Genomic DNA, 142,644 nt, shown 5'->3' on the forward strand with positions numbered 1-142,644 from the left:
AGCAGATGCCTATGTCGTGACACCGCCTGGCATTGAAAGGGCTCTGGCATGAGAGGGCTGAGACAGGAGTGTGAGCCACAGGTTCAAACATAACCCTCTCCACATTCATGATCTGAGTCACAGGCATGCAACTGGTAAGAGCTCTGACACCTCCTTCCCCAGCACCGCCCAGCCCAGCCCTTGCCCCAGCCCCACCCTGAGAGAGCATCTCTAGCTCCTTGCCCTGAAGTGCCTCTGAGCTGGGCGTGGAACGGGGACAGAGATAAGCCTGAGCTGAGGGCTCCCCTGGTGGCGCAGTGGTTGAGAATCTGCCTGCCAATGCAGGGGACATGGCTTCGAGCCCTGGTCTGGGAAGATCCCACATGCCGCAGAGCAGCTGGGCCCGTGAGCCACAACTACTGAGCCTGCGCGTCTGGAGCCTGTGCTCCGCAACAAGAGAGGCCGCGATAGTGAGAGGTCCGCGCACCGCGATGAAGAGTGGCTCCCGCTCGCCGCAACTAGAGAAAGCCCTTGCACAGAAACGAAGACCCAACACAGCCATAAATAAATAAAATTAAAAAAAAAAAGACTGAGCTGAAAGTGGACATGATGACAGCATCCCAGAGAGTCACAGAAAAGCCGGGAGACACCAGGACAAAGGGACCACCTGGCTTAAGAGTGCGACCATGAGAGAGCGTCCTTCCATTCTCTGCCTCTGAGCATCAAACCGCCCACAGCCTGGGGCTCCCATAACCTATTTTGCTCCTCGTTCAGTGCCCGTGGCAGCCACATCCCCGCAGCAAGAAAGCTGGACTGCTCCTTAGAGAAGTAGAATAGATTTAATCTGTAACTCAGAAGTGTCTAGATTAGCAGCAGTTATGGACACCGAGAGCCTGGGAGGAAGCTGCCCCCTGAAGGCATCCCGAGGGGCAGAGATGCACCCTCAGTTCACAGAGGTGTCGGGTGGGATGTTAGCTTTGCGCTCAGCTTCAGTGCAGTACTTCTCAGGAAGGCCGGTGGCTCTGCAGGGGAAACACAGGTGTAAGGGGGAGTAAAGGGTGTAATGGGTAGGGATAGAGGAGGAGACCAAAGAGGAGGCAGCAGAAGCAGGCTCTGGGTGGCGTTTACAGAACCTAGGGACCTGTACCCCAACCCTGGTCCCCCAATCCATCCCCCAAACACATCCCTGTCGAGGTTCCAGCATCCTGCCGAGGAGTTCCCAGAGAGCCAGGAAGACCCCATCCCAGAACTTTCTCCAGGAGCCCCCTTCAGAGGGCAACAGCCCATGTGGGCCTGGAGTCAGGAGGGAGGCCCTCCCCGCACCCCTGTCACCATCCCTTCATTCCCCTGATCCCACACTTTCCAGCCCACCTCCCTGGGGAAGAGGAGAGGAGCTGGGCAGGAAGGGATTTGGGCACACCTCAGCTCCTCTATCTTTTTCTTCTTGATGTCTTCAATGCGCTCACGCCGCTTCCGGGTCTCCTCTTTGAGGCGCCGGCCCTCCTCGAAGGTGGCGATCCGGTCCTGCACCTGCTTCTGCTGGCTCTCCCGCACCTGGCGCCGGAGCTCATTGGCATACTGTAAGCGCCCCATGGCCTTTTTCTCCTCCTCCAGCTGCTCCTTCTCAATCTGCTCTCTCTGAGCCCTAGAGGAGGGACACGGTCGAATGGGCTGGGCTGAGCTGTCCCAGCCCAGGGAAGTCTCTGGGGGAGTTGCTGGGTAGCCTCCTCCAGTGGACACGCTGCAGAGACCAAGGCCCTCCACACTCAGGCCCTCCTCTTCTGTGGCTCCGAGATCAGCCCCAAAGGCTGATCCCAGCCAGGCCCGGGTTCATGGCATATGACTCGATGCCATGGGCATGTTTAGAAGGGCCCAGTGCTTGGGCCCAGAGCTAAGGCTCTGCTGTCACTGTTTTGAAATTCTTAATTGTTGAACAAAGGGCTCCACATTCTCGTTTTTCACTGAGCCCTGCAAATTTTGTAGCTGGCCCTACACCCAGGATGTCACCCACTGGAAGCTATTGTTCCTACTCTTCTCTCTTATAACAATGCCTAACTCCTCTCCAGCTTGTTCTGAGATAGCTTTCTTTCTCTCTCTCTCTTCCTTCCTTTCCACTAACAATAATAATGACATTAACAAAACAACAAAGAGGATGTTTAGGAAGTTCAAAGAAGTTGTAAAGTCTGCAATGCTGGCTCTTCTTAGTTGCTGGAAGAAGAAGGAACTTAGCCTGTTATCCCTGATTTCTCTTACTGCTCCAAGTCTCCAACTCTCAGGAGCCTCTGCTGCAAGAAAACTTCACGAACGCTGACATCAGAAGGAAAACGGCTAATGTAGACCAGATGTTCCAAGAAAAAAAACTCAAATGAAATGTATTCACATCTCAGAGGAAATACAGTCATAGGCCATCCTGAGCTAACTCCTTTTTTCTTTCTCAGTGTAATCAAAAACAAAAACTAAATGTAAAATCACCTTAGGCCAGGACCTCTCAGCTGGGGTCACTCATACCCCAACCAAAAGCACAACATCACAGACTCATTTCCTTCTAGCTATCTTCCAAGCTCCACCATGCATGGCATGTCCTCTCGGTGCTCAGCAACTCTTTTACACCATGTAGACACCTCTTAAAATTCTATACCTTCCAGGTTTATCAGAAGAAAACTGCTGACTTCCTTGCCCCTCTGTACTTATACACCAAATCCCCACTGCTCGGACACATCTGTGAAAGCAGAAAGATTCTCCTCCTTGCCTTGCCATTACTTTCCTATATAGAGAGCAGTTTTCTATTGTTTCACATTATGTGAAACAGGGTGGAAATGGGGAACCTGTATGTGTCAATAGAGAGCCCCTGGGGTGGCAGGCAATTGGAACTAAACAGGGAAGGGCCTGGTCATTTCACAGGGCTGGGGCACGGATCCTGGAGGCTGGCTGCATTACAATCATCTTGGGGCTTTCAAAACTACTGATGCCTGGGCCTCACCCCAGACCAGTTAAATAAGAATCTATGGAGTTGGCTCCTGGGCACCAGTACTCTTTGAAAGCTGCCAGGCATTTATAAGAACCATTGGGTAGGGAAGGTCAGCTATTTCTGCTTAGTCAACAGGCTGACAGTTAAAGGCATCCCTCTGTCCAGAAGCAGGAAGTCCATATATAGGCCATAGAGGAGGCCATGCTCTCGAAGTAGGAAAAGTTGGAATGCTGGCCATGGAAGAGACGCTCCTAGCACTTGGAGATGCACATCATGGTGGTCACATGGCCCTGGAGACCCTAGGTCCAGATGCTAACCTAGAAAAAGATGAAATTTAACTTAAAGCTAGGGAGGGCAACATCGTTCTCAATGGTGAAAAACTGAAAGCATTTCCTCTAAGATCAGAACAAGACAAGGATGTCCACTCTCACCACTATTATTCAACATAGTTTTGGAAGTCCTAGCCATGGCAATCAGAGAAGAAAAAGAAATAAAAGGAATTCAAATTGGAAAAGAAGAAGTAAAACTGTCACTGTTTGCAGATGACATGATACTATACATAGAGAATCCTAAAGATGCCACTAGAAAACTACTAGAGCTAATGAATGAATTTGGTAAAGTTGAAGGATACAAAATTAATGCACAGAAATCTCTTGCATTCCTATACACTAATGATGAAATATCTGAAAGAGAAATTAAGGAAATACTCCCATTTACTATTGCAACAAAAAGAATAAAATATCTAGGAATAAACCTACCTAAGGAGACAAAAGACCTGTATGCAGAAAACTATAAGACACTGATGAAAGAAATTAGAGATGATACAGACAGATGGAGAGATATACCATGTTCTTGGATTGGAAGAATCAATATTGTGAAAATGACTATACTACCCAAAGCAATCTACAGATTCAATGCAATCCCTATCAAATTACCAATGGCATTTTTTACAGAACTAGAACAAAAAATCTTAAAATTTGTATGGAGACACAAAAGACCCCGAATAGCAAAAGTGGTCTTGAGGGAAAAAAACAGAGCTGGAGGAATCAGACTCCCTGACTTCAGACTATACTACAAAGCTACAGTAATCAAGACAATATGGTACTGGCACAGAAACAGAAATATAGATCAATGGAACAGGATGGAAAGCCCATCCTGCGCACCTATGGTCAACTAATCTATGACAAAGGAGGCAAGGATATACAATGGAGAAAAGACAGTCTCTTCAATAATTGGTGCTGGGAAAACTGGACAGCTACATGGAAAAGAATGAAATTAGAACACTCCCTAACACCATACACAAAAATAAACTCAAAATGGATTAGAGACCTAAATGTAAGACTGGACACTATCAAACTCTTAGAGGAAAACATAGGAAGAACACTCTTTGACATAAATTGCAGCAAGATCTTTTTTGATCCACCTCCTAAAGTAATGGAAATAAAAACAAAAATAAACAAATGGGACCTAGTGAAACTTAAAAGTTTTTGTACAGCAAAGGAAACTACAAACAAGACGAAAAGATAACCCTCAGAATGGGAGAAAATATTTGCAAACAAATCAACGGACAAAGGATTAGTCTCCAAAATATATAAAGAGCTCATGCAGCTCAATATTAAAAAAAAAAAAACCCAATCCAAAAATGGGCAGACCTAAACAGACATTTCTCCAAAGAAGACATACAGATGGCCAAGAGGCACATGAAAAGCTGCTCAACATCACTAATTATTAGAGAAATGCAAATCAAAACTACAGTGAGGTATCACCTCACACCAGTTAGAATGGGCATCATCAGAAAATCTACAAACAATAAATGCTGGAGAGGATGTGGAGAAAAGGGAACCCTCTTGCACTGTTGGTGGGAATGTAAATTGATACAGCCACTATGGAGAACAGTATGAATGTTCCTTAAAAAACTAAGAATAGAATTACCATATGACCCAGCAATCCCACTACTGGGTATATACCCAGAGAAAACCATAATTCAAAAAGACACATGCACCCCAATGTTCATTGCAGCACTATTTACAATAGCCAGGACATGGAAGCAACCTAAATGCCCAGCAACAGATGAATGGATAATGAAGATGTGGTACATATATACAATGGAATATAACTCAGCCATGAAAAAGAACAAACTTGGGTCATTTGTAGAGACGTGGATAGATCTAGAGACTGTCATACAGAGTGAAGTAAGTCAGAAAGAGAAAAACAAATATTGTATATTAATGCATATATGTGGAACCTAGAAAAATGGTACAGATGAACTGATTTGCAGGGCAGAAATTGAGACACAGATGTAGAGAACAAACGTATGGACACCAAGGGGGGAAAGTGGCAGAGGGGAGGGGTGGTGGTGTGATGAATAGGGAGATTGGGATTGACATATATACACTAATATGTATAAAATGGATAACTAATAAGAACCTGCTGTATAAAAAAATAATTTAAATAAAATTCAAAAAAATAATGAAAGATGGGCTGCATCACTCAATCTCTACTTATCTGAGCAAAATTTCTGTAATTTTTGTAGCCCTCCACCCTAATTAAAATTTTGTTTGGTTTATTTCCTATTTTATTTTATTTTATTTTTTATTTTATTATTTTTTAATGGCTGCACTGAACAGCATGCATGATCTTAATTCCCCGACCAGGGATCAAAAATGGGCCTGGCAGTGAAAGTGCCGAGTCCTAACCACCGGACAGCCAGGGAATTCCCTGGTTTGTTCCCTTTAAAAAATTTTTTTGATGTTATAGAGTCTGGACCAGAGCAAGAAGAGAGTCTTTCCCAGTTAGGCCAGAACACTTAGAGCCAGTAGAACGTCCCAGGGGCCAGGTCTGGTGGTGGCAGATCTAACTGGTAGAAAGTAGAACTACTGAGACTGCTCACTGCTTTGGGGTAGGAGAAGGGAGACAGACAGTGAGAGGTGTGAACACTTAACTTCCACTTATGTGTTGGAATTATAACTGAGCCAACAGAGAGAACAAAAATAAAAGGATAAAGAGCTGACAAGGCCAGAAAGATGGAGAAATATAGGTGAAGTCCATCCAAATACGAGTCTCTAACATCCTTCTTAGATGAACGGGCAAGAATGGTGTTTTATTCATCTCTAATATCTCCCATAGCATCCAACACAGAGCCTTGACTTTACATGCTTAGTACATATTTGTCAAAAGACCTCCCTAAAAGCCCTGCTCTGATGACTCGCAACCCTGAGTGTGTGAGTTCTTCTCTCCCTCTCTCTTCAACCTCCCCTGCTGCAGTTTCAGCCCAAAGTTGTCGAGGGACATGGAGGTGGGGAGGGCAAAAGGGAACAGATTTATACCTTTACTTACACTTTTAATGCTCCTGGGGAAATAATCCCTATAATCCCCAATTCCTTAATCACTTCCAGGTGCTATTTTCCAATTCTTTAATAAAATTCTTGGCTCAAGTGTCTTTGAAATATTTCAATTATCCATCTACTTAGAATGACCCCACCAACCTGGCCAAGGTGGGTGCACATCTGTCCGTGGACATGCCAGAAATTGCCTCTCCGCCCAGTACGGACCATCCCTGCCACAGTACCAGGAAGGGAAGCTGAGGTTCCCAGCTCCACCTACCGAAGAATCCTCTCGAACTCATCCCGGTCCCGTTGCACTTGAACGGCCAGAGTGTGCTCCTTGAAAGCCACCTGTTCTAGCCGACTTTTCCGCAGTTTGGCCTCAGTTTCCATCTTCTTCTGTGCGTTTTCCTTTTCCTTTCTGCGCCACTCTCTGTCGGCAACCTCCTGGTTGCGTTTGGCCCGCAAGGCATCCTGGGAAAGGAGGTGGGGGGGAACCACTGAGGATGCAAAATAACTTCAGGTCCCTTTAGGAAGACACCTACTTCGGACTCTGCCTCAGCTTGCTTTGAGAAGCCCCCCGAATTTCTCTAGCAGCAGGGTTATGCTAGGAAAGAATAAAGGGAATCCTGTCATAGAACTTTCAGGTCAGAAGATACCTTGAGGGGTCATCTTGTCCTTCTCCCACCCCCAGCTCATCCCAGTTCTTTCCCTATACCTGAAACACCTCCCGGCTGTCCTGCGATTGCTTCTAATTTTAATAACTGCTAATGATGGAGATGGCACAGTTTCCTCTGGTGACACATTTCAATGGTTAGTTGAGGTTGAAAGTTTTTTATGTGGCAGCCAAAATCTTTCTCTTGGACCTTAAGCACGTAATACACTTCTCGATCCTTGCTGCCATGGGCTTGGAAGGAGGCCCATCCCTCTGTCCTCCAGCTACTGAAGTCGAGATAACTTGCATCCTCTCTTCTATACCCTCACCCTTGAGACCATTCTACAGGCTGTCAAAGGAATAGTTAAGGGGATGGGAGAGGCCGAGAGAGGCTGAGACTGAATAGGTACCTGCTCTGCCTGGTAATCTTGGGCCTTCTCTTGCATTGCCCTCAGGCGGGCGATCTCCTTCTCTTTCTCCCTCCGGATTCTCTCCTGCTCAGCCTCAAACTCTGCTTCTCGAGCCTGCCAGGAAGAAAAGGCCTCACAGAATGGCTCCCATTGCCCCAGCCTTGCAGAGAGAAACTGAGCCCCTTGTCTATTCAATATTCCCCCTACCCTTTCCTGACTCCTTTTAAGGTAGGGCAAAATGACTAGCAATGCATTGACATGAAACTAATCAGCATTTATAAGATGCTTCGTTGCTTACAAAATGCCTTCTCCTGTAATATCCCAGATGGTCCTCACAACATCTCATTAGATTGATATTATAAAGAAACTGATGTTCATAGAATTCAAGGGTCCTGTCCAAGATGGCACAGCTAGTAAACTACCAAATGGATTCAAATGCAGGTGAGCCCAGCCTTCATGCTCTGTCTGCTACTTCACAATTTCCAAGTTGCAAGGCTGCTGGGCCAAGTTTCTAGAAATAACAACTGTGGCTTCCTGCCTGTCTTGTAAAGTACAGGAGGTGGACGTTGTCTCATTAGTCCTTGGGCAAATGGCCAACCGTGCGATGTGCGGTCCCCCAGTGGTTAGCAGACACCTAAGGAATGAACTATCAAAATTAGCTCCCTTTGCCACTTCTCTGAAAGAGCAGACATATCCTTAAAAGCTTTCCATACACAGCTTCCCAACTACCATTCTTGGGTAGTCATAAGACTAATGGCTTAGGTTGGGTGGAAATGTGATCATCCCGCAAAGAACGTTCCTTAGCCTTGTTCCACCTTTCCAGATTTCTGTGCACCCAATGGGTTGCCAGCTTGTGAGCTGTGCACAGCTGGCTGTATGTCAAGCTGGTCTCTCTGCTCCACGTTGCCCTAGATGGCAGGGCAGGGAACTCTGGAGGCTTCCACCACCAATCTCTGCCTTTAGCTCTAAAGCGGCAGCCCCGGCTGTAAGAGCAGAGACCACTGTGAGGTCAGGGAAGGGCTTGTGATACACTTGGATACTTATGGTGGGCTGTGGGCATGCCCAAGTGCCCGATCCCTTTGCCAGTTTCCTGCCTCTCCCAGCTCCTCCTGCCAATGACATTTTCATGTATGAAGACAAGACATATTCCTCTCCTGCTCAGAAATCAATGGCAATTCCTCATCATTCCACACTTCCAGTTCTGCTCAAGGTCCAAGACATTCCCAACAACTGCTCTCAGCTCTCCATCATCTTGCTACCTCATTTCCCATCACAACCACCAGAGACTCTCTGCTGCAGCCAGTGAAACTGTTCACCAATTCCTACATGTGATTGGCTTATTATCACCACCTTCACTCATTCAGGGAAACAGTTGCTGAGTTCCATACGTTGTACATAGCATTACTCTAGGTACATTCAGCCTGTCTGATACTGAACACACACTGAAGCACTCAGGATCTTTTCAATCAGTCAATGACTAGGTTCACAAGGTTGTTGTAACGACTAGATAAGACAACACACAAAGCCCTTAGCACAGAGCCTGTGTACAGACTAAGTGCTTGATTAATGGTAGTTGTGTGATCGTTATTATGCTGGAACCCCCATGTTCCCAGTCTCACGTTCTCACTCTGTTGCCTGCATATCCCTGGCATCCAGTAAGGAAGCCAAAGCCAATAAATGAGCTTTGCTGAGCTTCATTTTCTATCGTTTGCATTTGGAGTATAGAGGTATATCAAATATGCCTTTTCCAATTGCACCCACACCCTCCACCTGCCCATAATTAAGAATCCCTACCATAGAGAAGTATGGTATCATCATGGAACCTCAAAGCTAGCAGGGAAGGCAGGACTCACACATGAGGAATTGAATAACTTTCCTGCCACCTCAAGTCTTTCCTTCTCTTCTTATAGAAATCCATGTTCACTCCATCTAAACCATGCCTAAAAGCTTTCTCTTGCCCTCCATTCCTCACAGACCCCAATCATGCCATTACTCATTCTTGCCCCAGAATGAGTCCGCACATTCATGAGCTGCATCTCCCTATAACTGTTCGAGGGTATTGCTCCCTGTTCCATGGTGCATTTGTTCTTATAAGTACTACAGGGGGTGGTGGTTGAAGGCTCTATTTTCTGAGCTTAGCATCCAGTATAGGATGGTTGCCCAATATAGGAATTTTCACAAGAAATTTATGGGGTAGCTGACTCATGATTGATTACTGAAGATATAATTATCCAGGTCATGAGGAATCCACGAAAACTTTACTTTCACCAATAGTTTTAATTTTCTTCCCTGCCTGCACCTGACCCTCACCCCAACTTCTAATCAAAGGTGTTAACAAGGACAATAACACCCTAATTGGGGTGTCCTTTCCAGGCTACTCTCTGGTAATGAACAAGGGGACTGGCCAAGTGGAAGAGAAAAAGAAGCCAGGCCCTTGAACTAAGGACATGAATTTTAGGATGATGACATAACTATCTTCTGTTGAGTGAGCTTAGTTCTCATGCCTGCATCTCCCTGAGACAGACACTGCATTCCTGCTCAGAAGTCCCAGGCATCAGTAAGCAGGTCCCTACCATCTTCTTCTTGGTAAATTCCATCACCATCTGGTCTGCCAGCTTCTCCTGAGCCAGCAGCTCTGCTTTCTGCCTCTGGTTTTCATCATTGATGCGTTTGATCTCAGCCTGCATCTTCAGCTTTTGCTGGTGTCTTCGTTCCAAGTCCTGCCACCGAAGGGAGAGAGTCTCAGAGTAGAAGGGGAAAGATCAAAAGATACTGGCCTATCAGGACAGAGAGACACAGATGGAGGCAGGGAGAGAAATGCACACTCTGAAGTCTAGCTCCAATTACTGCCCTTGATTAAAGCGGTTCTTTCAAGGGTCATCAATGACCTCTCCTAGCCAAATGGGCCTTTGCAGTCTTCATCCACCTTGACTTTGCGGCAGCCCCTGACACTGTTGATCTCTATGCACTCTCAGGAAGTGGAGGCTCTTAAAATTCTACTCAGTGTTTTCCCCATGTCAGGCAAAATCCTATCCTTTGTTCATTATGCTTTCCTCCTGCCTTCAATTTCCTTCCCCTATTCAAACCCAAACTTTTGGTCTCTGTTCAATAGTGATGATTAAAATAGATAAAATAGAGTATTGCACTAATTGAGTACTTTTTATTCATAAGACACTTTATATAACCTACGTCTAACACCGAAATGTGCCCCAAAAAACCCTGAAAGGTAGTCCTTGTTATCTTTCTTGTACAGGTGGAAAAACTGAGGCTCAGAGTTTAAGCGACTTGCCCAAGGGCCATACAGCTAATGAACTCCAGAGCCAGAATTTTGGAACCTGGTCTGTCTAAACTAAAGTTCCAGTCTTCTCTGGAGCTGTTACTTGATTGTCCCAAGTTTTAATTCTCTCTGCATTTCTGAATTCCCTTTGCACTTAAGATGTTACCACACCTCCTCGGACTTGATCATACGTTGCCGTGAGGATCCGTGAGGATCCCATTTGCTTCCAGCCAGAGGACAGGGACCATGTGTAACACTTCTTCTCTTTCCCAATACTGAGAGGGAAACAGCAAATACTCAATAATGAGGCAGGGAAGAGGGGGCCAAGGTGAGTGGCAAGTGAGAAAGAGAAAAAACCTCAGAGAGAAAAACAATGAGTGATGGACATCAGAGGCCCCATCACCCTGAGTGACAAGATCCCTTCTAAGGAATGAGCCTGAGCCTTTGAAAGCTCCCAGTGATCAGACCACTTCTGAGCACATCCTCAGGTCCCAATGTGGAGGGGCACTGGGACCTTGGGCAGTGGCCTCCCTACCGTCTCAAACTTGGAGTCCTTGCTTCAAACTCTCCTACCCATCAACTCACCCCACCTCCCACACTGCTCCCAGCTCCCTCCATTTCTTCAAAGACTAACCCCTACCTGGCCTCCCAGCTCCTCCTCAGCCCAGCTTCTGCCCTGACGCATCCCAGGCAACACTGCTGACCCTCCCCCAGCTTGGCTCACTGCCCAGTGCAGGGCTGTTTCCTCCAGGAAGCCTCCTGAACCAGACCAGCACAGTGCTGTGTGCCTCCCCCCAGGTCCACGTGGTGCCTGAGTCATGGCCGCCAGCATCCCCTCACTCTCCAAGCACCTGCCTCCTTGCTCACGCCACAGTTCCCCTCTTGACACTCCAACGCCCACACTCTTTTCTCCCCTTTCCCTTTCTTCCTTTCCTTCCTACCTTCTTCCCATCAGTTTTACGCATGCCATTGGTACCCCAGGCAGTATTTAATCCCACTGACCCTCAAAGCTAGAAAAGCTGCTGACTTCTGATCTATGACATACATATAATCATATATTTACTTACTTCTTTGCCTATTTATTTACTTTTTGGTTTGTTGTTTTTGTGGGTTCATTTCATTTCCAAGAAACCAAAGGACTTCCCCTGTTTCTCATCTTTGAAGCCATCGTAAAGCAACCCCAGATAAACTCCCTTCATTCTCTCCATCTTGCTAGCAAGGTGGGGAAAGCTGCCTTTGCATCACCCGGAGATGATGAAGTTCTAGGCTGGGGAGGCAGAGGTTTCTATCTCTGCCTAATGATACTTCCTGGAGACTTAGGGAGTGCCTAGGACAGGAAAAGGACAATGACGTAACACCAGAGTAATTGTGTTGACTCAGTGACACCTGGAACTTTCTCAATGAACCCACCAATGCCCATTCCCCACAATCAAGTTGGATTTTCCAGTCTCCTGCATATCTACCCCAGACCTGTCCTTCCTGGTCCTTTCCCTCTCTCTCCTGAGCCAGGAGCTTGGCCAGGTCTTGTCTGTCTTCATGGCCCTGTTGTTCCCCTTCTCAAGCAGTTCACAAGGCTGCCTGCCCCTCATCTTCCCTAACCATCTGGTGATCAGCCTCCCACCCCTCACACAGATCTTCATACTGCAAGTGCTCGAGAAGCCCTCATAATTATAAGGCCCCCCATGAGATCCTTCCGGGCCCCCTGTCGCTCCTCACCATCAAATTCACTGGGAGATGACAACTCAATCACCCCTAAACATGGGGAAGGAGGAGAACAATAAAAGAATATGTGTTCCACAAGTTAAATGGCACCATGAGGAAATAATCAGACAAATCAGAATGTGGGACATTCTTCAAGTCAAATGTCCTGGATGCTTCAAAATATCAGTGCTATAAAAATGAATGAATGAATGAATGAATGAATGAATGAGGGAACTCTTCTAGATCAAAATAGACTAAAAAGACTTAGTGAATGCCATGTATGAACCTTGATTGAATCCTGGTTTGGATGAAAGAAAATAACTGAAAATATATTTTTGTAACAACTGAGTAAATTTGAGCATAGAGTAAATATTAAACGATATTATAGAATCATTGGATTCTAATTTTGTTGATAATGGTATTGTTGACTTGTAAGCGACTGTCCTTCTTCAGAGATACAGGTTGAAGCATATAGCAGCAAAGTGTCAAGATGTTGGCAACTTACTTTCAAAGAGTTTAACAATATCAAAATATTTATATACATCTAAAAGAGACAAACAACTCGGGCAGATTAACAACCACTAAATCTAGGTGAAGCATTGATGGGGGTGGTACAGTTCTTTCAACTTGTCTGTGTGTATAAAATTTTTTAAAAGTAAAAGATTGAGGGGAAAAAAGAATAAATGCACCAAATGCTTGCCATGTACCTCACTGTGCCAGGGGCCTTTGTATATTGCAACAGATCAGGTAAGGCCAATAGAAGAAGATTTGTTTAAGTCTACCTGGTCTGAACAGGTGTGTCTTCATTTCTTTTGCAATGGCCATGCTTACTAATTTCATTTAGGCTAACAGGAAAAAAGGGTTTGGCTCCTCAACACAATTAATGACACTGGGAGGCAATGTACTTTGGATGAGGCAACAGCAGGGAGTCTGGAACTAAGACACTGCTACTCTTCACCTACAAAGTCTATAATATCCCTAGATAATTGAGGGAAGACAATAAAACACCCCTATGTTTATTTGTGCAAAGCATGTAGCCATATCTTTCCTTCACGTGTCCATTCACACAGATGTGTCAGTCCTGGACCCCAAGTCCCAGTAAGACAGGGACGGTATCCAAATCACTGCTCCTCCCCCAGCATGACTCCACAGCCCAACAAATGTTTCATCTGGCAATAAAAAGTTGATGGTGACGATGATGTGAAATGAGCATGTGCCTGACGGAACATCAGCCCACAAGCTCAAACCCCACAGTCCTGGAGGGCTTTTTCGCTGTTGCTGGTGGAGCTTGGCATTATGTGTGCGGCCCTGTTACCCTTAGATCCTCCTCCTGGAGCTGTTCCCTATACGCCAGCATCTGCTCCTTCTCCTGCTCCCGCTGTTCGGCAAGCAGCGATCGCTCCTCCTGGTTCTTTTCCATCTGTTCCACTATGTGCCGTCTTCCTCTGGGAAGAAACAGTGCCACGGTGTCTTAGAAACCAAGGGTCTGTGTCTCTCTGTTCTAACCTCCACCCAAATAACCCCCAAGATGGGAGGCATCGTAGGAACAGTGTGACAAGTGCCCCCTAAACATGGCTATGCTTCATGAACCCAGACCAAACTCCTTCCCCAGAGGGTCCTGGCAGGTTGGTCCTCTCCCTTCTGAACTCCTGGTTCTGGGGCTCACTCTTCTTTTTTTTTTTTTTTTTAAATTGGATGCGGTCCACTTTATTGATTTTTTTTCTTTCATAGATTGTACTTTTCTCTTGTTGCAGAGCATGGGCTCTAGGCACGAGGGCTTCAGTAGTTGTGGCTCGCGGGCTCAGTAGTTGTGGCTCACGGGCTCTAGAGCACAGGCTCAGTAGTTGTGGCACACAGGCTTAGTTGCTCCGCGGCATGTGGGATCTTCCCGGACCAGGGCTCGAACCCGCGTCCCCTGCATTGGCAAGCGGATTCTTAACCACTGCGCCACCAGGGAAGACCCTCACCCTTCTTGATATTCCCTCACTTCATTTGTTTGCCCAAGAGGCACCCACATCATAACACACCTTCTCCCTTTCAGTGTGTAAGAGCTTCTGAAATCCTACCACCTCCCAAGCCTTCCCAGAGTAATCAGAGGGAGTGACCTTCTCAAGCTGGCTTCACAGAGCTTCCCAGAGTTAAAAAGCCCATGACTTCTGTCTCTGGTGCATCTGCTATCACCCAATGTATCTCGTCTTCCCACTCCACCTCCCATGCCTAGTTTGCTAACTGTCCTTCTTATACCCAATCGTATATTTTAAGACCATCAGCTGCTGGTGGACAGGGCTGAGTCTGAGGAAGTCTCTCCACTCAGCAGTGCCCTGGCTCAACAATGGAAAGCAGAGAAACCAGATTCCACAATCAGTGTTGCCAGTGACTCCCTATGTGTTATTTGGATGTCAATAAATTTGGAAGCATCCAGATACCGTGATATATGAGTAAAGGCTGAGAGAGTGGGAGAAGACACAGATTAGGATAAGAATCTACGGGAAGGAATACGAGATTGGCATTCAGATAGAGCTCTTGAATGGCTTCATGACTCCAGATGAAATACACTAGAGCAATGAGTAAGAGTTATATGGAAGCAGGTTTAGACTCAATATAAGGATCAGGTCAAATCATTAGAGCTGCTGATAAGGCAGGGATTTTCCTTTCATTGGAACTGTTTATGCAAAAAATGAAGAGCCACTTGGCCATGAAATAAACTTTTATTGGGAGCCTGCTATAGTGGACCAGGTACCTACTAGAAGTACAAAGATGAATGGTACATGAGAACAGAATACAGATGGGGAGAAAGAACTGCCACTCAGTGTGGTGCAATGACTATTTTTTTTACAAGGACTATTTATAGAGGTAATTCTTGAATTATATGTTTGGCGTTCTAAATCCAGGATACTATAATTTACCTGCGTTGGGACTTGTCCTTTCCTGAAAAATGAAGGGGACTGAATTTATTCATTCTAACATATATTAAGCACCTACTACAGTCCAAGCACTCTGGTAGGCCCAGAAGCTACAGAAATGAATAAGACAGGGACCCTGTCCTCAGTGAGCATATAGCCTGGTGAGGGTCAGGGAGCCACAGTGAAAGGAGGGGTGTGCCAGAGTATAAACAGGGTGTGGCGGGACCCAGAGAAGGGAGCCCTAAAGCCTGCCAGGTGAAGTGAGGGAGGTTTCTCAGGGGAGGAGACAGCAAAGCTACATACTAAAGGAAGAGAGCACGTTTTTCGGGGGAAAAGGAAAGAGAAGGTTATTCAAAGGAGAGGGAACAACAAAAGTCATGAGCTTTTGTCAAGACCTGGCATGTTGGGGGAAATGAAGGAAAGCCTCATAGAATGGATGGCAGGAAAGGGTGCAAAATGAGGCTGAATTGGGGCCAGATTATGAAGCACCTGTTGTGATCTTGGAAATAAGCTTTAAGAAGTTCTGTGGTTCTCTGAATCACTCCATAAAGGTTTTGAGATAATAACAGAGGATGATAATGACCATTTCTCGCGTCTTCCCCCTTTGCAAGGCTATATGGACCTAAAGGCACATGGAAATGACTTAGAGAGGGAGGTGCCAAAGCCATCTCTTTACCGGATTCTCTCTTCCCGCCTCTTTCTGTGCAGCTCCTCCTGCCTCTGCACGGATTTCAGGCGCTCCACCTCCATCATCTGATCCAACCGCTTCTCCTCTGCATCCAGTTCTTTTTGGATCAGCTGCTTCTCCAGAATTTGGGCATCCCGGATGGCATGGCACTTAGCATTGAGGATGATCTGGGGAGTGGAAATGAAGTTGTGGTACTAGGCCTGGGAGTAAGGATGGGGTGGGGGGGGGGAAATGCATCACGGGGATGTGGAAGTTGGAGCGGGGAGAAATGGGAGTAGAATCCTATTGAGTGCGCTCACAAGCCCAGAAAAGCAATAGCGTCTTTCAGGGTATTGGATCTTAGTGTTTGGGGGGTCATGGATCACGCTTTGGGAATATGATGAAAGCTACGGGCTTTCTCCTCCATAAAATTCATTTGCATCTGTACACACAAAATTTCCATAAAACTTCAGAAGTTCATGGTCCCCCTTAGAGACCCATGAACCCCAAGTGAAGACCCCCTGTTCTACACTTCGGGGAAACAAACATTCTTGCAGAGGCCAAGCCACTAGATTTTTAAGCTAGAAGAGTCCAACATGACACATAAGGGAATGAAAAACCATGAGCCATCAATAAGAACTATGGAGTAAAAGCTTTGGAAAATAAAAGGAAGTAGAGAAGATTTACCTGAGAGACAGAAACTGTAGATGAAGGGGTTGGGGAGTCAGCATTTTTCATTTGGCCAGGAAGTGAACCACATGCAATTGAGTTACACAATAGAATTCCAAATGAGCCTCTGGTCTTTATGCTCTCAGCTAAGGGAAGCACTTTGAACACGACAAAAAGAACCCAATTGCCTGGGACCACCATACGTGGCCAGAATTGAACTAGCAGGACAAAGATACAAGTAACATCCTCACATGCCTTTATCAACCCACAGTTCGCAAAGCCTCTCCCATATATTAGCATATTTAATCCTGCCAATAATTCTGCTAAGTAGTTTCACCACCCTCATTTTACAAAGGAAGAAAGTGAGGCTCAGGGAGGGCAAGTGACTTGCTGAAGGTCACACAGCAGGCACGTGGGAAGTGCAGCTCTCCACCCCATTCCCCTGCCAAGGCCAGACCCTGACCTTTCACCCCTGCACCCTGTCTCCAGCTGGAGCCCATGCTGTCAGGTGTGTGAATAAGAGATAAGAGGAGGGAGGACTTCCTTGGCGGTCCAGTGGTTAAGACTCTGTGCTCCCACTGCAGGGGGCATGGATTCGATCCCTGGTCAGGGAACTAAGATCTCGCAAGCTGTGTGGCACGGCCAAAGGAAAAAAGAGAGAGAAAGAGAGATAAGAGGAGGGAGGGAGAATGGAGGGCTCACCTTTCTCATGTCCTTCAGCTCCTCCTCCTGCTCCATCCGCAGCTGGCTGGCTCTCTGAAGGAGGTCCTGGGCCTTCTCCTTGGCCACCTCCTCCAGATCGTTGAGCTTCTTGCTGTTCCTCCAAACCATTTCCTTCTGTTTCATGATCTTCTTGCGTGTGGTCACTGCATCCTATGGGAGCCACGTCGGGATTAGTGGGGGGGTTACTCCCTGTGTTCTGTGCCCTGGGCACTAGCCTGGCTGCCACGGTTGACCCCAGATGAGTTTCGCATCACCCCACCACACCACTGTCAGAGCCCAGGGGTTTCTCAGCCTGGCTTCTTCACCCTTCCCGCTGCCCTGCGGTTCCTCACACACACAATCTTAATGCTACAACATGTCCTCTTTAGCACGTTCACGCCCCATTTTAGGGTCCCCTAACTAGAGCTCCCAGTCTTGTGGGAAGCCAGCCTCTCCCCAGCCCTTCTCTACAACCCCCCTCTGCATAGATGGGGGACGGGGGTAGCTACCACAATGGCTTCCTTCTCCTTCTTGAAGGCCTGCTCCCTGGCCTTGAGTTCTTCTCTAGTCAGGACGTGGGATGCCCATTTGATCCGCTCAAACTCCTCAGGGCTCATGATAAGGGACTCCCTGGAGGGGTCCTTGGTGGGGATGCTGACACAAGGATTGAACCAAATTAGGGAGGGGAGGGGAGGGCAAGCTCTCAGCACCACACTGCAGGCTGCTCGGCTCTCCTCCCCGCCCCTCATCACTGCCCACCACCTGCAGGGACTCGGGCAAGGGCAGGAAAGACAGCCAACTGCGCAACGGGTCCACTGGGGAAAAGGGGTCCCAGGCAGGGGTGGAGTAGCGTCACGGGCTAAAAAAGGGACAGTTTAAGGACTTTTCCTAAAAGGTCCAGTTCATATGCTACGTTCCCTGCACCGCTGTGTATGACCCTCCCCCATGTATACATACATAGACCACCTCCTTCCCTCTGCTCTCCCTGCCAGTGTTGTGGGCAACTTCTGTTCCCCTTGCTGGATCACAAGCTCCTCCAGGATACAGACTCTGTCTTAACCCCACAGGCAACCCAGTGTCTGGCACAGTGCTGGGCACAGAGTGAGGATAAATAAAGCTATTGAATTGAACTTTTAAAATAGATGATTCCTGGGCTTCCCTGCTGGCGCAGTGGTTGAGAATCTGCCTGCCAATGCAGGGGACACGGGTTCGAGCCCTAGTCTGGGAAGATCCCACATGCCGCGGAGCAGCTAGGCCCGTGAGCCACAACTACTGAGCCTCCACGTCTGGAGCCTGTGCTCTGCAACGAGAGAGGCCGCCATAGTGAGAGGCCCGCGCACCGCGATGAAGAGTGACCCCCGCCTGCCACAACTAGAGAAAGCCCTCGCACAGAAACGAAGACCCAACACAGCCAAAAATAAAATAATTAATTAATTAATTAATTTTTTTTAAAAGAAATAGATGATTCCTCAAGGATGACATAAAAAGAGCAAGGGGATGCCAGACAAGGATGAAGCGGATGCCAGTGAGAAACAAAAACATCCCTGTGCATCCAGCCCAGAGAGAAGCTTTGAACCCTAAATATTAATTAAACTCTCTGATCAACAATAGTCAGAGACATGTCTATAGACCTTTCTAGCCGCCCAACACATTCAACAAACCAATAGATAATTATAATGATTACAAACAAATGACACACATTAAAGATGGAGCAGAGGCATTAAAGATGCCTCTGGGTGAGGCGATTTAACAGGTACGTGGCTAGGAGGCAGGAAGTTAAACTTCCTCCAATAAAACTGGTGCAGGGAAGGTGTCCAGGAGGTGGACGAATGAGGGAGTGGACTTGAGGCTTAGCCAAGATCTTGTGGTTCACTGGGTGGCGTGGCCCCAAACATCTGGGATCTGGAATAACAAAAAATGATCTAAATCTGAGACAGCATCTCACGCTACTCTCAGCAGCCCTGACAAGTCACCAGCAACTTCACCTCCAACGTGTTTTTTAGGACTGGACCAGTCCAAGAAGGAGACATTTCTTGGGCTCCAGGAGTATCTGCAGGGCTGCTACCACATCTGGCCATTTGATGCCCGAGCTGACCAGGAGTGCTCCTGGAGCTCTGTCCCAGCCATGCCTCCCCAGCTTGTGACACAGGCTGCATTTCCTGGGAATTCAAGTTTTTAGTGAGTGGAGCCAGAGTAGAAAGAACGGTTTGGAGAATGAAGCACTAGCACAAGAGCTAAACCACTGAGTGACAGTGTTGGCTCATTTCACACGGCTGAGCTGGGCCTAAACCCCACAGGAGAGGCCCAAGCAAGGGGACCGCTCCAGTCAGGAAGCCATGCTGAGCTAATCCCAAAAGAACCCAAGAGCCCTTGGCAATTTCCTCTTCTGGCCTCAGAGCCTGGGAAGAAGCCAAGGGGCCAATTAGGCATCTGGTCAGTTTCCCTTTGCTTCCTATTCTTGATGCAGCCAAAAGGAAGTGACTCATCTGGACATTTCCCTTTACCAGTGGGAAAGTGCACTAATGGGGGCTCAGAGAGGACCCCTAAGCACCTCCCCTCTACCAGCCCCATAGGACCCACGGCAGCCAGAAGAAAGGGAAGAGAAAGAGAATCAAGGACAATGGCAGTAATAGATACAAGGTGGGGAGAAACAAAAGAAACCAAAATGGAGAAAAAAGGAGAATCAAGAAACAAAAGGGGGGAATGAATAGGAAAGAGGTGGGGTCCGCAATGACAGAATGAGACCAGGTGGGTTTCCCCATCTCCCCGCAGAGGTCCTCAGCGGAAAGGCTCCGTGCGCTAGGTACTCACATGAGCTCCCGGACCATGTCCCGGGTGATGAGCTGGACGGTCTCTGGCTTGTGGTCCAAGCCCAGGGCAGTGAGAGTTTTCCGAATGGCATGTTTATCTCGGAGCAGCACGAGGGGGCTGTCGCTCTGGGTCAGAGGCTGTGGTGTCAGGAAGGACCGCTTAAAAGCTGGTCACCACACTTCCTGCTGGTCAGCCCTAACTTCAAGTGCAGCCTTCCCCTCTCCTGGGGCTTCTACCCCATCCAGCGGCAGGGGAGGCTGGCTGGGGCCCAGACTGCAGGACCACCAAGAGCAGCCAGGGCACTGAGAGAGAAGCAGGGTACTCTGCCCTTAACATGGCCAGATGTGCTCTGTAACAACCAACTCTTCTGAGAGCAAGGTTTCTTTATACCTTGTACAGATACTCCCAGAGCAATGGGGGCGCGGGGGGAGGGTTGCTAGCGTACGTCCATTCCTAACCTAAAACCATCAGGAATGAAAATTTGGGGTCTCTAGGTTCTCCTCCCTCCATGGTTTACGAAAGAAAAAATAATTAGCTCTCCTGACCACACTGTGGGTTTGAAGCATACAATTTGTTATGGACCCATCCAATCTATGAAATTTGTTATTTTTAATCCTTTCTAATGATTCATTTACTTTCATCCCCCAAAAAAGCCATATGGAGGAAGTTAGAAATAGCTAAATGGCCCTGGTGGAGACCTGCCCTTAAATCTAATGGGGTGAGGAAGTCAGTGAGTTAGAATTCAGCAAGGAGAATACAAATTAGATATATGAGGGTTTTTTTTAAAACGTTCTGACCATGAAGGAGTTACATAATAAGAAAATGAAATCACTTTTCAGGAAATTTTGAACACAGGAGAGAATTTCATTTGTCATGAACGCAGTATCTGTGGTCCTGAGTAGAGGCAGGGGCATGGCTTCGGTGGAGGTCCTTCCTGTCTGGAGAATCCCGCTTTGCACACCCGTCCCTGGAGTGCTGCTGCCACCTGGTGCCCATCTCTGCTTCCAAGTGGCACAACTCAGTCAGGTCACAGGCCACTTCTGCCCCCTACTGTCGGCTGGGAGACTTCCGGGACTCTCACCCAGCAAAAAGGCCAAAGAACAGGCCAGGAATAGGCATTACTTTGCCTGCACACTCTTGCAAGTCAGCAGGACTAAGTCTGGAGAACTCGGCCATTTCCAAATCTATCTTCACTTTAACTAGAAGACTCCCCATGGACTCAAAACAAATAAACGACACGTCTGTAAGTGAAATTGCATTGCTTTGATTCTTTCCCTTGTCAATAGGAAACTGTTGCAGAGTGGGCATCTTCTAAATGGATAAAGATACCCATCTGGAACACTCTGAAAAGTCCTTTTTTGTTCGCAATGAGGATAGTGAGGGGCAGGGGTAGACATCAACTCTCGTCTCCCCAGTCTGCCTGCAGCCAGAGCTATTCACACTAGTATTCACACCACCACTGATATCTTTCTTCTTTTTTGTTTTTCTCTGCTTCTTTTTCTTTTCTTTTTTTTCTTCCAGTTTTCTTGAGACATAGTTGACATACAGCACTGTATAAGTGTACAGCATAATGATTTGATTTACATCCATCATGAAGTGATAATCACAATAAGTTTAGGGAATACCCATCATCTCACACAGATGCAAAATTAAAGAAATAGAGAAAAACATTTTCCTTGTGCTGAGAACTCTTAGGATTTACTCTAACAACTTTCATAGATAACATACAGGCAGTGTCCCTTTCCTCTCTCAATCTCTCACCACCCTTCTCTCCATGTCTCATCCTCCTTCTCTCCTTGCCTCTCTTCCTTCTTACCGCCTGAACATCACGTGTACCAAGGTTACTCCAAGTTACACTCTGGTTCCCCTTCTCTAGTCGTCAGCCTCTTGGACGGGATGACATTTGCAAATAAACACCTGCCTGTTTCCCAAAGCAAAGTAACTGTTTTAGCTGAGCAACTGGGAAAGAAGGATGATTTTGTGCTTTTTCACTCTGATGCTATTCTCGGATGGAGGGGAATTATGTTGGTCTGTATCTGCAAGCTTGGGCCAGTGGCCCTCAAACATTTCCATCACGGGGCGCTCGCTGAACAAATAGCGAATATTGAGTGCTCTGCAGCTGAGACTCCCTTCAACGTTACAACAGATTTTTAAATGCTGTGAAGACGTAAGGATTTCATGGTGGAGGAAGCCAGGTGCCCTGTTTGCTTGGGCCCCACTAGGCGTCCGAGCTCGTGCACTCGAGCCTCAGAACCCCTCCCTGTCTTCAGTCTGAGAATCACCTGGGAGGGGGGTGGCCTGCCCAGACCTAGCATTGTCCTGAGCAACCCTAGTTTGGGTCACTGCCTCCAAGTGGCAGCTCCCTGGAGGGGCTGGGTGAGGGTTACCTTTATAGCTCCGAAGAGGCTCTCATCCACCTCGGAGTTCAGGGCTTTGGTCCGATAGCAAGGCCTGCTCCTTGACCTGTTGGAAGTGGTAGAGGAGGAGCTCAGGACACCGGCTGTGCTTAACGGCTGCAGGGAGAGGCAGAGAATTGCGGTCATCAGTACTGAGTGCCATCTGGACCCCGGGCAAGGTAGACACTTCGCCAGCCCGTGCTGGGGGGACGTTGGATGGGCACGTGGGAAAGCACCTGGGTAGGCCCTGAAACGTAGGGGACACCCCACAGGAGCAGGGGCTGGCACACCAGCTCAGTGAGGAGGAGGACTCCTGAGGGTCCCCGGCTAAAGAAGGCCAAGACACCGTGCGGCGGAGAAGGAAGGAGAAAGGACACAGGATGGCAGGAGGATGACCTCAGTGTCAGCTCGGTTCTAGTTTCCCACAAGCACAGTCTTGTGAGGCCACGTGGGCTTTCCTGCCCAGATAGGTAGTGTCCTCTTCACCTCCAACCTCCTCAGCCCGAGCGCCAAACCCCCTTCACAACTGACACTACTATTTGACCTCCTTCATGTCCCCACCATCTCACAAGTTTGTGCTGGGGACCTGAGGACACTCAGGATGGAAAAGCACTTCGCCCACTGCTGGCGGGTGGTTGGTGCCTGATACACTTCAGTGTATTAACAGCTGCCAGCTACAGTTAGGCAGACCGGTTCACAGCATACACCATGATGCTCTTTCACTCCCAGGACCCCTTTAACGTGCATTAGTCAGTTTTTAACCATCCAGTACTTTCTAGATTTGGGGAGTTCCCCATCTAATGAGGTGAGAGAGACAAGGATCATCCCTGAATGTAGAAGCTGAAAACACCAGATGTTTGCCTTCCAAGCCTGGGCAAAGGACCCCTAGGCTGAGCCATCAGATGCCCCAAGCCTGACAATAAATAGGGAACTAGTGATGCAAGAAGGAGAACATGGAAACCCCTTCTGACAAAGGCAGCCACACCCCGTGTCTGGGGCAATGCCGATAAGGGCACCAGCGGCAACTGCCCACAATAAAGCTGCCAGTGCTGGAGGTGCAACAGTGCATCGAGGGTCTTTGCCAGACCATTTCTGGATTGTGATTTAGGCCTAGGTTCTGGCTGCAGTGCCTCCTCTGTTCTCATTTTCCAAGCCTACTTGCCCAGCATTGGTGTGAAGTCTGTGCGCGCTCCAAAATCCTCTCCATACATTCCCGTCTCCTTAAATTCGAGTTCTGGCTCTGTTGCTTATAACCAAGAACCCTGACTGATACAACCTCCTTTCCCCAAGGTCAGTCCAGCTTCAGCTCACACCCAAGAGGAGAAGTCTATCTCCAGGAGGCAGTTTCTATGAGGACTGCAGGACAGCTCCAGGCTTAATCTAAAGCTGATTCAAATCTCACTCTGGAGGAGCCCACATCTCCCGCAGTTCTCTGAGCTGGGACACCTCGGGGGAATGGGCTGGACACGTTGGGTCTACCAAGCCTGGGAATGAGCAGCTGTCAGGAGGACAGGGTGAACGGGGAGATGCATTCCAGGTCACTGAACACTGGACAGCACGTTTTCAAAGTTCCCTCTGGTCTGCCATGACCACACAGACACCCTCCCACCCCGGCAGCCCCTGTTCCACCTGTATCAGGTTTTCACACTAAATCGGGCACTTATTCTCCAGCTGGCTCCGTTCCATACAACGAGCACTGCTGTGTGCACCCTTTCCCTCCCAGCCTGGCACAGCCAGCAACAGGCTTACAGAGGGCGCCTCCCTTTACAGCCTCAGTCAGCACCCATACAGTAGAGCAGAGAAGCTCGGCTTTATTAAAAAGTAAATACAGCAGCCCCAAGGATGCCTAAGAACAGACTCTGAAGGGTTATTATATGGTAACTGGGGACCAACAGCTCCCCTTTCCACCAAAAATAGAATAAGGGAAATGAATAGAAACCACTATAGGTGGGATTGAGGCAAAGCATTGGGAATAACCAGAAAAGATGGAGGGCAATGGAACATGAGAGATGGTGTGAATTCTGTAGACAGCTAAGGGGAAAGGTGCCTGGCACGTAGTAGGAGCTCGATATGTATTTGGGGAAGAATGAATGAATGAAGCCAAACAAGACGACTCTTGGGGGCTGCAGACCAGATTGAGATGGAAGCCTTTCCCAAGTATGCCACCACTCCACATTTTCCATATCACGTATGTGCTCTGCACTGTGGAAAATAATGTATGAGAAAGGGCTTTGGAGCACAGATGGAAAGCATTATTGTTGTTTTGCATTTGTTTTCCTGTTCCTTTTCAAGGGCTCCTGCAAGCTTTTCCCTTGGCCTTGGGTGTCCACCAGACTGTAGGTTCCTCCAGGGCTGGGACTGCATCGCTTCTCTCCTATGCTCTTGCTACTCAGGTCAAAAGGAAGTCGCACAAGAGATACCCGACTGCCTGAGCCTCGAAGTCAGAACATAAGAAGGAAAACAGATGATGACCACAGAAAAGCGGCCACTGGGCAGAGCAGAAGGAAGCCCTGAGCTCTGGGGTTGGGTGGCTGAAAACTGTTATTGGGGAAGTGCTGACTTTGAAGCCACAAGCCTTACACCAGGGTTAGAATAACCAGTCTTGCCAAAAGCAACAAGAAGGATTAGGGAGGTCACTGTGTAAAAGTACTAGAAAAAATGAAGAACCAAGCAGAAATGGAAAGTTAGATCCCTCTGGGCTACAGGCAATAGCCAAGAGGTTCTTTCAGGAGGTGAAGGGCTGGTTTTATTTCTTGCATGACCAAATAAATATCCCCAAGAAGCTGAGCCGTACCTAGAGAGAAGCCGGCTAGTCTTCCCTGGGGGAAGGCAGCTCTTTTTTACTTATTTATTTATTTTTTATTTATTTATTATTGGCTGCACTGGGTCTTCGCTGCTGCACGCGGGCTTTCTCTAGTTGTGGCGAGCAGGGGTTACTCTTCCTTGCGGTGCACGGGCTTCTCATTGTGGTGGCTTCTCTTGCTGCGGAGCACGGGCTCTAGGCACGCGGGCTTCAGTAGTTGTGGCACACAGGCTCAGTAGTTGCGGCGCACGGGCTTAGTTGCTCTGTGGCATGTGGGATCTTCCCAGACCGGGGCTCAAACCCGTGTCCCCTGCATTGGCAGGTGGATTCTCAACCACTGCGCCACCAAGGAAGTCCCAAGGCAGCTCTTGAAGGTAAGGAAAGACCGCTGAGGAGACAAGGATGATTGGCAAAGATGAGGACTGGGACAGAAAAAGATGCCAGCTCTGCCTTGATATTTTCCTTTTGGTGACCTAGCTGACTCCCTGTCTCTTCAAATACCATTCTATCCCAGGTTTACAAGAATTCAGCCATTGCTGGGGGCTCTGGGAGAGACTGATGCAGAAAGATTAGCTGGTCATTCAGAAGATGATTTTCACTCCATTGTAGATACAGGATGATCTCCCTAACATATTAAGTTTATATATATATATATATATATATATATATATATATATATATATATATATGTTCTAGTCCCTGCTTTCAATTCTTTTTTTGTTTAATATTTATTTACTGGCTGCGTCGGGTCTTAGTTGCCGCATGTGGGATCTTTCCTTGTGGCACGCGGGCTCACTAATTGTGGCGCGTGGGCTTAGCTGCCCCACGGCATGTGGGATCTTAGTTCCCCAACCAGGTATTGAACCGGCATCCCCTGCATTGCAAGACCAATTCTTAACCACTGGACCACCAGGGAAGTCCCCATATTAAGTGTTAAAGAAAGCAGATTATAAGAAACATGCAAGTAGAGCAGTAAAAATGTTCATATGAAGGGTATGCATCCAGAATGTGTTACTAAAAGAAAGTTCACAAGAATGTTTAACAGTAATTTCAGGTGAGTATTAGCATCTTAAGGTGTTCCTTGTATTGAATAACGTTCTGCACTCAGTAGGTAACTCTCTTTATGACTGGGGCAGGGGGAGGGGGGAAATATTTTTATTTGACTACAAAACAAAGCAGTGGACCCGGTGCCCTGACTCTGAACACAGAGAGTGCAGCCCTTAAAAAGCTGCAGTGCCAGATGTCCCGAGACCCGGTATGTTCAGCTCAAATCCGACAAGACAGATCTCGAACAGGGCTGGAACAGGGCAGTGTGGAGTTTCCATGATGTAACTGTAACACCTGTCAACTGAACAAAGACAAAGGCTTGTCCTTCCCTGGATGTCCTCTCCACCCTGGGATCTGGTGTCTCTTTTGCATATAGGTTCACCACAGGCTGGCAAATTCAGGCTTTGAGCTCTTAGCCTGATTCTACCTCCTTTCTGTAGACTTTGGTTACTAAGAAGGTGGGGATGCCCATGAACCAGGCACCTTACCTTCCACTGAGTGATACATTTGGGTCACCTCTTTCCTCAAATAAGACTAGGTTGGCCATCTGTGGAGTACCACTTGAAGATGACATCCTACTCAGTACTGAGGCCCTGTCCCTCCTTCTGGGGGATGTTATTCATTGTTTTTGTAAGAATCCTGGAGGTCTGCCTAATTGTGACCCTCCCCCCAACTATCACCCCTCCCCACTCCTCCAAACACTCTCAAAAGCTAGTAGCACCATACACACACACACACACACACACACACACACACACTCTTGGTCTCACAGAAGGGCACAGATCATTAACTTGACCCATTGCTTCTCAAAGGTGCCCATATGCCCAGTCCTGTCCAAGGGACTTCAGAAGGGCTCAGTCAACAGACCAAAACCCCTTCCTGAGTGGCCCTTGGGTGGGGAATCCCTGATTTGCATGAGCCAAAGCCCACAAGTCTAGCCCAGGTGCAACTCAGTGATTAATTTGGACTCGGAAATATGACATTTTTGAAACAGGAGAAAAAGAGAACTAACATCTACTGTGTGCCCTTAGATGCCAAGTGTGATGCTAGGCCCTCAGAGACAGACACACAGCACTGGGCCTGTAAATCACCCAGGAGAGCTGGAGATAAATATGCATCGTAAAATGCGTAAGTGCTCTTTGTGGGAGATTTGTTTCTTTTATAATTAACAAGGCTCTTCTTGAAATCCTGACTTGGGGACCCTGAATTTGAACCACTGAGCCCCAGAAAAGCAGTGTGACCTCTGAGCATGAAGTGTGTCTACAGGTACATCACAGACTCCTTTGCCACCGGGTGTGCACCCAGAAATTCTAAGGTTATTTCCAGTAACCCAAGGCTCCAACACCTATCCTCTGCCCCTCTCACTTATTCCTCAGGGACCACACCATCCTCATGGGATCCCAGACATCTCCTTCATACCTCCTCCCAGGCCCGCTGCCCTTTCAACCCTCATGACCCTTGTCCTCTCCATCCTGGTGAACCCCAGGCCTGCTAGACAGTCCCAATCCCTCTCCAGGGACTTTCAAATCTGGTACCCTCTTCATTCATTCATTCATTCATTTGCAAATGTTTGTTGAGTACCTACGAGTGACCCAGAGCCCCAGTAACAGAAGACAAAACTTAGGCTCAGGACATTAGGTGACTTACACATTGTCACCCTGCTGGTCAGAGGCAGAATGTGTACCATAACCTGTTATCTGGCCTCCTTACCAATGGTTTTCCCACATCACATCCCACAATCCCCAGCCCATGGAGGCCCCAGACCGATAGGAGGGGGAAGAAAGGTTGGGACAGCCCTTCTCCCCACTGCCTCTGCTCAGCACCGGATCACATTTCCAATCGCTATCGACCCCACCCCTAATTTCTCTTTTGGACCCCCCTCAGGACTTCCCTTGCCTCTTCCAGGGGTGTCATCCCCGCTCCTGGGCCTTCCTGACCCCAGACCCAACTTCTGTCTCCCAGATGCCCACTTTCCCAGATTAGAACCCCAATCCAATTGAGGAAATACGAGGCCCCCATCCGAGGTTCTCCTCCACACCCGGGACCTCACCATCTCAGCCGCACTCTCTAACTCCGCGCCTCCACCGCTTCCGCCACCCACTGCACCACCGACGCTAGGTGTTGACGCGTTACCATAGTAACCAAGAGCCCGCATTCTCCGGCCCCGGCCCCGCCCCTCCGCTCTGATCCGCTCTGGCTGGTAGACGCGGCGCGCTGTGGCTTTAGGAACACGAGCCCCACCCTCTGACCATTCCCGCCGGCGCTCGAGCGGGAACTCGCTCTGAAAGACTGACCCGCCCTGGCGCGCCCCGCTCTTCACTTTGCTTTGGCTGAACTCTTGGGTCAGGACCCAAACCGTCAAGGTCCTAGCATGGGCCCAGGGGGGTCTGACTTGCTGGCAGCCACTCCAGGAGCCAGGCCCAGGGTCACGGTTTTTCCCCTACACCCCATCTAGGTTACCATGGTAACCGTTGCCCCAGTGCCTGTGAGGGGCCAAGCCAAACCCTGATGAGAATTTAGTCTGCAGAGAAGCAAGCAGGATCAGACGAAACAAGTTTCACAGCAGCAGAGAGTCTGGTTAGACCAAAGAAGGAACTTCCAGCCGTGAGGATGTGTACGTAGTTTCAGGAGCAGTTCCTTAAAATGTGGGCCTCAGACCTCCAGCTCCGAATCGCCTAGGAGAGTTTATTAAAAATGAAATGTAGACACTACTAGGGTATCTGAATCGAAATCTATGGACCTGGCTTTAGGGAACCTGCCTTTTAATGCTTCCCAGTTTGTATGTACTGTTCTGGAAAGCTTTTTAGGAGTTTTATGATTTTCCCAATTTGGTTTGGCACCTATACCTCCCAACCTGCACGGACAAGATTGGACTTACCCCACAGCTGTGCCTGCTCCAAGCCTCACAAAGCCTTCCCACAAAACCAACTCCTTTTGTTTTTTTCTCCAGTGCTGATAAACTGAACTCTTAGACTAAAAAGAAGTGGTGACTGCAGTTCTGAGCTACTTTCCCACACCCAAACCTCCCTCCACAGCCCACCTTTCTGGGGCTTACTCCAACCTGACTTTTGTGTTGTAAAGCCAGTCACTGCCTCCTCTGACATACTCAGGGCTGAAGGATCGGCTGCAGAGCTAGGGTGGTTGAGGGCTGTTTACAAGCTCCAGGGGAGTGGGGGAAGGGAGACCAGGTCACCTCCAGTTATTTTTAAAAGGGCTTAACTCCGGCAAGCTTCACATTCCTTCCCTGGATTTTCCAGCCTTATCTCCTTTGGGATCCTCAGAAGGACAAGTTAGGGGGTGGGGCGGGCAGAAAGTGTTGGAGGTGGGATCAGAGGGAGGGAGAAGCCAGGGTAGCTACCCTACAGGTGCTGGCACGATCCTCCCGGCTTGAGAATGAGGGAAGGGCTTTTCTGTTCCTGGCACCCTTCCTTCCCCAGCCTCTTCGTTGCAGCCCAGAGAGGAGGGAAGATGAAGTAACCAGTCCCCTGTGGATTGGATGCTTCCCCTATGTTTTCCACCCAGTTCTCACAGCCACAACTCTATGGGGTAGTTATTATCCGCATCACCAAAGAAGAAACTGAGACCAAGAGAGATAACTGTCCAAACTCAAAAGTTAGTGTTCTTTTCTCAACTCAGGCTGCCTCTCTGAAGGAAAGGTGTGAGGTTGAGGCAGAAAGGAGGGGGATGACCAAATGCAGGGTAAGGGAATTGCTTCCCAGGCTTCTGTTTGAATTTACCTCAAAGCTATCAGTGCTTAAGCTTCAGGCCTCCCATTTGCATGAGCCCCTTGAAAAAGTAAGTTGAGGGAATTCCCTGGTGGTCCAGTGGTTAGGACTCTGCACTTCTGCTGCACGGGGCACAGGTTTGATTCCTGGTCAGGGAACTAAGATCCTGCATGCTGCGCGGCACGGCCGAAAAAAAAAGTAAGCTGAGTTAAGGATACATGTTACTTTGGATTTAATGAAACAGGTTTGTGTGGTTCTCCACCACTTACACAGACAGTTAAGTTACTGCCAGCTGTCCAGGTGGAGGAACGGCTGCCTGGAACACTCCTTCCACCAAGCCACTATGCCACCTCACCTGATGTCAGGACAGGAAAGACTGGCCGTAATCTCCATGGGAATATGTGCTACGATGCTCACACCAAGGGTATTTGCACAGTGGAGGAAAAACAAGGTTTGAAATGAACAAAGCCAGAAGTCCCTCTGTGAAAAGATTCTAAGCCTCTGTTATGTAAAACTGTAAGTGAGTATTCTGTTCTCATCAAGACCTGTTCAAACTGAAGTTCTCTCTGGCCTGGAAGAGACCCAGTGATGCAACATATGTAATTATAAACACAGTATGCATCTCATCAGAGAAAAAAAGCTGCCTTCAAAGGACCTAAACTCATTGACTACTTCTGTTTTTCCAACAGTGATAGGTTTTCTTTTTGACTTCTTCTCCTAGATAATTTTAAACACACATGCTTACTTGGATTTTTCTAGGTATAATGAGATGGTCTTTCCATTTAAAAACTACTTAAGCCTTGTGTATTAGTTTTCTACCACTGCTGCAGCAACTTACCACAAACTTAGTGGTTTAAAACAACATAAAGTTATTATCTTACAATTCTGGAGTTCAACAAGGGTCTTACTGGGTAAAAACCAGGTGTCGGCAGGGTTGCATTCCTTACTAAGGCTCTAGGCTGAATCCTTTATCTAGTTTCTAGAGGCCACTCATGTTCCTTGGCTCATGACCCCCTTCCTCTATCTTTAAAGCCAGTAACATTGTGCGATTTCCCTGGTGGTCCAGTGGTTAAGACTCCGCTCTCCCAATGAGGGGGCCTGGGTTACATCCTGATCAGGGATATAGATCTCCCATGCTGCAACGAAGATCCCGCTTGCAGCAACAAAGATCCTTCATGCCACAACTAAAACCCGGTGCAGCTAAATAAATAAATAAATTTAAAAATTAAAAAAAAAAAACAAAAAACAGCAACATTGCATCTCTCTGAGCACTCCACCCTAGTTGCATCTCGTTCTGGGAAAGATTCCCTGAGTTTTAGACTTGTGATTAGGTTGGGTCCACATGGATAATCCAAGATGATCTCCCCATCTCAGGGTCCCTAATCGAACCATATCTGCAGAGTCCCTTTTGCCTGTAGGTAAATATTCACAGTTCTGGGAATTAAGAGGTGGACATTCTCAGGAGGGGAGGTGGTGCACTGTTCTGCCTCCCACACCTTGCTACATAACAGTGATATTTTAATGATCTATAATATATTCTCAAAAAGTTGAAACAACTTACATATGCCTTTCTAAACTGCTTTTTGGAAAGTGTCTTTAAAAATTTAAATAATACGGACTTCCCTGGTGGCGCAGTGGTTAAGAATCCACCTGCCAATTCAGGGGACACGGGTTCGAGCCCTGGTCTGGGAAGATCCCACATGCCGCGGAGCAACTAAGCCTGTGAGCCACAACTACTGAGCCTGCACTCTAGAGCCCGCGAGCCACAACTACCGAGCCCGTGTGCCACAACTACTGAAGCCTGCGCACCTAGAGCCCACAAGCCACAACTACTGAAGCCCGCACACGTAGAGCCTGTGCTCCGCAACAAGAGAAGCCACCACGATGAGAAGCCCGCGCTCCACAACGAAGAATAGACCCTGCTCGCCACAACCAGAGAAAACCCGCACGCAGCAATGAAGACCCAACGCAGCCAGAAAGAAAGAGTACATTTTCTTCTTCTGTCAACTTTACAAGTATGTATTAAAGGACAGAAAATTTACTTAAAAATTAACGGGTTTATTCCACACAGCAAAGGAAACCATCAACAAAAGGAAAAGGCAACCTACCAAATGGGAGAAAATATTTGCAAATCATATATCTGATGAGGGTAAATATTCAAAGTGTGTAAAGAACTCATACAACTCAACAGCCAAAAAAAAAAAAAAACTGAAAAATGGATAGAGGATCTGAATAGAGATTTTTCCAGAGAAGACATACATACAGCCATCAGGTACATGAAAAGATGCTCAACATCACTAATCATCAGGAAAATGCAAATCAAAACCACAATGAGCTATCACCTCATAACTGTTAGAATGGCTATTATCAGAAAGACAGGAAATAACAAGTATTGGCGAGGATGTGGAGAAAGGGGAATCCCTGTGCACTGTTGGTGGGAATGTAAACTGGTGCAGTCTCTATGGAAAACAGTATGAAGGTTCCTCAAAAAATTAAAAATAGGGCTTCCCTGGTGGTGCAGTGGTTAAGAATCCGCCTGCCAATGCAGGGGACACGGGTTTGAGCCCTGGTTCGGGAAGATCCCACATGCCGCGGAGCAGCTAAGCCCGTGCGCCACAACTACTGAGCCTGTGCTCTGGAGCCCACGAGCCACAACTACTGAAGCCCGTGTGCCTAGAGCCCGTGCTCTGCAACAAGAGAAGCCACCACGATGAGAAGCCCACGCACCTCAACCAAGAGTAGCCCCCGCTCGCAGCAAATAGAGAAAGCCCGCATGCAGCAACGAAGACCCAACGCAGCCAAAAATAAAATAAATTAAATAAATTTATTTTAAAAAAAATTAAAAATAGAACTACCATATGATCCAGCAATTCTACTTCTGGGTATTTATTCAGAAGAAACAAAAACACTACTCAAAAAGATATATGCACCCCATATTCACCGCAGCAATAGCCAAGACATGGAAGGAATCTAAATGTCCATCAATGGATAAAGGAAATGTGGTGTATATATACAATGGAATATTATTTAGTTATGAAAAAGACTGAAATCTTTCTATCTGCAACAACATGGATGGCCCTTGAGGGCATTATGGTAAGTAAAATAAGTCAAATAGAGAAAGACAAATACTGTGTGATATCACTTATATGTGGAATCTACAAAAAGAACTCATAGGTACAGAGAACATACTGGTGATTGCCAGAGTCAGGGCAGGGGGTCAAAAAGTACAAATTTCTAGTTATAAAATAAATAAGTCCCGGGACTTCCCTGGAAGTCTGGTGGTTAAGACTCCATGCTTCCACTGCAGGGGGTGCAGGGTCAATGCCTGGATGGGGAACTAAGATGCCATATGCCATGCAGCACGGCCAAAATATAAAAAAAATAAAAAATAAATTAAATTTAATTTAATTTAAGAGTCCTGGGGATATAATGCACAGCATGGTGACTGTAGTTAGTAATACTCTATTGTATATTTGAAAGTTGCTAAGAGAGTAGATCTTAAAAGTTTTCATCATAAGAAAAACACTGTGTGGTGATAAATTATTGTGGTGATCATTTCAAAATATATACAAATATTGAATCATTGTATTGTACACCTGAAACTAATACAATGTTATATGTCAATTATATTTCAATAAAAGATATTAATGGGTTTATGAAACACAAATAATAAAAATGAACCATGAATCAGTAGAAATTATTTTGAAATTGAGAAGCAAATTGAAACAAAAATTTTCAGATTACCAGAAAAGGTAATTCAATAAGAGGAATAGACAAATTTTGAACAGAATAAACAAGCACTTGGATTGTTTAATAATCCAACTAACAAGGGGAAGAAAATTGTATGAATACATTGGGGAAATATTAAATTTCTTGTTGATTTGATATAAAAGATTGACACTGATGGAGATTGCATAAAACTCACATTAGTACACTAAAATGAGGACTTATGACAATCGGGTAAATGAGTGTCATGAACTCAAAGAACACTTATGATTAATTACTGAAGGACTTCCCTGGTGGTCCAGGGGGTAAGACTCTGTACTCCGAATGCAGGGGGCCCAGTTTCGATCCCTGGTCAGGCAACTAGATCCCACGTGCAAGCCGCAACTAAGAGTCCGCATGGCGCAACGAAGATCCCGTGTGCTGCAAATAAGATCCGGCACAGTCTAAATTAAAAAAAAAAAAAAAAAAGATTGATTACTGGACAATCTCCTGAAATTCTACAACTCATATAAGAGAGAAATTTCAGAGATTTTTCGCAAATTTGACAACAATCAAAAAATTGATACAACAAGAAGCTGTGAAATGAAACATTCTAATCTATCAATAATAAAAGTGTTGATCAAAATCATGCCAGAGTAAAAAAACTGAATTATTGTTCTGTTCTCCATATAAGGTAATATTATAAAATCTTTATCATGTGAAGAGACAAAGAATAAGCTGCCAAAAAAAAAGGTAAGGGCGAAAACTATTTTAGACTTGTTTCAGGCAGTGAATTCATATGAATCTTATGTCACTCTTCCAGATGTTATGATGTTTATAGTATTTGCCAGATTTTTATTTTTTTAATTTTTTTGCCACACCGCACGGCATGTGGGATCTTAGTTTCCCAACCAGGGATGGAACCCTTGCCCCCTGCAGTGGAAGCACGGAGTCTTAACCACTGGACCACCAGGGAAATCCCTGCCAGATTTTTTTTTTAATGTATAATTTGTTGCGACATTATTCTAGTTAAATGTTTACTGCTGTAATTAATTTTGTTTTGTTTTTCTTAAAAGGAGCTTCCAAAATTGTATAAGCTTCAGGCCTCACAAAACCCAGTTCCACCTCTGAGAAGTGGGGAGGCAACCTTTCCCTTCTCAGCAATTGGCTCAATTGCCCAGCCGTGTCCGATGGGTGTGGGGCGGATTGCCCTTGCTCTCACCTCCCGACCTCAGCCAGGCTCAGCCCACTCCTCCCCTCACCGTCCTGTTCCACCTTCTCCCCTGTGCCCTTCCTTGTCTTCCTGTCTTTTCTACTTGCTGTGCATCTTTGGGGGCTTCCTCCTTCTAGCCCAGTCCTTAAGCTCTCATTTCACTCTCCTCCTGTGCTCTGCCCCATTTTCAGCATTCTCATTGCCTAGCAAGCCGAGGGATGAGAACAACGGGGGAGGTTTAAGAGGCTGGCTGCTGCCGCCTGAGGAAGAGGGCAGGTCCATATTATCTGCCTAACCCTAACTCCACCTCCGGCTGCCTGACCCTTCCTACCAAGTCGCCACTCCCAGAGAAGTCTCAGAGTAAACCCAGGATTGCTGGCCAGGAGCCAGGAGCCCAGATCCCGGAGAGTTGCTGGGTGCCTCGGAGCTGGAGCAGAGCCCAGGGGCTGGGCTGGGTCCCGCAGCTCCTCCTCACCCTACCGGGCCTTGGGGCGCTGTGTCAGGCAGGCCTCACCCTGCTGTTCTCCTGAGATGCTCCCCACATTGGCTGAGGCAGGAAGGATAGGAATTTTGACTCTGTGATGAACAAGCACATTTAAATGGGAGGAGCCTGGGAGACAGGACCCAGAGGAGCCATTTGGTTAAAGTGAAAACTCTGGCCTCTCACTAGAGCATGTCTCCTAAGAGCATGAGAAAGGAGACTCTGATTCCCTTTCTCTCTCTCTCTCCCTCTCTCTCTGATATGCATTTAGGAACAGGGATCAGAGTTGTGGAGTCTGGATGTGGCATGGGGGGAGCAGGGCCCCACATGGACAATGGGCAAAAAGATGGGGCTTCCACATTCCCATAGAAGACTTTGTGTTAAGTGCATGGATCTGTGGGTTAGTGGTGGTCTACTGCACTCCTGTTTTCTCTGAACCCCTTTGCTGTATATACACATCCTGGCAGTTCTCCAGGATAGAGGCCCCAGCTCCTTCCTCTGGACCCACCTCCTTGGGCAGCTTCTACTCCCATCTTAGGGGTGACACCTGCCCATGATGGGAACTCTAGGATGCCCGTCAGGTCTCAGTAAATCATCGTTTCCTAGACTGTTCAGAGCCCACAATTCTATCTAAGGCAGCCTGGAAGGTGCTCTCCCAGGACTTGTGCTCCTGGGGCAGCGCAGTGAAGAAGGAAAGTAGTGACTGATTTTGGAGCCAGACCAACAGACTTTGACCCCTGGCGCCGTTACTTATAGCTGAGAGACCTTAGGTGAACCGCCTAACCACCTGGGCCTTGTTTCCTCATCTGTGTCGGTGGGTAATAGCCCAAAAGAGAGGCACTGGGAAGAGCAGACCCGGCTGGAAAATCAGTTTGCATAGTGCCTGGTGGTTTTCTTCCCTGTTCTTTCCCACAGAGCAGGGAGATACTGGGGGGGGTGGAGAATGTCTTTTGTCCTCAGTGTCATATAAACACGACCAGGAATCAGACTGTAAATCCTCTAAGTTGCAAAGGATGCCTGAGAGACTGTTTCACAACCCCCTTCTTCCTGGAATACTTGAACTATCAAAATTGCCTCAAGTCTCTCTAAAACAAAGTATGGCTTAAAACATAAATAAATACTTAAATGCATGAATTATTTTCCTCCAGGAATTTGCTGCCTTCCTGCTTTCTTCCAAACTCTCTTTCTCTTTCCCATTCTTCAAAACTGTAGAGCCTTCCTGCTACAACCTGAGAGACTAGGCAAGGGACAGGGATGGGGAAGAGAGTTTGAGGAACAAGAAGAAATCTGGGGCCAAGGAGAGAGACTGTGAGCACGAGGGAAAGAGTTGGGGTGGAGTAGAACCGGGGGAGGAAGATGGTTAGGGTGGGAGTGGAAGTGGGGACTACAGGGTGAGGCTTGTGCCTGGCTGGAGGCCCTGCGTCTAGATGGGGGAAGGAGGGAAAGACGAGAGGGCACAGGCCAGAAGGGCAACATCACCCTCTGATACTGGTGCCCCCACCCACGGGAGGAGGCGTGCATGAGGAGATGAACCTCCAGAGCCGTGACAGAGAGAGCCGCATGCTGGGCATACATCCCCATTTCCTCAACCTCCCTACCTGGCCGCATTCCCACTGGACAGACAACCCTCAGGCCAAGGAGAAAGTCATCCACAAATCTGCAGCCTCCCCTACTTCTTCTTCAAAATCTCATCACCCTCCTGAATGCCCCAGGTCCTTGGGCCAGTGTCGCCCTGGTGCCCTGCACACGTCTCCACACACCTGGCACCAGCTTCCCCTCCTACGTGACCAGCACGGCCCTGGACTGGGTGGCGGATGCTGAGATAAGGCCAAGGAGGGGAAAACCACCCAAGCCAGGAAGTTACACAGCCTGGTTCCCCCGGCAACCCAGCCACAGTCACCAAACAGTACAGCGTGGGGGGGGGGGGGGTGGGGAAAACTCCCGTTCAAGGCGCAGCCAGGGCTGGCTCAGACCTCAGTTTTCTTGTTGGAGAAACTTCTTTCTCCAAATCCCCTAGGACAGTGTTGTTGCCTAAGAATTATGGGGGAAGCCAGTTTGAAATGCAAATTCAAGACACCACCCCCATCACCTCCACCACAGATTCCCGGCCTAATAGGTCTAATAGGACTAACTAGAATCTGCATTTCTAACCAGTACCCCAGGGGATTCCAGTGCTCCAAGTCTTAGAGGGTAGCTGGGTTGGGGGAAAATACAGGATGGGGCCTGCAGTCAGCCCATCCCCAGGGATGCTTGCCATGGGTATTTTCAACACCCGGCGACTGACCAGGAGTCCAGAGACCTGGATTCTAGTACATGCAGAACCAATTCAAAACCATGAACTTGGGCTGAGCTCCTCTTGGGCCTGCTACTAATGTTCTGAGAACCATGAGCCATCTAAAGACACATAGGGTGTGCTTTCTACTCTCAAGATCCCTGGGACCATGGCCCATCACTTTCAGTCTCTCGGTTTCAGTTTCTCTCTTCTCCCCAAAGGGTATAAAAATATTCAAGCCTTCCCAAGAGGTGACAAGTCTCCCTGGAATTAATAGATATGGAAGTGCCTTGAAAATACAGCTCTCAGATACCGTCCTGGGGGCTGTGGTAGTTCTTATGGCTGGAGGGAAATGGTAGGCTGTCAGAGGGCTCCAGAAAGTCAGGGGGCCTTCAGGACAGAAACCCCAAGTTGCAAGATCAGGGGCTGGGCCTCAGGGTCTCTTAGTTCCTTTCTGTGGCTGCCAGATCTCCGTTTGCCTTGGAGAGGTGGCTGGTGCAGAGCTGAACTTCCTGCACTTTTTCCTAAGCCAGACCCCTCCCTTCCTCACTGTGGCCCTGGCCTCCACCTACAGAAAAACCACAGTTCATGCTGGCTGCAGGCCGAACCCTTCCCCAGGGTCAGCCTCCAAGCCAGAGAGCTCCACGATGGGGTGAGCAATTAGCTTGGACTTCTTCTGCCACAAGTTTTAAGTCCCAGTTCAGCCACCTGCTAGGTAGGTTCTACAAGTTACTTTTGCTCTCTTAGCCTCAGTTTCCTCATCTGTAAAATAGGAGAGAATAATATTCTGTGGTGGTGGTCAAGCCCCTTCTCCTGGATTTCCCATCCTAGCCACAGACACCATTTGCTTAGTGGCTGAATCCTGAAGCCCCTCTTTCTGGATCCCTCACCCCCTTCTTCAACTCTGCACAGTCAGAATACTAAACAATATTGAAATCCAGTCTCTTCTTTCCATCCCCACTGGCCCTCCTCCCCCAGGCCACTCTTGCTTCTGCTGTGACTGCTGCAGTAACCTCCTGGAGTTGGCCTGCCTCACTCACTAGTCTTCTCCAACCCTAGGCCATTCTCTACCCTGCAGCCTAAGGAAATCGGCTAAATTAAAACCCAACTCTCATCTCCTCATCCCCCTGCTTAAAATCCTTCAATATGTCTTCCCCTGCACTTAATGAAAGGTCTAAAATTATTCATTGGCATTGAAGGCCCTCTGATGATGTGCATTTCTCAGCACCCACCCCTCCGGCCTCTAAGCACACCCATTCTACTGTCCAGCCCTGCACATTCCCACCTCCAGCCCACACCCATGCTGCAGATCGGCGGAGACCCGGAGACCTCTTCAACACTACTGGCCTCTCCCTTATGCTTCTAATAATCCTTAAATCCTCCGTTCAGACCTTCCAGAAATCTTCACTGATGCCCCTCCCCGTGAGGCTGGGTTAAGTCCCCTCCTCTGGGTTCTCACCTAGACTGCCCTTAGCACACCACAAATCATATTATAATTGGCCCTCTGCTCTTCTAGCTCCTCCCAGGAGGGCACAGACTGTACTTGTTTTGTTGACTTCTGTATCCTCCAACACCCAGTAGATGCCTTGCCCTGAATAGGTTCTCAATAAATATTTTTTGAAATAATGGAAGAACAAATACAATATACAGGTAAAGCTCTCAGCAGAGTGACTAACAGAAAAATGGTGAATCATCGTCGTCATCATCACCGTGATGGTTCAGTCCCGCACCGAGCTACATTTCTCTCATGGAGACACAACTCAAAGTTCAGGCCCTGTCCACAGCGGGGCAAAATGGTATGGCAGCCCCAGTGTTTGGGGAGATGATTGTATGACCCACTCCCCACCTACCCTCCCCCAGTGATGTTGATCTGTCCCCACCCAATCCCTGGTTCTCACCCTGACTCAGACTTCTTTGCCCACCCCCACTCCAGGCAGAAAAGGAACAGCCCCTTCACCTCCCCACTGAAACTTGACCTCTGACCACAGAGCCAGTGACTACTCCTTCTTCCGGAGGAGCAATCCCACCCCCACCAACCAGCAGCCCCACTCCCCCCAGCAGATCAGGGGAGAGGATCCCTGAGACACGTAGCCTCGGCTCACCATGACATCACCACCAACCTCCACCCCAGAAATGATCCAGGGCTGCGGGAGGCTGGCAAGTGATCCTCCCAAAGAGCCCTATTTGCATTTCTCTAAAAGCACATATCACTGGCTTTCTGAATTATCATGGCTCCTATCCATGTTTTACCTCCCCTACAGGACTAGGTACTTTTTGAGCAAAGAGATCATGTATTAATAATCTTCATATCCCCCATAAGGCCTGGCATGGGGTAGAACCCCAATAATTGTTGAACAAATGAATACATGAATGAAAAAATGGGTGTATATATGAGTGTTCCCAGCAGAATTGCTCATTTTCCACCTTAAGAAGATGAGATTTGTCCTATTATTGAAGACCTTCCTCCTGACCCTTAAGAGAATCCAGAGGCTAATAACACCTCAGAGTCAAGAGGATCTTTTTTCCTTGTTTAACCTAAATGTCTCTAGGTGCAACTTCAGTGCATTGTCTTTTAATCTACCTCCCTAGCCACTGGGACTAAAACTCCTTTCTTCACAAGGAGACCATTACTAATTTACTTTTAGCCTTCTCTTCAACAAATTTAATCCCAGGCCCTTTATTGCTCCCTCCCTGGGGCCCTACTGTCCAGCCCTTTCCCTGTTCCACTGGTCCTTGGGCTTTTTGCCAAGCTCTCAAAGGCCTCTCTGGGCTGCACAGGCAGGAATGGACATATTGTTCTCCATGGAGCCATGTACAAACGCTCAGACGCTTACGCTCTGCCTACACACACCCGACACACACCTCTCTGCACCCCCAGTCCCCAGTCCTTGGTAAACACATACTCACAGGCAGCCTCCACACATGGTCACAGTTTCATCTCCTCCCACCCGCACCCCCTGAGCCCTGGCCCTGTGAATTCTCACACACCTGGACGCACACTCAGTGCACATGAACAGACCGCACAGAACTATACTTTTCCCCAACAGGTCAGCCACACTGTGAACCCCTCTTCCTCCTCCCCCTCCTCCCCTCCCCCTCCTCCCCCTCCCCTCCCCTCCCCCTCCCCCTCCTCTTCCTCCTCCCTGCCTTCCTTCTCCAGCTCTCCTTCCCATCAGCCACCATGGGCCAAGCCTACTTTCCCTTTACCTCCACAGTGATTTTCCACTGCAAGGCTGAAGGCAAGGAGTAAATGAACCAATGCTGGCTCCTACCTCTTCCTCCTGCCCTCTTCCCATTTTTTTTCTGCCAAATCCTCAACCACCTTCCATTTGCCCGGAGCACACAAACCACCCTCCATCCCCTTCCCAGCCTCCACTCCTCAGGCTATAGGGAGAACCGGCTTCTCAGGTTTTTACTTTTGGGAAATGAACAATGAGGAAGCATTGGAAACTGACAGGAAATGAGGAAGCCTTGGAAACTGAAATGGAAACTGGTTTCATTTCAGATCCAATGACAGGCTGGGTCGCTGGGACCCTGGGCTGGCTGGGCACCAGACCAGGCGATTCAGGAGCATGAGGGCAGTGTGATATTCACTCATTCATTCGTTCATTCAACAAATATTTATCCAGCACCTACAACATGCCAGGCACTACTCTGCATCAACAAAACCAACACAAACCTGCCCTTACAGAGTGTACATCCTGTGGGTGGAGACAGAAAATAAATAAGTAAAATACATTGAGTATCATGTAGTGATAGGAGAAAGGAGGGAAGGAGGATGGGGTGCAGGCTGAGAGTGGAGTGTGCAATTTTAAACACGGTGGCCAGGGAAGGCAGTATGTTTGAACTGGAAGGTGACATTTGAACAAAGACCTGAAGGAGAGAAAGTAGCCACGGTGACACCTGGAAGGGGAGATTGTTCGGGGCAGCAGGAACCGTCCTGCAGGCGCAGGGTGTTAGGGAACACCAGTGTGGAAAGCCACGGGGAATGAGTTGCTAGGAGATGGCAGGAAAAGGGGGTGCCACTCAGAGAAGCTTTTCCTTCTATTCCCAGGGCTGGGACCCATTCTGGGATCCAGGGCCTGATGGAGTGCCAGGAGAGATGAGAGGGGCCAAATTAGGGATGAAACTGTGATCTCAGATGGAACAAAATGCTGTAAAGCAAACAGAAAACAAAACAAAACGTTGAGGTGTCAGTGGAGGCCATTTCCAGAAGGAAGGAGCTGAACCTGGAGCGAAGTGGATTAAGGGGAGACGTGGAGGGGCCTCCCAGAGCTTGCTGGTGGGTGGTGGTTCCAGCAGGGAGGGAGGTGAGCCCCGTGGCTGAGCACCTCTCAAATCCAGTCCGGCTAGAGCAGCACAGTCTCAGCCAGCTCCCAGCCAGGGTGACCTGGGTTCAAAACCCCTGTCCGTCCACTAAATCCTTACGTGGCTTTGGGTGAGTTTCTTGTCCTGAGACCCAGTATGCTCATCTGGGAACAAAATGAGGGAAATAATACAGTAATATCCACCTCGCGGACTAACATGGGAATCTGCTGGGAGAAGACAGTGGTTCTCAGTCTTGGCTCTGTGGTGTGCCGGTCCCAGAAAGTCGTGAGGCCTGTGGCCAATAATTCACAGCTATAGTTAAATCAGAGAAGGGTGCAAATGGTTTGTTTTTTTAGTTTAAATATCAATGAATTCAATGTTGTCTCTGCAATGACATCACTCTTCCTCACTGGCATTCCATGAAGGCTTCCTGAATGGGAGATAACGGGGTGGAGTGACAGCTAATCCCCTGGGAATTTGCAAATACGCTGCACCCTATCTTATCTCTGCCACAGCCCAAGGGAATACAGCAGGCAAGCAAATACCATCTCGCCCATGGCTGGAGCTCGGATAAGGTGGAGAGCCCCTGAGCTGATGGCCAATGTACAGCAGTGGCATGGGGCCTGGCACACAGTAGGTGCTTCTTGGCAGAGGGAACCACAGTGGGGTGGGAGAAAGGAGAATGGAAGCTCCCTTGTTATGCACCACTGCACAATTTGTCACCTTCAGGCACAATGTTGTGGCTTTCCCATCCTCGGGAAATAGAGATACACTGAAGTAGACATGGGGAGAGGGACAGTGGAGGCCAGGCTGGCTGATGCGGGTGGGAGCTGAAGTGGGGGACTGGCCCAGGGCCTCTAGGGAGTCGCAGGGTCGGATGGGAAGGCCGTGGGGTTGGAAACTACAGGTGGAACATTCATGCCTGGGTCAGGGCTGGGAGCTCAGGACAACCTGACCCCAAAATTGATTATTGTGGTCCAAGGCCACCCGTCCAGAAGGAATGCTGCTAGGCTCTCACCAGCACGCAGCTCACAAGTGCCTGGGATGATCAACAAGGCTTCCTGCCTCCAGCCACGACCACCAACTCCTTCCTGCTCACTCATCCCCCAGCTCGCCAGATCCTCACCACCGCAACCCCTACCCGTGGCCCCCAGACTGGTCTGGCCACCAGAGGCCACCTTGCATCAAGCCTGCCTGAGGGCCTCCCACCCAGACACTTGCCAGGACTCAGGGCACCTTCCAGCAGTGGCTGAGAACTGTTCTGGCTGTGGGAGGGGCCCAGCCAGGAGCACCTGGGTAGGTGCCGGCCCCCCTCCCTGTGGACCCTGCCCACGTATGCTGCCATCATGGCTTCTAGCCCGAGGGCAGCTGGGAGGGCCTGTCCCTTCTCAACCCCACCCCTAAACCAAGTGAGAAAAAGAATGGGAAGGAAATCGATGATGGGGAGATGTGTGTAACCTTTCATTTCAAAGCCCTCTTCCCTGGAGCCAGTCACCGCCCTTCCCCCACATTCCTCCCTTCCCAACAGCGGACTCAGTGGCCCCAGACACAGCCAGAGTCCATCCAAAAAAAGACAGAGATTCTTTATTTAAATCAGCAAACTCAGATTCTTCAAGCCCCAGCCCATGGTGGGCAGCCTTCCCTCCCCGGTCCCCTCACCCCCACCCCTTAGCCACAAAGAGGGGAACGGAAAATGAGAAGCCTGAAGGCCTCTGCCAGGGCAGGCTGCCTCAGAAGTGTGGTGAGCGCAGCCCAGCTGGGGCTGGGGGGGCAGCCGCCACAGGCCCCTCCCTATAAATTAAGTCCCTGCAGCCACAGCTGTGGGCGAGGCGTACTTGTGGGGAGAAGGCCATTAGGCAGCATCCCTGACTCCCAGCCGAGGAATGGATTAGGGCACAGGGCTCAGGGGAAGAGAGGCCAGAGAGAAAGAGAAGAGGTTTGGTGGGGAGAGGGGGTGATGCCCACCTAATTTTGGTCCCGGGGAAAAGAGGCCAGTTGGTCCAGTTTTGGTGGATTTGGAGAAGGGAATGTATTAGTAAGCACAGTGGGGAGGCCACCGTCAGGCACCCCCAGAGGAGACAGGCCAGGCCCCCACCGTGGCAGAGGGGAGCGTGAGAGCTCCAGGGGCTCTCAGGGAATGTCACTGCTAAAATATATATATATACATATATATATATATATATATATTCACATATATATATATATTAACCATTCACGGCAGGCAGGGGCAGGGCTGTGGGTGGGATCAGAGGATCTGGCGTGGCATCCCGTAGCCGGTCATGCCTGCCTGAGATGCCCCGCGGTTGGTCCCCATCTGTAACCCAATCACATTCTTGCCCTCCTGCAGCTGGTTGTCTGAGAAGTTCCGAGGGTTCTCCTTGGATTTCCTAGGTGGAAAGGGAGCACTGGTTAGGAGGGTGGAGGCTGCCCCAGTAAATGTCCTCCATGGACAGAGCACAGGCTTTCTTTGGCTTAAGTGCTGGTGCCAGCTCTGCCCTGGAGAGCCTTGAGCTCTCTGAAGCCACCCCCTCATCTCTCAAAAGGGACTGTCCCTTGCCATCCCGGGAGACGCGTGAGGATTAAGTGAGACGAGGAATGGGAAAGTGCTTTGTAAAGGGCATTTCCTAGGGACAGGAGTGGGCAGATCACAGCGCCGGCCCGGGGCCTGGGCTGTCCCAGCAGTACTCACTTGGGAAACCAGTTGGGATCTCCACAGAAGAGCCCATTGTTCTGGGCTACCGCCAGTCCACCCAGGTTCATCAGTGTCCGCTGCACACAGGCCATGTTCTTTCCTGGGAAGGTGGAGGGGGTGTGTTGGCCTCAGTGGGTCTGGGGTCCTGCATGGCAGGCTTCCACCTCTATCACTAAGTCAGCAGGCCCAGCTTCCTAATTCTTTTACTCTTGGTCTCCCTACCCTTCTCCAACCCAACCCCCAATACGGCTAACTCCTCCACACACACACACACACACACACACACACACACACACACACACACTCTCTCTCTCTCTCTCTTTGTCCTCAGGTGTCAGAAACCTGCCCTAATTCTTTTACTCTTGGTCTCCCTACCCTTCTCCAACCCAACCCCCAATACGGCTAACTCCTCCACACACACACACACACACACACACACACACACACCCCCACTCTTTGTCCTCAGGTGTCAGAAACCTGCCCCTTCTCCCTGGTGGACATGGCCCAGCCCAGCCTCTGGTCTTCTGGATGACAGTGCCCTGGCCCTGACCCACCTTCCCAGAGGTCCACAGTCTGGAAGATGTCAGTGGTGTTGATGCCGTAGCGCTCGGCTGCTTGCAGGAACTGGGAGATCTGCTCCATCTGCTTGAAGGCCATGGTGGAGGCCTGGATCTTCCTCACTGGGGCCTGCCCCTCGGGGTACAGCCCATTAATGAGCTCACACAGCACCTGGGTGAGGACAGTAGGTGTGCAGAAGTGAGGCCCTGCCTACCACAGATCAGAATGTACCACCCTCGGCGCTAGAGACAGTGAACCGCAGAGGTGCCTCTCCTACCTGAAGACAGCTCTGACTCTACCTGGAGTGAGCATCAGGCCCTTCCTGCCCAGCCGCCTGCCTCTGAGCCCAGAGTGTAAACCGCGCTATTCCAGGATTACCAACTAGAGCACACCTCCCCCAGCTCTTCCCTTAGAGCTCCTCTTCCTTCCGTCACACAACACACGGCTTCCACAGCAGGGAGGCACGTTCACCCTCCCACTTCCCTCGGCGGGAGGGAGGAAAGCAGGGGGCCTCTGCACGATGAAGATATCCCGGCTCAAGAAAAGCTGGGAGGGGGCTGCCCTCTGTTCTTCAGCTGAGACAATCCCCGGTCCCTCAGACCCAGCCCTGCTCTCCTGGCACTTCTGGTCAGAGGCGCCCAGCTCTCACCGTGCCATCCTTGAGCCAGTTCTGGAAGTTCTCGCGCCCAGGCTGGGGCCGGCCCACATCCTTGCGGCACTGGGTGGTGATCCATTGGATCAGGATCTGCTCCAGGTCCGTATCATATTGTTTCTCAATCTTCTGCTGCACCTCCCGGCTCAGGCCGTAGGAAGGTCCCCTGTTGGCCATTCCAAAGGGTGGTGGTGTCTGGGGAAAGCTGGGGAGAGGACACATCCAGGCCTGTGGTCAGCGCTCTGCAGCCTGTGGGGTGGGGGATTCTGACACACATATCCCCAGGGTGGGCCCTGGTGGTGAGAACAGCCACCAAATGAGGGCAGTCTCACCTTAACCCCTGGATGTGGGCTAGAGTCTCAGTGCTCAGAACTCTAGGAGGTGTTAAGGCACCTCCGGGTTCTTCCACCCCTGTGACAGGTAGCCTGTCTACTCTGCTGAGGTTTCCCATTAGATTTCATTTGAATGGTTCCACTGCTACAATGAAGTATAAAACCCACTGGAATAGAAAATAGGGTAAATGAGGCCAGGATTGGGGGTTCAGCCCCTCATTTGGGGTGGTCAGCTTTAGCAAAGGCAAACTGGTCATTCTAACCCCAACCCTGCCTTTTCCAGTTCTGGGCAAGAGAATGATTTGGAAAGAATATGGAGTGGCTGGAGAAACCTATGTCAGGAGCTAGGGGACTGGACAGATCTACCCTTAATTAGCCACTGGATTTTAATTGAACACCATTTGTGCTGGGGATTGTGGAAGACACAGAAGTCCTTGGTCCTAAAGTTGCCCACAGTGCCATCAGAGAGACAAAGTGAGCACATATGAAAGGGCAAGAGTTGTACATGATGAATATTAAACTACACAGTCAGACCATATGTTGTAGGAATTGAGAGAGGAGTATTGGCAGAAGCAGCCTGGAGGGCTTCCTGGAAGAGGTAGGTCTGAGTAGGTCCTTAACAGATTTCACCAGGCAAAGGGGCTTCCCATGAGAAACCAGGTAATACCTAATTCTACTTTCCTTTCTAGAAGCAGTGGTAGGCAGAATAATGGCCCCCCAAAGGTGTCTATGTCCTAATTCCCAGAACCTGGGAATGTTACCTGATATGGCAAAAGGAATTTTGCAGATGTGATTGAATTACGGCTCTTGAGATAGGGAGAGTACTCTGGGTCTCCAGGGGGGCCCAATGTACTCACGACAAGGGTCCTTATGAGTGAAAGAGGAAGGCAGATGAGTCAGAGTGGGAGAAGTGAGAAGGAAGCCAAGGTTGGAGTGACGCAGGGTCATGAACCAAGCAATGCAGATGGCCTCCAGAAGCTGGGAAAGGCAAGGAATGGAATCTCCCCTAAGTCCCCCGGAAGGAATGCAAGCCCTGCCAACACCTTGACTTTAGCCAGTGAAACCTAGCTCTACAAGATATTACATGTGTGTTGCTTTAAGTCACTCAGTTTGTGATAATTTGTTACAGCAGGAATAGGGCACTAATCCAGGAGCCTTGGGTGGCATTTTTAGGGAAACCCGGGAAGAGAGGGAGGGATGGGGAAATACACAGCAGGGTTTCTTTAACTTAGTTTGAGGACCTCAGTTAGGAAGAACTGGGTGGTTTCCTGACCACGGGCCTGGGTTGACAGCACCTCGCAGTGGGCAGTCTGTCCCCACCTGCCACCTCCCTGCCTAGGTCCCATACCCAGAGCCCTGTCCTAGGAATGCTACCCATGCCAAGGGGGAGCCAGGACCCCATTTCCTGGCCCCATCCCCTCCCCATGGGCTCTTCTTTCTGCTCTGAGATAGAGCTGGCTGACTGTACATAAAAGGGGATGCCCCAGGCCAGGCACCTCTGTTCAAGGAGAGGGAAGGGAAACACTCCCTCTCCCCACCTCAGGCCCCAGGCCAGAGGAGTCACTCTGGCTCCCTGGGTCCCCTGCACAGCAGGTTGAGCCATCCCAGCACCCCCTCCCTGGGCCTCGGGGCAGGCCACAGGGACAGCAGCTGCCTCAAAAGCCCTCCCACCTCTCAGCCCCGGCAGAGGTGCGGCTCGAGCCAGTCCCCTCCCCCCCACTCCAACATGGCTGCTCCTTCCGACTGCAGCCTATTGGGCTGCACATTTCCGGCAGCGATCCTCCCCATAATGTTAAACCTCATTAAGACAACCCAGCCCCGCTTCACCCAGCCCGGAAGCCCGGGCAGATAAATGTCAGTCTGGGCCTCGACCCACACCACCAGTCATACACGCACTCAGCATGGGGAGGGCAGGCCGGGCCGAGTGGAGAGAGGGAGACAAGATTCCCTCCCCTCAGCCCAGCCCCAGCTGCCCGGCCGAGAGCCACTCGGTCTCCCTAAGCCTGTGACCCCTGACGCACAGGGCCACGGCTGGGAGGCTCAGAAGGAAGGAGAGGGGGGCCAGAGGCTGCTGCCACCAGTAAGCGCCCTTTTCCCAGCCCAATGTTCAGACCTCACTTGTGGGAGCAGCTTTACTGTGGTCACCCGGGCCTCAGGGCTGTGTCTCCGTGGATCCAAGTGGCCTGAGGCCCAGGGATCACTATGGCCCAGGGAAAGAAAGGACAGGAGAATGATTAACCCAGACACCAGGGTTAGGAGGGGAGCGCAGGACCGAAGAGTGACCCCTCCAGTGTCACCTATGGTATGGACGGGCAGGACAGACTCGGCCTCCCAGACCCACCTCTGGGTGGGTGTTGGGGGCCCTCCTAAACTCTGGCGCCTGGGCACATCTGGCAAGGTCACAGACTCCAGCTGCAGTGTCTCGGCTCCACTCTGGGGCCATTGCCCTAGATCCCGAGGTGCCAGAGCCATAAAGCAGAGCTCTGGGAGGAGGCAGGCCAGACGGGCCCAGCCTGCCCACGGCTGCTCTCCCCACCCCCGCGAGCAGGCACACGCTGAGGGGCTGCGGCCGCTGGAGCTGGAGTGGCCCGCGCTAGTGACACTCGGGGAACCTACCCTGGCTCTCCCTTAAAGGAGGGAAGGTAGCCAGCTGCCTACTGGGGTGGGGAAAGGCTGTGTGGGAGACGCCCAGAGCTGGGGGTCCAAAGGCAAAACAACAGCTGCACAGCTTGGGGGGTGGATTGGCAGTGAGTAACCTAAACTCCAGAGCTGCCTACAGCGGTGGGAACAGCCCTCACTCCCACCCACAAGGTTACAACAGTTGGGAAAGGGGGAGGGGCCACAAAAGGCACTCCAGCCCTCAGCCCCACCCAGACCCTGGGCTGGAAGCTTACCTCACCCCACCGCCGACGCCAAAGAAAAAGCGGACATGGGGTGGGAGTAGGATTCCAGGGCTCCTGGCTGGGGTGCTGAACTGGAAAGACAAAGGGACTCTCCATTCATTGTACAGAGAGGACACAGGGGAACTTCCCAATCCAGAATTGGCATTAAGACTATTGTGAAAAGGCGAAACAGGGATACTTGCCCCCAAAGTGAAGTGCCCCAGGGAGCGCGGGTGATGGGAGACCTATGACTGAGGGGCCACCTTGGGGCAGCCCCCTTGGTATCAAGAGTCAGCGGGCAGAAGAGAAAGCTGAAGCTATACAAACAGGAAGCCACAAGGCTTGCGCAGGAGGAGGGGTATGGTGGGGGCCGTTGCCATGGCTTCTGTGTACCAAACACAGGAATGGGGCAGGGTGGGGGCACCAGGCAGAAACATCCACTCGGCGCAGGAGTGGCGGGGAGGCTCCGAGTGGGGGCGGGGCGGGGGCGGGAGCAGAAGTGGGATCCTTGGGAAAGGGGCCGCTTCACAGGTACAGACAGGTGCAAGGGATTCCTCAAGGAAGCAGCTGTGGAGGGTTCGGAGGGCGGAGAAGGGAAATTACAAGTTTTGGGGTAGAGAAGTAGATTTAAGGAAATAGTTCAGGAGTAGAAGAAATGTCCTGGGAACAGAAGGTACATTCTGAGCTAGAGAGCCCCATAACTGAAAATCCTGGGCGGGAGAAGGGATGGGGATGGGGGTGGGGGAGAAGGGATGGGGGGTGGGGTGGGGGAGAAGGGATGGGGTGGGGTGGGGGAGAAGGGATGGGGTGGGGTGGGGGAGAAGGGATGGGGGGTGGGGGAGAAGGGATGGGGGTGGGGGAGAAGGGATGGGGGTGGGGAGAAGGGATTAGAGGCCAATCCCCAGAGAGCAAAAGAGGGACCCAGGCTGTGGAGTGGGGGGGTGGGGGGAGAACTGCACTTGGACAAAGACTTATTTGTTGATTCTGGAAGGGTAGGGCCCTTCTGGCCCCACCCTACCTTGGCCTCCTCGGCAGTCTTCCCTGTGGACTAGGAAGGAGAAACTGGGAGTGGGGTTAAAGACGGGGAGCTGTCCCTCTGTCTGGTGCTCTGGAGTCAGAAAACTAGGAGAGCCACAGGTCTCCTCCTACACCGGATCCCCACACTAGTCCATCCTCACTTCTACCCCGCTTCTTTCTGCTCACAGATACCAAGGTGCCCCAGAACTTCACAGATACCGGCTCCAGGAGACTCCAGGAGGCCTGCAGAGGGAGCGGGGGTCGGGGGGGGGGGGAGGTGGCAGTCCATTTCCGGTCCTGCTGGTCCGACCTCCACAGCCGCCCCCCTTCGCCACACCCTGGGCCGTTACTGGGATGAATCACCCACCGCCCGCCGCTGGGGTGACGCAGTGGTCTGGGCAGCCCGCCCGCCCGCCCGCCCGCGGCCACCACCGACTTTCCCAGCAGCAGGGGGCAAGGGGTGGGGGCATCGGCTCCCGTAGGGGCTGGAGGCCTGGAAAGCATCCATCCTCCCTCAACCACCTCCAACAGGCAGGGCACGCTGGGGCGCAGTCAGGGCTGCAGCCTCCCAGATGTTTCAGGTCGGGGGGGACCCTCCTGGAGGCGACTGGAGCTTCAACTCCCCGCCCGAACCCGGGAAGGCGAGGCCACTGCGGGACCCGCGCACGGAGCCCCCTCGCCTCAACCCGCGACTCCGAATCCCCAGAAAAACGAGCTGCAGGAGAATGAACAGAAAGGTCGGCTTCGGGGACGCAGAGGGCAGGCAGCACCCACACGTGCTCCTGGAACTAGGAAGTGAAGTGTCGCTTCGGAAACACCGGCGGCGCCAAGCTGGCCAGGGTGGGCGCCGGGACCCTGTACGCTCCATCACTCGGGGCCAGCCAGCTAATCCCTGACGACCCCCTTTCCCCACCCCAGCGAAGACCCGGGGCTGGAGCCGGCGGGCGGGACGCAGTCCCCGAGTCCCTGATCCGGACGGACGGCCCCGTCTATGCACTCGCAACAGCGGCTGACCTCATTGCTCAACAATGCGGGGTCAGAGCCTGGGGACAGACCTGACAGCCCGGGGAGGGGCAGAGCAGTCAACGGACCCTTGCCTGCCAGCCCTTGATCACCAAGCTCACTGGAGCAAGTCGCAAGCTCTGGCTTCTAGCTTTCTAGAGACCCCTCCCTCCAGCTCACCTTTCACGCGGGCCGGAAAGTTGCGCACTCAAGGCGGGATCTGCAGCGCGAGTGAGGCGCACGGGCCGGGCCCGGCCAGAGGTTTTCAGCCTGCTCCCGCCTCGGACGGGGCGGACCAGGGGCGGGGCAAGGGCCGAGAGGGTTTAAAGGCGCCGCAGTCCAGAAGCTGAGGGCAGTGCTTAAAAGAGAGGGGCGGTGGACAAGAACCTGAGTTAAAGGATCTGGAGGCAGTAGCCTACACTCTTGAGAACCTCTACCCCTACCCCAGAGCCCTTAAACTTGTGCCCCAGTGGGAAACTTTCTGCCTAGGTTAGCTCAAGACTGTGGGCGTTTTTATGCGGGAAGAAACCTCTTGGTTTAAAAAGGGTGGTTAGGTAAATGTTGGCACAGGAAGACGTTCACCGCATTCCCCCCCCCCCCCCCCCCCCCCCCCCCCGCCTCCACACACACACACACACACACAGCTGTCTAGGGTGTGGCAGGACTGGGGCTAGCGGGCCAGGACAGCTCCTGGTCTTGGTGGTCTTGCTCCCCACCTTCTTCAAGCCCCAGACTAGCAGTGAGGTCATTCCGTGCCCAGGGCCCAAGAGGCATGATCAGCGTTGGGGCCCAGGGTTCAGACTTGACTTCTTTTTTTTTTAAACAATTTTATTTTTTCATTTTATAATTTATTTACTTATTTTGGGGCTGTGTTAGGTCTTTGTTGCAGTGCGCAGGCTTCTCGCTGCGGTGGCTTCTCTTGTTGTGGAGCACAGGCTCTAGGTGTGTGGGCTTCAGTAGTTGTGGCACATGAGCTCAGTAGTTGTCGTTCGCGGGCTCTAGAGCGCAGGCTCAGTAGTTGTGGTGCACGGGCTTAGTTGCTCCACGGCATGTGAGATCTTCCCGGACCAGGGCTCAAACCCGTGTCCCCTGCATTGGCAGGTGGATTCTCAACCACTGCGCCACCAAGGAAGTCCCCAGACTTGACTTCTTTCCCCTTCATTTCCTCCTCTATGACCTGGCACCTCTTCTTAATCCTGGAGGGATCAAAAGAACCCTCAGTGGAGGAGGAGGCTGGCAGTTCTTCTGTCTCTGAGGGTGGAGGAGAGCCTCGTTTGGGGGTTGAAGAGGGAGGGCTCCCCCCTCCCTGTTTTCAGGCTTCAGTTGAGCAGTCCCTCTGGGGTGGAGTCCCTGCTTACATCCATCAGTGGAGTTCTTCATAGATGATAGAAGACCCAGTTGAGCCTGGTTTTCAAGTGCATCACCAACCAGTGCCGGACTTCCCTGGTGGTGCAGTGGTTAAGAATCCGCCTGCCAATGCAGGGGACACGGGTTTGGTCCCTGGTCCGGGAAGATCCCACATGCCACAGAGCAACTAAGCCCGTGTGCCACAACTACTGAGCCTGCACTCTAGAGCCCACGAGCCACAACTACTGAGCCCACGTGCCACAACTACTGAAGCCCATGCGCCTAGAGCCCGTGCTCCGCAACAAGAGAAGCCACCGCAATGAGAAGCCCGCGCACCACAACAAAGAGTAGCCCCGGCTCCACGCAACTAGAGACAGCCCTCGCACAGCAATGAAGACCCAATGCAGCCAAAAATAAATTTAAAAAATAATAATAATTTTTAAAAAAACAAACCAGTGCCTTCCCACTTTTCCATTCTCTCTTGCCCGATCCTCCCTACCCCTATATTCCAGTGATTCCCTGGTAGGCCAAGGAATCCTCTGTGCCTTTACACAGGCTGTTCCTCTGCCTGGGATGCGTTTCCTCCCTTGACTGACTTCTCACCTGCTCTATCCATCACCGACTTTGTGACTTTTGGGCAACTTACCAAAGCACTGTACACCTCAGTTCCCTAGTCTGTAAAATAGAGGTAATAGTACTACCTACCTCAGAGTGGTAGAGAATTAAATGATACATGTAAAGAGCTTACAACAGTGCCTGGCACATAGTGAGTGCTCAGCTGCTGGCTATTATCATTGTTCTCACTTCCTGTGATGATGCCTGCAATCATCCCAATTTATCCCAGCGCAAGCTGTAAGCATTCACTGTTTGCTGAGTCCTTCCTTCGTGCTACCTTAATAACCAACACATAGTTTATCACAGAACTTATCACATCATACTGTAACTATTTCTTTACTTGCCTGCTTCACCGACCAGAAAGAACTCCCCAAGAGCAGACATGTCTTGTGAACTTTGTACTTCCTCTGCATCTAGCTCAATGGCTGGTCTCAGTAGGCATTCAATAGCTGACCTCAGTAGGCACTCAATAAACGCTTTTTGAATGGATATTGAACGTACGCCCATTCATTCAGGAAGAGTACCCTCCTTTTTTAGGGTTCAGGGATTTTCCAACCTCCCTCTCAGATTCAAAGCAGATGACACACAGAAAGATTTTTCAGACTTTCTTTATTCACCTGTAAAAAAACCTCACCCACACCACAAACGCCACACACACGCACATGCACACACACACACACACACGGGCAGACCTAAGATCCCTGTTCCAGTCCCCAGACTCTAGAGGCTCAGCACATACATCCCACACCAAGCCCACTGTCAGGGTCTGTGCCTGAGCACCAAAGGAGGAGGGGCAGTGTCCCAGGCTGGAGCTAGGTCTTGCTGGGGGCCTTCTTTGCAGGGTCCGTGTGCTTTCACCCTGCCTCACATTAGGGCATTCACAGCAGAGTGGCCTGTTCAGGGTGGGAGACTGGCTGTCGATAGGCCGGTAGCCGGAACCTAGCAGCATCTCGACGGCGGCGGAAGGCCAGGAATTCCTCCCGAAGGGCAGCACAGCGGGCCTCGGGGCCAGGAGCGTGGGCAGTATTCAGGAGGCAGCCCTCCTCTGGAGTCTTCGCACCTGCAAGAGGGCAGAATAACGGAAGGAAGAAGTCTTAAGGTTCCCTGGGTGAAGTCTTGTGGTTCACCGGCACCATGAAGCTCTCTAGGGCCTGCCAATGCAGAGAAGCCAAGACAGCAAGAGGAGAGGGCCTGGGACACAGGGCCCAGCTGGGAACTGACTGGGTCCTAAGGGTGGGGGTGCAGGACAGCAAGGCCAGGGGTGCCTGCCTTTCTGGAGGGCTCCCACACCTAGCTCTGGCTCAGCTTCAAGTCGGGATCGAGGGCCAGTCAAGCCCAGGTGCAGAGTCTCCAGCAATTCCATGTCCCCTGGGGATTCTGAGTCCCATTCATAGTTCTCATCCACAGATGTGTTCCTCCTGTTAAAAGCGACAGATGTTTGGTATGGGTGGAGCAATGGAGGGTAGCCAGAAAAGCCTGAACCCGGGGACCCCAAGCTGAGGGTGGGCCATGGGTTTCCTCTGAAGATCCCTGGACCTCAGCAAAAGGACCTCAGCTCTCCTGGTCCCAGGGTGGGAATGGAGCAGAGAAGGCAGACGGTATAGGAGAGGGGTGGGGAGAATCTGGATAGGGCAGGGCTGGGCAGGGACTGCCCTCACCTCGTGCTGACTGTCACCACATGCTCCCTTCGGGGCCACCTCTCAGGGCCACTGGCCCAGCTGCTGGTGTCTCCTGGAGCGGGGCTGAGGTAGCTGCCTCCTGCAGAGGGGGCCGTGGAGGGGGGCCGAAGGAAGGAGGCGCTGCCCCGCCCACTGCTCTGGCTCGTGAGGCTGCCCCGAGGTGCGGCAGGCAGAAGGCTTGGCAGCAGCCGCTCCCTCAGCGTCCAGTCAGTCAGTGCTGTGTACGGGGGTTCTGGGGAGGCCCCAACCCCAAGCACGGCCCCAGGAAGCGCTGCCCTGGGGAACTCAGAGCGGGAGTCCAGGGGGTGGAGGAGAGATGAGGTGGGGCGGGGCCGGGCATCCATGTAATCTGGGGGAGGGGCAGGCTCCTCCAAGGGGGGCCAGTCCCCATCTACATTCATCTCCCTGAAGAAGGGCAGGCTCAGGTACTGGAGCAGGGGTCCTGGACCTGGCAGGGAACTGGGAGGCGCTGCTGGAGGGGGCCTCACAGGGCTGATGTCTGCAATGCAGAGGGGCTGGGGCATCCCACTGGGGCTGCTGCTGCCGTCATAGGACCTGGCCTGACGCTGAGCTGGGGTCCGAGGCTCGGCCTGCTCAGGGCCTGACTTTTCTTGGGAGGTCCCCACCTTGGGTCCCATCACAAATCGCCCATCTGGTCCCCGGCAAATGGGCTCCAGGGGTAGGGGCCCTCGGCTAGGTGGAGGATCCGGAGGGGGGCTGGGGGGTCCAGCGGGTTCCCCCCAGAGCAGACTCTGGCGCAGGCTGGGGACTGGGGAGCCCTGGAGCTTCAGCTTCGCCACGCTGTCAGGACTGCCCGAGCCCGAAGCAGAGCTGGGGAAGGACAGGAGATCAGGGTCTGTGGTAGGGGGCCAGTCCCCCTCCCAGGAACCAGCGCCAGGCCTTGAGAGGTTTGATGCAGAACAGAGCAGAGCTAGGGAGAGCAAGGGAGAAAAGGACCCACATGGTGGAAGAGTGGAGCAGTGGAGGGAAGGCACAGGCAACACTGGACCAGCCCCCAGGCTGGGGCCTCTGCACTTCCATCCTTACCTCCCTCTCACTTCTGTTCCACCTCTCCTACCCCTCCCCAAGGTGCAGAAGAGGAAGCAGAAAACCCTGGTGCTCACAGAAGGCAGAAGAAAGCCAAGGAAGTGGAGGGACTTACTGGGGAGCTGACTTCCCGGCCGGAGAGAAGATAAGAGGTGGATCTGTAAGGACAGGAGAACCAAAGGTGACACAGGCAAAACCAAGCCCCACCAGGGCCCAAGACCCTCTCACCCAACACCAGGCGCCCAATCCCATCTGCCTGGGAAAAGTGGAGGCCAGTGGGGAAGCAGGACCACGGGTTGTGAGAACACACCTGGCCCACGCAGGAGGGAGGGATTTCTCCTCCAGGTAGGAGGTGCTTATGGAGGGGCGGGGCCCTTCTCTGGCCGGGCCCCAGGTGGCCTACCTTGGCGGAGGCGTTTGCGGTGGCGACGCACGGCTCTGCGCCGGTTCATAAGGCAAGCGGCCAGGATACTCACGAGGACAGCCACGCCCAGGAAGCAGACCCCGCCCACCACGCCGGCCAGCACTGGCTGGGGCAGGAGGCCCGGCAGCTGTGTACGCGAGGGGTAGACCTCCAGGCCTGGGCAAAGGGCCACGGGGGAGGGTCGGTGTCCACGACTTAGTGGGCTTCGAGGCACCCCCATCCCCAGGGCTCTGCCCTCCTGCCAGATTCTCACCAGAAGTGGAGACGTTGGCCGTGTTGCTGGGATCACTGACATAGCTACCGGCGAAGGCCACCAGGCGGAACTCGTAGAGAACGTCCTGGTGGTTGGGGTCCAGGAAGGGGGTCAGGGCTCAGCACTGCCCACCCCCAACCCCGTTCGGAAAGACTTTGCAGTTGGAAGGTACGGGTGAAGTGGACAGGCCGGAGGCGAGGATAGTCAAATCAGGGTGAGATCAGGTTTGGGGAGTGGAGCAGAGGGCTGGAGGGCTGCTGGGAGGACCCTCCCTGTGCCCGCCTCCCACACCTACCTTGATAAGTCCTGGCACCAACAACTGCATTTCACTGCCTGCCACGGCCCGATCCAGCACCTCCCACCCCTGGGAGCCTTGCCGTGCCTCCAGGACGTAGCCATCCAGTCTCTTAGGGACCAGTTCCGGGGGATCCCAATGCAGGAGTACCCCCCGGGGTGTCCTCACTGCCACCAGACCTCTCGGAGGGGGCAGGGGAGGCAGCATCTCTGTTGGGGGAGGACTGGGGGCAGCTGGTGTGGTAGGAAGCCCTGAATGGGACAGAGAGACTTGTAAAGATCAGATTTCCAGGGCTCGTCCCCTGCTCCTCTGGCCTTCGACATCCCCAGGTGCCCAGCTGCTCTCCCAGAGACCCTAAAGACAAGCCTGGATCATCTTCCACAAAGCCCTCTGGCCCCCAAGCTGCCCAGCACCTCTGCCCCCTCCCACCCATGTCCCTACAGCCCTTGCCTGTCCTTGCCTGCTGCTCTGGGTAAGAGGCCTCTCACCTTCAGGGGCAGACAAGACGATCTCGCTGAAGGGCCCGCTCCCCAGCTTGTTCTGAGCGAGGACGCTGAACTGGTATTGGGTGTGGGGCTGCAGGCCTGGCACTAGGAGGTGAGCAGCCCCCACGGGCACCGCCAAGGACACCCAGTCGTAGTGGGCTCGGTCAGGACGCTTTGCCCTGGAGGACAGGAGGAAATGGGGGGCACCTCACGAACTAGGAAGAACAGGAAGGTTGGAGTCCAGAGAGCTGACCTCTCCCCTCCCTTCCACCATCCAGGGTCTCAGGACCTGGGCCATGAATCCCTGAGATTCTCTGGAACTCGGGCAGCAGAGTTAGGGCAGGGCTGGGATAGAGGGGTGGGAGAAAGGGCAGAGGGCCAGAGAGAATCAAGGTGTTGAGGGAGAGGGATGGCAGGGGCAGGTCACTCACAATGGGGTGTACCAGACGCTGAATCTCTGCAGATAGCCACCATCAAAGCCAGGCTCCCAGGAGACATTGGCACCCTTGGGCAAAGGCACGACGGACACATTGGTGACAACGTGGGGGCTGGTGCCTGGGTGGGGGAAACAGAGGGATGATGGTCAGGGTCCTGAGGGACAGCAAAGAGCCAGGGGGAGACCAGGGATTCGGCCCTCCACCCATCATCCCAGGGGCTCCCCACCCAACATCCCCCATCTGGGCCCCCCAAAATGATTTATTCCCGTCTCCTTCCCACATGGCTGCCTCCAGCTGGTTCTGCCCCCACTAACCCAGCACGTAGACGTTGGTGGAGGTGGCCACTCGGGCCACAGCATTGCTGGCCGTGCACTCCCAGCGCCCGTGGGCCTCCTTGGTCAATGGTCGCAGGATAAGGCTACTGTTGCTCTCCACCTGGGCCTGGCCCTGCAGCCCCCGGCCCACCTACAGAGCCACTGGTCAGCCCTGAGGCCACACGCAGCCGCCCCTCACCAAGGGCGCCGCTCATCTCTCTGGGCAGCTCCAGCTTCCTCCCCGCCCTGCCTCTGACAGCCGTCTCCTCCCCACCTCCTCCCTCCCACAGAACGGCCAGGGGCACGGAGAGGCAGGGGCGTAGCAGGCGTGAATACGGGAGGAGTGGGGGTCAGGAGCCTTACCTTAGCCCAAGAGATAGTAGGCGAAGGGTCTCCTCGGGCAGAGCAGGGGATGAGTAGCTCCCGCCCTACTTCTTGGAAATATTCTTCCTTGGGCCGTTCTAGAAAAGCTGGGGGAGCCTGTAAGCCAGATCTGGCATTGGGAGGGGGCTCTCTCACACTGCTGCCTGAGGGTTGTTACTTCCCCTCTGCGGGGCCCCCATCACGCTGCGTCTGTCTCCATCTCTCAGTGTCTCTCTAGCTTTCTCTGTTCCCCAGCAGGGGGGCTGGAGGGACATTGCTGGAGAGACAGGGCCTCTCTGGAGATGTACAAACCTCTGCAGAACACCCTTCACCCTGCCCTCTGCTTCCCACTCTCCTCTCTAGAGCGGAAGGCAGCCTGGTCCAAGTTAAAGGGTCAGGGCAGGCAGGATATCTTACTGTGTGGAGGTGACCGACGCCCCAACTCACCAGCACCATCTCTGCAAAAACCTCTGTGATGGCATCTGATAGCTGCTGCCGTGGCTACAGACTGGGAAGCCCCACCCCCTCCCCACATATGTCTGTCCCACCCGCCTCTGTCAGCCCTGTGTCAGCACTAGGCTCGCATCTTCGGTCACCTGACCTGCTGCCGCTGGCCCCCCCCCGAGCCTCACCTTGAGCAGCACGCGGGTCACCGGGGAGGGCCCTGCAGTGCCAAGACGGTTGTAGGGGGTGCAGGAGTATTCTCCCAGCACATCCTCATTCCCCAGGGCAATGATCAGGGAGCCTTCTGGGCCCTGGGACCAGCCAGGGAACTGGAGGCATGAGGAGATGACAACCAGAGAGAGAAACTCAGCGGAGGCCAGACCAGAGGTGGAGAGAGGCAATGCGCGGGAGGGACCCACATCTATGCAGAGGATGCCACAACCCTACCCCTAGGCCAGACCTCTCTGTGAATTCCATCCTTCCTCTTTCCTACAGAGGGTCCACTACCAATGGGGGTGAAGACTGGGACTGCAGACTCCAGGAGAGCCACTCACAGGGAATCCAGTGTGCATGGCACACCCTGGGGTTGAGCTTGAGCGGTGTGGGGCTCCCGGCCTGCTGTCCTCCCAGCACTCCGGGATTACGTTCTGCATCTTCCACCCCAAATCGGTTCTTCTTCCTGGCTTCCCTAGTTCTGTGTTAAAGGCTAACATCTGACTCCTCACTCTGTCTCACACTCCACGTCTGTCCTCCTGGGAAGGCCTTTTGTCCCATCTATCTTCATGTCCTCCTTTCTAACTCAGGCCTCGTAACCTTTCACCCACACTCTCATTTCAATAGCCTCTGCACCCCCTCTGTCTGTCCAGTCTCTTCCTCTCCATTCCTATCACACGGTTGCCCAAGCAACTTCACTGCCTCCGAATGCCTTTGGACTTTTTTTTTAAACCTTAGACAAAAATTTATTGAGCACCACTACAGTTGCAGTAGCCCTGGGGAGACTAGAATTAAAAGATGAAATACTAGCCCACAAGGAATTTGTGGTCTTTGCCGACAAACAAAAGATCTCAGTCACCTTGGAATGAGGTAATATTAACTTGGCATCCATAGTTCTTCCTTTTGGTCCCAACCAGTCTTTCCAGATTTCTCTGCACCAGTCATGTCCCCATAGGCACTGTAGCTCCCCCCCAGCTGGTAGACTCATTATGCCGTAAATGCACTACACTGTTTCCTGCCTCTGGGCCCTGGTTTCTGCACGGAATGTCTCTCCACCCTTCAAGGCCCATCACCAGAGTCCCAGAAGCTGTTGCTGATCTATCCTCAACCAGCCCTAAGAGGAAGGTGCTCGCTGCCTCCTGGCCTTCTAGCAGAGTGTCTGCGCGGCTGTGCTGCCCCTCTAGGCATGGGTGTCTCTGCTCCTGTTCCCCATGCGACAACCTACACAGCACCTGATACGAAGTGCATGTTCCCCAGTCACTGAACTGATCTAGTGCCACCCCAGCTGTCCTGACTAGAATACCACCAAGCTAAGCCCTCTCTCCCCTGCCCCAAGCCTGTACCTTGTCCAGCTGCAGGGCCTGCCCATCCTTGGTCCAGCTGACAAAGAGCAGTGGGGGGTTGGCACGAACCGGGCACCGGATCACCCCCCGCATGCCCACGGGCAGGGGTGTCTCAGGAGGCATGGCAGTCACCTGGGCGGGGTCTGGGGGGAAGCAGTGGCAAGTTGTCGGGGAGGAGCTTGGCCTGGCCCAGGGGAGGAGAGCAGTCTGGGGAGGGAGCTGGGGTCAGGCTTACAGAGAACAGTGAGGTAGGCAGAGGCCGAGGGTGGCCGCGGAAGGCCGTTGCTGGGTACACAGGTGTAGCGGCCCGCATCATCAGGCTGGGCGGCCTGCAGCCTCAAGCTGCCATCCACCAGGATCCGCACTCGGGGCTGCAGGCGGCTGCAGTGTGGCACGTGGGCAGGGGGGTCCAGGCTTTGCTGGACTCAGACTGCCCATCAGTTCCCCACACCCACCCCACGCCCACCCCACCCCATGCCCCACCTAATATGGAAGACATTGGTGCTGTCCTGGAACCAGCTGTAGGTGAGGTTAGCGGGGTACGCCTCAGCCTGGCAGGCCAGGGAAACATCCTGGGAGGCATTGACCGTGCTGTTCTTGGGGGGCACCACGATGACTGGGGGTCCTGTGGGGGGGAGCACACGGGGAAGGGGAGGCCTCAGCCCAGTCTTCCAGGAACCCTGAGGGTCACTTCTACAGTTCTTCCCAGCTCCACTCTCTGGAATACAGGGCTGGTTGCTACAAAGCCTTGGGAATGGAAACAGGTCCTAACCTTTTTATTTAACACAGGTTCTTCCTCTGCCCTGGCCAGCTCCCCTTCCCATCACCTCCATTCACCCAGTTTCCCGTGTGTGTGTGTGTGTGTGTGTGTGTGTGTGTGTGTGTGTGTTTGTTGGGGAGGGGGAATCAGTTTTACCCCTCTGATCACCTTTTACACCTTTACACCCACTACCCTTTCCATCCCTCATCTGTCACATCTGAAATCACCTCTGTCTCCTACCCTAATCTGGGTACCCAGTACCTTACCCCAGGATGCTGCAGCAATCCCTGACTCCAGGCTCCGCCATCACTGCCACTCTGATGGCCATTCATGCAGAAATGTCCCCCCCCACCTTTGGCCGTAGAACACTTCTAGTCAAGAACCCACAACAGCTCCTGGCTCCTAGCACATTAAGCTCAAACTTCTTGACCCAGCCCTGTGGGCCCTTGTAACCCCTGCCTGGCCAACTATCTTTTCATATGTCAAGTCTTTGTGAACTCTTTCAGGTCAGTATGGGCAGCTCACTGTGCCTATGCCAGACTCACTCCCATCTCCATGCCTTTGCTCTCTGAACCTGCAGTCTAGAATGCTCTTCCCTGAGAGCCTGGCCAGGCCACAGAGCCCCTGCCAAACCGTCTCTAGCGTCTGCAGCTGCACTGCTGTTTCCCTTCTCTGGGCTCCTACTGTGTGAGTGGTCAGTAATAAGTGGTAATGATACGAGTTGGTGTATAGAGCACTTACAGGCATGCCGGGCATGGCTGAGCACCTTACCTGCACTATTCTCATTTAATCCTCCCAAGAGCCTTTTGTGGTAGAAATTATTGTCTCCACTTCATAGGTGAAGACACGAAGGCTCAGAGGCAGAGAGACTGTGAGGTGACTTGCCCGAGATCAGCGGGGAAGGCAAATTCATACTCAGGCCTTCTCAACACCAGACTTCACCCTGCACCACTGCCCAGCACTGCCTCTCCCACAGTACCCAGGAGAGCAGCACTTCGCCACTGCGTCTTATCTCCCCTTGTGGATAAGAGGCTCCATGAAGGCAGGGTCTACTTCTCAGCTTTCTTTCTAAGGCGAAGGGCTTGGCCAGGAATTACTATGATTATTGTGCTCGTCTGAACCTAATTCTTATAACAATCCTGCGAGGAACATAGGAACCTCTTTGTATAGATGAGGAAACTGGAGGTCAAGGGGGTTCCATGGCTCATGGTCTAACACCAGCACCCATGCCCTTCTCACTATACCACATTGCTGGCACTAAATATCTATCTCCGTTCACTGATCCTTTTACAGGCAAGATGCTGGTTTTAGGGGAAGAGCCTGCATTGGGAGCTCCCTCCCTCTCCAAGGGCCCCTGCCCTCAGGCACAAGCCTCCCCCCACCCCACCCCACCCCGGCTGCTGGCTGTGTGCACCTCCAGCCACAGGTCAGTCCTCTCACGTGTGTGTCCTGTTTCCCCGCCCTCCCCCGAGACAGCACCTAGCACCAGCAGCTGGGTGGCGTGGGTGGCGCTGCCCTCAGTGCTGGAGGCTTGGCAGGTGTAGACCCCGGAGCTGCCTCGCTCCACCCTCCGGATCCGCAGCGTCCCGTTCTGCACCTAGAGTCAGAGTGGGTGAGAACGGACCCTTGTGTCTCCCCTGCCCACGGCGGGCCTCAGACCCCGCACTTCCGAGGCTGGCCAGCAGAGGGAGGCAGTGTGCTGGGCTCAGGGAAGCCAATGCCAAGCCCCTCCTCCGGCCCGTCTCCCAGCCTCCTGGCCTCCAGCCCCGCTCCCAGGCCACTGCCTGCCTCACACTCTATCTGGCCCACCCTGTCCAGCCCTGGGACTCACTTGCACCTGACTCTGGCCCTGGCCGAGGTCCTGTCCTCGGAGCTTCCAAGTCACACGAGGTTGGGGGCTGCCGCGGGCCGCGCAACGCAGGGTCACAGGCTCCAGTTCCTGCACTTCCAGCACCTGGGGAGGTGTCTCCAGGAATTGAGGGGGCCCTGCAAGAAGAGAGGCATCAGGGATTGCCAGAGGGGCCATCAGCCCAAAGAGCAGCGTCCGAGAACCAGAGAGACAGATCAGGGCCTCAGCCTTCAGCCCATCAGCCCACCAGCTTCATAGGAATCCCCAACCCAGGGCCCCCGTGTCTGCTGCACCCAGGGCCCCCCTGTCTGCTGCACGCAGGGCCCCCCTGTCTGCTGCACGCAGGGCCACCCTGTCTGCTGCACCCAGGGTCCAGTGAGGACACACCAGCCCGTCCCCCCACTGGCCTGCAGAGTTGGTGAGGGAGCTAAGCACCAGGCTGGGTGTTCAGAGCTGGGAGAGAGCTAGGTGCCCTCTAGAAAAGCACTGTCCTGGGAGTCAGGAGACCTGAGTTCTACACTGCTCTGCCACTAATCAGTGGCATGACCCAGTCTCCCCATGCCCCATCTATGAAATGGGACTAATTATGACCTCCTTGCTTCTTAGGGTTGAGACAGAATTCAATTCATGAGGTACTGGGTTAAAAGGTGTTTTGAAAAAAACAAAATGTTGTATATGTGTGAGTGATGTTTCACTCAGGGCTCAAAAACCCCTTATCCCCTCCTACCCATTACCCTCTCCTGGCCAGAGAGGCAGGAGCAGGGAAGAGAGAGGAAGAGGAAGTTCCTGACAAAGAGCCGAGAAGGCTGATTGGATTTAGGTTTGAGGAACTGAAAGGGCAGGAGTGGGGGTGGCAGGGGTAAGATGCAAACAGAGAGCCAGAAAACAAGGGGTGTCAGCAAGGGTGGGGCATCGGGACTGCCCTCCTCCCCTCCCCCCTCCTTCCCCTCCCCGCCCTCCTCCTTCCCCTCCCCTCCCTCCTCCTTCCCCTCCCCTTCCTCCTCCTTCCTCTCCCCTCCCTCCTCCACCGCCTGCCTGCTCCCAGCTTCATACAATTGACTGTGAGGTGCACCCAGGAGCCGTTAGCAGAGTCGTCCTCGGGTCTGTGCTGGTCCAGGAAGAGCACGCGGCACTCGTACCAGCCCTGGTCCTCAGCCCGGAGCCCCTCGATCTGGAGAGATGCCCCCTTCTGAAGCCGGACACGCCCTGGGGGAGGAGCCCTGGATCAAGGGTGCTGAAGGGACCCCCTGGGAGCCCCAGGCCCCTGGTCACACTGGTCATTCTCAGACGTCAAGAACAGGCTCAGTATCTCCCAGTTACCCTGATAGAGTGGGGTCCAGAGAGGCACAGATGGGGTTGGGGTCACTGAGGGCAGGTCTCTCCCTTCAGCCCCTCTGATGGCTCCTGCCTTTCAGCAGCTGGGACCCAGCTTAGACAAAGAGAAACCAGAGCAGCAGCAGGTGGACACTGAACTCCACCCAGCTTCCAGGACTGTAGGGGGAAGGGGCTCGAAGAGCCGACACTTAGTCTCCTCTGGATTCGTAGAGAATCTGCCCATCCCTGAGCTCTTTTTGTAAGGAGAGTCCCGGGAGTACTCCTGCCAGAGGACTCTGTCCCCAGAAACCACAGCTGTGTCTGGGGCCTGAGCAGGGATCCATGCCTCGCCTACCAAAGCCCCTAATCCGCCAGGGCTATTATCAGCGGCCTAAGCGCCTTAGGGTGGCCAGAGTCCAAACCAGCCAGGCAGCGAGGTCAGCAGCCTCCTCACCCCATCCCCTCACGCTCCAGGGCATCCAAGCCCCGGCTGACAGACTACATAGATCTCCACAAAGCACCCAGCCCCAGCGCAAGCAGACAGCGCCCTCCCACCCTGACGGAGCCCTGCACCCCAGACAGCTTCGTGGGTCCCTGGCAGTGCAGCCTAGCCAGCAAGGCACACACTTGGGAGCCACAGAGACCTAGCCTCCAGCTCTGCCATTTACTTCTCTGGCCAAATCCCTTAACTTCTTTCTCAACATCAACTTCTTCATCTATAAAATGAGAGAGAAAAAAATCCAGCTAGGGTGGATGGAAGGCAGGCAGCATGGTGCCTGGCATCAGCGGGTGCTTAAATAAAAATGGTTGAACAAATGAATGAGCTCATGATTTGAAATCAGCAGCCTGCATTCAACCTTGGCTCCATCCCTCACCTGACAACACACCTTCTCCCCCTTCTCCCCTGTATCAGTGAACAGTGCCATCACGCACGTCACCCAACCAGAAACCTGGTGTCACCTAGACTGTTGTCTCCATTAACCCCACACCTGCTTGTTCAGTAAGCCTTTCAATTCTACCTCCTAGATGCTGTTTCCCTCTCTACCACCTTCTCTTTAGTTTAGTCCCATAGCATCTCTCACCTGGGTTACGCCAAGCCAACAGTCCACGAAGAGGTCCCGCTGCCTCCAGCCTCCCGCCCTCCACATTCATCAGCTACCCACCCCGCCTTGATCTTTGATAGGGACAACTGACATTTTCTAATTCTTGTGGGTTATGCCAAACAAAGGCAACCAGACTATGCCCCTACTTAGCCCTTTCTAAGACTGGGCAATCTGAAGCTGCTCACACACTCGCCCCCTCCGATCTGCTTGCATTCTACCTCTAGGGTCATCTTTCTGAAATAGAATCAAAACCTGTGGGGGCCCCGAAGCCATCAGGAAAAAAGAGGAGAAGATCATGCTGAGGCCGGCGCTGTGCTCATAGGCAAGCGACTTTTTTCTTCCAAGAATGAGGTCCAAGGGCGCAGATTCTCTAGAAAGGGTGGAGCTGCTTAAAGGGCGAGGTGTTTAAATCCCCACCTAGAAGATAAGCCTGGGTCGTGCAGGTAAATATTTAATATGATCACACTCTTCCTCCCACCAGTGGGATTCCTCAGTAACCCTAAACTGCCTGGCCACGGGACCCCCGCAGACCCCACTGCGACCTCTTCTTTTTTCTCTTTTCTTTTTTTTGTCTGCACCATGCGGCTTGCTCCCCAACCAGGGATTGAACCCCAGTCATGGCAGTAAAAGCCCGGAATCCTAACCACTAGGCCACCGGGGAACTCCCTGCGACCTGTACTACGTCCCGTGTGATGGTAACTTTTCATTATGCTGATCTTCAGTCGCTACAAAGAAGGAAGAAGAGGGAAGGGAAATAGAGTTTGGGATATGGGCCATGTAATATTAGGCATTGTCACCATACTTAATCCTTCCAAGAATTCCATTATAGAGGAAGGAACTGATGTTAAGCTTCTTTCCAATAAGCTACTCAGGGATACAGCCAGGCCTTCTTTCTCATGATGCAGCGTACTCTCCATTGCACACTGGTGAGAGGATCAAGTGACACTCAGGGCGCTTATCACTGAGCATAGTCAGTGTATTCTCACTCGGGGGATGTTGGTAGCCAATGGGTAACAGCTCCAAATGTCTGTTGATCAGAACATCCAATAAAGCATAGAGTATGTCCTAACTTTTCTGTGAGGTATGAATGGCTAGACCTGTAGTGTCACAGAAGAACAGGAAGCTGGCCAGGGGCAGGCAGTCCTGTATCCTCCTGAGTACTGGGCCCCCCTCCACCCGCAGGGCCAGAGCCTGAGTGTCTTTGGACCTCCCCACGTGCAGGGGAGTATAGAGGAAGGAGACACAGTCCCCATTCTTGCAGGTTCTAGGAAGGCAGGGAATCCACACTCATGGACATGTGCAAGTTCACATACACACAGAAGCTTAAAAAATATTCCAAGAGGCTAAGAAGCAAGAGGAGTATGGAAGGCTTCCAGGAAGAGGTGACTCTGCAGAGGGTATGCAAGGCTAAAAGGTAGTGAGGGGAGATGATTAGAGGGAGCCAGGTTGTTCTAAATGGAGGATAAGATAACTGATTTTTATCAAATGACTCAGGACAGAGGGAAAATTCATGTCCCTTCTGCCACATGGGGTATCTTGAAACTCCCAAGAAATATAGCACAAAAGTCAAAGACCAAAAGCTGGTCCCATGAATTAGAAGAGCTGATCTAAGATCCACCCCAGGAAAGCTGGTGTAGAGGAAGTGGACCCTCTTTCCTCTGCATGCCTAGTCACGGTTTCACACCATGCAGGCACTCTGTACAGCCTCTGTGCTGGGTTCTTTACGTACAGTAGCTAATTTCATCCTAGGATTTAGTCCTGGCTTGTTTTATACTGCTTTTTACTACTTTTGTACTAGTCTATAAATCCAGTCTCCTCTGCTAGATGGATTCTAGAGTCCTCAAAGATTGGAAGCCTTCTCTTCAGTGTAATCCCTGAAGCTCCAAACAGTCTCTCTCATGGTCCCTCCCACATTCTACGCCACGGGCCTCACACACAGAGTCCCAGGCCATCTCCCCTTCGCTTGCCCAGAGGGTTTATGACAGGACAGCATTGTCCTTAGCAACCTCCACCTCCCGTTGCCTAGCAACTGCAGTTCAGAGTCCCCTACACAAAGGCTGAGAGGCCCCTTCCACACTGGGTGGCAGTAAAAGGGTTAATGGGTGCAGGGGCCTCTCCCCAGGGCCCTGACTCCCCAGACTAGCCCTGCCCGACCAGGAGCTCCAGAGTTGGGGCAGGGGTGGGCATGAAGGGCAGGGGTAGGAAGAAAGACTTGCAGCTCAGAGGAACACCACAGAGACAGAAAGAAAACCCACAGGTAGCAAAGTTGCTACCGTCCAGTGGTTTGTCTGCCTGAGGGACCTCAAGACAGGACAGAGGGCAGCGGGTGGGGGTGCGGGGAGGAGAGTTGCACATCTCTCTGGGGGAAGCCCAGGAAAAGCCCTTCTCTCCCCTGTCCTCCACCTCCCCCTGCCTGCCGTCAGTCGGGCAGCGCTCTGCATCTGCGGAGCCTCAGCCTGTCAGCTCAGCCCCTCCCAGCCCGGCGGGCAGAGGCAGGGAGGGCTGGTGGGCACGGCCGTTGTCTCTCCACTTGTCCTAATTGGGGCCCCGCTTTCATCAGTTCTCCGGGGGCTTGTGCAGACACATACACTCCCACCAGGCTGTTTGCCAACAACTGCCCCCAGTTTGAAAATAAACTCTTCCCTTCTGCAGCACCTGCCTGAGCCTCCTCCCCTCTCTGCTCAGCCTGCCCCACGGCGACAGCTCAGCCAATCCTGTGGCTTCTCCTAGGATTCAAACTAAAGAGGGAAAAGGGAGGGGGTCCCCCTGCCCCCATCGACGTCCTCCCAGGTGGCTTTTCCTGGGCTTCCCCTCTGAAGAGGAGGCAGCCAGACTCTCTCCCCAGCGGCCGCAGCCCCAGCCCTAGGCTCTCCCACACACTGCCCTCCGAGACCTGCACTAAACCGCTCAGATTAAGGCTCCATCGGGGATTAGGAGGAAGCTGAGCCTTTCGAGGGAGCCAGCTGGGGCACAGGAGAAGGCCCCTAAGGAGGCCTATACGTTATTTTAAGTCCATACAGAAGCCAGCTGAAGCAGGAACCCAGCCCAGCTCCATCCATTTGCTGATCTTTAGGGGAGGCTGGTCCATCCCCAGCCCACCCTGCCCGTGCACGAACTCTGCTGTACCCAGAATCAGAAGCAGTGGAGAAGCAGACAGGTCGTAGACCCACCCACCCTACTGCCCCGTCAGCCCACTCCCTAGAAGCCTAGAACACCCAAACTAGCATTTAAGAAAGTAGGGGAGGAGGAGGGCAGGGCAGTGAGAAGATAGCGGAGCCAGGGACCAGGAGAGGGCCATGTAGGGAGAAGGATCAGGACGGTCTGGGAGGTTTCATGATGAGCTCCAGAAAGAGCGATTAGAGAATTAGGATGGACACTTGGAATAGGGCTGCAGGATCTCCTTTGGAACAGACCATGTGGAGTTTTAAGGAGACCACATGTGTGTCTGTGTGTGTGTGTGTGTAAATGAATGAATCCTTCAATGAATGGACACTGCTTGGGAGCAGAGCCACGCTTGTTAAGCAGAGTTCAGGCAGTGGAGCTGGAGATGAGGTTGGGGCAGGGACAGAGCTGTTAAGAAGAGGTCTTGTTCCCACTCTACCCAGTCCACCTTTGCTGGGGACACCTCCCGACCTCCCACCGGAGGATAAGCCTTACCCACGTAAGCAGGGTCGATGCGGGGAGAGTAGAGGCCGAACTGAATGAAGATGGGAAGCAGGAATCCAAAGCGCAGCCACTCGATGACGTGCAGAGGGGGCCGGCCAGCCGGGGGCAGCAGGTCACAGCCCAGCACCGCACTCTCCCCGGCCCGGCCCGACACCGCCTCAGGCTTCCCTCGACCTGCAGGGCAGGTGGCATGAGGACACAGCAGAGGACCAGAACCAGGGCTGGGAGGGGAGATACCCTCTCGATCTTTGTGGGCTCCCCAGGCCTTTGGGAAGTGGTTGAGGGAATCCTCGACTTCTGCAGAACCAGTGCTGTTCCTCCCCTCCGCTGACCGGCTCACAGAGAACACCAGGGGACCACCACCCACCCCAAGGCCAACAGGGAGTTCCGGAGCCCAGGAAGTCCAGCTCACCGTCAGCCCCCTGGCTGATGATCAGGCTGAGGATGGCCAGGCTGAGGCACCAAACCATAGCCCAGCTGCCTGCTCGCCCGGCCCCTCCTATCCACAGGGGCCCAGACGGAGGGGCCCAGGGACCTGCACAGCCCAGCAAGCCCTGTCAATCCTTCTGATTGGGTAACGGGGGTCAGCTCTCACTCTTCTGGACAGTTAGGGCTTGGCTCATGTAACACCTGATGAAGCCGTCCTCTGGAGCACCACCAGATCTAGATGCAAAATGCAAGGCAACATGCAGAGTGGGCCAATGTTGGAAACCAGAAGAAACCCCGAGTTAGAGAAAAGCTGGAGGTGAGCAAAGGCAGAAAAAGGAGAGAGGAGAGCAGATGAGTGGGGGAAGGGCTGGGGTGAGGGGGTGCCAGACAGATGAGGACATGTGGGGAGCAGAGGAGCTGGAAAGATCTTAGAAAAAGCAGAGGAATTCTGGGGATACCCAGGTTACTAAGGCTCTTGGAAAGCTGAGCCAGGAGGGAAATTGGGTTCCTATACACTTGGAAAAGGACTTCTCAGGAAAGTATGGCAGATGAAGAGCCCCCATAGCCCAGCCTCTTCTCCCTCTTCTTTCCTTCGTTCTGATGCTGATAACAAGGTTGCAGATAGCAAGGTAGAACCAGTATTATCGCCTCCACCCTACGGTGACAAATAAGGACCTTGGGTATCTCAGAGCCTTGCTCAGGCGCACAGAGCCAGTTAAGGGCAAAGCCTGGATGAAAACCCAGAGAAAGTGGCCCCCAGAGCACAAATCCTTGCCTCATTTCTCCAGCCTCTGTGAACCCTGCAAGCTGGAGGCCCTGTACCTCTTTCTCCATCAGCCTCCCAATACTGCTTTAGCCGTGAATGAGTCAGACACTTGGGAGAGGAAGACTGACTCCCCATCTGCTGGTATGGGGGGCCCAGGCAGCATCCTCCAGGTCTGGGCAGGTCCTGGGGCTGGCGGCTGGCGCCACTTCCTCTTCTTGATGCTGCCAGGCAGCCCTCCCTCTGCCAGACACCATGACCCAAGTGCCTTAACCCAATTCCTCCCACTTAGTCTCCCTCCAATATCTTCGGAGCCTAAGGTTTGCTAGGCTCTCCCTTCACTAACCCCAGGGGCATGGTGCATGAGAAGCTAAAAAGTCATCGAGTTCCTGGGGTGTACAAAGTGAGCCCTGGGGCATGGAGGGGAGGAATTTTTGACAGCCCCAGCCCCTGAGCATCTAGGGAAGTCACAGCGGGCTGGGGGTGGGGGTGGGGGTGCTGCCTTGGGCCTGGCAGATCCAAGTGGGCTCTGCTCTGCGGGCCTCCACCCCACGCTTGGCCTCACAGTTCAGGACGGGCTATAAAGCATCCTCCATGTCCCTCAGCCTGACCCCTGCCTGTACTGAATGGCCCTGCACGTCTAACTCCTGATAACTCACCAGCAAACATCCATCCCCCTTGCTTGCCACTGTCCCCAGCCACCTCTCCCATACCTCGTGGACATATCTTTTTCCAAATGCATAGGAACCCCCAGTTCCCTCCTGGCTCAGTTTTCTGAAAACCTCAGTATCCAGGTTTGCCCAGAATTCCTCTGCTTTTCCTAAGATCCTTTCAACTCTTCTGTCGCCACTATGTCCTCACCTAATAGTCTCCCCACCCAGTACTCTCTCATTCCCCCATCCCAGTTATCCCCACTTCTCACAACTCCCACCCCCCAAATTCCTATTTTTCGCACCTGATCTCCAATTGCACCAGGTCCTCTCCGCTTCAAGGAACTCCTTGTCTCCTCCCGAATCGCCACTCACCCACTTCTCCTATCCTCTCTTCCCTGGAATTTCCCTCCCTCGAATTCTCTTGCCTCAGCCCACAGTACACTTCTGGTACCCCGCCCCCAATTCCCTTCTCCTTCGCCTTCTCCGGACCCCTGGAACTTCTCCCTGCTTTTGGAACCCACCAAGAACCACCCCCCCATCCCCCCACCCCCAGGCACACTCATTACCTCCAGAACTCCTCCACTTCTCCGGGAGCACCCGCCCATCCACCCACGCAGAATTCCACTTCACTCCCCAGAACTCCCCTAGTTCAGCTCCCCAAAGAATTCCACTTCTCTCCACAAGTTCCCCGCTTTTTCCTGCCCCCCATAACTCCCGCACTGTTCTCCATCCCCCCGCCGGCACCCCGTTCCATTGCCCCCAGGGCGCTCCCGCCCTCACCTGCTCCGCACCGCTCCGCTCCACTCTTCCAGCTACACAATAGGGGGCGGACCCGCCTCCTAGCCTCGGATGCCCAGAGCGCCTCCCGTCGCCCTGGAGACCGCCAATCCCCCTCCCGCGGCGGCCAATTGGAGAGTGCAGAAGGCGAGGCAAGGCGGGCGCGATCCCCGAGCGGCCTGGGAGTTGTAGTTTCGAGAGAGCAGGACTGGGCGGCACGTGGGCCCGGGTCGCCCCCTGGTGGAGCTCGATACAACGAAGGGTGGAAAGGCCCGTTGGCCGCTTCCCGCCGCAAGCTTGAGGGGCTACGACGGTCAGGGCCCGGGCTCCCGGGGTCGCAGGAGCCGGCCCTCAGCTGGCTCCTTGCACACCTTCCCTCCTGTGTAAGCCACCTTGGACCCTCTCCCCTCCCCTAACGGGCTTAACCGCAGAAGTGGCAGCTAGGGTTGAAATCTGAGCCTGGGGGCAGGAGAACCAAGCGGGGAGCAGGACTCCCCGCCCTCCTCCCAGGGGACCCACCCCGCTCCTCTGATCTCCTCCCCCATCCCCATTCCTACCTCCACACATATCTTCTCTGGCTGGACTGGAAATACCTGTCTGCACTGGCGAGCTCCCAAATCTTGCCCAGGCGCCGCCCACAGTGTACAGAGGGGAAGGCGGCGCTCCCAGCCTGAGGTTGCCAAGTTAGCTACCAGCACCAGCCACCCAGAGAAACGGGCCCAGAGGGGAGAGACATCCTGGCACGGGAGACTGAGAGAGGAGGAATGAAATAAGTGATCATTTACTGAACCCCTACAGGGAGCCAGATCCTGGACTACATGCTTCATGACTCTTATGGAACCTGTACAGAAACCCTCAGAAGTAGGTGTGGCTCCGTTTGACTAACTGAGGTTCCACGAGGTGTAGTCACCTGCCCAAGACTTCCTGTCCAGCACAGGGCAGAGCTGGAATCAGACCCAGCTGGGGCTCCATCACACCCACCCCCTTGGAAACTTCAACAGCAGGCAAAAATACATCTTGCATGTCTGCCCCATAGAGCTTTCTACCTCCTCCCCTTGGTGCCGCCTTGGGGAGGCAGGGTCATGACACCTTCCCCACCAGGCTTAAGCAGTCTTAAGTCTGCCCGGGTGCTCCCCTGGAAGCCTTCCCTAAAAGCAGCACTCTGATGTCACCCCAGGCTGAACTCCTGCCACTCAGAGCGCACCATTCCCAATCATGGCCTCAACACCAGGAGAGACCCAACAGGATAGGTCTAACCACGGTTCACACTGAACTCGGAGGGACAGCAGTGAGTGGTCCTGAAGAGATATCTTAGTTCTCTGCCCAGGAATTGACCCTGCGAAGCCTGGATGAAAACCAGGAATCCTAACCACCAGACCACCAGCGGCTAAGGGCTAGCGACAAAGTTCCCTGGCTCTTACCTCCACTGAAAGTAAGAATATTTCAAGGAGGCAAAAACTGTAAAAACAGGTACAAAGTTTATTATTAGAGACACAGCACAAGTGGGAGAGCACACAGAAAAACAGTTTATTTAAGACTGAAGCAAGGTAGAAATATACACCCGGAGAGAAAGGGTATGGGCGTCCTCTCTAATGAGGAGAAGCACAGTAAAGAGGTGATTTAAATCACTTATACAGGACAGTCCTTCTGTGTCTTTGTTTACTTTTGGCCTACTATCTCGTTTCTTTTTGCACACCTGACCAGTCCTAGGACCCTCCCCAACATGCGTGCACAACTTTTTTGCTAAGATAGATCTCACCGCAGAGGCCTGTGTGTGCACATCCACACTTATTATGGGGTGATGCCCCCTCCATTTTTGACCCCCAAGGAGCCTTCCTGCGCATGTGCAGACAGGGAAGTTTCCTTGACCTCAGGAGTGGGACCCTTATCTCTTTACTTCAGCAGAGCTCAGCTTCCGCCACTAACTTTGTCCTTGGAGTGTCTGGGTGAGAACAAAGCTTTAGTTTTACTCCACGAGACAAACACCAGCTGTCCAGCCCAAGTGCCCATCTATTTCCTACCTCAAGACCAGTATCCCTGCCACATCCTCCCTTCCAGGTGGTCATCCAGCCCCATACATTCTGGGCCAGGAAGCTCACCACCCCTTATAGTGACTCATTCCATCTTCAGGGACTTTTTTTTTTTTTTTGGCTGCACTGGGTCTTCGTTGCTGCGCGGGCTTTCTCTAGTTGCGGCGAGCAGGGGCTACTCTTCGGTACGGTGCGCAGGCTTCTCATTGCAGCGTCTTCTCTTGTTGCGGAGCACGGGCTCTAGGCATGCGGGCTTCAGTAGTTGTGGCACGCAGGCTCAGTAGTTGTGGCTCACGGGCTCTAGAGCACAGGCTCAGTAGCTGTGGCGCACAGGCTTCGTTGCTCTGTGACATGTGGGATCTTCCCAGACCAGGGATCGAACCCGTGTCCCCTGCATTGGCAGGCGGATTCTTAACCACTGCGCCACCAGGGAAGCCCCATCTTCAGGGACTTTGACTGCTGGAAAGTTCTTCCGGGTGTAAACATCTGGGTGCTTTTTGCCACAGCCTGAGATGAAAATGGGGCGGGGCGGGGGGGAAGTGAGGGAGGAGGCAGGAGCAGTGGCCTGATCTCCCCCACTATCGCTCCAGCAAATTTTCCTGAAGTGGCTGCTTCCAATATTACAATGTAACAGATTGACCTAACAGTGCTGAGACTCTAATGAAAACATGTCAGTGGACACAGCATGAAAGCAAGGCCAGGCAGAATGCCTAGGAAAGACGGTCGAAGAGCGCAACCTCTTTTACACCTTGGCCCCTCACCAACTAGTGGGAAAGATCTCCCTTCCCCATGTTAGAATCAGCTCCATCTCTGGTTCAAAGGTTTCATTTCTGCTGTCTCCAGTGTTTTCTTGAAGATAAGTTAAACTCTTTTGGACATTAAAATAACTTTTTGTAAAATTGGGATTTAAAATGATTTTCAATTTTTTAAAGTTTATGATATGGTCATTTTTTTTTTTCTGGAAGTTTATTTTGTGTTTTATTATTACTGTCATCTTGCTCTGATTCAGACGCATCTTGTTGGCTTTTTGGTAAGAAAAGGAACCTAACCCTAACTTGTTCCCTCACCGTGCCAGGAGTGAAAGTCGGTAAAATTAGTCCCTGAGGCTCAAAACTAAAGATTTTCCTCTGGGTTGTCCTGGATCCGTAATCATCACCCTCTGGGATAGTGTATTCAATCTGCTAAGATTCTACCTAGCATCATTCTACCAAAGCTTCAGCCAACCCACGTATTTTCAACTTGTTGACAAGAAGACCAGACAATGTTGTCAATTACAGGGACTTTGCTGACCACATGCTATGAGCACTGGTTCTGTCACCTGATCAGAAAAGAGGTATGGTTCCTCATCGATTGTCCTTTGGCTGTTGGCATGCTTATCTGCTGACCCAAACGAGACTCTAGCTCCACATGAGTGTGTGGAGATGGTCTTGTTCATCCTTGAATTCCTCCCCAGCCCTTAGCCTTATCAGAGGGGCCCTGCCTACCTCTCCAGACTCATTTATCACTTACCCCTTCATCACAGGGCAGCAGCATGTGGCCTCGTAGTCCCTAGAATTCATGGTGCTTGTTCACCTATCAGTGGCTTCCCACTTATCTTCTGTCTGGCTAGAATGTCCTTCTCTCCCTTCCCTGAACTCACTGCTAATCACAGGTCAAAATTCTGTTTACCTCTTCCCTCCAAGACACCATCAATCACTCCTCCCACCACGCCCTCACCTTCACCCACAGCCCTTGTCACACCTCGTTGTAATTATATCTTACACACCCCACAAAGAGTTCCTTGAGGGCAGTGTCTTTTCCGCCTCTCCAGGGCCAGCCCAATGCCTGACACTTCAATGCTCAAATATTATCCTCCTCCCCTCAGTTTGCTTTTCACCTATTTCAAAACAGCAAACTTTGCATAAAGCAAAGTGCTGTCAGGTGATTATTATCCTGGCTTCCTGCAGAGGAAGAGGTCTGGGTCTCTCTGAGCTTATATTCCACCTTCTTGAGCGTCTGAGCCTTCCTCTTCCAGGTGCTCTGGACTGGTTGGGGACCTCAGCCTTTCTCTGTTCAGAGACTGGGTGTGAGAAGGTATTTTGCCAAATTCCAGGGAGGGCCCTGGGCCAGCCATACAGGGACGTTCATTCCCTTATTGACTTCCCGTGCCAGACTCTGAAATATACAAGAAAAGACCTGCCCCCGTGTGTGCAAGACGGCTGTTGGCCTTTTCCACTCAGTCTCCAGAAAGGTATTAAAGGAATCGGAGGAGTTGGGTGCTGCAGGCTTGGTCCTAGAACTTCGTGCGTTTTTGGAGGTGGGACTCCTCAGCCCAAAGGGAGGCACAGAGAACCAGCCTCAGGCCAGGGACTGCCTTCCAGCAGGACAAGGACTCAGGCCTTCAGGGAGTAGAGTGGATCGGTTGCTATTCTTAGGAGCTCTTTGGGGATCGGTTTCCCAACCTCATCATCTCCTTCCCAAGCCCTACAGGGTTCCATCTCCTGCCCAAAAACCTAGACAGAAAGCCCCTGCTTACCTCCTGGACCTGCTTCCTTTCCAGCCCTGGAGACCCTGACTCTTGGTTTCCACCATACCCCTGGCTACTATTGGAGCCCCCTCCTGGAGTGTCCCAGTGCCTGGTCCATGTGTCCTGTTTTCCCTAAAGCCGTCCTTGGTCCCCGTGGTTCCCCAGTGAGTCCCACTGCGCCTTCACAGCCTCAGTGTTCCTTTTCTTGGGAAACACTTTGGAGGTCAGCATCCTTCTCCTCACTGAGAGGGGAAAGCCAGATGCAGAGAGATGTCTGGCATGGCTTCTGCCACATGGCTCTGTCTCTACCCCTCAGACCCTCTTCTAAAATCCCCCGGGGTTACCGGCCCCTCCTGCCCCTGTGGGAGCCAAGGCGCTCATTTAGCCCTGTCTCTGTAAGAGCGCCAGTCAGCTGCACCTGTGCACGCCTCTCCTTCAAAGCGCATGTTCCTGGTGGAAAGGGACGGTGCCTCCATGGACATCTGCTGGACAAAGTGTCCCAAGCCAGAGACCAGTGGCCGAGCACAGCCCAGATCTCCTGAGATCTCACCCAGTGATCTCCCTACCGTATCCTACACACCACCCTCCTCCAGGTCACTCACTCCCTAGGCATGTCCTGTGACTTGAGTGGCTTTGCATTCCCTCCCCAATTCACCCCCCTCCCCACCCTGCCACAGCAGCCACATTAAGTAACATCTACAAGATCTGATGTGGGGAGAATGACCAAGACTTAAGCAGAGGGTGAGGAGTTCAGACTGATCACTGGGCTTGGGAAAGAGAAAGAACATATACACTTAAAGGCCTTTGTGGGGGGGACGGGTAATGTATGTGTAGGGGGTGGGCATTAACCCAGGACAAGAGTCCAGAGAGAAGGTGTGACACCTGGAAATCTATGGAGAAGGGACAGACAGGACAGTAACACCAACCACAAACCGAGGTCAAGGGTCCAGACCTCCGCTATTAATCCGGCTGAGTTGCCATCTCTGTGGGGCAGGCACCAGAGCCCCAGAGAAGCTGGCACCAGGGAGATGACCGAAAGGTCAGAGTAGAAAGGTCAGACCCAGAGTAGGACTGCACTGGGGTGCTTCAGAGCGCCCGTGCCAGACAGACGCTAGATTGGGGTGGGGTGGGGTGGGGTGGAGTGGGTGGGAGTAGCTAAGTGAACTCATCCGCCAGGGCGGAAGGAGGGTGTGAGAGCAGAAAGATCGGCAGGAATAACACCACTCTTACGAAGCGTTCTCATTGCCTGAAATCTCCCATGCAGAGTCACAGTTTCAAATAGGTTAAAAGGAATCTCTCACTTTTCTTACTGAAGTGTAAATGTTATGTGTGTTGGTGGGGAATGGGTTAGGCATGAATAATAACATACCAACACTTCATTGTGAGCGGGTCTTTTAGACTCACTTTCCTTCCCAAAGGCAGGTGTGGGAAGCACGTGGGGTTGTTAAGAGGGTAACTGGAATGGAAGAAAAGGCAGAAAAGCAGGTTTTGCCAGAGTCACCCAGTGAAGGACCAAATAGCTCCTCCCGAGTGAGGTCACCTAATTTGACTTTACTGCCAGACAATCTTCCCTTGGAGAGCATGGCCCTTGGGACACCCACCCCTTGGCCCCCTGGGAAGAGATAAGTCTGGGAAGGAGAGGAAGGTCTCCCTTGGGGCTGGGAATAAACAATGCTCAGGACAGGGGTCCCCAGGGGGCCATCAGGCCAGGCTGGGGCCAGGCTTCCCTTTCTTTCTCAGTCTCATTCTGTTTCTCCTAAGTTTCTTCATTCTTGACATTTTGCATCTTGTCTGGACTCGGATGAGCCAAAGCCCCACAGCAAGAATTACAAAAAGCAAGAGGATGAGCAATGTCTTGGCCAGGAGACAGAAGGAAGTGGAGGACTTCTCCGAAGGGTAGCCAAGATCTGGGACAGAAGAAGGCAAGGAGAGAGGGACTCACCAGAGAGAAGGTCTGGATTAGGGGGGCAGACACCTACCCCAAATTCCACAAAGGGGGTCTCAAGTTCACAGTCAGTTGATGTTCCTTGGCAAGTATCTCAGGAAATGTATATTCTATTCACAGAATTTCAGGGTCTGGGGTCTGGGGAGTAATCTCAACCTGAGTAAGAGACTAGAAGGGACCTTTGGAAGCTGGGAGGACTAGGAAGGAGCACAGGGAAAGTGGGGGGCCCCCTCCCTAATCCAGGGGTCAAGTCTCCAAGGGAGTAGTTAGGTTCTAGATTCCATGTACTCTCCTGGGGAGAAGGGAGGGAGGGAGGGAGGCAGTAGACTTGAGGCCCTGTGGTCGCTCAGGGCCTGTCTCTGGGGCCCTGGTACCTGCACAGAAGGGCCCAGCAGGGATGAGACGGGAACTGATGTCGCTGATGGGGCTGTTTGCCCGGCATGTGTAGGAGACGGCCTTGTCCCCGGGCCTCCAGGACGTGCTGAGGACAGAGCCTTCGTGGGCCGTGTCAGTGCCGTCCTCCCAGGATATCCAGCAGTTGGTCACATCCAGGCCTGCCTTCCCTACGGATCATGTCAAGGACATATTACAGTACCTTCTTCCCCAGAGATCTCAAAGTTCACAGTCATGTGAGGCTGTGACAGCCATCCTAGATGAAGGAGAAACACAAAGACCCTCTAAGTAATCAGGGGTTGGGTCTGTTTTCCTAAGCTCTTCAACACTGGGGTATGGATGCTGCCCACTGAGACCTGCTTCACTTAACAAACAAGCCAAACTAACAGCACCTAGCCACCATCAAACCTGTTGTTCCAGCGTCCCCAGGGCAGCTGCCAAGCAGACAGAGCTGCCTTTGGCATCTTCTACCTCCCCTTTATGACTTGCCTTCTCTCTCTTACCTCTTCACCCCACCTTCTTTCAAACTCCGTCCTGCCTCCTTGATCTTGGAAAATATTATCACCCCTCCCAGGGGCATTTATAGTTTAATCAGTGCCTCTGCAAGATTCAAGGTAGAAAATCAGTCAGTGGACTTTTCTGGTGGCACAATGGTTAAGAATCCACCTGCCAATGCAGGGGACACAGGTTCAATCCCTGGTCTGGGAAGATCCCACATGCCGCGGAGCAACTAAGCCTGGGAGCCACAACTACTGAGCTCGTGCGCCACAACTACTGAAGCCTGCACACCTAGAGCCTGAGCTCCGCAGCAAAAGAAGCCCCCACTCCCTGCAACTAGAGAAAGCCCACACGCAGCAATGAAGACCCAACGCAGCCAAAAATAAATTAATTAATTAATGAAAAAAGAAAAAGAAAATCAGTCAATGTCACAGGCACTAAGAGGAAATTTGGGCTCAAGTAGAGAGGAGACCCTGATTAGTAGCCCTCAAATCACACAGGAGGACAAAAGGCTCAAGAATGGAGGTGGCATTCATGTCCAAGATGCAGAATCTCACTGGGAGAGAAAGGCTCCCTAGACGTCTGTAAACAAAACCCCTGACCCATCTCACTGCGTTGGGCACATCCACAGGAACAGCGTCAGTCCAGGGCCTTGCTACTCCCGGTCACTTTACCCGCAGTGCAGATACTGGGGTCAGACACACTGGAGGCAGACTGCCTTCCCATCCCAGAACCTCAAGCCATAACCCCGAGTCCTAAGACCCCTGATCCTTTGTGTGAGAAGCTCAGGAGAGCCAGAAAAAGCAGGTTTATGGTTCCCAGTAAACTCACGGTACACATGAAGATTGTAGTGCTGCATGGTGGAGATCTGGGACTTCCTCAGGTTGACTTGAGCTTGGTAAGGCCCCGAATCCTCCCAGCTCAGATTGCTGATGTGCAGGGAGTAGGTGGGCTCCAGGAAGCTCACTCAGCCCTCATAGCGAGGGTTGGTCACCATGATGGTAGCCGGATGTCCCTTTCCCCCTGGCATCACAGTGGCAAGCCTTATGTGGGAGGACCAGATGATGTTCTCAACCTCTTTTTTTTTAAAGTTATTTCTTTTATTTATTTATTTTTGGTTGCATTGGGTCTTCGTTGCTGTGCAAGGGCTTTCTCTAGTTGTGGCGAGCGGGGGCTACCCTTGGCTGTGGTGTGCAGGCGTCTCATTGCGGTGGCCTCTCCTATTGCAGAGCACGGGCTCTAGGGCGCACGGGCTCAGTAGTTATGTCTCACGGGCCTAGCTGCTCCGCGGCATGTGGGATTTTCCCAGACCAGGGCTCGAACCCGTGTCCCCTGCACTGGCAGGTGGACTCCCAACCACTGTGCCACCAGAGAAACCCTCAACCTCTTCATCCAATGGTATTTCCGGGGGAGGCTGATGGACTCCTGAAGGACCACAACCACTTCCTCGGGATCCACACCATCTCCAGAGTCCCCTTTGGCTGCAGATAAAAAAAGAAAATATGGAAACAACACAGCTGGTGTCTCTAGGCTGCTGAGACTGGCAGCAGGGCTGTGGTCTCAATCTCAGTTGAGTATTTTCTATGACCCACACTCAACCTTGTCCTCCAGTTGCCTCTTCTGGCTCTAGCTTTTTGCTGCACCTGACTTGAGCACCTACCAGGGCTTGGCTTCCATCTGTGCCTCACCCTCCAAATTTTCTCTTCTCCATTTGCTGTCCTTCCATATCCCCAGGAGGGATATGGGGCTGCTTCCCCTTCCATATCCCCAGGTTTCCTCATCTCTTGGTCCTGCACTGAAGCCACACCCTAGTCCTCTTTACTCCAGAAGAGCTGAAGCATTTGGTCCCAAAGGTGGTGACTTGCTAGCCCAAGACCCAGCAGGAGAACAGAGGGGGAAAGAGATACTCCTGTCCTGGAGCTGGCAGTCTGCCTCATTACCCACTGACTCATGTTTGCTGTCCCTCAAACTCAGCTGAAATCCCACTTCCTAAATGAAGCCTTCCTAGATCCTACTCTCTGTACTCTCAGACTTGCCAGAAATACCACTTTCCCCAAGTTCTTTGAACACTTTCTATCCAGCCCTATCATTTGGCTTCAGGATACTCTGCCTCAGGTCTCCCTTAGCAGTTCCTATGTTGCTGTGATCATATGACCATATAAACATCTTTATCTCCCCAGGCAGACTCCATCTTTTGGGACATCTCTGTATGTCCTACGGATGCTGGTCCCCATGGAGAAATGATATTTAAGCTGAGACCTCAAGGATGAGTAAGGTCTGCTAAGTGAAGAAGAGAATGAAGGAGATGATAGTTCTTAAACTTCAATTTATACAATTATCAAACCTCAGGGGCTGGGTTTTATGAAAAGGTACATCAGGTCTCAGTCTGAGTATGAAAACTTTTTAACATAAAATCATTTAAAAAATAATATTAAAGCAAGGAAGAAAAAATTCAGTTGAAGATTTGAGCACATGAGTTAGGTTCTCTGAGAATCAGATGCTGGAGTTAGGAGTGAAAGAGGTATAGGGCTTCCCTGGTGGTGCAGTGGTTAAGAATCCGCTTGCCAATGCAGGGGACATGGGTTCGAGCCCTGGTCTGGGAAGATCCCACATGCTGCGGAGCAACTAAGCCCGTGCGCCACAGCTACTGAGCCTGCACTCTAGAGCCCGTAAGCCACAACTACTGAGCCTGCGAGCCACAACTACTGAAGCCCGCGCACCTAGACCCCGTGCTCCGCAACAAAGATAAGCCACCACAATGAGAAGCCCGTGCACCGCAACGAAGAGTAGCCCCTGCCCTCGCAACTAGAGAAAGCCTGTGAGCAGCAACAATGACCCAACGTAGCCAAAAATAAACTAATTAATTAATTAATTAAAAAGAAAAAAGAAAGAGGTCTAATGTGTGTGTGGGAGGGAGTGTGGGGGGTAAAGCCTGTAAAAGATAAAAGGGGAAGGAAGCAGAAATGAGCAAGGAGAGCCTGGGACCATGATGCTGAGCAGAAAGTCTCCGCTAATTCAGCAGGGAGCTCTGCAGCGGAGCTCCCGCACCCTCACTGTGCGCAGTCATTGGCTGGGGCTGCCCAGGAAGTGCATGGGTCCTGCAGGTGCTGCAGCTGGAGGCTGTCAGTTAACTGCATCCCTCGCAGCTGAAGACAGGTTCTCTCTTGAAAGGAGGTCCAGGGGCACCTTCATGGCTGCTGCAGTGAATATGCTGATCATTCAAAAGGTGACTGAGTGCAGATTGATTAAACGTGTCTCCATAAACAGCACATTATACTTATTGAGCAGAGGGAAATAATTACCATCACTCCCTCCCCAGCCCCTACCCCACTCTCACTAAGCCCTTTCCAGTCCAGTGTGGAGAAAGCCCTTCTCCGAACATGATTTTCAAGTGCTCTGGAAATCTGATTTTTTATTCTGGCTCATGGATTGCGACCCAAATGCAACTCCATTTCTGTCTCTCACTGCCTATTCAATCTTATTCAGTGGGGTGGTCTTCCCCTGAGGTTTCTGCTCTCAATTCAGAAATGAGAACTTCTCTCCCATGTATTGGGTTGGCCAAAAAGTTCCTTCAGTTTTTAACTAAAAATAAAAGACATATTTTTCATTTTCACCAAGAACTTTATTGAACAACATATTCACCAGTTTGTTCCACTGCCTTCTGCCATTTTTCAGGCAACTTCATAATTCCATCTTCCCAAAACTTTTTTACCTTTTTGAGCAAAGAACTGTTCCAGGTGACTTTTACAGTCTTCTGGGGAATTGAAATTTTTTCCATGAAAAGAATTTTGTAAAGACCAAAATAAATGGAAATCCTAAGTTGCAATGTCTGGTGAATATGGTGGATGAATCAGAACTTCCCAGCCAAGCTGTAACGGTTATTGCCTGGTCATCATGAAACATGCAGTCTTGCGTTATCCTGATGGAAGTTTATGGGTTTTCTGTTGACTAATTCCAGATGCTTTCATTAGGTGCTTCTTTCAGTTGGTCTAATCAGGAGCAGTACTTTTTGGAATTAATCGTTTGGTTTTCTGGAATGAGCTCATAATAGAGGACTCCCTTCCAATCCCACTATATATACACAACATCACCTACTTTGGATGAAGACCGGCCTTTGGTGTGGTTGGTGGTGGTTCATTTCACTTGCCCCACGATCTCTTCTGTTCCACATTCTTGTACAGGATCCACTTTTCATCGTCTGTCACAATCTGTTTTAAAAATGGGACGTTTTTGTTACTTTTCAGTAGAGAATCACATGTGGAAATATGGTCGAGAAGGTTTTTTTCACTTAACTTATGTGGAACCCAAACATAAAAGCGATGAACATAACCAAGCTGGTGCAAATGATTTTCAGTGCTTGATTTGGATATTTTGAGTATGTCGGCTATCTCCTGCGTGGTATAACGTTGATTGTTCTCAATTAATGTCTTGATTTGGTCGCTATCAACTTCAACTGGTCTACCCGACTGTGGAGAACCGTCCAGCGAGAAATCTCCAGCATGAAACTTCGCAAACCACTTTTTACATTTTCGATCAGTCACAGCACCTTCCCCATGCACTGCACAAATCTTTTTTTGCGTTTCTACCTTTCTTGAAATAATAAAGGATAATGTACCGAAAATGTTGCTTTTTTCTTCCATCTTCAATATTAAAATGGCTACACAAAAATTCACAAATATTGATAAGATTTTTTTAAATGCACGCTGAAATGACAGCTGTCACAACTGAATCTAACAAAATTGTTTCAAATGAAGTTAAAGACAACTAAGCGCTACTAGAGCCATCTAACGGAAAAAAAAAAAAAACCCGAAATTTTTGGCCAACCCAATAATATACAGAATTCCAAACTTAAAGAGAATCAAGCCATCTCCTCTTGCCCTGGCTTGCGTCTATTTCAGGCTGGAAGGTTACAGCAGGGCAGTGGGAGAGGTCCTGCTCTCTGCTCAGCTTCCCCCTTCCTCTTGCTCCCCTCAACTTGCCTCCCCAATTCATGTTCCCCCTCTCCAGGAGGGTGGGCAGGGAGGGGAGGTGGTAGAATTGTTCTTATCTGGCGGAGTGGCTTTGCGCTCTGTGGGTCTGGCAGATGGTTAAGACGAACTCTTCTGAGGAGCAGTTTCGTGGGTTTTTACAGGTTTCTGCTGGTTGTTTCTCTCCTACTCTTGACCCAGGAAGGATGCATCTCTCTTCTGGGTGGTCCTTTGAAAGTCCTTCCTCAGCTCCTGGACACCTGGCTGCATGTCTCATCTCCACCCCTCACCCCTCCAACTGTCCCCACTGTATGGTACCCAGGCCAACCAAACAAACAGGCTGTGTCTCATAGGTGGTCCTCGGTTGCCCTCCAAAAACATTCCTGGCCCCTGACAGATTCCAAGATCTACAGCACATCGCCACACTCCTGGCCGCCTCGCGGGAGTCCCATCTCAGTCCACAGTTGTTTTTAATTCTCTGAGCCCTGACTTAGGCTCCGGTCCCCTTACTCTCACGTGCAGGCACACGTCCTCTCTCTGAAGTCCCATCAGACATAAAACCATCTATCCTTTGAGGGATGAGGTGGGGACTGACAATAAAATAACAGTTATTTCTAAAGAACTCTCTTTCCGGAATTCCGTGGTGGTCCAGTGGTTAGGACCCTGTGCTTCCACTGCAGGGGGCATGGGTTCGATCCCTGGTTAGGGAACTAAGATCCCACAAGCCGCGTGGTGCGGCCAAAAAAAAAAAAAAAGGAGAAAAGAAATCTCTTTCCAATCTCCTTCTCTCAACTCTCCATCCATGGATGAGGGGATTCCAAGAGCGGTGACACAGGTTCTTCTTCATTCTGGTTGAAAATTTCACAGAGGGAGGTCTTCCTCACGCTGCCTTTGATCTCTCCATTCCTGTCCCATGGACACCTCAGTGGAACCACGGCAGGGAGAGTTCCAGTTAACACATAGGGTCCCCTTACCACAGCCTTTGACCCAGTTGATTTCTGCAGTGCTGTGGTGGACAGTTTCATGACTGTGCCCCTCCACCCTGAAGTTTGCACCTCTGCTTTTCTGCTTCAGGGCTATCTCTGCAGCAGTGGAAGGGCATCAGCCCAGTTGCAGTGTAGCTGGAAAGTGTAGGGAGTGTACAGACCCCAGAGGCAACCGCTGGAGACAATGGAGTGCTGCGTTGGTGGATAAATGCCCCAGCCTCCTTGCTGTTCCATGGGATAATTCTGAGGCTTGTTCTCCAGGGTTCTTCAGCAGATTGAGCCCAGTTGTCCACACCTTTTACGGGCTTTTCTCCCTTCCCCATCTCATGTTCCTCATTCTTTTATGTTGGCTTCCTGGATCATCTCCCAGAAAATGCTACCTCTACCCAAGTTCTTGTCAAAGGTCCTGCTTTGGCAGGAACCTAGATTAAGATACTATTATATATGATAAAGTAGTTGAGCCAGTCAAAGTTAGATGCCTTGTCTCCTCTGCCTGGATCTTTAGGGGGCAAATAAGTTAATGAGAAATAAGTCTCGGGACTTCCCTGGCGGTCCAGTGGTTAAGACTCCACGCTCCCAATGCAGGGGACACAGATTTGATCCTTGGTCGGAGAACTAAGATCCTGCATGCCACACTATGCAGCCAATTCCCACCCCAATTGTCCTGAGGTAACAGCCTTGGGAAACAGGGGCCGGTGAAAAGCTGATGTTGTTCTGATGAAAGGATGGGGGGATAATAAAGGGTCAAACCTTTGACCAGATTTTCTCTTCAGCTTCTCGTCAGGAACCGAGACCCACACGGCAGAGCCATTAGCAGATAAGTTCCAAATCAGTCACCTCCCTCCCGCAGCAAATCACATTGAGACCTGCACATGTCTTCTGCTCCATCAAAGGGGCTGCGCCTGATACATGGTTTACCTTCTTCCTTTCTTTTTCTTTTTTAAATGTCAGGGTTAAAAGAGTGATTATTCAGTTGAAATATGAATGTGGCTGGTGAGAACCGAAACAGCCCGCAAATTGCTGAAGGGCACCCAGAGGAGCCTTTGTGAAACAGAGGAGAAAGGAGTGTCCCTTGTGAGGGACCAGCCTGGGCAGGACCCCCGGGGTGGGAGAGAGCAGAGCACATGGAGGCACAGATGGCATCCTGACCAAGTTGGGCAAGAGTGAGGTGGCAAAGATCAGAGAGGGGGCAGCAGAGGTGCCCTGGAGACAGCTCAACTTAGAGCCTTGAGGCCTGCTCAAGAGCTTAGAAGTCATAGTCTCTCAAGAAGTTTACTTTGACAGGCAGGAGAAATAAAGGCTGGAGGTGAAGGGAAAACAGGGTAGAGGGAAAGTTTTATTGTTGCTGACTTTTTGAAATTTTATTGAAGTATGGTTGATTTACAATGTTGTGTTAATTGCTGCTGTAAAGCCAAATGATTCAGTTATACATATATACATTCTTTTTTATGTTCTTTTTCATTATGGTTTACCATAGGATATTGAATATAGTTCCCTGTGCTATACAGTAGGACCTTGTTGTTTATGCTGTTGATTTTTTTTTTTTTAATGGGAGAGATTTGAACATATTTAAATGCTGAGAAGAGAAGAAGCAAGTGGGGAGTGGAGCTGCAGGAAAGAAAGGAGATGGTCAGTGGAGCAAGGCCTCCCCCAACACCCCCAGAAGTTGGGAGGGAGCTGGGATTCAGAGCCCAGGAAGAAGAACCAGTCTTAGATTGCAAGATGGCCCTTCATTATAATAAGAAAAGATGATCAGAGATGCAGGTAGCATCTTCTTTGTCTGTGGCAGGAAGTTAAGGGGTGTCCTGTCATGTGGTTTCAATTTTCTCTGTAAAGTGGAGGCAAAGTTATCTGCTGAAACTGAAGGTTTAGGTGGGTGTGTCAAAGGCAGGTATTTCAGGAGAATGGACAAAGTCTGAAACAGATGAAGTGAGTCTGGGTCCAGGTTTCTTGGGACAGTCCCAGCTTAAGTCTGTTGTCCTGGCCTAATTATTAATCATGATCCTTTTCACTCTTAGAAAGTATCCTGGTTTGTAGGGTAAATTATGTGATTACCCTAAAACAGGAGCAAAATCTTAGAAAAGGAATCACAGTGAAATAGCTAAGCTTTAAGAATTCAAGGTCACCCTTAGCTTTTCTGGTCAACAAATTACCCTAAAGATCTGGAGAAAGGTAGTGGGGTGGGCAGGGGAAATAATGACAGATCTGGAACCAAACTGCTTGGTTTGGAACCTTCGTCTGCAGAATGGGATCCTCACAACACCAGCTTTGTAGGGCGGTTGTGAAAATGAAGTGAGATGATGCCCGTAAAGTACTTAGCATAGAGCGGCACAGAGCCAGGGCTCAAAGAGTGTGAGTTGTGGTTGTTACTGAAGGTTGGTTAAGTGTCAAGATGGTGGGCTTGGGGAGTGTGAAGACCTGGGACCCCTTCGTACTTGGCCAGGGTCTATGGCTACTGAAGAGAATAGGGAAGAAGTCTCTAACAGATGATACATGAATAGGCTGATTTGAGACTGTTCTCTGGCAGCACCAATCAGCCCCTGATCTGAGGACACAGAGGGCTTTGCTGCCGGCAGGTTCAGCCCAGCTCGGTGCTTTCCACGCCACCTGCCTGCTCACCAGATCAGCCCTTTATGTACGCAGAGACGCAGCACGCTGGGCTGAGCCTTATTTTATTTTATTTTATTTTTTGGCCATGCGGCAGCTTGTGGGATCTCATCTCCCCGACCAGGGATTGAACCCTTGCCCCCTGCAGTGGAAGCGCGGAGCCCTAACCACTGGACCACTGGGGAATTCCCTGAACCCCTTTAAAACACACTGCCTGACGACTCGTTCCTTATCTCTTGGGCATCCAAATCCCAGACTGGTTCCTATACCCACACCCTTCCCTCAACCTTCCTTGTAAGTATGATGTGTCTGCCCTTCTTTGCTCAAATCGACTCCCCGCCATAGGCTCTGCTTATCGTTCTCACAGTGCAGGTTTTGTATCTTCTGCATCAGAATCCCACAGAGGGCTGGTTACAATGCTGATTCCTTGGGTTCCACTCCAGACCCAGGGAATCACGACGGGGGCGGGACCTGGTGGTGGCTGTGAATCCACCTGCTTATCCAGGTCCCCAGGGGATTCCGCTGTACGCTAATGTTTGAGAATGTCCCACGCTGCCTGCTCTTCTGTTTTGCTGAAGCAGAGAGAAAGTTCCCCAGCCTGAGCTGCCTTTGTCTCTAATCACAAAATGTTTCTTTCCCAGTGAGTAGAGCTGTGAAACGCTGCCTTCTTGGGCTGGGCTTCCAAGAACATGAGAGGGACTCTGGGGGCTTTGGATCTGGCCTCCTGGGAGTCCCCCTGGGAATTGGGAAGCACTGTGTCCAGGACTGCCAAGGGAAGCAGGTCCGGGCCAGAGCTTCAACCCAAGACGTGCGCCTGCATTTATTCCTTGACATGCGGGGTGCTGATGCAGAACTCGTTTGAAAATAGGAAAGAAAAAAAGTTCAGAATCTACTAATCTTGTCCAACCCCTTATCTTACAAATAAACACAAAAAACAAAAATAAAAACCAGAGGTCCATGGGGTGGAGGGACTTCTCCGAGGCCACACAGTTGCCAAAACCCAGGTCCTCTGGTACCTTGGTGGCAGGACTTTACATGATGAAACAAATTTGGGGTGTAACACACTCTATCTGTGATGTCCCAATACAGAAAATCCTCAGTAAATGTTAGTATTGCTGGTGTCATTATTAATTTGTATGTGCATTCATTCGTTATTGTTAATTTCTATTTGAGACTGGAGGCACTCAAAGAGAGCTCAAGGGGAACAAAGTGGGGTGGCCTGAGGGAAGCCAGCTGGCCGCCCAGACAACTCTGCACAGAATGATACTTTTCTCAGCAAATTCAACACTGATCAGGTTCCAGCTCTCCATACCACCACGGGCTCAAAACTCCAGCTCATCAATGTCCCAGAGTTGATCAGAATCTGGGAGGCTGCCTCATCTTATCAGAGCTGTCATCAACTGATATATAAAAGTAGTCACTCATCCTACAAATATTTAGGAAGTTCCAACAAAGTGCCCGAAACTGCAGGGCCCAGGGCTGTTTCCCTGAGCAGTCTTGTGACCGTATAGCTGATGTTACTACCCCCTCAGAGTTGCTGCTGTCGAGTAGAGAGCCATGTGGGTGGCCTCCCATGGCCAGGATAGAACTCTGAAGCATGCAATTCGGATACGACGGTGTTCCTTGCACTGGCTTATCTTCCTACCCGGCTTTCTTCTAATCTCATTTTCCTGATTGGTGTCTTATTTTACCACATTGTATGCATTTTGTAAAACCTGTGTGAGTTTAGCCAAGCATACAGTTAGAGAGAATAGAAGACCACCCCCACTTCTGACACCAATTGCAAGTTTCAGGGGTTCCCCCAAAACATCCTCAGTTTCAAAGATTTGCTAAAGGGATTCATAGAACACACTGAAAGCTTTTATTCTCACAGGTTAAAAATCAGCCTAGGGAGGAAGTGCAGAGGCCCAGGAAAAGTACCAAACATGTCCTCTCTCCATGGAACCCTAGGACAGTGTTACGCTCCTGGCATCTCTGTGACAATACACACAGAGAATCTCACCCAAGCCTTGGTGCTGGTTTTGTTGGGGCTTGATGACATACGGCCCTCATGACTGATCTTTAGCCTCTAGCCTTCCAAAGTTTGCAGGGAGAAATGATACTGCATGGCCCAAAGCCCTCATCATACATCACATTGTTAGACCGTCTGGTGGCCAAGGTCCCCATGCAAACAAAGACACGCTTATCAGACCTGATATTCCAAAGGTCTAAAGATCACTTCCAGTAGCCAATGGCAAAAGCCAGACCTCTCTTTGGGAAAGTTAATTCTTCACAACACAATGTGTTAAATTCATTTTTCCAGCAAGGGGAGAAGGAAAGAAGGTATAAACCAACCAGTCAAATCGAATCAGTCCAGTGACGACCAGACTCCTGACTAGTCCCCTATTGACAATAGGTGAGGGACCTCAGCAGGGACTCTAGCCCACATCCTGAGCCCCTCTGTTGTGCTTCTTGTGGTACCAAGGGTTGGAAGAGGGAGCCAGGCGTGCTGCTCTGCCCTGAGTGAGGGGAGGAGAGACAGTGCCCTCTGAGGCCAGGGAAGGCAAGGAGATACTGATGAGACTGAGGTGGATTCAGACTTGTGCCATCTTATCACGTTACTAGGGAAGGGATTCCAGGCGGAGCAGGCTAAGATGGGCATGCGTGCAGTAGAAGGGTGGGGGTCCCGGCAGCTTTGCAGAACTGTTTGGGAAGGATGCTGAGTCAAGGTCATAGTTGGCAGTCAGGGTCCAGAGCCTCAGAGCCACTCTCACAAGCCTTCAGCCAGCACCTGGGCAAAGCAGCTGCCATTTCTCCCCTGGTGCTCCGGGGAGTTCTGGGAGTTCAGGCTCCTGAAATACCTCCAGGCTGTGTGGTCGCAAGGTCCCCTCGGCAGAGAGGTATGCAGACCGTGTGACTGCCCACCCCAGCAGCAAGGGGAGAGGGCAATGCAGCCAGCTCTGGGGAGAGGGCATCAGCAGACCCGGGGAGAAATGGGGGCCAAGCTGAGGTTGTGGGGCTTCTTGTGGGTCTCTGGAGCCCATCTGCACCCGGGACTCCAGCTCCTGCCTCTCTGTTCACGTCCCTGTGTGTGCCTCGGTCAGGCTGTCCCCCTCTCTGCTCTCTCTAACACACACTGTATTAGTCAGCTCGGGCTCCCATAACAAGATGCCACAGACTAGGAGGCTTAAAGAACAGAAATGTAATTTCTCACAGTTCTGGGGGTTAGAAGTCCAAGATCAGGGTGCCAGCAAGGTAGGTTTCATCCTGAAGCCTCTTCTCTTCACTTGTAGGTGGCTGCCATCTCGATGTATCTTCACACGACCTTTTCTTTTTGCACGCCTAAATAGAGAGAGAGAGAGAGGAGGGGAGGGAGAAGGGGTGGGGGAGGGGAAGGGAAGGGAGATGGGGGAGAGGGAGAGAGAGGAGGCTCTTGGTGTCTCTTCTTACAAAGGCACTTATCACATCATGAGGGCCCCACTCTCATGATCTCATCTAACCCTAATTACCTTCCAGAAACCCCCATCTCCAAATACCACCATATTGGGGGCTAGACCTTCAACTTATGAATTTGGGGTTTACACAAACATTCAGTCTATAACACACACCTTATGGCTTATCCACAGGAGACAAGTTGCCTGTGTCTGAGGCCAAAATCCAAATGGCTCAGACTTAGTGAGATCCCAGGAAAGTGGTTCTCTAAAGGGTCCACAACATCTGTGACTGTAAAAAGAGGACCCATCTAACTGCTTATTTTCATGTGACCTGAGGTTCCTCTCCCTCTACACATCTCCCTCCTCCAAGGTCCCCATGCTCTGTACCCAGCATGGCGGGAAGAACACAGAGGAGTGAGATCTGACCCTGGCCAGCTTGCTGGGGCTCACAGCCCAGTTGGGAGACAAGACCTACCCTCCACGGAGAGTGTCTCAGGCTTGCTTGTCTCTTTGGAGACACTGTTCTCAGCCTCGCAGGCGTAGTTCCCAGCATCCTGCTCTGACGTCACCGGGAAGAGGAAGGAGACGGCTCCATCATGGGGAGTCACGTGGTTCCGCAGGGTGTCCCCACTGAGGTAGAACGAGGATCGGAGGGGAGGAGCTCCACAACTCGGCTGGTGGGTCTCAAGGTGAGCAGAGGACAGGACGCAGGAACCGGGGCAGCACACAGCTGGAAGGGTCAGCGGGACCCCCCAGGCTCCTCCCTTAGGGACCCCTCCCCACATTCCCAGGGGGCCCCACTGCCCACCACCCAGGCCCCTGGGGAGTGTCTCCGCATCCTCCCCTTACCCCACACCCTGACCTCCAGCTGGGGACTCTGTTTCTGGACCCAGCCACCCTCAAGTGCTGCCTTGCACCAGTAAAGCCCGGAGTCTCCCTCCTCGGCTGCTGGGGTGCAGAGTGATGCTAAGAAGATAGTATCTAGAAGACTATAGATACATATACGTATATAATATATATAAATATATAAGACTATTTATATATATACATAAAACAGCAAAAGAGTGAAAACAACTAAAATGTTTATTAATAAGGGACTGGTTAAATAATTACGGCCCAGGGCTTCCCTGGTGGCGCAGTGGTTGAGAGTCTGCCTGCCCATGCAGGGGACACGGGTTCGAGCCCTGGTCTGGGAAGATCCCACATGCCGCAGAGCAACTGGGCCTGTGGGCCACAACTACTGAGCCTGCGTGTCTGGAGCCTGTGCTCCGCAACAAGAGAGGCCGTGATAGTGAGAGGCCCACGCATCGCGATGAAGAGTGGCCCCCACTTGCCGCAACTAGAGAAAGCCCTCGCACAGAAACGAAGACCCAACACAGCCAAAAATTTAAAAAATAAAAAAATAAATAAATTTTAAAAAAAACAGACCAGCATCCACGGGGCAGAAGGAGGGGCAGGGAGGAAACTAAACACAGATCAGAAAATTAAAAAATAATAATAATAATAATAATAATTACGGCCCAGCCATATAATGAAATATAATGTAGCCATGAGAAAGAGGTATGTCCATAAATACCAAATGGAGTGAGCCCGAAGATAAAGTGTTAGTGAAAGAAAATTAAAAGCAACACGTGAACCCACGTGTACAGTGCACCTCCACTGTGTATAAAAAGGTATACACATACATATTCACACATCTATAAGCTTGCATATGCATATAAGATTTTTAGCATATAGTGGGTAGACCGGGTAACTCGTGGGCTAAGTCTGGGAAAAAACAGTTTTCACAATGCGCTTCTTTGTTCTTTAAAAAATTTTCTAATGTTTTTAACAGCATTCATATATTTTTTAAATTAAAAATCTAGATAAAACAAAAGATTCTAACTTTTATTTCCCGTTTTCCATCCTTTCATAAACCCCTCCTACCTGAATTACCTGAGTAAGGATCCACTCCCTGCAGCAGAAGATCCTGAGGGGCTGAGTCTCTCATTGCACAAGGAGGATGATCAGGAGGAGGAAAGGAGAGACTCTGGAATCGAGAATCTGGGTGAAGGATTTCCCTGGTGGTCCAGGGGTTAAGAATCTGCCTTCCGATGCAGGGGATGCAAGTACAATCCCTGGTCAGGGAACTAAAATCCCACATACCGCGGGGCAACTGAGCCCACGCACTCTGGAGCCCGCGCACCACAACTAGAGAGCCTGCACACCGCAAGGAACGATCCCCTGACAAAGATCCTGCGTGCCGCAACTAAGACCTGACACAGCCAAATAAATAAATACGAAAACAATTTTTTAAAAAAGGTAAACATTAAAAAAAAAAGAATCTGGGCGACCGCAGCTTAGGCAGAGCAGGATGAGTAAGTGAGAAGACTGACAGCTGACCATAGGCTTGCATTCTTGTTGGTGGCAGAAGACAGGAGAGACACAAAGCAGGGTTGGGCCAGAGTCCTTGGAGTTACAGGCCGAGGTCCCAGGTCATGCTGGAAGACACATAAGGTGAGCAGATACAGTCTTCACTCAGAGACAAAAAGAAGGGATTTTTGCTGGCATCATGCTCTCTCTCTCCAGTTATGGGAAAGATTTGTTCTGTCCTGTATGCTGAGCTCACAGCAAAGCCAGTCACGCATCTTATAGCTCCTGCAGGCAAGGCTAGGACTTCAGTTGGTGGAGAGGCCTGGTGTGAATGGGAGAAAGTGGCTGAGAGAGAAAAGCAGAATGTGCACAGGCACAGATGTTCATCACTGGGCACTGGGAAGGAGGGGGTGGGTTCAAGGCCATTCGCAGGACGGAAGAGACCTTGAGACCTCCCATGCCTTCAGACCTGGCATACAGCTCAGCACAGATGGGCACATAAGCTCCAGCTCAGCACGATGAAGCCAGCCTTACTGACTGATTTAGAGTCAGGGGCTGTAGCAACCTCAGCGGGATGGTTGTCCCCTCAGACAGACATTTCTAGTCTGGGTGGTCAGAAGGGGACGTGAATACAGCCATACACACAGAAACAGCAAGGACATGAAACTAAGGACGCACCAAACTTTCCATCACAGGGCTCTGCAATGGAGAAAACTGATGGGGATTAGATTCGACAATAAGGACTTCCTGATGGAAAGAGAGATTCAACATGGGAATGGTGGATACAGGAGGATGAGTGAGTCCCCTTACTCCCTCTTCCTACACACATTTGGGAAGTGCCAGCCCCCACTGCTTCCCCACCCCCAACTGGTCATAGTTCCTGAGAAGCTTCATAGGAACATTTCCGCCCGGCATCTGGCCATCATGGCTCTAGGGTGTCCACGGAGCCAGCCCATGGCATACCTCTCCCCACTCCCCATCCTCCCTGCTTCAGGAGGAATGAGGAAAGGAAGCCAGATGGGACTTAAATGACAACTGCCTCGTCCTCTAAGAAGCATCAGGCAGGACAAGACTTGGGGTCGGGGTGGGGAATTTAGAAAGGATAACTGACTTTGGTGTCAGTTATGAGAGTAAACGTGGATCTTCATACAGGACACCAGATCTGATGAGGTGGGTTTAAGCACGTGGAAAGGACTCTTCATCTCTTAGGAGCCTGGCTCCAACTTGAAGGAGGTAAATGGACGTCTGTAGTCACCTGGGTAACAGATGCTAGGATGGCATCCAAACAGACCAGGACCTAAGAAGGGAGGCAGATAAAGATGCTTAAACTATATCTTACAAGACAGATTCCTGATACTTTTTTTTTTTGTTTCCCTTTTGCTTACCCTAGCCTTTAGTAAATACCTGTCTAAAGGTTTCAGCCCAGCTCAGCCGTGTGTTGAAGAGGAAGCAGAGCTCTCCAAAACCCAGCATGATAGACACTGGGAGTGGTCACCAAGGAGAGCCCCCAAGAGAAGGTGAACCTCAAAAGCCAAAAGAACCTCAGATCTGTGGCCCAGCTGGTCCTCTCACCAGGAAATCCTTGTTCCAGGCCCAACTTCAGGGGTTCTGAGTTTTGTTACTATCACAGAAGGCAATATTTCCTTGTAAACTGAGCTGTAACTGGCTCTCTCCTCTCATGGGAAGGGGAGCTTCTCCCATTCCAAACCATCGTTTCCCAAGCTGACCCCAGAAAATACTTCATATGACTGTGTGAAAATACAGATTGCTTTTCGTTTTGAAGGATAGAGGATTCACTTATGCTTATTTATCATGAGGCACTACATGAGCCTTGTACATCCTTAAATGCATCTCATCAATGCTGTTGGTATTGTTTCCTTTTAACTTCTATTTGATGGTGTTCAATTTTCCGAGTTTCTGTCTCACTTAGTGTGGCCATGAGTAGAAAACCTTGCAAAATTGGTGTGGGTAGGCAGAAGTTATAATGCCGTTTACAAATCAGAAGGAGTAGAAGGCTACCTAGGTGGTAAAGTCTGAGTTGTTTTAGAGAAGCCCTTCTCAAGCACAACTCTCTTAGACACGCCCCCTGCCGCCCCCCCCCCACCGCACCCCCGCCACTGATTTATTTTTGGTTGTCACTACTTTCCCCCAAGTTCTTCTTTAATATGCAAATACTGCTGGGAAGATAAGAGGAAACTACAACATATCTCTGCTTAAAAACTGTTCTAATATGTTTGTAAATGTTTAGGAAAAAAATGTAAATCTCCTTGGGTAAGCAGGATGAGATGAAGCTATGAGCTCATTTTGGTAAATGTGCAAGTTTAAGCATTTAAAGCTAAGAGGTTTAAATCAACCTAAGCTTCCAAGGCCAGGAGTTAAGCGTCAAAGTATGGTAGCCAAAAAAATATTTTATTGACTGGAAGAGACTCTCATGGGACTCTTTACCATGAATAACCTAGAGAAAATAACATAAGGCAATTTTTTTCTACTTCAATTTAACTCAACAAAGATCTATTTCATTCTACTATATGTAGGACACTGTGCTAGGTGAAACTGGGGATGCAACATTGCATATAACTGTCCCCTTTCCCAGGCAGTCTACCATGCAGGACAAAATATATATGGAGACACAAAGCAAAGTGTCAGAGTACTGGGTGAGTTCAATGAAGGGAGATAGCCCACCCAGTTGCAGGGCTCAGCAGGCATGGAGAAGGGATTTAGAGGCAGCTATAAGTAAAATAAATTGTATGTGAAGGAACTGACATAAACAAAGGCACGGAGATGGGAAATCACAATATATTTTAGGAAATATCAGTTGGTCAGGTCTGGATGAATCATAAGGTAGGAATGGGAAGTTAGTGGAAAATGAAGATGAGAGAGAAGATTAGGACCTCTGAGCAAGACCAAGGCAAAGGAAGTTTAGAGCCAATTTACAATGAGTCTTCTGTTCTTTCCCATTTCTGCTTCTGAGAGCTCATCCCTGACCACCCACTAGAACCATGATTCTTAGGCACACTTCCAGGATAGGCTTCTGGGGCACAGACATCTCTCCACAATGAGTTGAGTCTTTGGTTCTCCTCTTAGAAAGACTCACCTTCTCATGTGGCTTAGTGTTCTTCCTTTGGCCACTCTTCCCAGCCTCTTCCCATTTGCCATATCCCTAACCTCTCCACCAGCCTTGGTACTGCTCATCCTCTTGGCCTTTCAACCATGGCTGCCTTTGTTCTCTCTTGAAAGTGACTAGTGATAGAATGGTACCCAACCACATTACCCAAGTGCCAGGCCCTCCTTTGATGGGCAACAGAGTCTCCTGAGGATTAAGAGCTAATTGGAGATCTCAGGCCTATTTAATATGTGTACTTCTCACTCTCCAACTCTTCTCATGTCTTTCTCCAACACTGTCTGTGTCCACGTCTCCTGGACTCATCTGATTCTCCTTTTCCTCGTCAGATGGCAGAAGCAGGAATCACAGGAAGGAGGAGCAACACATACACCAAAGGACTAGGGCCTCCTAATGCATGAGAGGGTAAAAGAGTTGGGATATTGCTTACCCTCTGTTATGTGCTAAATTGTGTCCACTCTCTCCACCATCCCATTCATAAGTTGAAGTCTTAACCCCTACTACCTCAGAATGTGACTGTATCTGGAGATAGGATTTTTTTAAAGAGGTGATTAAAGTAAAATGAGGCTGTTAGGGTGGGCTGTAATCCAGTCTGACTGGTGTCCTCATAAGAAGAAAAGGTTAGAACCCCAAGGCTGCTCGTCCACAGAGGGACAACCCTGTGAAGAGGCAGCACAAGAGTAGCCATCTGCAAGCCAAGGAGACAGGGCTCAGAGGAAACCAACTCTGCTGGAACCTTGGGAACCTTGATCTTGGACTTCCAGCCTCCAGAATTGTGAGAAAATAAATTTCTGTTGTTTAAGCCATGTAGTCTGTGGTATTTTGTTATGGCAGCCCTAACAAACTCATAGACCCTCCCAAGGCCATGTTGGAATGGATGGACTGGAGAGAAGTTTTTGATATTATCAGTGTCTACCAAATCCATGGCATCCGTCAGAAGAAATCACTTCTGTCTTGATATACCACCAAAATTCGCCATGCCTTGAGTTTTATGATCCTGATACCCTGGCCATAACTGACTGGACCAAGGATCAAGGACTGGCAAGACACGTGGGTTTATGGGAGAGCTCCTTATCATAGAGTGCTAAGTTTCTCAATTAGATTCTCTCTGGGGAGTTTTGAATACAAAACAGTAAAAGACCAGGGGAGGCAGAGGTAATAGAAACAGAAGTAGGAGAAGAAAAGACAGAAGAGAGAGAGAAGCTGAGTAAGGAGAACAGCTATATCTAGAGCAGACATTGGCTTCTGAGGGGACAATCAGAGCTGCTGTCGAGTAATTCCCCCTCTTCTGTGAGACCTGACTGTGAGACTGTTGAGAGAGTTTCCTTACTTGTCCTTGTAGCCTTAAAATAAATCACTGTCACTCAAGCTCTTTAAGCCTGAGCCTCTCTTTTTCCATCAATCTGAAAGGACCTACCTACTACTATAGTGTGTTTGTTTGCTAGGGCTGCTGTAACAAAGTGCCACAAATTGAGTGGCTTATATAATCAGAACTTCTTGTCTCACACTTCTGGAGGCTGGAAGTCCAAGATCAAGGTGTTGGCAGGGTTGGTTCCTTCTGAGGGCTATGAGGGAAGGATCTATTCCAGGCCCCTCTCCTTGGCTTGTAGATGGCGTTCTTCTTCCTGTGTCTTCCCTTTGTACACGTCTGTGTCCAAATTTCCTTTTCTTCTAAGGATATCAGTCATGTTGTATTAGGACCCACCCTAATGACCTCATTTTAATGTAATTGCCTCTTAAAAGATTCTATCCCCAAATATGGTCACATTCTGAGATACTGGGGGTTAAGAGGTCAACATACGTATGGGGGTTGGGGGGAGTGTGCACAGTTCAGCTGGTAACAAGTAGGTTTTTTTTTTTTAATTAATTAATTAATTTATTTATTTATTTTTGGCTGCGTTGGGTCTTCATTGCTGTGCGTGGGCTTTCTCTGGTTGTTGCGAGTGGGGGCTACTCTTCATTGAGGTGTGCGGGCTTCTCATTGTGGTGGCTTCTCTTGTTGCGGAACACAGGCTCTAGGCACACGGGCTTCATTAGTTGTGGCACGTGGGCTTCAGTAGTTGTGGCTCACGGGCTCTAGAGCCCAGGCTCAGTAGTTGTGGCACACAGGCTTAGTTGCTCCATGGCATGTGGGATCTTCCCGGACCAGGGCTCGAACCCGTGTCCACTGCACTGGCAGGCGGATTCTTAACCACTGCGCCACCAGGGAAGCCCGACAGGTAGGTTTTTAATGTTTTAATTTTTTAAAACTTTTTTCCAGCTTTATTGAGATATAATTGACAAATAAAACTGTAATATATTAAAGTGTACAATGTGATGATTTGATATATTTATACATTGTGAAATGATTCCCACAATCAAATTAATTAACACATCTATCACCTCGTAACTTTTTCTGTAAGAATGTTTAAGATCTAATTCTAGCAAACTTCAAGTATACAATACAGTTATTAGTTAATTTTTTTTTTAAGTAAACTAATATCTTTCAGTAGTAAGTTCTGAGGATCTATTGTACAGCATGGTGGCTATAGCTAATAACAAGTAGGTTTTTATCTAAAACCAAGGCATTTCCCCAGGCCTCCTCCCAGCCAGTCAGCTTTCCTCCATTGACTTTACCCCAAATAAGCAGCCATTCTGAGGTGATGGCCCTGCTCAGCAACCAGGCTGTCCCTGAGGCCTGATGTTAATGCTTTTCCAGAAAGGAATACTGATGTTCCTACCTACCTCCAACCCACAAGCACAAACTAAATAAAGTATGATAGATCTGTGTATCCTGATATAAAAAGATCTCAAAGAAAATTTTAAGTGAACAAACAAGTTGGAAAACAATCTGTTCAGCATAAGCACATTCACGCTTAAGAAAAAACCTATATATTTTGTATATGTATATAAAATAATGTAAGTGCACAGAGAATAAACCAGGCGATACGGAAATAGAGGAGAAGAGCATGAACATCTCAGTCAGGCTGTAATGGAAGGAGAAAGTTGAGGGGAGGTAACAAGCTTGAAAGAAATTTTTTAAATAATGGAGTAGCCCTGAGGACACTGGTAAACAGAAGGGAGAATGGGAAATGCTGAATAATTGATAGGACAGGACCCTCGAGTAGATGGAAAAGAATGGAATTAAAAGCAGAAACTGATAAGCAGTGCAAAAGAGAAAGAAAAGAAAAACAGAAACTGGGCATGCAGAAAAGTCCTGAGGACAAAGAAAGAAAACTAGAAACATTCTGGTAAAATGTTTAGTCTTAGTGCTTAGTGCTTAGTCTCAGCACAATAAAAAGTGAGATAGCTCAGTGTTATGGGCTGAATTATGTCCCCCCAAATCCATATGTTGAAGTCCTAACCTCCAGTACTTCAGAATGTGACTATATTTGAACATACGGTCTTTAAAGGAGGTGATTAAGTTGAAATGAGGTCATTAGGCTGGGCCCTAATCCAATGAGACTGGTGTTCTTATAAGAGGAGATGAGGACACAGACACACAAGGAGGAAAGACCATGTGAGGACACAGTGAGAAGGCAGCTATCCACAAGCCAAAGAGAGAGGCCTCTGAAGAAACCCACCCACCAACACCTTGATCTTGGACTTCTACCCTTCAGAACTTGAGAAAATACATTTCTGTTCTTTACGCCCCCATTCTGTGGTATTTGTTATGGCAGCTCAAGTTGACTAATACATCTACCAAGGCTGTGGTGTGCTCAAGAAGAAGAGGAAGATTGCAAATGCCAACTGGAAAAGGAGAGGGGGCAGCAAGCACACACACAGGAGAGAGCAGCCTAAGCCCTTCCAGGAAGCTGGCAGAAAACAGCTTACCCAGACCAGGGGTGCTAAAGAGGTCAACCCCTCTTTCACGTCTCTTTTCCATTCCCCCAAAACTGCCTTAATTCAGACTGGGCTGCCGCAGTCATCTCTGTGCTGGGGAAAGTACACTCAGATCTGCTGCTAGGAGCCTGGTTGGCTGGTAGCCTCCAGCTGCTGCACCTCTGGGTGCATCAGGTGTTCACACTGCCCCACCCTCAGGCATCTCCCAGCTAGCGATGAGCACAGCAGGGTGCCAGACACAGGCCATTTGTGCTTGACGTGGGACATTGCTATTGGACACCCCACTGACCTGGCTGAGATTTTCTCACAGCTGCACTGTGGTCTGAGGCTCCTCTTACTCAACCTTCTCCCCTTCCCCCCACCCCCTTTCACAGGTGTCACACCTGCATTATGCCTGATGGCTCTCCTCACCTATCCTGCTCCCTCCTCTTTATCCATCACTGGTGTGGTGTTTCCCCCAGTGACTCTCTTGCATGTCGACTTTTGTCTTGGTCTCTACTTCTCTTAAAGGATCTCACTGCCCCTGGTCTCCTTTCCCTCCATCCATCCTCCACACTGCTAGAGTCCTCCTTCTTTTCAAATTCAACTCTTGTCACACTCCCTGCTTTCTTTCTTTCCAAGATGCCTGGTCACTTACAAGATGAAATTAAAAGACTTAAGTCTCTCCATATTCAGCCTGTGCTCGACTTTCCATTCTCATACCCCCCGACCCCAAATGCCCCTCCTGACAGCCATATGGAACTACCTGCACTTTTCTAAACTTCAGTGCCATTTCACATCAAGGCCTTTGGCCATATAATTCCTTTCTCCTGGAAAATTCTTTTCCATTCCCAGCACACCACCACTACCACCACACAGACACACAGACACACACACAGACACACACACAGACACACACACACACACACACCCCACCTAGTGATCTTTGAATTCCTATGAAGACCCACTTCAAATGTCCTGGACACAGCCAAGCAAAGGAAATCGTGCCTCTCCCTGTGCTATTTTTATACCCAACACTAATATCTCTTATGGCATTTATCAAACTGTCCTGCAGTTCCTTGTATCTTAGGGAAAACTTTAAGGTAGGAATAAAGTTATCTCTGTATCCTTAACACCAGCACAATACCTAACACACAGCAGGTGCCCAAACTTTGTGTAATGTTAAGTATATCTATATGTGTACATACAGACACACACACACAATATTAAATATAACACATGAAAGCAAATGTCTTGGTCAGTCATCAGCACTCTGGCCAGGCTCCTCTCTTATCGACTTACCCTCCCACCCAGGGTCTGCCTCCCTTTGCCATCACAGGGTCTGTGATTCTTCATCTCTTGAATAGAGAGAGGTACATATGGGTGTTGGAGGAGCCATGGACTGAAGTATCACAATCACTGAATATGTGCTGGGAGTCAGAAATGGACAGGGAAAATTTCCCTTTCCCAGGGAAGGAGTCCTCAGGTTGCCAAGAAATGAGAGCTCAGATCTTCCCAAGGAGAGGTTTTCTGGCCACTTTTTCTTTTTTTGCATAAGTTCATTCAAGTTCGTTTCTATTACTTGAAAATAAAGGACTTTAATGAATTCACTTGAAAGACATTGTTGGGAAGGTAATGACTTACTTGAGAGGTTGAGTTTGGGTGGAAAGTCAGTGTTGGCTAGTGGAGCAGGGTGGTGGATGCTGGCAGGGCAGGGGTAGGGTGGTGCGGCTAGATGAGCTTTTAGGTCCCTTGTAAGAGGATAGAGGTGCCTCCTTTGGTTAGTGATTCTGGTCAGGCTCCTCTCTCCGCTCCCCCAAAATGAGAAGCAAAAGGCAGGAAGAAGGCTCCTCACAAGTCACCAGTTCCCTCAAGGAAGAGACACATGGAAGTCCCAGCAGGGTTATTCACAGTGGCAAGCGACCAGGACGCCAGGAGAAGCATGGCCACACTTGTCCCAGCAGCAGCCAGTGCTTCAGATTTGATGGAGCAAAGGAGAGGGTCTCTAGGAGCAGGGTGAGCTGACTACACAGACCATGAGAAGAGGAAGTAGAAGAAGTGTGGTCTCAGGGCAGCGTTTTCCTTACATGATTATGAAAACAAAGTCCACTCTGTGTGGGCTGAACAGTGTTCCCCCAAGATGCCCACACCCTAATCCTGGAACCTGTGAGTGTTACATTACATGGCAAAAGAAACTTTGCAGATGTGATTAAATTAAGAATCTTGAGATGGGGAGGTTATCCTGGGATTACTGGGAGGGCCTGAGGTAATCACTAGGGTCCTTATGAAAGGGACTCAGTAGAAGTCAGCGTCAGAAGAAGGCCAGGTGATGATGGATGTAGAGGGAATCAGATCAGAGACAGAAGATGCTATATCACCAGCTTTTTAAAGATGCAGGAAGGGGGCCACAAACCAAGGGATACATCCATATTCCTTAGTAGATAGCAACTACTTTGTAGTACCACTATGAGGATTAAATGATTTAATACATGTGATGGTAGTTGTGCAATAAATGCTTGCTATTATAAATATCCTTGGATCTCTTAGAGCTGCACTGTCCAATATGGTAGCCACAAGCCACATGTGACAACTGAGCACACAAAATGCAGCTGGTCTGAACTGAGGTATGCCACAAGTGTAAAATATACCCAAATTTCAAAGACGTAGTACAAAAAAAAAAGAATGCAAAATAATTCAATAATTATGATATTGATTACAGGCTGAAATGATAATATTTTGGGTATAGTGGATACATAAAATATATTATCCAAATTAATTTCACCCGTTTCCCTTTCCCTGTATGTTACCTTTATATCAAAGTGGCTATTAGAAACTTTAAATTTCTGTGTGTGGTTCGCATTATGTTTCCACCAGACAGAGCGCTCTGAGTTTCTGAACCTTGCTGAATAGAACACACAAAAGCAAGCCCTGAGCATTCAGGGGAAGCAGTAGGACACACTGACTTCTTTACAAATGCCCCTGGCACTCATCTGCTTCCTCTTTTTTGTATCTTTATGATGCTGTCCAAGAGACATTCCTGGGAGCACCCTTAATTCTTGACTGCCAGGTCCAGCTAAACCAAGAGAGTAAGTTCAATTAGCCTCAGACACAGTGTGGGTCCCTGCCCCAGGGCAGAAGGAGGTAGTTGTCACTTTCTCTTTGAGACATCCAGTGAGCTCAGAGCACCATCCTCCCACGTGGCTTAGCAGGAGCCTGTTCCCTCCATACCATACACTATTTTTTAATCCTTGCCATCTGCTCCAAAATGTTCACCCAACAGTCTGCCCCCATTCTTGAAATTCCACAATTTGGGTGACTCTTTTGAATAGAAAATTTAACTCTGTCCAGAAACGGTGCATGGGTCTTACGTCTGTTAAACCTCTGCAACCATCAGGGATTCAGCTTGCTTTCCTTTCTTCACCCTCACCCCAAGAGTGACCCTAGACCAGAAAAAGGCCTCCCAGCTTCCTTCTCCAGTTGTCCCTAAAGACATACACACAGCTGGGACTTCCCTGGTGGCGCAGTGGATAAGACTCCGAGCTCACCATGCAGGGGACCTGGGTTTGATCCCTGGTCAGGGAACTAGATCCCACATGCATGCCGCAACTAAGAGTTCACATGCCACAACTAAGGAGCCCACGAGCCACAGCTAAGGAGCCCACATGCTGCAACTAAGACCCAGTGTAACCAAATTAATTAATTAATTTTTTTTTTAAAAAAGACATACACACAGCTGACCCCCATCTTAAAGGCTCTACTGCCAATCGTTACACTGATACTGACTGCAAAGGATGGCAAAAATAACAAAGCTTGGCAAGCTGCAAGGCCTCCAGAATCTTCCTCAAGTCCCACAGCTAGTCCCTGGATGATGGGGACTCAAGTGGACTCCAGTCCCTGCCCTCATTCCTGAGGGTGGAGCTCACCACCCCATGCCTAAGGAGCACGTGGGCTCCTTTCCCCGAGAAGCCCCTTCCCCACTTTGTGGGCCTGAAGAGGCAGCAGGAGCAGACTCAGGGCCAAGTGGGCAGTTTGTACCTAAGAGGCCTTTAGACTGGGTGATGTGCACTTCACAGGCTCTCTGCCCATACCTCTGGATACTCTTCACAATCCTTATCAAATAGAATTACCAGAGGGACTTCCCTGGTGAGCCAGTGGTTAAGAATCCACCTTTCAATGCGGGGGACATGGGTTCGATCCCTGGTTGGGGAACTAAGATCCCACATGCCGGGGCTTCCCTGGTGGTGCAGTGGTTAATAATCCACCTGCAAATGCAGGGGACACGAGTTCGAGCCCTGGTCCGGGAAGATCCCACATGCTGCGGAGCAACTAAGCCCATGCACCACAACTACTGAGCCTGCGCTCTAGAGCCCGGAAGCCACAACTACTGAAGCCCACGTGCCTAGAGTCTGTGCTCTGCAACAACACCGCCACAATGAGAAGCCCACACACCGCAACGAAGAGTAGCCTCCGCCGCAACTAGAGAAAGCCTGCGCACAGCAACAAAGACCCAATTCAGCCAAAAATAAATAAATAGAATAAATTAATTAAAGAAAAAAAGATCCCACATGCCGTGGAGCAACTAAACCCATGCACCATAACTACTGAGCCCACGCTTTCTGGATCCCACATGCCACAACTAGCGAGCTCACGCGCTACAACTACTGAGCCCGCCCACTGCAACGGAGAGCCTGTGCACTGCAACGAAAGATCCTACATGCCGCCATGAAGATCCGGGTGCCGCAACTAAGACCCTATGCAGCCTAATTAATTAATTAATTAATTAATTTAAAAAAATTACCGTATATCTAGCAATTCTACTTTGGGGTATATAACCAAAAGAATTGAAAGCAGGGACTCAGACAGATATTTGTTCACCCATGTTCAAAGCATGTGAATTGTGGCATTATTCACAATAGCCAAAAGGTAAAAGAAACCCAAAGGTAAAAGAAACCCACCAATGATGAATAGAGAAGCAAAACGTGGTATTTACGTACAATGAAATATTAGTCAATCTTTAAAAAGGAAGGATATTCTGACACCTGCCACAACATGAATGAACCTTGAGGACATTATGCTTAGTGAAAAAAGCCAGTCATAAAAGGACGACCATTGTATGATTCCACTTATATGACTAGAGTAGTCAGTTTCTGAGACAGAAAGTAGATTACAGGTTTCCAGGGCACAAGGGAGGGGGTAATGGATACTTCTTGTTTAATGGGTACAGAGCTTTAATTTGGGAAGATGAAAAAGTTCTGGAGATGGCTGCCAACAATGTGAATGCACTTAATGACCCTGAACTGTATACTTAAAAATGATTAAATTCGTAGATTTTATGTTATAGATATTTTACCACAATCTAAAAACAATACCTCCAACTAAGAGAAAAAATAATCTGTATTTCTACAACATCTCTAACCAGAGCCAGATTATGATCAAATATGCCTCCAAATCTCCTCACCTTCCCTAGCACAGGACCCTCTACCAGAGAATACCCCCAGGCCCCTCTCAGCTCCTCCAGGCACTGTGCCCAAGGGTGGGCTTCACTTAGATGTTTCTCTGTCTCTTATTGGAACTTATGGGCTGCCTGAGAACACATATTCTCATGAATCCACAGGGGAAGCCTGAAGCTTGGGGCAGGAAGTTTGGGTCTGGGCATGTTTGCAAGCACATTTGGCTACATACCTGACAACACAGACTTTGTTAGTTATAAAGCTGATATTTTTATCTCCATCTTCTAACTGCTGATACTCTGACTTGGTTGGTTCAGAACTCAAGCAGGGAAGAGAGAGGTGTTACACATTGACCACCTAAAATCCCAGCACTGCCAGTATTAGACAGGAGGCCAAGGCCAGGATTTTCTACTGGACCTAGGTTTCAGCAGTCTTAGCTATGGAAGGTATATGCTGGTTATCAAGCTATTGTGTGTAGGTTCCAAATCTACCCTTTCATATTTGTTTTGTGATGCTGAGTACCTTCCAAATTATGTTTCTCCTTTGCTGGCTTACAGCTGTTAGGTTCTGCCAGGAGGGATGCTAGAGAGAGACTGGAAGGCAGGAGTAGGGAAGATGCCCTTCCTATTGGCTTGCACCTCCTGGCAGGTGGGCCCAGCAACGGCCCTTCACCCGAGCAGCAAGTCAACCTGGTACATCTTCTTTCCACACTCCCAGGACAAGCCTCGTGGCTCCACCTCAGAGGTACCAGCACGAGCCAGACAGCACCCCCTCCTCAGAGGTCTGAGCCAGCTCTGCTGCCTCCTTGAGAAACAGAGGTAGTCAAAGTGGGACTTTACTCTGAGGTTAAGGCTCAGCAGTGTGGGCCTCTCCTCCAAGGTCATAGGTCCTGGTAACACTGACCTCACCCCTCATCCCCCAGCCATAGAGGTAGATGCTCCCTGCACTTATTTTCTTTCTTACCTCACTATTCCTTTTTTTAAATTTTTTTTAGTCCTCTAGTAACTATTTGACCAATCTCCTACATTAAATATTTTCTGTTAGAATACCTAGCATGGCTGCTGTTTTCCTGACTGGGCCCTGATTATTTTGGGGGGTTAAGGTCTGTGGCAGGTAGACCCTTAGGGTGATCCTTATGACCCCTGTCCCCTGGTGTCCAGGTCCTGCATAATCTCCTCCCCTTGAGTGTGGGCAGGACCTGTGATTTGCTTCCAACCCATAGAACATGGCAAAGTGAAGGAATTTTGCAGAGGTAATTAAGGTCCTCAAACTGTTGACTTTGAGTAAATAAAAAGTGAGATCATCTGAGATGGGCCTGACCTAATCAGGTGAAAGCCCCTAAGAGAGGACTAGGCCTTCTCTGAGGTCAGAAAGACACTCCTTGCTGACTTGATAAAGTAAGAGCTGTCTTAAAGAGGCCCACATGGCAAAGAACTCAGAACAGGGCCCTCAGTCCTATGACCACAAGGTAATGAAATTTGCCAACAAGTGGAATGAGCTCAGAAGCAGATTGTCCCCCGGTTGAGCCTCCAGATGAAAACACAGCCCAGTTGAAACCTTGACTGCAATCTTGGGAGACCCTGAGCAGAAGACTCTGCTAAACCACTCCTGGACTCCTGACCCACAGAAACTGTGAGCTAATATATATGTGTGTGTTCTTAAGCTGCTCATGTGGCGATCTCTTATGTGGCCATAGAAAACTAATACCATGTCTTCAGACTTTGTATGTGGCAAATCAAACATAGTGTTAAAATTACCCATGAAAATCCTTTAGGAAAGCTGACACTCACAGCTAGATTCTTTTCTTCTACATTGGAATTTATGATACCAGTTGAAGTAGGTGGCTTTCATTTAGGGACCATGTGGTTCCAAAATATATGTTTTTTTTAAACATGAGAATCACACTCAGCATACTAAGATACTCACACAAGAAAACTGAGATTTATGAAAATGAAAGCCAATTTGTGTCTCCCTCTCACCCTCATTCTGTGGTACATATTCATTGAATTTGAAATAGCAGGTGGAAATTCTCTTACTAAGTAAAGTATTCTCTTGCTCAGTATATAGTTGGACTTATTTAACTTCAACGAGTATATAATGTAATTCTTCTTTATTTGAGTTTTTGTGTTTGCATTTTTAAATTAATAAGACATTTGTGTTAAATTTTGGAGAAGCTTCTTTTATAATTTAAGACCCCTAGTTTAGCCAAGACTCTACTGAGTCTGCCAATAATCCATTAATAAGAGAAATGAAAACACTCTCTCAGGAGGTAGCTGCAGCAGAACAAGAAATACTTCTTTCGGTCCTCTGTGTAAGATGGCCACATAAGGACTGAGGACACCCTCTACCTCTACCCAGTCCAGAAATAATGATAGTGAAAAGTGAAAAACAGCACGTCTGTCACAAAAACAATCTGTATCTTGGAACTAGGCAAAAGAGATTTTTTAAAGTGTTCTTTCAGTGCAGTGCTGAGCTTGGTTTCTATTGATTAGGTTATTTTACAATACTTAAGACGTTAACTTGTAGTTTTTGTCCACTAAAAAATGTGAATAACTGGGGCTTCCCTGGTGGCGCAGTGGTTGAGAATCTGCCTGCCAGTGCAGGGGACACGGGTTCGAGCCCTGGTCTGGGAGGATCCCACATGCCGCAGAGCAGCTGGGCCCGTGAGCCACAATTACTGAGCCTGCGCGCCACAATTACTGAGCCTGCGCATCTGGAGCCTGTGCTCCGCAACAAGAGAGGCCGCGATAGTGAGAGGCCCACGCACCGCGATGAAGAGTGGCCCCCGCTTGCCGCAACTAGAGAAAGCCCTCGCCCAGAAATGAAGACCCAACACAGCCAAAAATTAATTAATTAATTTTTTAAAATGTGAATAATTTATTGTCAAATAGAACAGATAACCCCAAAGGTTACAGTTTATTGCCCTATAACACTTTAAAACATTTTGTGTCTAAATCTAACCCAGCAATCTTAACCTAACATTTCTTTATTAAATTGCCTATTTATACATCTGCATATTCAGTTTCTCAAATGCTCTTTGAACCAGTTTTGACATCTTACTGGTTCCCACATTAATTCATGAGATAGTTGAATAAAATTTTTGACATGATTCATTTCATGTCATATGCATTTCATGCATATGCATGAGAGTTAGGCTTTTATCATTTTGAAAATTATACTTTGACCGGGGTCCAAAGAAGAGTGCCAACCACACTCCAGAAACTTCAATGCATTTACACTAGATGAAGTTCAGTGGGACTAGACTGAAGAAAAACTTCAGGGTGATTTTTCCCCTCTCTTTCCTGAAGAAGAGAACGTCCATCATCACCTAGTTCTGTAACAACAGAAGGGAAGCGCTTGAGACACTCCCAGTTTGAGAGGCAAAGGCTGGAGACAAGGGCAGGCCCTGACACAGTCTGGAAAAGGGTCAGAGGGAATACTTCTGAGCTCTGTAGCATAGTAACTTCCTGAGAAGCCAGGCTTAAAAGCCCAGGCATGAACAGCTACTACAAACAAAAAGCAGCAGCAGCAATGAAGAGCCTTGTTCCAAAGCAACATGAATCCCGTCTGGTTTCCACGTAGCACCACCATCAACAAGGCTGTGTAGGGACTGGTCTGGGCCAATCCCTATAGTCAAAATAGCAAGTATTTTTAAAATATTAGCAAACACTTAAACTGAAAATAGATTTCCATCTTTGCCAAGCATGAGGTTTTTTTCTCACACCAACCAAATCGCTGATTCTCTAATGCCAGCTGGGTGCCCCACGATTCAATTCTGACACTAAGTACACAGAGCCCATGCAGACTCCTCAGGTTTCAGGCCCCAGTCCCTGAAACACCAGCCTCAAGACTGGGGTCTGTCCAACACGTCTGTCCAACTTGACTACAAAGTCAGGGGTTCCCACAACCCACCCCCATTCCCACCAGGTTCCATGATTGGCTAGAACAACTCACAGAACTCAGGAAAATTCTACATTTATTATTACAGTTTATTATGTTAAATTAATCAAACAAGGAGGCCATCAGACTGAGATGGCTCTATTGTCATGGCAGCCTATGTAAACAAACCAAAATCAAAGCCTGGAAATGCCTTCAGGTTATGAAATCAAAGCTTAAGGACAACCGATCACAAACAGCCAGTCAGGCTTTAAGCTACAGCCAATCAAATAATTTCCTTTCTTTGGCACCTTCTCTAAGTCACTCCCTGAGCTTGTACAGGCGGAAAACCCCTGACCTCTTCCAGTTTGGCATTGCCCCATTCCAATGGATTTTTTGCTCAAACTCTTAAAAAGTATAAAATGTTTCAGTTTATCTTTTATCTTTATAAAGCACACAAATGAACAGTCAGATGAGGGGATACGTAGGATGAGTCCAGAAGATTCCCGAGTACAGGAGCCTCTGTCCCCATGGATTTGGAATGTGCCACCTTCTGTGGTTGTGTTTGCCGACTGGGCATCTCCCTGAACCATGTCATTAGGGGTTTTTATGGAGGTTTTATTATATAGACATGATTGATTAATCACTGGCCATTGGTAATTAACTCAACTTTAACCCTTCTCCCCTCCCAGGAGGTTGGGTGGAAGAGGGTGAGAGGGGGCAGAGTGGGGCTGAAAGTTCCAAGTGTTTAATCCTGCCTTGTTCTTTCTGGCACCAACCCCCATCCTGAAGATATCTAGGGGCTGGCCAAGAGTCATATTATTAGCATGAACTTAGTTGAAAGGGGCTCCTTATGATTATGGCAAGATGCTCCTATCACCTCTATCACTTGGGAAATTCCATGGGTTTTAGATCTCTGCCAGGAATCAGGGACAAAGATCAAATAGTTTTTTCTTATTATACCTCAATAAGGGATCCAGATAAATGCATCAGAAAGTCAAACAGATTAGTTGTGACACGATATATCTGAATAAGTTATATTTCCCTTTGAAGTGACAAAGATTCTTATATTTGATCCAACCATATATTGTCCACAAGAGGCACATCCAAAACAAAGTGACTCGGTATGTTTAAAAATAAAAAGATGGGAAAAGATATATTTAGAAAAGGAAAATTATAGTCCTAAACTATTAAACAAAATAAAAAATAATTAATGAAAACCAAGATCTGCAATGAAGATATGTTTGTCATAAACCTTTAGTTTCTGAATAATAAGAGGAAAATGACTGAAAAACAATTGCTGTGGAGACTTTGTCAGTTCTTAACTGATGAAGTAAACAAGCATAAAGATATAGAACCTCTGACAAAACTCATTGCTGAGATACATTTAGCAAATATGAAAAAAAAAAAGAATACACTCTCTTTTTCAGTGTCTATGGAATATTTTAAAAAATGGATTGTGTGCTGGAGAGGGTGTGGAGAAAAGGGAACCCTCCTGCACTGTTTGTGGGAATGTAAATTGATACAGCCACTATGGAGAACAGTATGGAGGTTCCTTAAAAAACTAAAAATAGAACTACCATATAACCCAGCAATCCCACTACTGGGCATATACCCTGAGAAAACCATAATTCAAAAAGATACATGTACCACAATGTTCATTGCAGCACTATTTACAATAGCCAGGACATGGAAACAACCTAAATGTCCATCGACAGATGAATGGATAAAGAAGATGTGGCACATATGTACAATGGAATATTACACAGCCATAAAAAGGAATGAAATTGAGTTATTTGTAATGAGGCGGATGGACCTAGTGTCTGTCATACAGAGTGAAGTAAGTCAGAAAGAGAAAAACAAATACCGTATGCTAACGCACATGCATGGAATCTAAAAAACAAAAACCCGGAACTGATGAACCTAGTGGCAGGGCAGAAATAAAGATGCAAACGTAGAGAATGGACTTGAGGACACAGGGCAGGAAGGGGAAGCCGGGACGAAGTGAGAGAGTAGCACTGACATATATACACTATCAAATGTAAAATGGATGGCTAGTGGGGAGCTGCTGCAGAGCACAGGGAGATCAGCTTGGTGCGTTGTGATGACCTAGAGGGGTGGGAGAGGAAGGGTGGGATAGGGAAGGTGGGAGGGAGGCTCAAGAGGGAGGGGATATGGGGATATATGTATACATATAGCTGATTCACTTTGTTGTACAGCAGAAACTAACACAACATTGTAAAGCAATTATACTCTAGTAAAGATATAAAAAAAAAAAGTATGTGTATTAAACCACCAAAAAACTCTTAACAAAATTCCAAACCCAGAAATTACACATGACTGTATCCTTTACCACATACAATAAAACTAGAAATTGGAAAAATCTGTAACCAAAAAAATGTCTGACTACTTGGTATGAAAAAACTCTTCAAAATAATCCATGGATCAAAGAGGAAACCTAAACCACAATTTAAAGAACGCTTCAAAAATAATGATAATGACAATACCACATATTAACACCAAGAGGAGACAGCCAAATCTGTAATCAGAGGCTACTTCAAAGTAGCCAATAAAAATAGTAATTAACATTTGTTGAGCACTTACTATGTGACAGACACTGCACTAAGCACTTTTACATGTAGTTTCTCAATTATTCCTCATAACCAATCTGAAATGCTTTTATTAATATTATCAAATAAGAAAGTAAAAATATATGAAGTAAGCACATAATGCAAGAAGGTGAAAAGAAGAACATTAAAGTTTAAAAAACAGAAGAAATAGGGAATTCCCTGGCTCTCCAATGGTTAGGACTCCATGCTTTCACTGCCGAGGGCACAGGTTCAATCCCTGGTTGGGGAACTAAGATCCCATAAGCTGCGTGGTGCAGCTAAAAATAAATTAAAAAAATAAAATAAAATAAGATAAAAAACAGAAGAAATAAATTAATAAAGCCAAAAGATGTAATTAATTAGAAACCTATGAAAGAACAGAATTGATAAATAAGCCCCAGAGGGTGTACATAGCAGAAGCTGTTGTGCCTGTCCCAGTGCCCAGGGCATCATCACTTTTGTGTCTTCCAAAGGAATTCCAGTGTCAGTATCTGCATCCCTTTGTATGACAGCTTTTTCTAAGACTGTGGGAGGCCTTTCTGCTTGTGCCCAAGACGGGCTTAAGTGCCAGGGAATGAACACGCTGACACTCACAACCCACCCCATTTCTACACACAGTAACCCTCAACCACTAACTGTCAGGAGCTGTGTGTGTAAATACCTCCACGCCACCACGCCTCTGGTGGGAGCTCTCTGAGGCATGCCTTTACTCCCGAGTTCCCCAGGATCACGTTCCCGTCCCCACAGCAGTGGCTGGCTGAACGACTCACCCTTTATTGGCCGACTTCCTTCCCCTGGGTCACCTCCCCGCTCCCCTCTAGTGTTTTCTTGCATCAACCAAATAAACCAAATAAACTACTTGAACTCAAATCCTTCTCAAAGGGAAACCTAAACTGTACGTTGAATAAATATCCAAAACAAACAAAGTCTTGTACCCATAGAGGGAGAAAAAATTACACCCAATTAAAAATGATATTTTATAGCCACAGATCAAAACTAAATATTATAACCACACATATAGAGACTAAATTTTAAAAAAAATCTATATAAAACTTCATGCCAACTTATTTGAAAATCTTAATGAAATGGCAAATTTATGGGAAAATAGAAATTATCAAAATTGACTCAAGAGAATGTAGAAGGTCTGAAAAGACTAACAAACATGGAGCAAATTGGAAATCATTGCCAAAGAATCCATCCTCCAAATGTGGTAGGTCTAGGTGTAATCTTTTAACATGATAAAAAACATATATTTCAAACAAACAGCCAGTTGTTCATGCTAACAAAAAATATCTACAATATTAATAGTAGATGAAATAGATTTCAAGTCAAAAATCTGACTAAAATAGCACCAAAAAGAGAAAATTACAGACTAACTTGACTTATGAATATAGATGCAAAAATCCTGAATAAAATATTAGCCAATTAAATGCAGCAGTGTGTTAAAAGAATAATGTACTGTGATCAAGTAGGTTTATTTTTATAAGACTACAAGGACTAAAATTAGAATATCTATTAATATGTTATTACCCATAAGGAGAAAAATAAAAAGATTAACTCAATACAGTAAAAACATCATTTTCTGATATTAAAAGAGAAAAACCTAAATAGACTGGAGATGAAAATATATTTATTTAATAGAAGAGGGAATATCCATTTCAAAGCACTAGGCAATATTGTTATTTAAAGGCAAAACTTTAGAGACTTTCCCAATAAAGTAAGGAGTAAGATAAAGATAGTTGCTATTGTCATTGTTGTATGACTTTGTTGCAATTCTATGCAATAGGACAGAAAAAAGACATAAATGTATAGCTATCAGAAAGAGAGAAGTCTTTGTTGCAGTTCACATAGTTGCCTACCTGTAAAACCCAAGAATATTGTGAAAATAAAGACCACCCAAATGAAAACAAATTGGAGGCTATTTATTCAGAGCTTGGTATTCAGAGGGGAGTCAGTCACATTCACTTGGGTTTGGTGGAACTCAAATGCAAGCAGGAAAGCTTTACAGTGGAAAAAAAAAACAAAACAAAACGGGAGAGGGGAGGTTTCAAGTATGCTCAGATAGGAGGTTGTTGGCATGGGAACATTGAAGCCAGGCTAACTAGATTCATCCTATGTGATTGATTTGGGGAGCATATTTGACTTTCTCTGGTTGGTCCTGAGCTGGAATTGTAGCTGAAATTCAGCCTCTGTACGCTGGTACCAAACTGAACCTTGGAGACAGAGTTTTGGTGAAGTAGAAAAGAATAGCTTTATTGTTTGCCAGGCAAAGGGGGTCACAGTGGGCTAATTAATACCCTCAAAACTGACCTGGAGCGGGTAGTGAGGAGTTTTATAGTAATGGTTCAAAGAGGAGAGCATGATCAGCTTGTGGACATTCTTCTGATTGGTTGGTGGTGAGGTAATTGGGAGTCAGCATCATCAACCTTCTGGTTCCAACCGGTCTGGGGTCTACGTGCTAGTGGGCAGCAGACAGTTAACTTCTTCCAGCTGGTGGGGGTTTCAGTATCTGCAAAACAGCTCAAAGGTATTGTTATGTATCTCCCTTGAGGCGGAACCAGGACCCTGCCCCAAGGCTGCACGATTGTTTCTTGGCTGCCCCTCCCTTGTCTCTGCACCCCCTCCCTTCCCTGATTAGCAACTGTTTGAACCTGCCCTTTGAAACTCAGAGAAGGTCATGGAGGCTGAATGAAGCCGATTTCCTACAAAAAAGAAACAGGGACACAGAAAGGCTTTTGTGCCAAGGAGCCCCACAGGGTCCTGCTCAGTTACAGAATCAGGAGCAAAAATTTGGGGAAATGGCCACCATTGACCAAGTCCTGACTTTTCTGGTCTGACTGCTGCAGAGGGTCTGGTTTGACTTTCCAGGTTGGTTGCTACAAAGGTTATGGGTCAGAGTGTTATGGTCCTCTATGGTCTGACCATTTTCCATTTGTATATATTTTTTCTTTTCTTTCCTTTTTTTTTTGGCTGCTTCGGGTCTTCGTTCCTGCACATGGGCTTTCTCTAGTTGCGGCGAGAGGGGGCTACTCCTCATTGTGGTGCGCAGGCTTCTCATTGCAGTGGCTTCTCTTGTTGTGGAGCACAGGAGCTAGGTACATGGGCTTCAGTAATTGCAGCACGTGGGCTCACTAGTTGTGGCAAACAGGCTCTAAGGCGTGCAGGCTTCAGGAGTTGGGGGCACAGGCTTAGTTGCTCCATGGCATGTGGGATCTTCCCAGACCAGGAAGATGCCTGCATTGGCAGGCGGATTCTTAACCACTGCACCACTAGGGAAGTCCCCCCCTTGTATATTTAGTCTCTTAATATCAACCCAAAAATAAATGAAAACCAACCACAAAATAAGATAATGAAGTATAGTTGTAACCTAGATTTCTGCAACCAGAATATCTTGAAGTCATCAGCCTTCTTGGATTACCTTTCTCTACAATTCAAAGAAAACAGTTCGGTCCTCCATCCCATGTAGAAAATCCAGGGTCCCTCTGAAACAGGAGGGAAGGGGGCAGGGCACGATCTTTATAAGAATGACATAGCCCAAGGACACAACATAAACTGATTAGAACCAAATATGTCCAAGATGGTCCAAGTCGACTTCCACTAGACCTTGAGCCTCAGTATGCACTCAGTGTAACATACCCACAGGCACCTTGGCAGTTCCAAGGCCAACCATCAAAGATCAAAAAGTCTGCAGTGACCCAATTCCCTGAAACCTCCGCCCCTACCCCAAAATAGCTGGAATACTCCTCCCACTCATTAGCCTGTGAAATTACTCACCCCTATAAAAACTGACAACCCTGTACCGTGGGGCCGCTCTTGCCTTCTGAGATGGCCCACACTCTGTCTGTGGAGTGTGCTTCTCTCTAAATAAATACACTTCTTACCTATCACTTTCCCTCTCACCGAATTCTTTCTGTGATGAGACATCAAAAACCTGAGCTTCATTAAATCCTGAGACCAGGTGTGTGATCTCAGTTAAAAGACCGTGGGTTCAGGCTTCCCTGGTGGTGCAGTGGTTAAGAATCTGCCTGCCAATGCAGGGGACATGGGTTTGAACCCTGGTCCGGGAAGATCCCACATGCCACGGAGCAACTAAGCCCATGTGCCACAACTACTGAAGCCCGTGTGCCGAGATCCCATGTTCCACAACAAAAGAAACCACCGCAATGAGAAGCCGGTGCACTGGAACGAAGAGTAGCCCCCACTCACCACAACCAGAGAAAAGCCTGAGCAGCAACGAAGACCCAACACAGCCAAAAATAAAATAAATAAAATAAAATAAATTAAAAAAAAAAAAGACTATGGGTTCAAGTCCCAATCTGGGTTTTAGATGGGTTTGAGTCCCAGCGCATGGGTTCAAGTCCCAATCTCTTAGTTACACGATTTCACTTCCAATTAAATAATATTCTCAGGGGACTTTGTATTTCTCCTGGTTACCTCTTGCTGTAACTCCTGGACTTCACCAGGTTCTTAGTCTTTGCTGTTAACTTGCCTCTCATAACAATTTAATTCTTCCATCATCTCTTAGCCCTACACTGGACACTGCCCCTATTCCTTCATTCAAAACACTGTTAATCCCAGCCTGTTATATACAGCAGACTTTTTATCAAAGCAACTGAGAAAATAAAGAGGTTTATTTATTGAAGAACAGTGTGGGTGACAATATTGAATATAAGTCATCATTGTCCTAAAAAGGCATTTTCCATTCCTCAACATGGGGACGTTCCCACTGGTCTTATTCCTCCTTAGGTGCCTGGCTGCGTTCATGTCTCCACCTCTTTCTCTCCAGTCCTTCTCCCAATCCCTCTCTAGACATTCCTCACACTCCTCTCACCTTTCTGTTCTTGACCTCTCAACCCCTCTCCCAGCCTCCCCACAGACACTTAAAATTCTTCTCACTTTATAATAATGTCATTCAGGCCTCCTTGAGTCTCCCCAAACCAAATGTCGGGCTGTGACTTTCTCAACCATAAATGCCCATGGAGGCATTTGTTTAAGACATACAATCATGGACCCCAGAGATGAGGTATGACATTCCCCAAGGAGGCAGTAGTAGCTGAGTTGCTTTTTCTTTTTTTAATCTGTTTTTTTCCTACTCTCTACACAATATAAATTTGCAAAAATCAGCTATATTTTAGAATAATAATTCATGGGGGTAAACTCCATTTGCAATATAAACAGTAAAAAAAGATGCTCAATAATAAATATAAAAAGTATATGGGGCTTCTCTGGTGGCACAGTGGTTAAGAATCCGCCTGCCAGTGCAGGGGACATGGGTTCGAGCCCCGGTCTGGGAAGATCGCACATGCGCGGAGCAACTAAGCCCCTGCGCCACAACTACTGAGCCCATGTGCCACAACTACTGAAGCCAGCAGACCTAGGGTCCATGCTCCGCAACAAAAGCAGCCACCTTAATGAGAGGCCTGGCACCGCAATGAAGAGTAGCCCCCACTCGCTGCAACTAAAAAGAAAGCCCGCATGCAGCAACAAAGACCCAATGCAGCCAAAAATAAATAAATAAATAAATTTATTTTTTTTTAAAGTATATGAACTGATATAAGGAAAAATTATATTGAGGAATATAATAAAAGCTTTGAGAGAGACGTACCATATTCCTGGATGGTAAAATGCAGTATTGTGAAAATGTCAGTGATTTTATATTAACTTACAAATTTAATGCAATTTTAATCAAAATCCCAAATGAGTTTTTTGTTTGCAAACTGACTTATTTACCATAAAATGTATCAAGAAGAATAACGAGAATAATTAACAAAACATTTTGAGAGGTATATGCGTTGTCACATATTAAAATATGTTACAGTGTTAAAATCTAATTTCATAGCCTTGTTACATGAATATGCAGATACCAGTGGAATCTAGTGAAAAGTCCCATCAGTTAGAATTAGGTTCAACTGCAATGACCAATAAAAACAACATAACAATGATTTATACAAAATAGAAGTTTATTTTTCTCACGTTTATTAGAAGGCTAAAGATAAGCAATCCACAGTTGATAGAAAGTCATCAAGACCTCTTCAGACACCAAGACTTCTTCTACTTTGCAATGATGCTCAACAAGTAACTTCTACTTATGGTCCAAAATGGCTGCCAGAGTGCTTGTCATCACATTTACATTACAGTTGTCAGAAAGCAGGAAAGGAACTAAAGAAGAACATGGCCCTTTTCATTCAGGACATATCCTGAAATTTACAAACAGAATTCCCCTTATATATCAACGACCAGAACATAGCCACGTGACCACGCCTATCAGCAAAGGAGTCTGGAAAACATAGTTTTGATTTAGGGGAATCAGGTGTCCAGCTAAGTTAGAAAGTTTTATTACTAAAGATGAAGGGGAGAAGGGATATTGGGGTGTCTCTGGCAGCAAAGCACAGACCAACATACACTTGAGCATTTAATATAATCTAGTATAATGTAGAGGTGGCATTTACAATCAATAGAGAAAGGTGGATTATCTGATAAAGGGTGCTGAGATATTTGGCTAGCCTTTAGGAGAAAAGTTAAGCTAAAGCTCCACCTCATTCCTTATATCAAAATAAATTCCAAAAGGAATAAAGAATTGAACATTTTAAAAAATGAAATCATAAAAGGACTAGACAAAAACTCAAAATCGTGGGTTTTGAAACCTCTTTTAAACTATAACATCAAATGTAGACTCCATAAAGGAAAAGACAGACAAATCTGACTGCATGAAAATTTAAAGCATCTCTTGGTCCCAAAACACCATAGCTAAAAGTAAATGCAAGTGACAAATTAGGACAAAATGCCTGCAATATATTAACCAACAAAGAGTTAATATCCTTATTTTATGAGGTTACAAAAATCAATAAGAAAAAGATGAACCCCCTATTAGGAAAAATAGGCAAAGGATAGAAACAGACGATTCATAAAAGAAAAAAGCAGATGGGCAGAAAAGTGTTTAACCTCACAAGTAATGATCAAAAATTAAAATAAAAATGATTTTGTGCTCTTTTTAAACTATAAACTGTGAAAAAAAAAATAAAGAAAGAAAGAATGATAATACCCAGTTTGGGGAAAGACAGTTGGCTGTTTAAAGTAACATTGCTACCACTTTCGGGGCAGACAATTGATAATGCCAGTCAAATGTTCTGAAATACTTCTCTGACCCTTGTAAAATCCACTTCTGGGATATAAAAGGAAATAATCAGTGATGTAGGCAACGCTGTAGGTACAAGGATGCTTATTACAGGGTTATGTATATAACCTAGCAGCAGGGTATCTCCCTAGACTCTTGGGGGATAAACTCTAGGCACCTATTTTACTGCATCCCCGATTGTACCGTAATTATTGCGGACTTATTAATTGTCTTGAGTCTTGTCATTCTTTCAACTGTGTCGATGAAAATTCTAGTATTTGAAAAGGTGCTATAAATATGAGGTTGAGTGTCATGGTGATGTGGAAGAGTATTCAATGATATGCGGACATGCTGTTGAAGTTTTTTGCTAAACTAATAAATCTGACTACAAAATTCTTCATGCACGGTATATTCTTGTTCTCCCTGATGTCTGCTCCTAGCCTCTGTTCCCAGCTCCTTTGCTCCTTTGCCACTCCACTTTACTGCATGCTTCATTTCAACCAGAGCAAACAAAACCCCGGGGTGTTGTTAATAGCATACTTTTACTGAAGGGTTGAGTCATGGAGTACAATTACGGCACAGGGCAGGAAACCACTTCACGTTTAATATCAGACATTCTCTGCCACAAGGAATTCCTCACTGGTGGTGCTTCTTCACAGAATCTACCCTTTTCTATGCTTGCAGTGCTCCTCCCCAGTTGCCCTCCTCCCATCTCCCTCCAGTCTCTTGAACTGCCAGCTCAAACTTTCCTCTTGTTCTCCTGTGGAGTAATTTATTACTCTCCCCTGGGAGCAGGGTTGAGACCTGTCCACCATTCACACGTTATACAGACCATTAGGACTGCTTCTAAATTAAAATAAGTCTTTCTTGAGATGAACTCTATCATCCTCCTAAAGGCAGAAGCAGCTACAATCCTGTGAATGTATGTGTATAAATACATATCTCTTCTTCTAGACACATCATATTCACGTGTGCATATAGTTAGAAAGAAAGACTGAAAAAGTATACTCCAAAATGTTAACAATGGTTCATTCTGATTGTTGGAATTACAAGAGCATTTTCTTTTCATGTCGATATGTTTTTCCAAGTCTTCTGCAATGTATGTATATATTAATTTTATATTTATGAACCTTGTGTTTTTAAGTTATCAAATGTAGCAACAAAAATATCCTTTTGTTAAAAAATTTTACTTATCAAATGTAAATACCTTTCACTTTATCTTAGCTTCCTTTACCCCCAATGCTCACCAATACATTTAAGGGGAAAACAGATTTATAAATAGCTATCATGGGCTTCCCTGGTGACACAGTGGTTGAGAATCCTCCTGCCAATGCAGGGGACGTGGGTTCGAGCCCTGGTCCGGGAATCCCACACGCCACGGAGCAACTAAGCCCGTGCACCACAACTACTGAGCCTGCGGTCTAGAGCCCACGAGCCACAACTACTGAAGCCCACGCACCTAGAGCCCGTGCTCCGCAGCAAGAGAAGCCACCGCATTGAGAAGCCCGTGCACCACAACAAAGAGTAGCCCCCACTTGCTGCAACTAGAGAAAGTCTGTGCGCAACAACAAAGACCCAACACAGCCAAAAGTAAATAAATAAAATAAATTTATTTTTAAAATAAATAAATAGCTATCATTACAGTATAAAATATGTATTTCAAAGATGTGGACAGGCAAAGGTGAAATAGAAAGCAACCATGAACTAATGTGCAACACTGATCCTTAAGTTCAAAATGTGGATGAAGACTGTCCTGGATTTACACCATGTATTTCCTGGATTTATACCATGGGTTGCCTCTCAGCAGTGTTCAATCAGACTTGTAGACATTTGGCCAGATTCATGGCCCATGAATTTTAACCAGAGATAAAATTTGATAAAATCTATCATTCTTGATGTTTAGTTTTTAAAAAATATTTATGTCAGCCATTTGTCTACATAAAGTACATAAGGAACAATAGACTGTTAGACTGAGATCAAATATGTAGATGATGTCATATCTGGGGGAGGGCACAGTGAGTTGAATCGTGTCCCCAAAATTCATAGCAACCTGGAATCTCAAAGTGTGTCCTCAAAATGTGCAGGTGTAATTAATTAACTCCTCCATTTATTGTTAATTTAAAAGAAAATGAGTGTAAGACAAAAAGTGTAGTTAATTAGCAGGAGAGATTACACTAAGGTCCATAGATGCAGGAGGTTCTCATTGGGGTGCCCTCATCATTAAAGCAGGGAGAGGATGTGAATATCATTGAATTGGAAGAATTAGCACTTAAGCCTAGGTCTGGGTACTATTTATCCCCAAACAATATGATATTTCCTTAAAGAAGGGAGCAAAAGAGTCCAACTGCACAGCCTTGGCAGCCCTGGTTGGCTGGATGAGAAGGGCTGAGGCCTCAGGGGTCAGGGTGGATGGGCAACTGAAGATCACAGACTCCCATCACAGAGGAGAAAGCTCAAGAACAGAGAGGAGTCTGAAGGGCATGTCGGTGCTGGGAAACGTGTGTGGATATTGGAACGGTCTAAGAAGCGAGCTCAGCAGCTTCAGGGTCCAGCTAGAACGTGATTAATATGGCATGTGCCAACTTGAAATACTAACCCAAGGGCACATGAATCTGGCCCATCTATATCACCAGCTGCCTTGCCTGTCTGAAAAAAGATTGTGAATAACTCAGGGTCATACGCAGTTTTTATATTCAATACATTCTGCATGGAAAGTATTCAATTCATAAATGATGATAATGCAAAACCTTCCCACCTTCATCGGCGGCAGAAGCCAGTGGCCACAGGACCAGGAGGACTGGGTGCCCAACATTATTAATAACACTCAGCCTGGAAGAGATTTATACCAGGTTCCTAGATTCAGAGAATTTACTTGATTAAGATGGTTCCAATCAAGTCTCAATTAATTCCAGTTGATAATGTGGATTATTCCCTTTGTGGATCATGAACAGTTTTTTTTTCTTTTTTCATTCTAGGCAGACTTTTCCCTATCATCCCAGCAGAACATTTGTGAAATGATGCCTCTGTTCAAGGAACCCAAAGTAATTTAATTAGTAACTAAAAAATACAATACAAGAGGTTTAAAAAAATCTGCTGGGAAAACAGATCTATCTGCTAAAAAGAAAAAATGGAAATAGAGTATAATAGTGAGAAGTGATAATAATATTACTCTGTTTATAGCTTTTGATAGAGTAACTCTACTTTCAAAGCGTGCTTCTCTCACGGTTTGGGTCTTCGAGTCTGTGTGACAGAGATGGGGTGGGGCTTATACTGTTTTCACTCTTTCCTGGCTTTGAATGTGGATTCATTCTCTTTCCGGCGAAGAAGCAGTGCTATTGCAGACACCGCCAATTACCCTCCAGTCTTTCTGGAGAATCTCCATTTAATAGGGAGAGTTGTGTGACTCCCTTTCAGGGACACTGGCTGTAAATTTCTCTGGCTTTGGGACTCTCCAGGACTAGGTAGGGTGAGTGAGACATCACCTTAGGTACTGCCAAATTTAAGGAACTGCCAAAAACCTCAGTAGTCAAGATAAATAATATTTTAATGCAATATTTAAAAAAATCTTATATCAATGCCCCCCAACCCATTGTGAACCAAATATCAAAATTTGGAGACAGGATCAGTATTATTAATTTTCCCTTTGGGCTCCAGGCTCCAGTATGGCTCTATAGGACACTGCTCTGGTAGTCAGCAGCTGGACCCCAAAAGGAGCCTTCCCTCTCTGCCCCCATCCCAATCTAGGGAGTGTTTTCTGAGGCCTGATCCCCCATAACATTCGGGGTGTCCAGTTCTCCATATAAATGTCCTAGCAGATGATCCTGGGCCTGATGGCGGCCCTGTGCTTATGTGCTATGACCATGGTTTCTGGTCCCAGTCAGGTACATACAATTTCTTTAGGCCCCTCTTCTGAGTTACAGTCATAAAGAGGCACCTGGAAAAGGATAGTTGAACTTGGGGCTGTCTTGGAAAATCTACGCTGCATGGTTTTACTTGGCAGTAGAGATTAAGCTTGAAACTTGGCCCCATGCCCACCTCTTTGACCCCTTTCCTTTAAGTGACAGGAAGATAGAGGTGGAATGGAGATTCCTTTATGCCAGAAGAAGAGATAGATGGGATCTCCCTGGGAGAGTTGTGGCCTGGTCCTCTCCTCCAGGTTCCATGACACCCCAGCACCCAAATGCCAAACACTCAGTGGGGAGGTCACACATGCTTCCATCCCAATCCTTGAGAGTTCATAGCTGTGGATGGGCCTTTCTCCATCACTTTATCCCCAGCAAATCCCTCGCACCTCCAGATCTGGTTCTGCTTGAGTCACCTGGACCCTTTGGCATAACAGACCCCCGAGTGTTGATCCTTGAGGACATGTGGGACCGTCATCAGTGATGTCAGAGATGTCCATGCTGATTGGATGAACAGGGAAAGCCACAGAGAAGAGGAGGGAGTCTTTCCCCTTCCCTTGCTTTCCTTTCTTTCCTGTGTTCACAGTCTTGAGGGGTGTTGCAGTGAGTCAGCAACAGAACTTGAATGGCCCATACCTTCTAGCAGAGCCAAATCTTGGGCAAATCTGTAATGGATGTCCAACCAGGCCTACCACCCTACCCACCCCTACCCCAATTTTCCTTTACCACCTTCTCCTTATATCCAGTAGAATTCGGGTAGCTTCTCCAAACCAGAAGAAAAGTTTGAGGTCAGCATCTTAGGATCTCACCACCAAATACATGTAGTGGCCCAGTGGGAGATGGAAGCTGGGTTCTTAGGACAATGCAGAGCCTGGCTGGCCCACACTACACTCTCCTTTGGTGATTGGTGAATGAATGTTTGGTCCTTGCAGCTCTAATCTGCTCTAAGTGAGGCCTAAAAATACCCAGATGTACCCAGGAGAGGAAGTATTGAGACCCTAAGGAAGACCATGTATGGCCTGAGAGATGTCTCCACAACACAGCGGCGGAAACAGGCCTACAGTCTCCCCTGCTCATCTATGGGAAATAACCACCACACATGGGTCAACCCTTGCCAATTTGTGAATTGGTTTCACAGCCATTAACACATTCGTTCCTCACAATAATCTGTGAGGTCATCAGTGGCAGAAACCAAAAGGGAAGAGAAACACAAGCTATTATTTATTGAACTGAACACTTGCTCTGTGCCAGACGCCACGGCTGGCACTGGGAACACAGGACAGGAGACCAAGTCCTAACCCCAGGCAGCTTTAGCCACTCCCCACCTCACCCTCATCCCCAGTCTATCACCAGGTCCTGGCACATTTGCCTCCTAAACACTGCTCAGATCCACCTGCTTCTCGTCGCTGCCACCACCCTGCTTCAGCTAGCAGTGACTCCGACAGGATAAGTGCTAACCCAGTCTCCCCATGGCCACCTTTGCTTGCCCATGTTGAATTTTCTACATTGCAGCCAGAGGACATCTATCACCATGCAAATCTGATCATATTATCTACTTGATTAGCATTTCAATAGCCTCCCAATGCTCTTGCAGTATGAACCAAAACTCTTATTATGACCTCCAGGCCCCACAAGGTCATCCCTTCTCCACCTATCCAGACAAGGCTCACGCCAGTGTCCCCTGGTCTTTTCCTTCTGGCCACATGGGTCTTCTATCAGATCCCCCAAAACACCAGGCTCCCTCTTGACACAGGACCTTTACACAGGCTGTCTTCTCTGCCTGACATGCTCTCTCTTCCTCTTCAAACTCTCCTGCCCCACACACACACCTTATTTATGTGCCCTGTCCTACCCTTTAGATTATTGCCCTTCTGTCAAAGGAAGCTTTCCTGACCTCCCAGATTAGAGCAAGTGTGCAGTGATGGTAATTTTATGTGTCAATTTGGAGGGTGTTTTTGGATGAGATTAACATTTAAATTGGTGAACTCTAGGTAAAGCAGATTGCCCTCCATTATGAAGGTGAGCCTCATATAATCAGCTGAAGGCCTGAATAGAACAAAAAGACCAGCCTCCCCAAACCAGAGAGAATTCTCCAGGAGTCTGTCTTCAGACTTCACCCATACATTGGCTCTCCACCTGCCAACATTGAGACTGGAACTGCACAATCGGCTCTCCTTGGTCTCTAGCCTTCCAGGCCACTCTGCAGTTTTGGACTTGCCAGCCTCCATAATCCCATGAGCCAATTCCTGATAATAAAGCTCTTTCTACATATATATTTAAATGTCTATATCTATATCTATATTACAATTCTAACACCACTTCCAATGTGTGTGGTTTTCTCCATACCACCAAGCAATTAATTCTGACATTATCTACTCAGAGACAGCATCAGATCCCATAGGTCAAGGGCTCAGTCCCGCAGGACTGCCCCCTGTGACACACACACACATACACACTTCAGGCACCAACTGCAAGTCCAGATTGTCACCTGCGCTTCTGATCAACCAGCTATAGATCAGACGTTCCCACAACTCCTTCCTCAGGTTCAATTAATTTGCTAGAGTGCTTCACAGAACTCAAACATTTTACTTACTAGATTACCAGTTTATTATAAAGGATATAACTCAGGAACCGCCTGAAGAGATGTGTAGGGCAAAGTATGAGGAAAGCATAGAAGCTCCATGCCCTCTCCAGGAATGGAGCATGACACTCTCCCCAAACCTCCATGTGTTCACCAAGCTGGAAGTTCTCAGAACCCAGTACTTTTGGGGTTTTATGGAGGCTTCATTACATAGTCATGATTGATTAAATCATTGGCCATTGATTGAACTCAACCTCCCTCCCTTCTCCCCTCCCTGGAGGTCACGAGGTGGAACTGGAAGGCAACCAGGCCCCATCCATAGGTTACCTAGGGGCTTTGTCTCATTAACAAAAGACACCTTTATCTTTCTTATCACAGGAAACGCCAAGGGTTTTAGAAGCTTCGTGCCAGGTACAGGAATGAAGACCAAATATCAAGGGGCAGGGGGATAAATTAGGAGCTTGGGATTAACAGATACACACTACTATATACTGATTTATTTTTATTTATTTATCTATTTGGCTGCACCAAGTCTTAGTTGCAAAACGCAGACCTTTGTTGCCAGGTGCGGGATCTTCGTTGCAGCATGCGGGATCTTTAGTTTCGGCATGCGAACTCTTAGTTGCGGCATGTGGGAGCTAGTTCCCTGACAAGGGATCGAACCTGGGCCCCCTGCAGTGGGAGCGTGAAGTCTTAGCCACTGGACCACCAGGGAAGTCCCATACTATATACAAAATAGACAAACAACAAGGTCCTACTATATAGCACAGGGAGCTATATTTATCATCTTGTAATAAACCTGTAATGGAAAAGGATCTTTCATATATGTATTTTTTTTTTTTATTAATTAATTTATTTATTTTTGGCTGTGTTGGGCCTTCGTTTCTGTGCGAGGGCTTTCTCTAGCTGCGGCAAGCAGGGGCCACTCTTCATCGCAGTGTGCGGGCCTCTCATTATCGCGGCCTCTCTTGTTGCGGAGCACAGGCTCCAGACGCGCAGGCTCAGTAGTTGTGGCTCACGGGCCCAATTGCTCCGCGGCATGTGGGATCTTCCCAAACCAGGGCTCGAACCCGTGTCCCCTGCATTGGCAGGCAGACTCTCAACCACTGCGCCACCAGGGAAGCCCTCATATATGTATTTTATATATATAACTGAATCACTTTGCTGTACACCAAAAACTAACACAATATTGTAAATCAACTATACTTCAATTAAAAAAGAAAATTTAAAAAAAAATCACTTATATCTCTATCATTTATCTATCTATCATCCATCTATCCATCCTATTGGTTCTGCTTCTCGGAGAACCCCGACTAACACAGAAACCTCCTAGGAGCTCTCATAGTGTAGTATTTCTCTCCATCGTAGTGTGATTCTTCAGTTAACACAGACTCTAATTTCCATAACTGCACAGCTGGTGCCCATTTTCCCCTCACCTTTGCATCTCGAGTGCCTAACTCTGTTTTTGGCTTACCAAGTTAGGCTCCTGGTAAATATGTATTTAATACCTAATGAATAAGAACAGAACTTTCACTCATGGAGCTTACAGTCTAGTAGGAAAAGACGGCAAATGAGACAATTTCAGTGCTCTATGACGAGCAGTTACTTTCAGCTCCAAATGCCATAACAGCTTGGAGGTGCAGCTCCTAACCCAAGCTATGGGGAAGGAATAAGTCGCAAAAGTCTCTCTGAAGGAGGTGACACTTGAGCTGTGCCTTAAAGGACAAATAAGGGTTAATCATGAGAAGTAGAGAAAGGAAATGTGCTAGGCAGGAGTAAGAGCGCATGCAAAGACTTCAGGCATAAGAGCCCTTATGGGAAACGGACAAGCCTGACACGGGACCTTTGGATGCAAGGCTAGTGTGCTTGTGTATTATCCCAAAGGTGAGGGGGGCTGTTGAGGTAGGCGTGACATGCTCGCTTTGTACTTCAATCAGATCACGTGGAAGATGGATTGCAGCCAGGGAGGGAATGGAGTCAGGGAGCTCTGCTGGAAGGCTTTGCCCTAACCCAGAGGAGAGGTTGTGACCACCAGGGTTGAGGTGGTGTTAGCGCTGATGCTGAGAAGGCCAATCTGAGCTAGAGGCGGAGCAGATGGGATTTGGGAACCCAGGGGAAACCGGGCAGGAGGAGAGAATGACTCCAATTTCTGGGCTGGGCAGCTCGGAAGTACAGAAGGGGCGAGTATGAGGTCATGGGTGGGGGAGGAGGAGGGAACTGAGGGGAGTTGGGAATAAGCTGTGTTTGAAATTTGAGTCACAGGGGAGGGAATTAACATTTGTTGAGCAGCTGCCATATCCCAGATCCTGCGCTGGGTGCTTTTGGTTGATCGCCTCAGTTATTCTCTGTAACTGGCCATTTAAGAGTTTAGTGTGTGGTTTGGGAGCAAGGTCTCACTTTGATCTCACAACCACACACGGGTCGTATCTCCGTCTCACAGAAGGAAACCCGGAAAGGTCAGGTTCCTTCCCCAAGGCCACAGAGCTGGGAAGTGGCAGAGCCAGGATTAGAACAGAGGCTCCATCTCCCAGGAGAGGGCTCTTCCCCCATCCCAGGCTGCCAGCTGAACCCCACATTGCCAGTTCCGTAGTGGAGAAGGCCTGAGGCCTGCTCTTGGGAAAAACACAGGTACGTGTGGGGTAACTCCTGTCTCTCCTTTCCTGTCTGCCCCATAGGGCCGGCCTCTCCCCGACTGAGCCACTCTTGCTTCCCTGCTGCCCGTGACCTCTGACTTCCCACCCTACCCCCAAGGCTGGATAAAGGCCAGCAGCGATATTCCTCGGAAGATCCCTGACAGCACATGACACACGCGGGCCTTAAAATGACCACACAGGATTGGAATCTTACTCTGTATTTGAAATCAGGAAAAAATCAGGGAAAGTCACCGCTTTGAGCTCAGCTCCAAGGAAAAGCTGTGGTGTTGGGAAGGAGGACATTTGTCCTGGCGGGGGGGCGAGGGAGGTGGGCAGCGCTGGGAATTGGCAATCAACTTCCCGGGCTTTTAGAGCTACGGCCAGGATATATAATTCCTTAATCTTCTCCTTAACAGCCCCTGGGAGTCAAATGCAAACCACCCAGTGACTCTGGCCCCAGACCCCCCAGCAGGGCCAGGAGGAGCAGCCCCTCACCATGACAACCCACCTCACCAAGTAGGAAACAGGGGAACAGAAAGTGGTCTCTGAGCCTGGAACGGAAAGGGGAAGGAGAATGCATTCTGTGGAACGTACAGAACACCCACAGGCCTCACATAACTCAACCGTGGGCACAGAAGCGAGGCGCCGGAGGCAGGGGCCTCAGGAATGATGAATGATGAATGGGAGCAGGCATGATGAATGGAGGCACCCTAGAGAATACTTCAGCACTTTCACAGAATGTGAGGGCCTTAAGGGTTCTATTTCTTGTCCAACTCCTTCATTGTGTAGAGGAGAAAAGCAATTGGTAGAAAAGTGAATAGATTTATCCAAGGCCACGCAGCTGAGAACAGAGGCAGGATCAGGCCCAGAACTACAGAGTCCAGGGTCCTAGTCCCTGAGAAGGATGGATCCCTTCCTCCCCACCTGTCGGCTGCTCTGGACCCTGAGCTCTTGGGCCTGCTTGTGCAGGATGCCCACCCCCATCAATCCCAGTGAGTCTGGAGTGGGGAAAATAACGACCCAGGGCTGACATTCACTACCATCCTCTGGAGCCCTCCTGGGGGCCAGTGAAGTTCAGGCACCAGAGGGCCAGCCCTTCCTGGAAAAGGGGAGAAACAGGCACTGAGTGGCGATTAAGGTAATTAAAGCTCTAACCAAATTCCATGCCACACGGAATAAAGGATGCGGGCGTGTGGGTTCCTGGCTGTTCAAGCCCCTCCCCCGCCACACCCCCAGCCTCTGACTCTGCAGCCTCAGTGACAAGGGTGTCCCTGCCCTTCCTGGGAGCTTGCACGCCTGAGTCCAGTCACTTTGGGGTCTGCTGGTCTCTTCCTCTCGCCCCCAGAACAGGCTGACGCCAGGCCCCCCGCCCTTCCCCAGGCCCTTGGTCCACTAGGATGGTACAGGGGGCTGCACTGAGAGTGGCTCTCCGACCACCGGTCCCACCAACCATCTCACCTTCCCAACCCCACCTGGGAGGTTGGCTATTTGCATTTTACTGGGGGAGGAATGGAAGCAATTTGAGGACCAGTTACGGTCCCAGAGCTTGTGAACCAGACTAAAGATTATGGGCATCAGAAAAGGGAGAGAAGGGTGGGTGTGTGCAGGAGGGGTTTGAGGTGACTGAGAGGCAGAGGGGGGCTTCTAGTCTACTCTCTTAGCTTATCGTTTCCTGCTTGGCATTGCCTCCTAACAGGTTCCCCTGTCTCCGGCTCCCGTGCCCTCACCTCTCCCGACTCGGTCTTTGTATAATTCAAATCTGACTGTGTCTCTACCTTGAGGAAATCTTGCAGTAACTCCCCCACTGTTAGCAGGGGGAGCCTGGCTCTTGGGCAGAGCCTGAAGCCCTGCCTCTCTCCATGCTTATTTCTCCTCAGTCCCCATCTCAGCCTTACGCAGTGCTGGCAGGCCCCAGCACCCTGTGTTCTGTGGCATCGGGGCCACTCACGCCCTTCCCTGCCTCCTCACTTGGCTCGCTCCTGCTTGCCCTTCGGGACTCACCTTCCCAGCCAGGCCTGCCCTGCTCTGCCCTGCGCACACCTCACAACTCCTGCCACCCTGCTGGGCAGACTTCTAGTCCAGCAATTGTCACTGTGTGCCAATGGTCTGTTTGCTTTTTTTCCCCACCTTTGAGCTGCCTGAAGGCAGGGACCATATGTTACTCATCTGTGTACCCAGGCCTGGCTCCATAAAGGCTGAAAGATGAAACCATAAATGAACACAGAAATGAATGTGGTAGTAACACTTCCCCCTGCCTCCCACCAGAGCCAGCCTAGTGAACGGACCAAGGAGAGGCCAGAGGGTGAGAGCCGCCTTGGTGACCCCAGTGGTCAGATAACCATCACCGAGTCCTGGGATCCTGACATGATGGATGGACCTGTTCGTTCTCCACACCCCACGAGGCTCACAGTGTTTCCCGGGATGGGAGGGGCTGCTGGTGCCTGCCCAGCGCCACCTGGTGGGCAGAATCTCCACTGCATTCCCCACCCAGGAGCCCAGCAAGCCTCCCCCACTTCCACCCTGCCCCACTCCCCTCCCCTCCTGGGGGAACGCCCTCGAAGGCCCCAGCCCCGATTGGGCAGCCGAGAGGGTACAGGCGCCACCCCCAGGAGGCCAGGCAGTATGGCCTGGAGTGTCAGAGCACAGTGTCACTGGCTGGAGAGGGAAGGCTGGAAGAAGAACCTCCCCTTCTTGCCCGCCTCAAGAGTTCCTCTGCGTCAACCAGCAAGGCTTGCAATTCACCCGGGGGAGTGGTCTCCTGTATCCTCTGAGGTCCAGGTAGAGACACCTGCTTGGAAATCTCAGAGCTCCTCCAACGGTCACTGCCCGAGGAGGGAAAAGTCGATTCAAGCCACTGGTTTGTCTGAAGCACTGTTCTCCTCTCCGCCCCGCCCCGCCCCCCGCAGCCTGTATGAGAGGAAACGTCCAGTTCCCCACCCTGTGCCCACCAGTCCGGATGTGTGATGGCATACAGATTGCAAGGCGTTTTGGAGACCACAGCAAGGGGTAAAACGGTCCATTTATGAAGATTTGGGAGGCAGGTCAGAGGCTAGAAGCTCCTGGCTGTGAGGTCAGGAAGGTCTTTGTATGACCAATTTTGTCATTTAAAATAATTCGTAGACGCCCACGCCACCTCCTTTACAGTCAGTCCGAGCCCACATGGGCTCAGACTTCTTCACCCGATGTCCATCTCAGGCCCCAGGCCAGTGTTTGCCTTCCGGACAGGGATCCTCCTCGTCCAACTTTCTCCCTCTCACCCAACAGTCAATTTAGGACTCTCAGAATTTGGAAGTATAACTCAGGGTTACATTATGACTTTCGTGGGCTCTAGGCATTTTGGTCTTTGTCGACCCCTTGTTCCATTAAAAAAATTTGTAAATTATATTTCACAACTGTCAGTATAAAAACAAATGTAATCCAGGCTGGATTCATTATTGTATATTCATGGTAAGTATATTTATTTTTATTTTTATTTCAAAAGAAATTAAATTCAAATCATGTTCATGAGCTCCCCGCCCCCCCCCCCAATATCGTGGCCCCCAGACACTGTGATTCCCGTGCCTAGTGGTTAAATCGGGCCCCTCAGGACTGAAGCCCGAACTGCACAGGTGCGCAAACGGGCCTTTTCACCGGGGCGCCCACGCCTGCGCCCTCTGTCGGCAGCGGCCCCAGCGGACATCAGGGAAGCCCAAGTTGCTTTTTTTTAAGGGACTAGTGACCGTGATTCTGATGGCCTCTCTGCTTCTCCCTGAATACCATGGGCAACCTTCAAAGTAGCCAGAACATCATGAGTCTAATCATACCAGTCCTTGAACTGTTTGGTTCCATGATCCAGAGGTTTCTCTGACTCTGGATTACGGAGCACGTGGAGTTGCAATGGGATTCTATCATAATAAAATTGCATTTCCTTGAAAATTACTGTTTGAAATCTTAGGAATTCTGAGAAACAGAAGTTAAGTGTTAGTGTAAGGTGGATTTCCATAGGAAGGTAAAATGAAATTTACATTACATGTGAGGAACAGATCCACAACACTTTGAATTATTCTTTCAATTAATAATTATCAAAGCAAAGAATATCATAAGGCCACAGATCCATGAATTCCCATTTCATTAAAGCCTCCACTTGGCAGCCTACACAGCTATTCAGTGAATATGAAAGTTCCCAACCAAAATACTGCCAAATCTGTTGAATCAAAGCATTAAATCTGTGGCTGAAAAGTTATGAAACCATTTATATTTATTTATTAAATGATGTTTTGACTGCATTAACAGAATCATTAGTTAAACACATCCTTTGTTTAAATCTGACAGACTTGTTCTGGATTACTTTTGTAAGCCGAACAAATAGAATAAAAATTAAATTTAAAAATAAACTGAACTATTTGGCATGTTAGATCATTAGGTGAAGAATTGTTTTGGTGACCACCTAGAGGGGTGGGATAGGGAGGGTGGGAGGGAGGGATATGCCAGAGGGAAGAGATATGGGAACATATGTATATGTATAACTGATTCACTTTGTTATAAAGCAGAAACTAACACACCATTGTAAAGCAATTATACTCCCATAAAGATGTTAAAAAAAAAAAAGAATTGTTTTGTATGTCATCAGTTTTATAAATTCACATGGTGACATATCAAGTTTCTCCAAGTAGGGAGGCATATACCTGTAAAAGATTAGAACCAGCATGTCCTGTTTTACATATATAATTATATTGTGTTATGAAATTGTGAAACTTAGAGAACTACTCAGCCTCTTAAGTCCCAGTTCCCACATTTTTTAAATGAAAGCTTGGACTAGTCTGTAGTTTTCAAACGATTTTAGCTATAAAAACGTTTCTATCAAGTGAAATAATCATAGTTAATAATAACAGGTAATGTTTGTGTTTTCACTTTTCGTCCTCACGACACCGTATGACCAGTGTCCAATTTATATTGCACTTGAAGAAACAGAGGCCAGAAGAGGTTAGCTAACATACTCAAGATCACACAGCTAACCACAGAGCTAGAATTCAAACCCAGTTCTTGCAACCACAAGTCTCATGCTCCTTAATCATTTGAAGCCCTCTCTGCGAAGCAAAGAGGGGGGCTTTGCTGACTGAAGAGCAAGTGGGGGCTCCCCAGAGCCCCACTAACTCTACTTCTCATCCTAGGAGTCCAGTTTAGGAAGTGCCTGTTTTTTTTTCCTTTAAAAAAAAAAAATTTTCAACTAAGAGTTTTGCCTTTATATCTGGTCAAATAACTAAAAAATTTTTTCATCATGATTAAAACAGATTTTAATATTCTCATAGCTCTCATTGGTCATCCGGTCCCACGTCGTCCCCCCTCCCCCCAGCTCCCCCATCTGCCTTCTTCAATAGATTGAGGGATTCCCAGGAGTCTGCAGACCCACAATTAAGAAATTCAAGTAAAATTCGGGTGGAGACCATATACAGAATATATGGCATATAGTGACATCTACTGGTAAATTGTGGTATTGCATCCAACTTCCTCTTACAGGAAATGAGGATCCCACGGCTAAATTCTACCCAGTTGCAGATGTAAATCAAAATAGGAGAAATTTCTGTCATACAGAGAAAGCAAGGGCGAGATTTCCCAGCACAGTTAAAAGTCCGAGTTATGGTCCTGACTTTGCAATCAATACGCTTGGTGCCTTAGCTCCAGGACCTCACCTTGAATCACCTGGGCTTTACCATTGTGCCTCCAAAGCACTAAGGGCACCCTAAGGGGCCATGTCAGAGAGGCAGAGCCAAGAGAGTGTGGCTCCTCTCCTCCTCCTAATCTAGACACTTCTCTCTTTATCTCTTCATATGCCAATTTTTAAAATAATGTTCTGTTTTCAAAAAGAATTCCACATCTCTTTTCAAAAGTTTCTCAAAATTCTGTTTGTACTATAAAGACCTGGCCAACCTACGTCAGCATTTACTGTGCCTACCACATTTCAAGGTCCTGTACTAACTCTTTATGAGCTACAACATAGGAGTCCCAGCCCCCTTCTCTTAAAGAGCTTACAGGGACTTCCCTGGTGGTGCAGTGATTAAGAATCTGCCTGCCAATGCAGGGGTCACGGGTTCGATCCCTGGTCCAGGAAGATCCCACATGCCGTAGAGCACCTAAGCCCGTGCACCACAATTACTGAGCCTGTGCTCTGGAGCCCACGAGCCACAACTACTGAACCTGCATGCCACAACTACTGAAGCCCGTGGGCCTAGAGCCCATGCTCTGCAACAGGAGAAGTCCGCACACCGCAACGAAGAATAGCCCCCCCTCGCGGCAACTAGAGAAAGCCCGCGGGCAGCAACGAAGACCCAGTGCAGTCAAAAATAAATAAATTAAATAATTAATTAATTAAAAAAGAACAAAGAACTTACAATACGATTGTGGAATAAAACAAGCACACCATCTGTTCCTTCCTTGAATAAGTATTTTTGTCAAACCAATTAGGATATTTTTTCCATGTGATCATATCTCTGATTTTATAACACAAGTCAACGAGAGAGACAATTCTTTTTGTAGTCAATCTTGCTGGAAGGCATCTTTGCTATAAAATGAGTGTCTCAGGAGTCTCTTGGGAAGAAACCGTTATGGACTTGAGAGCCACTGTCATTACTATGTAACAGTGTTCCTTCTCATGGGAAGTGTATCAGATTAGAGACTTGGCCAGTAGTGTCTGCTGTTCTTAAGCAAAGTACATAAGGTTCTGAGGTTCCCAACCCAGACAACAGGCTATATATCTGCAAATTTCCCATTCAAAGTCCATCTTCATTTTGTAATCAAGTTGTTTGATTTTTAAACATTTCTATTAAAGAATAGGGAGCAATGTACTACTCAATGATCCAAATAAGGTAATAATAATATCATGAATTATTAGTGTTGATTAAGTACTCACTCTGGCCCAGAAATTGTTCTAAGAGCATTAACTTATTTTATCCTCACAAAATCCCTAAAAACTACATTTTATTCTTATCATCATTTTACAGAGGAAACTGAGGCACAGAGTCATTAAATAACAAGGAAGTTACCATTGTCTGACACCACTGATCCAGACTTTCTTCCCTTGGGGAAGTTATAAAAGGGAGTCAGACTAGCTCCATCCTCCCCCTTAGCCCATTGCTTACTCTCAGAGGCCTTGCTGTGGGCCCCCTGCTGCACCCAGCTCTGGGCTCTGGTATTATTTGGACAGATGAAGAATCCCATCTTCTGCCCAGGGCCAGCAGTGGCATGGGCAGTGCCTGAATATTGCTTAGCATTGTGTTCAATAAGGAAAAGGAAATTTAGAAAGAGAGAGTCAAGTTTTTGGACTGTCTCTATCTCTTAGCATCCTGTATAAGTCTATATTCGATAAGATTAGGTTGATCAAATCTACTCCTCCTTTAGATTAGACAAAGAGGATTATCTAATCCTGTTCAAGTTGGGCCCCCTTGGATAATATTTAAGGCAAAAAGATGAGAGTTTCAAGACTCTAATGGGCATTAAAAAATCAGAATTATTTTACTTTCCCCTTTTTCCTCTATCCAAGAAAATCCAAAGTACTTGATTATAATATGTATAGTTTCCAGATCTTGGTTGAAGATGAGATTTTCTTTTCAAGTGTCTGAGAACTCTCTATAAGACCACCTTCCCTACTCTACCCTACTCTGGCCTTGCAAGGGAAAAGACCCCCAAACCACAGCCAAGCCCTGTGGGCACCGTAGGATAACTCTCAAAGGGAAGTGTTCTCACCTTTTAATTATCTTCAACAGCAGGAATGATCAGCTGGAAACTCCCAGCCATAACTCACTGACATCGTAGACCAGCTGAATAGACAGGTCTGCCCTGATAGATACATTATGCGGCAAGCAAAGAACAAAGAAACCCATCATCACTATGTGTTTTCATCCCTTTTGTAATATGTATAATTTATCTTCTTTTGGAAAGGTGCATATAAATTTTAATGCAACTTGCTTAAGAATAATAAAGTCACAGTTCGTTACTCCCATTTGTTTCCCAGGAGAAAGGGGAAAACCTTAACTTCACGATGAGTATTAAGGGGACTTCAGGCCCAAAGGGGAGGCATCTCTGATATGTTACGTCCTTAAAACAATAAAAAAAAAAAATCTATGTGATCCCAAGACAACCCCATCCTTCACACACTGACTAAGAAGCCTTAGGTGACATTGAACAAGGAGGCACATATCTCAGGATTTCAGGATTAGCGAGATGGATTCCCCTTAAGAGCAAAAGAAAACACCAGGCACAGAATTTCTGGAAACAAAGAGTATTAAGGACATTGCCTAACAACCTCCCATCCAGTGTATTTTTCCCTTCCACAATATCCTTGGCATATGGTCTGCCCTCCTTTTTGTTGTCCAGAAACTGAGGAAAAGACTATCTAATTCAACATTAGAGACAAATGCTTATCTCCTGGGTGACTATAAATCCCAGGCAGCCTTCAGGCAGTAACCTGCTGAATAGGCTACAATATTCTCAAAGTGTGGACTGGAAAACAGAAGCTGCCTATCCATCTCTGTCCTCCGCGCCGGGCTCTGAGAGACCTCATAGATGCACAGCAGGCCCACTTTTCAATCTGAGAGTCAATGCAAGTGAAATAGGTAGTGTTTCCAGTCCAAAATGACAGTCTGAGTCAATAAATTTAACACTGTTCCTTCATAATTCCCAGATGAAGTGACTTCTGGGGCAGAAGAGGACAAACACTCAATGCCTCAGTGTGACATGGACCAGAGATGAGATGAGGATTTTGTGGAGGGTGGTACCAGATTCGAACCCCACAACCTCCTTGAGAAGAGGACAGATGCTGGAGTTCTCAAGGAGGGGCAAGTGGCCAAAAGTACGCCCAAAGCTTGTTCGCGGCACAGAAAGCATGAGAATGGAGCAGAGGTACTGATGAGGTCTGCTCTTGGTGCGGGCCACCATGCTATTTGGAGAGATACAGCGGCCCTTTCAGCCTCAGCGGCCACAGAAGGAGCCCTTGAGTCAGAGGTGAGACTGGCTGCCCTTGGCCACCTCTCTCTTACCCTCACACACCATGAAATGTCTAAGGTGATTAAAGTCAAGAAGATATAAACTTGTTTCCTTTGCTGAAGGGACGCATAATCTCTAACAGAACATCTATCCTTTCCTATATTGGACAAGCACAGACCTTCTTCTTTAAGGATGAGAACATGGAGGAAAATTACCAGATATAGAAATAAAGAGGCCACTATGAGGCAGTGCCAGGCAAATTCAATAAAATAAGGTTCACGAGGGTATACTGTAAGCAAACCTTGAATGTCAAAGATAAAGAAAAAAGGCCTATAGCCATCCAGGTAGAAAGCAAAACCAACAGGCTATTTATACTGAAAAGCAGCAGGTTTCTGCTTTGGAACCTTAAATGCAAAAATGTCATTCGGTAGCTGAACAGATCATTCATTTGTGTAATGGAAGAAGATACTGCAGGGAAAATAAGTGTGCTTCAGCTATACCTTTGGCACAGAGGACTCATACTCATAATATGGGGCAAAAGGGGTTTCATAAAAATACAGTATGATTCTATATTCTATATTCAGAAGTAAAACTATAAACAAAAAAGTGAGATTACATTAACTCAAAATTCAGGATAATGGTTCCATTTGGGGAAGAACTAGAGGGATGCCATTGGAAATTCTGAGGTGTTGGTGAAGTTCTATTGATATTCCTTAGGCCAGTGGTAGCTTCATGGGTGTCTGCTTTATTATTACCCTTTAAATTGTACAAATACATGTTGTATACTATTCTGTATATATAACATGTTTCAAATAAAAATTAGGAAAAAAATACATCTAAAATAGAGAATAAAGAAAATGTATAAATGAAAAATTAACTTTTTTAAGATTTAAAGAATGTACCAGTTAATGCAATTTTTAAAAATTAAGCATGGGCAGAAGTAGGAATATTATATAAAGTATATTTTAAGAAAAAATCTGATAAAGCACCAAAAAGAGAAAGAGAGGAAGACTACAATGGATGAATCTCATCTGTGAAAACAGATGAAAAATTCCTAATAGGTTTTTTTAAAAATAGGAAATTAGACTAAGAGGTATATTATTAAGGCTTATCTAGTACTGTTAGGTACTGTTAGACTTTATAATGAAAATATGCACGTGGTTTGACACTAGAAAATGTCTTATACTGAATTCAGAGAAAAATCTCAGGATAATAACAGTAGATGCCAAAAAGTCATTCAATCAAATTCAACACATTTTACTTATATTAATAAAAAATCGAAACATCAGAGAACTATAAAAATATACATCTTTGAAGTCAAACACTAGGGGCATTCCTATTAAAATCCAATATAATATAAAGATGTCTGCTATTACGACCATTATTCAAAATTAATAGGAAGTTTTAGGCAAGTGTAATAAGGTAAGAAAAAAGAATAAAGAAGTATACATATTGGAAAAGACAATTATAATTTTTTGCATGATGATATAATTATTTGAAAAATCAAGAAAATTAATGGAAAAATGATTAGTACTAATGAGAGAGTTCTTGTGTTGTGTTCAATTGCAAAATAAGTGTACAAAACTTAATAGTAACGGTCACAACCTCAAACGCCTTCAGGCAGACAATAAAAATGAATGACGCAGACTGGTGGGGACCTTCTGTGACTGTAGGAGACAACAGCTTCCCAGCTCCCAGTACATTTTTATCAAGAAAGAAAGTGACCACAGAGTCGCTAGATATTCTGATTTTTCAAGAGAATTTGGAAAATTATATCTTTGTATAAAATTTTCTGATTTTATATGTACATAACTAATTCAAAAATTACATGGACTAAATATATCCATAGGCTAGATATGACCACGGGCCTCCAGTGTGCAACTTTTGATCAGCATTTTCCTGTATAACGATTCTGCAAATATAATGGAGGAAAATGTGAAATGGGACAAAAACTGATTAACTGTTCAAGAGCTCACCATTTGAAATAAATAAAACGAAATTTCTACTTCTTATATCACACCAAATAAAGTCCGGAGGGTAAAGATTTAAATGTAACATAAGAAACATAACAAGCTCTAGAAAAAATATAAAGCTGAATACTTATATAATCTTGGTGTGGGGAAGGCTTTCTAAAACTAACAATAAACAAAGAAATTATAAAAGGAAAAGTCTGACCTTGATTACATATACTTTTTAAATATTTCAGGTCTCAAAAACTAAAAAGCTGGTGGCAGACTAGGAAAAATATTTAAAACACAAAGGATCAATATCTCTTATACAGAAAGACCGGTCTTACAAATCAGTAACAAGCACCTTCAGAAAATATCAAGCACAGGATGTGGAAAAGCAAGTTGCAAAATAAGAAATGCCAACAGCCGATGAATATATGGTAACATCCCATGTCACCAGTAATCAAAGAAATACAAATAAAACCAGTGACTCAATGCCATTTTCCCCTACTGACTTGCCAAAGATTTTTTAAAATTGTTTTTGAGGCCCAGTATTGACAAAGACATTTATTGTTGGTAGAGGTATTTTTGAATACAACTTGTAGAAAAATCTGGCAATATGGGTCAGAATGCTTTAACTCAGCAAGTCCATTGCTGGAAGTTTAGTCTAAGGAACTAAGAATATATACAATAATTCAGGTGCAAGAATATCATTATTGATATAATAGCAGAACCCAAAAACAAACAAAAAACAGAACAATGCAAACACTAATTGAGAAATAGCTTAATTAGTACATTCATACTGGGAAATTCTTGGCAGTCAATTTAAGAAGTCCTGGAAGAATATTTATTATTATTGAAAGATAGTCACAATACATTGCTTAGAGTTTTGTTTTTGGTTCTTTTTTTGGGGGGGGGGGGGGATATGTCTTTTAAGTCTCCTTTATTTATTTATTTTTTAAAATTTTTATTGGAGTATGTTGTGTTAGTTTCTGCTGCACAGCAAAGTGAATCAGTTATGCATATACATAAAGCCACTCTTTTTTAGATTTCCTTGCTAAGGGTTTTTTAAATTTATTTTTAATTACATTTAAAACATAAAATTAAGTCTATTTTTATTTTAGATTAGTGTGACTCCAAACTACACAGTGTATGTACAGAGATCAGAAAGGATATATCTCAAGATATCAACAGTAGTACTAACAGAGGTTATCTCTGGATTGTGAGGTTATGATTATTGTATTCCAAATTTCCTTTTTTATTTTTTTATTTATTGTTTTTTATTTTATTTTTTTATTTTTTTGGCTGTGTTGGGTCTTCATTGCTGTGCATGGGCTTTCTGTAGTTGTGTTGAGCAGGCTTCTCATTGCAGTGGCTTCTCTTGTTGCAGAGCACAAGCTCTAGGTGCGTGGGCTTCATTAGTTGTGGCATGTGGGCTCAGTAGTTGTGGTTCACGGGCTCTAGTAGCTCTGGTTTGCAGGCGCACGGGCTTAGTTGCTCTGCGGCACATGGGATCTTCCCGGACCAGGGCTCAAACCCATGTCCCCTGCATTGGCAAGTGGATTCTTAACCACTGCACCACCAGGGAAGCCCCCAAACTTCCTTTTTTAACATTTTGTTTTTCTATAAAGAATATCTTGTTTTGATAACAAGGGGGAAAGCTTTATTTTTAATTAAAAAATAAGGAAACCTGGGGGTACCAGGTGGACTAATTGATTATTATAGTTACATAGCTATAAGTATTAGAAGGCGCTAGATAGAGTTCACATAGTTCAGTTTGCTCTGTGTGTGTGTGTAAATAGGTATACTGTATATAATCATCAAGCTCACCTTTCTACTTATGTTTTGCTTAGACTGCTTTTTTTTAAATAAATTTATTTATTTTATTTATTTATTTTTGGCTGCATTGGGTCTTCGTTGCTGCACGTGCTCTTTCTCTAGTTGTGGCAAGCGGGGGCTACTCTTCGTTGCGGTGCGCAAGCTTCTTGTTGCGGTGGCTTCTCTTGTTGCGGAGCATGGGCTCTAGGCATGTGGGCTTCCATAGTTGTGTCATGTGGGCTCAGTAGTTGTGGCACATGGGCTCAGTATTTGTGGCTCACGGGCTCTAGAGCACAGGCTCAGTAGTTGTGGCGCATGGGCTTAGCTGCTCCATGGCATGTGGGATCTTCCCGTGCCAGGGCTTGAACCCATGTCCCCTGCATTGGCAGGAGGATTCTAAACCACTGCACCACCAGGGAAGCCTTAGACTGCTTTTAAAATAAAGTCATTTGGCTTCCCTGGTGGCGCAGTGGTTGAGAATCCACTTGCCAATGCAGGGGACACGGGTTCGAGCCCTGGTCTGGGAAGATCCCACATGCCGCGGAGCAACTAGGCCCGTGAGCCACAACTACTGAGCCTGCGCGTCTGGAGCCTGTGCTCCTCAACAAGAGAGGCCGCGATAGTGAGTGGCCCCTGCTTGCCACAACTATAGAAAGCCCTCACACAGAAACGAAGACCCAACACAGCCAAAAATAAATAAATAAACAAATGTGGGGTTTTAATAAATAAATAAATAAATAAAATAAAGTCATTTGCTAAACGTTGGTAAAGAGAGCCTCCCCAGAAATGTGCAAAATGCCATAAGACAGCTTAGGCAGGATTTAATGTAACACTCTGAAAAATTAAAATTTATTGCAAATAATCCACAAAGTGGATTTTCTGCATGTGGTTTATTAGAGTTGCCTGTAAGAACCTGGTTTATCCACAGTAACTTAATGGACCTTAGACAAATATGTATAGGCCCAGAGAGAGATTTACTGGCAGCCTTGGGCTTCCTGCCAGGCCTAGTTAACAGTGAATTCCTGCCAACCCTTCAAACACACATAAAGAATCCAGAAATATCTTGCCGATGATTTAGGCAAGGAAAAGTGTGGAGCTGTGAAGGGTCTGACATTTACTAGATAAATCTGTAGTGTATTCATAAACAATGCAAGTGTCCAAAATAAACTAAGTGGGACATGTAGAACGTACAAATTAAAAGCCTGCACTTTAAAAACAAAATGGCATTTCTCTGACCTCACCGACCACTCCCTGTCTCCATTGCCCGTTGCTGCCCAGATAGACTTTCTAATGTGACAGTGCCCAGGGCTCGGTCTTAGGTACCTCCCAAGTGACCTCACCCTGCCCCTTGTTTTAAGTAAAGTCCGTAATCTGGTGGCTCCCAGATGTACATCCAGCGGCCCCCATGCTTC

General features: G+C 48.6%; 4 protein-coding genes and 1 non-coding gene across 6 annotated transcripts; 1 reads left to right on the forward strand and 4 right to left on the reverse strand.

The window, feature by feature from the left end:
• Positions 1 to 855: 855 nt before the first annotated feature.
• Positions 856 to 20,097, reverse strand: CFAP45 (cilia and flagella associated protein 45). The gene is made up of 10 exons (XM_068541102.1): positions 20,066 to 20,097; positions 17,764 to 17,908; positions 17,255 to 17,425; positions 15,893 to 16,071; positions 13,629 to 13,758; positions 9,909 to 10,055; positions 7,336 to 7,449; positions 6,551 to 6,744; positions 1,400 to 1,624; positions 856 to 1,001 (listed from the first exon to the last, which is right to left on the reverse strand). Exons 1-10 carry the CDS (start codon positions 20,080 to 20,082, stop codon positions 923 to 925), a joined length of 1,401 nt encoding a protein of 466 aa, XP_068397203.1. The 5' UTR covers positions 20,083 to 20,097; the 3' UTR covers positions 856 to 922.
• Positions 20,098 to 30,121: 10,024 nt separating this feature from the next.
• TRNAR-UCU (transfer RNA arginine (anticodon UCU)) lies at positions 30,122 to 30,194 on the forward strand. The gene has a single exon. It is a non-coding gene; the product is annotated as a tRNA-Arg (tRNA).
• Positions 30,195 to 43,577: 13,383 nt separating this feature from the next.
• TAGLN2 (transgelin 2) lies at positions 43,578 to 51,437 on the reverse strand. Its single transcript, XM_068541088.1, has 5 exons — positions 51,331 to 51,437; positions 45,915 to 46,122; positions 45,262 to 45,436; positions 44,705 to 44,807; positions 43,578 to 44,402 (listed from the first exon to the last, which is right to left on the reverse strand). Exons 2-5 carry the CDS (start codon positions 46,092 to 46,094, stop codon positions 44,261 to 44,263), a joined length of 600 nt encoding a protein of 199 aa, XP_068397189.1. The 5' UTR covers positions 46,095 to 46,122; positions 51,331 to 51,437; the 3' UTR covers positions 43,578 to 44,260.
• A 2,340-nt stretch (positions 51,438 to 53,777) lies between these two features.
• On the reverse strand, positions 53,778 to 69,581 carry IGSF9 (immunoglobulin superfamily member 9). Of its 2 annotated transcripts, none has more exons than XM_068538301.1 (20): positions 69,514 to 69,581; positions 69,093 to 69,275; positions 64,072 to 64,224; positions 63,001 to 63,155; positions 62,649 to 62,766; positions 60,893 to 61,034; positions 60,645 to 60,790; positions 60,410 to 60,552; positions 59,042 to 59,182; positions 58,410 to 58,526; positions 58,047 to 58,197; positions 57,727 to 57,850; positions 57,299 to 57,474; positions 56,811 to 57,061; positions 56,516 to 56,600; positions 56,242 to 56,418; positions 55,954 to 55,996; positions 54,771 to 55,622; positions 54,403 to 54,530; positions 53,778 to 54,172 (listed from the first exon to the last, which is right to left on the reverse strand). In XM_068538301.1, exons 1-20 carry the CDS (start codon positions 69,569 to 69,571, stop codon positions 53,991 to 53,993), a joined length of 3,525 nt encoding a protein of 1,174 aa, XP_068394402.1. In that variant the 5' UTR covers positions 69,572 to 69,581; the 3' UTR covers positions 53,778 to 53,990. The 2 variants fall into 2 exon arrangements, with proteins under 2 accessions (XP_068394402.1, XP_068394403.1); XM_068538302.1 differs by having other exon boundaries at positions 60,410 to 60,497; positions 60,638 to 60,790.
• An 8,379-nt stretch (positions 69,582 to 77,960) lies between these two features.
• On the reverse strand, positions 77,961 to 93,058 carry SLAMF9 (SLAM family member 9). The gene is given in 8 exon segments (XM_068537608.1): positions 77,961 to 78,166; positions 78,579 to 78,797; positions 78,800 to 78,853; positions 79,927 to 80,170; positions 80,480 to 80,502; positions 80,505 to 80,576; positions 91,544 to 91,798; positions 93,004 to 93,058. Coding segments are annotated over 8 exon segments (1,128 nt in total).
• Positions 93,059 to 142,644: the final 49,586 nt, after the last annotated feature.

This window comes from Eschrichtius robustus, chromosome 3 (assembly GCF_028021215.1).
Source record: "Eschrichtius robustus isolate mEscRob2 chromosome 3, mEscRob2.pri, whole genome shotgun sequence".
NCBI classification, from domain to species: Eukaryota; Metazoa; Chordata; class Mammalia; order Artiodactyla; family Eschrichtiidae; genus Eschrichtius; species Eschrichtius robustus.

Excerpts from the sequence above, each read along its gene's own strand:
- CFAP45 (XM_068541102.1), bottom strand. Across the intron at positions 17,426-17,763 it reads AGGAGAAGGAAGCCATTGTG|GATGCAGTGACCACACGCAA; the intron begins GTAGCTACCCCC and ends TGGCTCCCATAG. Across the intron at positions 13,759-15,892 it reads AGGCGGGAAGAGAGAATCCG|AGGAAGACGGCACATAGTGG; the intron begins GTAAAGAGATGG and ends GTTTCTTCCCAG.
- IGSF9 (XM_068538301.1), bottom strand. The coding sequence starts at position 69,571 with ATGGTTTGGTGCCTCAGCCTGGCCATCCTCAGCCTGATCATCAGCCAG. Across the intron at positions 58,198-58,409 it reads CTACTATCTCTTGGGCTAAG|GTGGGCCGGGGGCTGCAGGG; the intron begins GTAAGGCTCCTG and ends GTGGCTCTGTAG. Across the intron at positions 57,851-58,046 it reads CACCAACGTCTACGTGCTGG|GCACCAGCCCCCACGTTGTC; the intron begins GTTAGTGGGGGC and ends TCCCCCACCCAG.
- TAGLN2 (XM_068541088.1), bottom strand. The coding sequence starts at position 46,094 with ATGGCCAACAGGGGACCTTCCTACGGCCTGAGCCGGGAGGTGCAGCAG. Across the intron at positions 45,437-45,914 it reads ACTGGCTCAAGGATGGCACG|GTGCTGTGTGAGCTCATTAA; the intron begins GTGAGAGCTGGG and ends GTCCTCACCCAG. Across the intron at positions 44,808-45,261 it reads GACTGTGGACCTCTGGGAAG|GAAAGAACATGGCCTGTGTG; the intron begins GTGGGTCAGGGC and ends CCACCTTCCCAG.